Raw genomic sequence first — 121896 nt, 5'->3', positions numbered from 1 at the left:
GTCTCAGGGGTGGATTCTGTTTGCTTATTTCTTCCTTGCAGGGCCCCAAAGGCTAATTAAACTCGTGTTTATGGACAAAAAAAAAAAAAAAAAAAAAAAAGAACCCTCCAGGATTCCTGTCGTGACTTGGCGGTAATGAACCTGACTAGCATCCATGAGGATGCGGCTTTGATCCCTGGCCTCGCTCAGTGGGTTAAGGATCCAGTGTTGCCATGAGCTATGGTGTAGGTCACGGATGCAGCTCACATCAACAGAAGCCCACTTCCTGGTTCCATCTTGGCTTTGATAGACAACAGCCTCACATCCGGGGAGTGTGGACAGCGCTGGGCAGACCTGAGCTTACCTGACTTAGTCCCACTGCAAGTGGACCAGTTCAGTATCCCCCACCTGGTCAATGCCTCTGTCCTCACAAGACCCCGTGGGGGCAGGACCCTGACAGAGAAGCAGCCTTTCAGGTCACGGGAACACACCGCCTCCCAAGGGGATGGAGGTTCATTGAGATGCTGGGAAGCAATTTTCTAGGTGTGAGATCCTGTGTGGGCTACAAACCATCGACTTTGACTCATCTGTCAATTTGCCTAATGAATTGTAACACGAGCGGGTTTTATAAGTTTGAGCCTGTGATATTTTCTATTTTAAACCACAGGCAGTATGCTTTGCATGCTAATAGCTGCAATGTGTCATAATTTCATTTGGAAAACTTCTGGATTCTTGTGGATCAGTCCTTGGATAGCAATTGGATTTTTTTCTGTTTTCTTTCTTTCTTTTCGGGGCTGCACCTGCGGCATAGGGAAGTTCCCAGACTAGGGGTCGAATTGGAGCTGCAGATGCCGGCCTACAACACAGCCACAGCAACACAGGATCTGAGCCACATCTGTGAACTACGCCACAGCTCATGGCAACTCCAGATCCTCAACCCACTGAGGGAGGCCAAGGATTGAACCCACATCCTCATGGACACCATGTCAGGTTCTTAACCTGCTGAGCCACAAAGGGAACTCCCTGGCTACTGGCTTTTGAGATTTTGCTCATGCCAGTTTTTTGCCTCCATCATTGTCTTAAATTTGGGGGAAGATCTGGAGTAGAGAGAGGGCCTTTGGGGGACTTGGGTTGGAGCCAGTAGAATTCTCTGGGGAGAATGCAGAGATCCGGACACTTCAGAGCTATCCCTGCAGCAGGAAACTGGACAGATGGGAGAGCCCTGAAGTGTCCGGATCTCTGCATTCCTCCCAGGGAAGAAGTGGAGGAGGGGGCTTATGGGGAGTGGTGCCCAGTGCATAAGGAAGGGGCATGCACCACTGGGCTTGGGGTAGACGAGAGACAAGTGCAGACTGATTCCTTCCCTCCAGGGCAAGGGGACCACAGAGGCATCACCAGCATTCAAGGGAGTGAGTCAGAGCCCTCACTCCCTCCAGAGACTCAGAGCCGGCTTCTGTAGCTGAGCAGGACCCTGTGGGATCTCCCTTCCTTCTCTACCCATGTCCTTCACCTGCCTCTTGTCTGTAGAAAAACTTTAGCCTCCTAGGCACTTCCCCAAATTCCAGAGTAAATTGAATCAGAGTGAGAAAAGGCAGAAAGAAGGGAAAACAGTCAAATAGGACCATAATGGTTTAGCCACTAGATAAAGACAAGGACCTTGGTTCCTCCTCAAGGGCTACAGACAACATCCTGAGCCATATCCTTGAGCTGTTTTGCAGATGCTGAAACCCCCACCGAGTGGAGGAAGTTAACTGTGTGCAGCCCAGCAGCACGTAGACCCCAGACCGGTGGAACCAGAAGGCAGATGATGTTGACTCTGGGTAACCTCCCCACCAACCAATCCGAAGAAAGTGCACAAGCTGATCACACCCCGAAACTCCCCGCCACCCAGCCTGTCTTTAAAAACCTTTCCCATGGAGTTTCTGTTGTGGCTCAGTGGTTAACAAACACGACTAAGATCCATGAGGACTCGGGTTTGATCCCTGGCCTCACTCAGTGGATTAAGGATCTGGCGTTGCTGTGGCTCTGGTGTAGGATCTGGCTGATTCAACCCCTAGCCTGGGAACCTCCATATGCCGAGTGCAGCCATAAAAAGCAAAAGAACAAAAAGAACGGGGATAAACCTGGATGTCACTGATGGTGCCCACAATTTCTGCCCCTGGGAGACCACCAGTGGAGATGGGAGACCCTCCTCGAGGGAGGAGCTGGCTGGGTTGGCTTTCAGAAGCACAGCACCCCATCTGCTGTTCGTTCCCATGGTTGGGTGAGTCAAGCCTGCCCTGGGACCCTCACAGTTACACAGCTGAGGCCTTCCACCATCAGTCAGGAGGTAAGAGGAAGTGGCCAGTTTTGGGGTGCTGCTTGGTGCTGGGCCTGATGGGGGAGAGGGGGAGAGGCAGAACTTTCTGTCCAGTTTCTCTCCCAGTGTCCTGCAATTTTAAGTGCCACTATGAGATACCCTTTTGTCCAGAGAGGGTATCCGGGAGGCCCTAGGGCAGCCCTGGTAGGGGGTGTGCTGCTTTTTAGCTCTGGCCCTGGAGCGTGAAAACCACTGTGGACAACACATAAATAGAGGGGTGTGGCGGTGTGCCAATAAAACTTTATTTATAAAAATAGGCGAGGGGCTGTGGTCATCATTGGTAGACCCCTGCCTTAGAGTAACACGAGAAGGCACCCCGCCTGGGTAGGACAGGGGTCCCTCCTCGGACAGCTGACTAGCTCTGGCTCCTGTGGACGAGATATCAGGCCAGAATGGTTTAATCCTCTCTTCTCGGGGCTGAAGCAGCCCCATCAGCCTCCTCACCAGGCGCTGCCCTTGGGTGCTCTTTGAGGCCATCTCAGCCGCTGTCACATCATCCTGTTTTCCCTCGCTTGCTCTGCTCAGTTTACAGGGAGGTGGTCACAGGGGCGGGCCCGCCATGGGGAGCAGAGGATGGGAGGTCGCAGTTGACAGGGGGCTATTTCTGCCTGGAGCGTGGATGGGGCTTCAGCACATGCAGAAGAGGCAGCTGGCGGGCGGCCAGACAGGAATACCGTAGAAAAGGCACGTGATCTGGAGCTGGAATTGGCTGTCAGCTGATGCTCTCCGAGGAGAGAGAGAGCCCAGGGGGGTCTGTGCTCCAGGATAGATGGCTGGTCCCGGCACCTCCTCCAGAGTACGGGGAGGCCCCAATGTCCTGGGTGATGGGGCCCACAGGGCGCTGAGGTGGCATGGGCACAGCCAGGGCCCTCTGGTTCTAGTGGTGGGGTCAGCGCTGGGGCAGGGGCACAGGGCACAGTGGGAGTCAGTGCCGCCCTGGCTTGATCCAGTTTCTGATAGTCCACTTCTGCCCCGAGCACCTCTGCACCACCAGCCGGAGCCCGAAGTTGGCGTCCTTGGACATCTCCACCTCCAGGCACCGGCCCGTGTCTCTGCTCACGATGGGACCGCCCTGCATCGGGGGTGGGGGACACCGAGTTAGCCAGGGGCCTCCTGAGAGCTTCCAGGGGTGGGAATGATGCCACAGCCATGCGAGTCCTCACACAGCCACCTGAGACTCGGGGTCCTGCTTCCTTGTCCCTCTGTCCCTCCTGACCCTTTGACCCTTGTTACTCTGTTCCCACTGATCCTCTGTCCTTCCATATCCCCTTCTCATCAGCTGTCTCCCTTCCCCTGGGGTCCCACAAGTGCCCAGGACAACAAGGTTCAGGGCCCCTTAGATGGGTGTTTCCTCTAATATGTCGCCCTGACCCCCAGTATGTCTGATTTGCCCATCGATCCCCTCTGCAGGGCTCTGGTCCCCCAAACCTGGAGGACCCTGGCCCAAAACCCAGCCTCCTGGGGACCTCTGATCCTGCTGGCTGCCCTTGAAATTGTCAGCTCACTCCTGCGGCCTCCTTGTGCCTGGGAGCCCCCAGACAGTACTGTGCACTCATCTGTCCCGGGGTCTCCTGCATGGGAGCCATGCCAGAGGACTGGGGAGAAGGTGGGGTGGGGGCAGAGGTCAGGGGCAGTGGCTTCCTGTGATGGGGGAGGAGCAGGGAATGCAGCAGGTGGCTGGGAGCTCAGGGCGAAGGTGGGGTGCTTGGGCAAAGCCAGGAGCAGATTGCTGGAGCTCAGAGGGCATGGCAGGGGTGGAATTTGATCTTGCACACGATGGCAGACAGCCAAGAGCTTTAACACAGGGAACGCTGCAGGCAGTGTCCTAGGATAGTCAGTCAGGTCCTAATGCAAGGGAACTGGCAATGTGACCTGATTGGGAAAGAGAGTCTTTGTGGATGTAATTAATTAAGAAGAGGTCCTGCTGGAGAGGGACAGGCCCAATGTTGGTGTCCTCGGGAGGAGAGGGAGATTGGAGAAGGAAGGATGGAGTAGAGGTTGCAGGGGTGTGGCCACAAGCCAAGGATACGCGCAGCCCCAGAAGCTGGGAAGGGCAGGAAGGAACTCCCCTTCCTGTCCCCTGAGCCTCAAAGGGAGCACGGCCTGGCCCACATCTTGATTTTGGGCTTTCTGGCCTCCAGACAGTGAGGGAACAAATGTCTATAGCTTTGAGCCCCCAGCTTATGGTCATCTGTTAGGGAACCCGCTCCCTGGAAGTGAATGGAGGGATTTAGGACGTGAATGGCTTTCAGGGAAAACAACAGTCTGGCTGCTGCAGGCATGAGGAAAGGACTGGGGCGGGACTGGAGGCAGGTGGTGAGCTCGTGGGACCCAAGAAGGCAGATCTGTGTAAGGGGACGGGAGGGTGCATCCTTGGTGGGGTGGAAGCTGGGAGGCCAAGTCCAGGGGCAGGTGCTGCAACCCCAGAGAAGCCTGTGGGGTGTTTGGCTGGATGGGTATAAAGGCTGGATGTGGGACAGAGAGTGTCGGGACAAGGAAAGTCAGGGTGCCCACCCCACGGGGACACAGGGGGAGCTGAGAGAGGACAGTGGGGGCCATGGTCAGAGGGGGGAGTCCGAGGAGAGCTGTGCCTGAAAACAGGGTGGGGAGGAGGGAGGATGAACGCAGAGGGAGCAGGAAGGATGGAGGGAGGGAGGGGGCTGAAGCGGGGATAGGGGGCTCTGCCCTGGGCAGTTCTACCTGCCTATATTCTGCACTCAGGACCCAGCAACTTCATGAGAGGAGGGAAGCCTGTATGTGTGGGAAGGGGGTTGGGGGAGCACAGGGAGGCCAGGAGGCCAGATTGAAACTCATCAGCTCAGGAGTTCCTGTCATGGCACAGCAGAAACAAATCTGAGTAGGAACCATGAGGTTGCAGGTTCAATCCCTGGCCTCGAACAGTGGGTTAAGGATCCGGCTTTGCCATGAGCTGTGGTGTAGGTCGCAGACGTGGCTCGGATCTGGCATTGCTGTGGCTGTGGCATAGATTGGAAGCTACAGCTCCGATTAGACCCCTAGCCTTGGAACCTCTATATGCCGTGGGCGTGGCCCTAAAAGAGCCAAGACAAAAAGAAACTCATCAGCCCACATATTTGCTCCTGGAGCTTGTGATTCACACCAGCATCCCAGTGGTCCCTCCAAGGTCACAGGACAGGCCACTTCAGCAGACCACTGGGGAGTCCAGTCTGGCCCTGCTTGGCCAGAAGCTGGGCTAGGGGCTTCCAGGGGCAAGCCTATCCCACCCTATCCCTTCTGCCTAAACCCCCCCACCAGGAGGCTGGGGGAGGCCGCCACAGTGCTGTCATCAGCCCAGCCCTTCTCTGGCTCTGACTGCAGGCAGGTCCGTGAGAGGGGGTTCACATGGGAGCAGCTGAACTAGCCCCCCAAGCCCTGAAGCTTGGGCTCTCCCCACCCTCCAATCCTCCCACGGGCTGGCTCAGAGGCCGGGGGTCCCAGCAGCCCTGCTGACCTGGGTGAAGTCCCACAGCCGCTGTGCTGGCCGGGCCACATCCTCACACTTCTTCAGGGCGGGCGTGCGGCCCCTGCCGTCATCCACCAGGCACTTGGAGTCAGGCAGGAAGGCGGTGGAGCCCAGGGGACCCAGCTGCAGCAGGCCCTCGGCACTGTACCGCACCAGCTGGGGAGAGGTCGCATGAGTGGGGCTGCATGGGTGTGCAGCGGCCCGGGGCCCACCACCAGCACAGGGCTGGGCCACAAGGCCCTGAAGGGAGGAGGCGGGGCATCGAAGGCTGGGGGCCATCCTGGGAACCGAGGCTGGCCATCCTGGGGAGGGGCCAGGCCCTGGGAGCCCCGCTCAGCCCTGGGGCACAGGGGAGCCCTGTGTGGAGAGCCCATGGGGGCAGGGATGCCTCCCAGTGGCCCCAAACCCCAGACCCATTCCTTCTGCAAAGTCCCCCGGCAGGAGTGCCTCAGACTCCTTCCCCAGAGCTCTGCTCAGGCCCCACCTCCATAGGGCGCAGCCCCCCAGCCTCAGAGGAGGAGAATTTCACCAGGCTGAATTTCACCAGAATGTCCCAGGCCGCCCTTCTGTCCTTGAACCCAAGGCAGCCCCAAGTTCACGGTCCCAAATCATGTTGTCTGCCAGACATGAGGCAAGTAATAACCAAGCACGCACAAGGACACCAGGGCTATAGATTCCTCTGCTCCCCAGCTGTGTGGCCTTGGGAAAGTCACATCACCTCTCTGTGTCTCAGTTTCTCATCTGTAAGTGGGAGATGATGACAGCACCTGCCTGGCAGGGCTGCTGGAAGGATTCCCACGGGCATTGCATGCAAAGTGCTGATGCGCACAGCAGGTGCTACTGTAGGTCAAGTGCACCTCTGCTCTCCTTTCTTCTCTCTCTCAAAAGTGTGCACACACACACACATTCTCTCTGCCTGAACACTCATCACTGACTGCTGTATTTTCCAGTACAATCTGACAGAATGGCACCTCCCCAGGCACGTTCACACAGCCCTGTGACCTGACCCCTCCGCCATCCATTGAGCGTGGGACCCACATTCTCTTCTGACTCTTCCTGGGAGGGTGTGAACATTACAGAAGAGGTGCCATTTGACCAGGTCTAAATGGTCATGACACCTCCCCTGTCTCCTGGGACACCTGCTGTCATTGCTGCTCTGCTGTGAGGAGGCCCAAGCAGTCCAGGGAGAGACCACGTGGGGAGCGGCTGAGGCCCTGAAGTGGCCAGCCGACAGCAGGAAGCGAGCTGGCCGCTGGCTTGGAGCTGAGCCCTCCAGCCTGTGGGTGGCCTGGGCGCAGAGCGGAGACTGTTGGCCTTGCTGCAGATTTGTGAGCAAAATAATGGCTTTTCAGGCCATTCACTTTGGGGGCAGATGGTCACTGACACGCTCACGTCCCCTTTCTGTTAAGTTTTTGAAGCCATGGAGGTTTGAACCTAGGGCCGTGACGTGTTCATGAAATGTCCAGCACAAACTCCAAGTCAGAGCCCCTGGCGGCTGGGAGCTTCCGCCTCAGGCAGGGCTTGGCAGAGCAGGGTCCAGGACCCTTAAGCATTGGAGAGTCAGCCACAGCCTGGCTCAGGGCTGGGGGGTGGGTTGCACAGTTGGGGAGTCTGATGTGTGGTCCCTCTGCCCATGGAGGACCGGCCACTTGGTGGGTCTCAGTCAGGAGGCTGCTCTGAGCTACATTCTGGCCACCGGCTCCACCCAGCCCAGCCTCAGAAACCTCGAGCCAGGAGGGGTCCGGGGCAGAGAAGGGCACCAGGTCACGGCGGGGCATTACCTTTGGCTTGTGGAGAAGCCTAGTAAGTGCAGAGATGCATTCTGGAGTATCAGAGGGGGGAAGGATTTGGTGTCTGCCACTTGCTTTAAAATGACTCAGATGTGCAGTGGGTTAAGAATCCGACTGCAATGGCTTGTGTCACTGTAGAGGTGCAGGTTCAATCCCAAGCCCGGAGAAGTGGATTAAAGGATCCGGCAATGCTGCAGCTGTGGCTCAGACTCAATCCCTGGCCTGGGAACTTCTATATGACATGGGCACAGCCAAGAAAAAAAGACTCAGAAAAAAAAAATACATGATGCAGACACAGCCCAATCTGAGCACCGTGGCATCTGGACCAGGAGTTAGAAAACCATTTCTGTGAAGGGCAGGTAATAAGCACTGGAGCTTTGTGGATACCATTGGTCATTCATTCTTTTTCTTCTCCTCCTACCCCCATTAACCTTTAAAGGAGTAAAAACGTTTATTTGGCCGGCTCTGGTCATCTGAAGACTTTTTTACTTTTCTGGATGTTCGAAAATTGTCATAGCGAAACCTGTCAAGTTAAAGGCAGTGCATCCTAGGGGCCCCCCCAAGCTGTCCTGAGTCCAGCACAGGAGGGTCCTGTGCCAACCTGAATGTGGCATGTGGAAATTCTGGGGCCAGGGATCAAACTTGCACCACAGCTTTAACTAGAGCCACAGATAGCAGTGACGACGCCAGATCCTTAACCCACTGTGGCACCAGGAAATTCCTAAGAATGCCTTTCTTTTTCTTTCTTTCTTTCTTCCTTCCTTCCTTCCTTTTCTTTCTTTCTTCCTTCCTTCCTTTCTTTCTTTTCTTTCTCTCTCTCTTTCCTTCCTTCCTTCTTTCTTTTTCTGCCTTTTTAGGGCTACATGCACAGCATATATAAGTTCACAGGCCAGGGGTCGAATCAGAGCTGCAGCTGTCAGACTACACCACAGCCACAGCAATGCCAGATCTGAGCCGTGTTTGTGACCTACACCACACAGCTCGAGGCAATGCCAGATCCTTTAACTCACTGAGCGAGGCCAGGTATCATCACAGTGGCCCCAGGACACTAACAGAGCCAGCAGGGGTGTTTTTAAAGCCCCCAGCTCAGGTAATTCTCAGCTGGAGCCTGGCCGAAGATCCCTTATAGATGCTTAGCTGGTGGTTAACTGTGACACTTCCTGGGTTATGTGTACACCATGGCTACGATTTACTCTCATTTTCCATTTCAGTTAACACAACAGCCCTGAGAAGATCGTCTCATGTGATGGAGAGGGAAACTGAGGCATGGATGTTAGATGATTCGCTCAAGACCCATTTGGTGCCAGGTCCTTGCTTTTTTTTTTTTTTTTTTTCCCCGCTGTGCCCACAGCATGTGGAAGTTTTATGGCCCGGGATTGAACCCATGCCACAACAGTGACCCAAGCCACTGCCGTGACAATGCCAGATCCTTAACTCTCTGACCCACCAGGGAACTCTTTCAAATGCCTTGTCTTAATTTACCTAGGGCAGGAGCCTCCAGGAGGGGCCTGAAGGCACAGACTCAGTGGCATCAGGTTACCCCAGCAGGCCTGCCGTGCCCCTCCTCCAAGTACCCCCTCCACCTGTGGTCGGGGCTCTGGTCCCCCAGAAACATCCGCCACCCCTACCTGGGAGGACATCCCATGGCAGGGATATAGGATGGCACGGTCGTCGTCCTCTGCCCCCTGGTCCAAGCAGTAGCCGCTGGCTTTGCTGTTCCTCACCTGCGACAGGAAACCAGAGGAGAGGCCCCATCACAAGGGGCCTGAAGGCCGAGGCAGGCTAGAGGGAGCTTTACCCACCAGTCCCCTGCTCAGGGCCAGCGGTCTCAGAAAAGCATGGGCCAGACACCCAAGGGTGGCCCTCTCAGAATGAGACCCTCCAGGGCTGGGGGGAGGGGGAGAGAGGAGGGGACAGTGCTCTGGCCAGTGCGCTGGCTGGGGAGGGACTAGCTGGGCTCTTTGGCAAGGATGACCAGGCCTGGCCCTGGGGGGAGACATGGACAGACATGCATCCTGTGTGTGTGTGTGTGTGTAGATCTGGCCACTACATTCCCAGGTGAAACTCCATGGAAGTGCTAGCCTTAGAAAACACAGAGGAAGGCCTGGCTGGCTCCCGTGAACGGCCTCCCGATGTATGACTCTGGAGGTCCTCCTGACCACAGATGGGGGCTATTCCCACGGCCCCCAAGTCTGAGCCAGCCTGGAGACTTGCTTGGCCTATAGATGCAGCAGAAATGTCCTTATGCAACTCTGAGCCTCAGGACCCCCACAGCTCCCACTCTGTCTTGAATCCTGACTCAACTCTGAGAACAAGCCAGGCTGGCCTGCTGGGGGGAGGTGACAGACATGTGTCCCCACCCCCACCCCTGGACACAGCACCCTGTTGACAGCTAGCCACCCACCCTCCAGGTGTGTGCATGAGCCTGACCCCAGAGACCCACCAGCACACTGGCCGAGCTCAGATCAGCCTGCCCCAGGTCAGAGCTGCCTGCATGAGCCCTAGATTCCTGAGCAGGCACAGAGGCTTAATGCCCAAATCCTCTGTGTTTTGGGATTGTTTGTTCTGTGGTATTAGCTAACTGATACAACACTGCCATCCCAAGAGCTAGCACAGGTTGGAACCTGGAGAGCCAGCAAAGTTCCTAATGTTACAGCTCCTGTGGGTGGGAAATTCATGGATTTTTTTTTTTCTTTTAGGGTCGCATCCCAGGCATGTGGACATTCCCAGGCTAGGGGTCAAATTGGAGCTGTAGCTGCAGGCCTACACCACAGTCACAGGAACACCAGATCTGAGTTGTGTCTACAAACTACACCACAACTCACAGTGACGCCAGATCTTAACCCACTGAGTGAGGCCAGGGGTCAAACTGACCTTCTCATGGATACTAGTCAGGTTCATTACTGCTGAGTCACAATGAGAACTCCACGATGCATGAATTTGACTGTGGTCTGGAATATGCAGAGTAGCCCAGGAGGGGCTGGGAGGACAGTGGTCTCCTGGTCACCTCAGTGACACATTCATGGTGCTCCCTGTCTACTGGGAAACCTCTGTGACCAGAGGTTTTGGAGTCTTCTTAGGACTATTCCTGACCAGGAGCTCCAGGAATAGTAAGGCCAGCTGGGATTATTCCCTGGGACCCCTTCTGCTTGGTCCACCTAAGCTCACGTATTCCTTCATCACGGGCAGCCTGGGGGGAGGCGGGAGGCTGTCCTGTCCAGCACAGACCAGGGTGCTTGGGTGTGAACCTGGTGCCCTTGCCAACTGCCCCCCCCCCCGCCCCTTAAGGAGAGGCCTGTGTGGCCGTGCATGTGACAACTGGTGCAGATGGCTGGGTCTTCCCACACTGGTGCCCATACTGGTGTCTGTGTGTCATTCTGTTGTGAATTCACATGCAGGAGCTGTGGCATACAAACAGGGCTGTGTGTGTGAATGCATCTATGTGTAGATCTCTGTACATATGTACTCACATGTTCCCCTGTCATTTTGTCCTGACAGCAAAGTATTTGCACCTGCATGGCTGGGGCCTCAGCTGGGGTCTGTGTGCATAATGATAGATGTATGGGCAACTGTTTGCGTGCATGTGAGCAAAACAGTGCAAACGGACACGTTTGTGTCTGTGCACACTTAACACATATGTGCGTGTCTGCATGTATCAACGCACACACATGTGGGCTGCAGGAATATGGATGCATATACTTATACACACGCAAGCGCTTCTCTGAATCTACTTGGTGTACTTTGGTTTGCAGGCATGCGTGTGTGGCCATGTGGCTCTTCCCTTGGCGTGTGCCACATAAATGTGAGCCTAACTGTGCCCTCTGCAGGCCAGCGCACGCACGCACAGTGAAGGTGAGGAGGGTGCTGGGAGAGGGGGTCTGGGGCTAGGAGGCGGGGCGGGGGAGGGGCCACCCCGGGCGGCGGTACCTCTCCGTACGTAAGCGTATCGTTGTAGGTCCGCATCTCTGGGTAGACGTTGTCCAGGTACCACTTGAAGCTGCGGCATTTCAGCCTCTGACGCAGGGCCAGCCGCTCGGACACGTCCCCGAAGTCCACGCCTGGGTTCTGTGAGGCCGAAAGTGAGGCGGGAAGGGCGCCAGAGTGTGCAGGACTCCTGCGCCCCGGGCCTCTGTCCAGGGCGGTTGGGAGCCCGGGACTCGCAGGCTCCCCCAGAGGAGCCCCGACCTCAGGGCTTCTGGGCCGTGAGCCTCGTCTGTGCCGGCCTCCAACCCTCCCAGGACAGTAGAAGGTCCAGGGCAGTGAGGCCTGTGGGAAAGGCCTGATGTGCCTGACCTGTTTGCAGCAGGTCCTGCTGGACAGATGGTCCCTGGTGTGTGTGTGGACAGATGGTCCCTGGTGTGTGTGTGAGCCTGGCTTATCCTGCTCAGCACATTCCAAAGGAAAGACTTGCCTTTGGTCAGCTCGTGGGAGCTGACTTAGAACACCCTGCCTAAGAGTACTGTTGTTTACCTGGGGTTGGGGCCAGGCCAGACTGTCTGAACTACAGTGTGATTTGTGTTGGGGGGGGGGGTCCTTGTCGGGTATCACCTTGACTTCTTCAGGGTCTGGAGACTAAAGCTGGACACAAAGGGATGAGCCCCAGTCAACTCTGCACGCTGAGGTTCCGGTGACCTTCCCTACTTGGTGATACACCATGCGTATTGTCACAAGTTACTGTTAGGAGAATTAAGTGCCATCTGTGTGACTCCCTAGAGAGGCTACTGTCTCCCTGGGGAGCTCTCACCACAGCAACCACGACCCTTGGGGCCCCGTCTGCAGCTGCTGAGAGGTTCCTAACATCGTAGTAACATCTTGTAGTAACATCCTAATATCAAGGGAAGGCACATTCAGGGGACGGGGGCAGGGGAGACACATGCTAACTAGCAAACAGAGCAGCCCTTGGACTTGGGCTCCCCTAGCGAACGTCTGGTTCAGAGCCTCTCCCGGCTAAGCTGTCCAGCGGGCCCCACATCATGGGGATGGGCTGTGCCCTTGGACAACATCGGAGCCTGTCCCCCAGATGCTGCCCCCGCCAGCCCTGGCTTCCACGCCTCCGGCGCCTTCCCGCCCGCCCCGGCCGGCTTACAGTCATAGGGATGTTCCAGGCCATGTATACGTGGGACTTGAAGCCGTCCATCCACACCTCAGCCGCCCGCAGGGCGTTGCGCTTGGCGTAGTAGTCTATGTCGTTATTGTAGGGCTTCTTGGTGCGCTCGATGTGGGCCACACGGGAGCAGGGCAGCACCTCCATGCTGCCACCACACTGCCACACCTGCGGGGGACCCAATACCCCTGGGTGGCCGGCCCTGCCTTTCCCGACAGCCACCGAGAGGGAGCGGGACCTGGGGGCTAAGGGCACCATCCCTCCATCCCCACATCCCCTGCTCACAGTCCCCAGGACACACTTTCCCTAGGGCAAGGGGGGCCTGGCCACTGGGCTGTTCCAGGGCAAGAGGCCAAAGAGAAGCCTCGGCCTTGGGTTAGGTCCATCAAAGCTTGGGTACAAGGCTGCCTCCCCTTCTGGGTTTCCTATCAAATTCCATTTCTCTTATATGTTTCTTTTCTTTTCTTTTTTTTTTCTTTTTAGGGCCACACCTTTGGCATAAGGAAGTTTCCAGGCTAGGGGTTGAATTGGAGCTGCAGTTGCCGGCCTACATCATAGCCATAGCAAGGCAGGAACAAAGCCATATCTGACACCTACACTGCAGCGCATGGCAGGGCCAGATCCTTAATCCACTGAGTGAGGGCAGGGATTGAACCTGCATCCTCATGGAGACTAGTCAGGTTCTTAACCCACTGAGCCACAATGGGAACTCCTCCCTAGTATGTTTCGTGTTCTACAATGGAGGGATTTTTTTTCTGACCCCCCTGACACTTTATTACTAGCCCCTCCCCCTGGCCCCCACCTCACGCCTGCTCAGTGTTTGTTCTGGGCCTGGAGCTAGCAGCTGCTCCCCTGGTTGGAAGAACAAACCTACAATGTATTTTTTTTTTTTTTTTTTTTTTTAGCTAAGCTTGAAGCATGTAGAATTTTCCAGGGCCAGGAATCAAACCTCTGTGGCATGGCAGCGACCTGAGCCACTGCAGTGACTACACCAGATCCTGCTAAGCCATCAGGAACTCCAAACCTACAATCCAATTTTAAAAGAGCGGCTTACTATGCAAACACCACCCAAACCACTCGTGATAACTTCAATCCAAGGATGCACTTGCTATGCAAACACTGCTTCAAGTACCCCAGACACAATCTTGGTCGAAAGAACAAGTCTAAACAAACAGCCGCTTCCTCTGCAAATAAGGCTGCCCAAAGTCCCTAACCGTTGGAACCCTCACCCATAATAGAAATGTATTTTGCATCCTGATCTCCTTTTATGTCTGCTTCACCTAAACAAAACTTAACCTTACTAGGTGTGGGTTGCATTAGTCTCGTCTGTGCTTTTCTATCCCATCCTATTCTGTCCTATTCCATGCTATTCTACCTGTGGTGGTTAATTTTATGGCTTAGGGGTATCCAGGTATTTAGTGAAATATTATTCTGAATGTGTCCAGGAGTGTGTTTCCAGGTGAGATGAACACTTAAGTTAGTGGGCTGAGTAAAGCAGAGTGCCCTCCTCAGTGTGGGTGGGCCATATCCAATCAGTTGAAGGCCTGAGTAGAACAAAAAGCCTAGGAAGGGAGAATTCACTCTCTCTGCTTGATGGTCATCAAGCTGGGATGTTGGTCTTCTTCTGGCTTCAGACTTGGACAGGAACTACACCCTCGGCTCCCCTGGGCCCCCAGCTTGCCAAAGGCAGGTATTGGGTTTCCCAGCCACTATAACTGTGTGGGCCAATTCCTTGTCATCTCTAGAGAATCCAGACTGATTTACCACCCTATCCTATCCATTCTATCCCACCCCATCCCATCACAAAATGCTGCTGCGACCCACCAGGTTGAATCCACCATGACCAAATTAGTCTGATCAACTTGGCCCAAGCTCTCTTCAATCCGATTTTTACTCCCCAAATTCCTCTAATTTAGACATTTTGGAGGTTCCAGGGATGTGCTAAGCACCTGACTTGCCTCATCTCACTCACCCCCACCACAACCCAGAAAGAACATGTAGCACAGGCTGTGTTCTCCCCATGGTATAGAAGAAGATACTGAGGGTCAAAGAGGTTAAGCCAGTCACACAAGATCATGGAATCTGATCGTGCCTGACTGGTCCCAGAGCCTTTTAATGTCAATGCAGTGCTGCCCAGGCCTCCCACACACAGACCATGTCTTCTGCAAACAGTCTTTTATAGCTGAGGTCTAACAGCAGTTCACATCTGTCCACGCAGCCAAATGCTTGAAAGTTGTCATTTCTGATTGTGGAGAGAATGGGTCTTAATTTGCTTCACAATAGCCCAGTTATTAGACACAGACTTCCCCCCTACAGTTTCTCCACTATTAAAACCAATGTTGCAAACCACAGTAAAAATGCTTTCTTGGGGAGTTCTCACTGCACCACAGTTCAGGACCCAGCATTGTCCCTGTAGCAGTGCAGGTTTGATCCCTGGCCCAGTGCAGTGGGTTAAAGATCCAGCGTTGCCGCAGCTGTGGCATAGGTCACAGCTATGGCTTAGATTCGATCCCTGGCCCAGGAACTTCCACATGCTGAGAATATATCCAAAAAAGAACAACAACACAAAAGCTTTCTTGGGGTAAAACTACATCATAACTTGGCAGGCATGGGTATTTTAGGCTAAAGTCTTGCTGACAGTGTATCATGGTGTTTCTTGTTTTTGTAAATCGATTTCACTCCCTGGGTCCCTCTGGCCTCTTGTCTGGTCTTCTTCAGGCTAAGAGTTCTTCCTTTGCTTATTTAAGTGTTGTCGGCTTCGTCAAAGCCTGTTGCTCCCTGATAGTGACTACGGACAGTGGCCTTGATGCCTTGGGGCTCAGCCCAAATTTTCAGAACCCACTTTTGGGGCAAGCTGGCCTCATCAGAGGCACAGAAAGTGGAGCCCACTACAGCTCACACTAACTAGAGGCTAATTAGTGTCCTGGGAGCTGTCCTAACAATGACCACAGATCAGATTTAAATGACACTGAGGGAGTTTCCTGGCGGCCTAGTGGTTATGACTAGATGCTTTCACCACTGCCACCCAGGTTCAGTCCCTGATCTGGGAACTAAGATCCCACATCAATCCCACTGCATGCCACAGCCAAAAATTAAAATAAAAATGAATGAATGAATGAATGAATATGTAAGTAAAAGACACCGATTGCTCCCTTCTGAGGCTCCAGGGTAGGATTCTTCCTGCCTCTCTCAGCTCTGGAGGCCCCAGGTGCCCTTGGCTTGTGGCCACATCCTTCCATCATGGCCTCCTCCCCTGGGGTCAGTGTCCCCTGTTCCCCTCTCCTTTCTTTGATGAGGCAGGCAGCGATCAGATTCGGACCCCACCTTAAATCCAGGATGACCTCATCTCCAGATCCCCCAGAGCTTCCAGGGTGGATGTATCTCTGAGGCTGCCATTCACAAGCCATCGACACCAAGCCCTCGTGTTAGGGAAGAGGATGGCCTAGCCCTGCTTCCTCCCCACTCTCTGCCTCCAGAAAGCAGGATAACTGACAGCCCCTCCTGACACCACCCACAGCTGGGCTAAGAAATCATGTCTGGGCAAGTCCAATGCCCTGGGGGAGGGGAGGCTGCCTGCTCCTCACAGCTCACCAAGCAGGATCCCACAGCACACATGGGGCACCAGCTCCCAGCCCAGTTCCCGCCCCCTGGGGACCACCTTCTCTGCGCCCTGTAGGCTCAGTGGGCAGCATCTTCCTCCTCCTCCACGATGCTAAGAACCGTGCTCTCTCTGTATCAGAGATGCTGGCTGCTGTTTACTCCCACATCCAGAGTGACAGGCACATCTCAGGAGGAAGTGCCTGGCCCCTCAGGATGCGTGGGCAGGGCTGGGGGGCTTTGGGGAAGCTTTCAGAGGGCAGGCTGCATGTGACTCCCACCACTTCCGCTCACACGCCTCCATAAACCCCAGCTTGTGACCCAGCTCCCTGGGGGGCTGGGGAAGGAGGGGAGCCAGGAACCTGGAATCTTTCAGGAGGCCAAACACTGAACCAGAGGAAGCTCTGTGGGCCTTCAGGGGAAAGCGGCTGGGTCTCTGGCCCACCCTCTGTGGCCCCGTCACTGCAAGTTCCGGAGGGGCCTCCCTGCTCCGGCTGCTGTCCCTCCCTGTCTGGTCTCAAACCAGGGGCCAGAGGTTCTGTCAAAACCCAAGTCCAGGAGTTTCTGTCGTGACTCAACGGTAATGAACCTGACTAGTATCCATGAGGATGTGAGTTTGATCCCTGGCCCCACTCAGTGGGTTAAGGATCTGGCGCTGCTGTGAACTGTATGTAGTGTAGCTCGCAGAGGTGGCTTGGATCCCACATTGCTATGGCTGTGGTGTAGGCTGGCAGCTGCAGCTCTGATTCGACCCCTAGCCTGGGAACCTCCATATGCCATGAGTGCGGCCCTAAAAAGCAAGGAAATGAAACAAAACAAAACAAAAAACCCAAGTCCAACCTCCAGTCCTCTGATCCTCCCAGGACTCACAGCCCTGCTCTCTCCGCCCCTGCCCCCCCAACCCCCTGCTCAGGGCCTTTGCACTGACTGTCACCTCCATAGGGAACACCCTTCCCAGGCCTCTGCCTGCCTGACTGCCTCCCTGCCTTCAATTCTGCTCAGATGTCACCTCCTCCATAATTCCCTCCCGACCAGAGCCTCTCAGGTCTCATGCACACATACCGCCCCCATCAGCTTTCTTTCCCTCTACAGCATCTGTCTCCTTCTAACATGTGACACATGACACTGTTTGCTTCCTGATTCCATTTTGTCTGTCTGCCCCTCTAAAACGTGAGCCTCAGGCAGTGGGGTTTTCTGTCGCTGCATTCCTAACAGACAAAGCTGGACCAGGAAGTAGCAGTGGGGTGAAGGTAAACCCCCATGAAGCCATGCGTGTATGTGGAGGGGATTTAACCTTATCCTCATTACAGATTAAAATAAGAGCTGAGGCTCAGAGAGGTTAAGGAACACATCCGGGGTCACACAGCTGGTCCAAGATGGAACAGGGATTCAGAACTGTTGCATGAGGCCCCTGACACTCCTTCCTCACCCAGAGCTGCAGAGGTGTCAAGGGGCCAATGCACACCATCTAAATGCTACTGTCACACCCACCCCATGTCTCAACCACTAATTATCTCAATCAACTTGGTTAATTGCCACCCAAACAGAAACGCAAACTCGAGGTAGAGAACCAGGTGTCAGGCCTGCAGGCAAATGCTCAGGGGGAGGGTGCAAGGCATAGGGGGGCCTTCCCTGCCCTCAGGGTCCCCTGCCCCACCCTTCAGCCCTGGCAGGTCTTCTGGAGCCTTAGTGCTGGCATCCGAGGGCTGGGGTTCCATGGCTACAGGGTCCCCTGCCCGTACACGCAATCCCTGTTCCTCAAAAAGTCCAGAAATAGGGAGTTCCTATTGTAGCTCAGTGGTAAAACCTGACTAGTATCCATGAGGACACAGGTTCGATCCCTGGTCTTGCTCACTGGGTTAAAGATCTGGCATTGCCATAAACTGTGGTGTAGTTTTGAAGACTCGGCTCGGATCTGGTTTTGCTGTGGCTGTGGTGTAGGCCAGCAGCTGCAGCTCTGATTGGTCCTCTAGCCTGAAAACTTCCATACATTGTGGATGTGGCCCTAAAAAGGCAAAAAAAGAGAAGTCCAGGAATAATGGACAGTCAGCCCGGATGCCATGGAACCCCTCATTTACCCCCCAGCTGCCCCTGCCATGTGAGCCGGACATGCACCCAATGGGAGCCAAGGGGCCTGGACGGGGACCTATCCAGGGCTTGGCTGTGGTGGGCAGGGTGTGTGGCCTGGGGGCTGTACAGCTGACCCCATGGCCCTAGTGCCTGCCCTCGAATCAACTCTCTCAGGATGTTCACGGTGAATCAAGTTGTCCCTTTCCTTCCTGATCAAAATGGCATTGTTGGAGAAGCCTGCTCTTAAAAAGCCAGAGCTTCCTGCGGCCTGAGCAGAGGAGGAAAACAACCTGGCTTGCTTGGCTTTGCCTCTCATCCGCATGTCGATGGGAAAAAAAAGTCTCTGTACATCATTTTTATGGAGACGCTTGTCTGGACTCGGAGTTCATTTCATTGGCCGCATGACCTCCTCACAGCCCCTTGCCAGACCCCCACTTCTCCCTGAGCCTCTGTTCTTCATGGCACTGAGCTGCCCCGTGAGGCAGAGCCTGGAGCTCTGCTGTCCGTGTGCCAGGGTGGAGACTCCCAAACTCTGCTCTGCGGTAGAGTCTCCCTGAGGAGCTTATTATTTCACTTTATTTTATTTTTCTTTTTTTTCTTTTTTGGCCACCCTGATGGAGTTCCCGGGCCAGGGATCCGATCCAAGCTGCAGTTGTAACCTAAGCCACAGCTGCAGCAATGCCGGATCCTTAGCCCACTGTGCCAGGCTGGGATCGATCCCAGTGCTCCCAAGACACTGCCGATCGATCCCTTTGCGTCACAGCATAAACTCCTCCCAGAGGAGCTTAAAATCCTGGGGTTCATGCCTCAGACTTGTTGATCACTTCAGAAAGTGCTGGTTGGCTTTGCTGGGGACCTGAATCTACATTCGAGGGGGGGAGGTGAAGGGGAGCATGGTATCCCAGGGGCCTCTGCTGCCACAAACTAGGGTTTCCAACTGGGTCTCCCCAGGGAGGTGACGAGAGCCACAGGGTGACCAGTGAGTGGGAAAGGACATGTACAGATGCACACATGTACACACATGCACATGCATACTCACATTCCCACACTCACACCCACCACTGGGGACAGCCTGAGCTGTGGACGTGCAGCTGTTCTATGGAGCAGCCCCCCTGCCCTGGGGAGGGGACTTCAGGAGGGATATTCAGGAGCTCACTAGGGGTTCTGCATTCTCTGGGCAGCACCAGAACCTGAGGCCCAGCTCCCTGACTGCTGGGACAGAAGGCAGCTCTGTGTTGACACATCCTAGACCTGAAATAAAGAGCTTCGGACCCAGAGGAGAGACCCAACAATCTCAGGGCCTTTGGAGCTGGTTCCCAGGGGAGAGGGAGGAGGAATGGGGGTCCAGACGCCTGCTCCCCACTGACTCAGGGTTGACCCTGAAGGCCTCAGGGGTCCCAGGGTACAGCAGTTCCCCAGTACTCAGAGTGGTCAAGGGGCCAGAGGGTCAGCCACACGAATGGTCAGGCTGACTTGACCTCCTTGATCAGGATTGAGAAGTGCCTTTGGGAGACCTGGCGGGAGGTGCCAGTGTAACCATCAAGCTCCTGTTTATTTTTCCAACCCCATCGCAGCGTGGGCACTGACTGTTCAAACAGATGCTGGCCATAAACCACAAGGCTAGTCCACCAGCCTGGAAACACAGGTGCAGTGAGCCTTGACCCCTCTCCAAACATCTGTCCATCCTTTGCATGTTCAGAGAAACTGGGGAGCGCCATGGGCATGACCAACCCAGAGTCATAGAGCCACCAGTAGGCTGGGTCAGGCCTGGGGACACTACCTCCTTCAGGATAATTCAGGAGAGAGGATTATCCCCGAGGGTGTTTGGACAAGAGGAACCATTGTGGGTCAAGGATGTTTGCATTCCTGTGCCCAAATGCAAACATCCTTGACCCACAATGGTGGCTCACTCGGAGGTGGCTGGCCTGGGGTTGCCTGGACTCAAAAGAGGTCAGGAAGGAGCTAAGCAGAAGGTCAGGGCTAAAGAGGGGAAAGGAGGGCTAGCCTATGTACTCACTGTCTTTTTCTTTTTTGGTCTTTTTAGGCCACACCTGCGACATATGGAAGTTCTCAGGCTAGTGGTGAAATCGGAGCTTCAGCTGCCAGCAACACAGGATCTGAGCTGCGTCTGTGACCTACCACAGTTCACAGCAATGCTGGATCCTTTACCCACTGAGAGAGGCCAGGGATTGAACCCTCAACGTCATGGATACTAGTTGGATTCTTAACCTGCTGAGCCACAACAGGAACTCCATTTTTTTTTTTTTTTCTTTTTCCTTTCTTTATTCTGATGCTTTGATGAGTGGGGCCTCACTGACCTGGTGGGTCCGCCTCTTCCAGGTTCCAGAATCCAGGAGACAGTAAGCCAGCCACCAGAGCACCCCTCTTACTTGCAAACCAACCAGCCCCGGCCCCACCAGGAGCCCTCTTCTGTGGGCTCTCACACCAGAGCAGGGGCTGGGCAACCAGGGCCACCCCGATCCCCAGAGCCCCCTGCCACTGCTGGCCCCCCTCCTAACTCTTTCTGCCCTGGGAACCCCAGTAAAGGCTCTGATCATGGTTCAGCCCACCCTCTGCCTCCTGACCTCCTGACCCCCCTGTGGTCCCCGCCTCTTGGGAACTGTAACACCCTTGTCTCGGTGACAGTCACATCCTGATCTGCTGGTCTCTCCGTACGTGAATAATAATAAAGCCTACATTCTAAAACAGCTGGTCAGGGCTGACAGCCAGCTGGGGACTTGGGACAGCAGGTGACAGCAGGGCCTTAGAGCTCAGTTCCCTCTCAGCTTTCACCTCACAGAGCAGGGTGTATCTGGACCCTCTGCAGAGGCGCGCCCCTATTGCTATTCTATGACTGCACTGGAGGAAGATTCTGGCTGCTGGGCAGACTCGAAGTGTGCTGCTTTGAGTTAAGAAGTTCCGGCTTCCCGGGTGAGGGCCTCCGAGAGCCTTCTGCTGGTGTTAACGGGCTTTGAGGAGCCCTCCTTACCGCTCCCGGTCCAGCCCATTTCAAGCACGGTGAGAAGCGGGTGATGCACGCAGGCTCGCTCTGGTTGGTGCTGATCCAGTCAGAGCGGCCGGCGCCTCCCCAGCCACTGTGGCAGAACAGAAGTCGTCAGGTTCACCAGTGACCTACCCAAGGCCCTCAACTCTTTCTCAGATGATTTGCAGGTGACACCGGCTATCTCACCTGGCACACACCCAAGAGGTAGCTTCCTTTTGGCGGTACAGAATTTCTTCCTTTAACAAAAACATGGCTTTAGAGTCACTCCGGAGAATGCTGTGTGCATCATTGTTAGAGATTTCACATCTGAACCTAATTTTTAAAAGAGATTTACAATCTGCTCAATTGTCCCTGCTCCAGCCCAGGCTCAATTTCAGGAAATAATTCCTACCGAGCAGGCAAGGCTGCTGCCTCCCCCTTGTCACAGGGACGCCTCACTCTGCAGGAGTGATTGCTTTCTGGGGGCAGAATTTGACTGAATTTAGCTTTGGAAAGGCAAGTCTCATCTCCCAGGGCTCAGTTGGGCTCAATTCATACATTTTTGACAGGAAAACATCTCTTCCTGGACTGTCTGAGGCTATATATATATATATATATATACACACACACATATGCTATAAAAACAGCTGTTTCAGTGCTCTGTTCCCAGTGCCAGACGCACAGAAACTATCAAGCTGGGTTTCATTCCTGATAACACCCACTTGTTCCACTGAACACTTCGAACATCTCAAACAAAAGAAAAGAAAAAAACAATTGCAGCAGAAACTGAAGGAACATTGCAAAACAACTGTACTTTAATAAAAAAATTTTTTAAAAAGAGTTAATCGAGAGAGTTCCCTGATGGTGAAGTGGGTTAAGGGTCAGGCATTGTCACTGCAGTGGCTAGGGTTGCTGATGTGGCACAGGGAAGTTCCCTGGCCTGGAACTTCCACATGCAAAAAAAAAAAAAAAAAAAAAAAAAAAAAAAAAGAAGAAGAAGAAGAAAGAAAAAGAAAAAACTAGGAATTCCTGTTGTGGCGCAGTGGAAATGAATCTGACTATCCAACTAATATCCATGAGGATGCGGGTTTGATCCCAGGCTTCACTCAGTGTGTTGGGGATCTGGCGTTGCAGTGAGCTGTGGTGTAGGTCACAGATGAGGCTTGGATCCTGTGTTGGTTGCTATAGCTGTAGCATACTGCAGAGCTATAGCTCAGATTCAACCCCTAGCCTGGGAATTTCCAGATGCTGTGGGTGTGGCCCCCAAAAGCAAAAAGCAAGAAAAAAGCCAACCAACCAACCAACCAAACAAACAAAACTAGTTTCCCTTCTTCTAAACAAGTGGTTCCTGAAGTGTGGTCTTTGGACCACAAGCATCAGCCAGAACTCCTTAGAAATGCAGATTCTCAAGCCTAACGCTGGACCTGCTGAATCAGAAACTCTGGGGGTGTTATAACAAGCCCTGGGGGTGGGGTAGGGATCTGATGTTTGCGGGAATTTAAGGCCGCTGAGTTAAGTGTTTGAGGCTTCTCACCCCTCCCCCACCCTCTCAGGAGTACTTGGAACACTGGGCATAATCAGCTCTCTCAGAAGTTCTGTTCCTTGAACACCCCTTGAGGGTAGGACCACATCTTCTTGAGTTTTCTGTCCTCAAACAGAAGTGAGGCTATCCTTCTTAGGTCATGATTCCCTTGGAACCGAGCCCACTATAGCAGGATGAAATGACAAAGGAGACATCTAATTCATATCATGGATGTGGAACTCTTCCCTATCTGCCCCAAACATATAGAAATGACAGGCAAAATGATTTTAAAACCTAAAAGCAGCAGTTTCCATAGGTTAAGAACATGATGTTGTCTCTGTGAAGATGCAGGGTCAAGCCCTGGCCTCGCTCAGTGGGTTAAGGATCCGGCATTGCTGCAATCTATGGCATAGGTCACAGATGTGGCTCAGATCCCATGTTGCCATAGTTGTGGTGTAGGCTGCAGCTGTAGCTCCGATTCCACCTCTAGCTCAGGAATTTCCAGATGCCACAGGTGTGTCCATCAAAAAAAAAAAAAAAAGTTAAAAGTATATACTAGAAAACAAGATGAAAGTCCCCTTAGCTCAGAATGAACGGAAACACACTAGTGTGAGTGGGGCTGAAGGTCTAAGGCTCAGACCTTCTAACCCTCACTGGGCACAGGGGCTGAAGGTGTAGCTAGGATCCTAGCATTAAGCCTAGGGCTGGGACTAGTCTCCCTGATAATGAGGAGATGCTGAAACCAGCCCTGATTGATACCTGAAGCTCAACCAGAAATAATCCACTGAGAGAGGATGCAGTGGCATACGTAGCACCTGGAGCTGGCCTGACGCTGCATGAGAAATGAAACTGGGAGAGCTCAGGGCGAAAACTAAGTCAACTAATCCAACATAGTTCAATAAAAAGAAAAAAAAAAGAAAGAAAACCTAAGTCTCTACATTCTGAACTATGCATCTGGGGGTGCTAGGACAAGATAATCTGAAACTTTCTTTCAGGAATGAGTGAATAGGATGTGCAGATACAACTCCTATGAAATATGAGCTCTCAAAAAAAAATTTTACAAAGCACATGATGAAATTCAGTTCCAGAAGAGTCACCAACAAATCCAAGATGGGTGAATTTAAATCCAAGGACAGAAAGAGAAAACAGAGTGACAGAAAATGACAAGCAGACTGTCAAGATTTTCAAAGACAGGAAGGAATGAGGGAAAAGCATTTATCAATAAAGGACAGAAGTACTTTATTACAAATCAAAACAGGCAGTTATAAGAAAGAACAACTAGATGTGAAAAATACCAATGGAAAATCTTGTAAATATGAAATCTATTCATTAAAATTAAAAACCAAAGCTAAAACAGGTGGCTTCAATAGTCATCTGGACATGGCTGAAGGTAGAATTTGATCATTGGAATATCGAGTGGAGGAGATTACCCAGAACATACAGCAGAATGAGGAAGAGATGGTAAAGTGGGTAAGATCTGGGGAGGCCTGGAGGGTTGATGGGGTGGTCCCACCAGGTATCCAATAGAATTTCCAGATCAGGGGAGGCCACATGCCAAGAACCTGAGCCCATTCCAGAGCTGAAAACAGAAGCCTCGGGTTGATGACGTACCCTGGGACTCAAGAAGAATACAAGGCAAAGAATCAGAGAACTCAAGGGACCCAGGGCCCAGGACTGTTCCCATCCATTCCTGTGTGATACTCTGCATATACTCAACAGGTGGACAGAATTTTATAAAATGTTTCTGAAGTTCACACAAAAAAAGGAAAAGCAAGAGAGCAACCAGGAAGACTCTAAAATAATAATGAAGGAGTTCCCGTCGTGGCACAGTGGTTAACGAATCCGACTAGGAACCATGAGGTTGTGGGTTCAGTCCCTGCCCTTGCTCAGTGGGTTAACCATCCGGTGTTGCCGTGAGCTGTGGTGTAGGTTGCAGACGCGGCTCGGATCCCACGTTGCTGTGGCTCTGGCGTAGGCCGGAGGCTACAGCTCTGATTGGACCCCTAGCCTGGGAACCTCCATATGCAGCGGGAGCGGCCCAGGAAATAGTAAAAAGACAATAAATAAATAAATAAATAAATAAATAAATAAATAAATAAATAAAAAATAAAATAATAATGAAGAAGCATTCAGTTGTTAGACATTACCATATTTTACAAAGCAGGAGGTAATGGCTAAAAGTAGAAAGTTCAACATAGACACAAGCATATCAAGAAGCACACAGAATATGATAAAGGGCACCTTTCCCATCAGTGGTAAAGGGTGGACTGTTTAGTGGATGGTATGAAAAGAGTCCACCATTTTAAAACAGTATAAAGATCATAACCTTACTTATATAAAAAACATAGTCCAAAGGGGTTAAAGCTTTTAATGTAAAAAAAAGAGAACTAGCAGAGTGTCAGAAGGAAACATGATCAAATAGTCTTTCAAACAGGACTTTCCTAAAAAGGACAGCAAATGCACAAGCCATTTTTTTTTTCTTTTATTTTAGTGCCGCACCCACAGCATATGTAGATTCCCAGGCTGGGGGTCGAATTGGAGCTGTAGCTGCTGGCCTACACCACAGTCACAGCAACGCAGGATCTGAGCCCCGTCTGCAACCTACACCACAGCTCACAGCAACACTGGATCTGAGTGAGGTCAGGGATCGAACCTTCGTCTTAATGGATGCTAGTCAGATCCACTTCCACTGAACCACGATGGGAACTCTGCACAGGCCATTTTTAAAAAGTAGATATTTACATTTAAAAAATTCTGGGAGTTCCCATCGTGGCTCAGTGGTTAATGAATCCGACTAAGAACCATGAGGTTGTGGGTTCAATCCGTGGCCTTGCTCAGTAGGTTAAGGATCCAGCGTCACCGTGAGCTGTGGTGTAGGTCACAGACGTAGCTTAGATCCTGGGTTGCTGCGGCTGTGGTGTAGGCCGGTGGCTACAGCTCTGATTCGACCCCTAGCCTGGGAACCTCCATATGCCGCAGGTGCAGCCCTAGAAAAGGCAAAAAGACAAAAAAAAAAAAAGATTCTGTATATAAAAAGTCAACATCATAAAATTAAGAATGGGGAAAGTACCTGTGTCATACAATAAAGTTAATACCCCTAATATAGAAAGGGCTCTTAAAATCTACCTGAAAATAAGGAAGGCCATGAGAAAAAAATTGGTAAAGAGAGAAAAACAAATGCACAAAATAGTCAAGCTCATCAGTAATTGAAGAAGTGCAAGCTAACTAACAAAACTTCCCCTGTGTGTCTGTCATACATGAAAAAGGAAGATTATATTTGATCAGACCACACATGTTACATGCCTGGGAAACTGCTTCCTTGTGTACCATTTGAGAACACACACACATACACAAACATACCACATACTCACACACTACAGACACATACCACACACATCACACCACACACAACCACGCACACCTACCACACACACACCACACACTCTGAAATACACCATGCACGCACAAACCACACATATCACACCACACACATCACACCACACACACACACCATACACACATACCACACACATCACACACTCTGAAACATACCACACCCACCACATACCACACACTCAGACACACACCATACACACACACCACACATCGCATACACACACACATACTATGTGCTCAGACACACACCACATACATCACATACCACATACACTTCACATACCACACACACAGACACACCACATATACCCCACACCCCACACACCACACACACACACACACCCCACATACACACCACACACCACACACACACGCCACATACCACACAGAAACACATATACACTACACAGACATGTAGACACACATACAAACTTTTGTAGTGGGTAGGGAGGAGGACAAATTGTATCAAAAATCATAAAAATAAATATTTCAGCTGATCCGGCAATTCCATTGCTAGAAATATATCCTGAAGAGATACTGAGACACGAAGGAGGATTCAGACCCGAGAACAGGATTTCAGCACCGCGCGGTGTGGAGGGAGGGACACCATTAGAGACAGAGCTCCCCTGTCCAGTAAATCCTGCGGCAGGTGACAGAGGATGCACATGGGGTCAGCTTTCAAAAAGTGAGCACGCACATAAAACATACGCAAACATGCAGTGCCCCTGACGTGCACATGTGCACATGCGTGTGGGGAGAATGTTCAGACACATGAGCGACACCTCAGCAAGGATGTCCACCCAGGCAACGGTGGGGGGGGGGTGCTGTGGGGGGCTTCCCTGGGTCCCAGCTAGCTGACCTCACGGTTTTCTTTTTCTTTTTTTTTTTTTTCTTTGTAGGGCCGCACCCGTGGCATATGGAAGTTCCCAGGCTAGGGGTCTGATTGGAGCAGCAGCTGCCAGCTGACGCCACAGCCACAGCAACGCCAGATCTGAGCCACATCCACAACATATGCCACAGCTCAGAGCAATGCTGGATCCTCAACCCATTGAGAGGGGCTGGGAATTGGACCCACATCCTTATGGATACTAATCAGGTTCCAACCTGCTGAGCCACATGTGCACTCCCATGACTTTGTGGTTTTCTAATCAAAGTTGCTTTTATAAATAGAAGGAAAGTGGTATTCTAGAAATCTCTGCACAGAAAATGAGCACTATCCTGTGCTGGTTACCTTTCAGTGAATCCCCAAACAGCCCTAGGAGTTAGGTCCTGTCTGTACCTTCAGGGAAAGAGGTGGGAACTGAGGTTCAGAGAAGAGGTGGCCCAGCTGGCTAACTGGCAGGGGCGCCTCCAAATGCAAGTTTCAAGGGGCCTTCTGCAGACCCCATGTAGCCATGGGGCTTTTCTATAGGACATTCGAGAGAATAGAAACTGTCCCTCCCCCATGTGACATCTGTTCAGGTGGGGCGGAACCTGGGGCACCAGCCTGGCCCCATAGGCTACTGGGAAGGGACAGGCATCCTCACCTTATCAGGCCGACCTGCCCACCTGTGACTAGAACAAGCCCTTCCTGAAGCTGACATAGAATGGGACTTCACAGTCCATTCCCCACCCTCAACAAGAAGGGGCCAAGACAAGCCTGGGGGACACACACACACCCTCTAGCATGGACCATGGAGCAGCTTGGTTCCTTCTTGAGTTAACAATGCCACTTCCCTGCTCTGGCAGGACAGGAGCCTGTGTGAATCCGCTCTTAGAGAATGAAGGAAAACCTGCCATCTGGCCCCCAGATGGTCTAATGCTAAAGCAGCCCCTCAAAGGGCCGGGTGTTGAAGGCACAGTCATGGCCATCCCTGCTGAGAGGTTTGCTGGGAACACCCTGGGGAGGCAGTGAGTCGGAATGTTTCAGAGAAGCAAAGGATTTCCGATCTCTGTGCTACAGATGGCTTTCCTAACAGGCCTCACGCTGCTGGATTCTGTCTCGACCTTTATTAAACCTAATGGACGTGATGGACTCATTTCCCCCTAATTGGCTCCAGGACTTTCCTCATTAGGGGACGAGCAGTTGGCATTTCTATAATCACAAAAACGCAAATTGGCCTCAAGACCACAGAATTACTCCTATAATTGGATGGAATCGATCAGAAGGGCTGCATGGGCTGCCTGTGTTAACGATGGATCAGAAGAAGCGGTGGCTGCCAGGCCTGTCTGCCTGAGAACAGGGGTTCCGGGGAGGTGGGGGCAAGAGCACGTGGCCATGGTGCTGCTGTCAGTCTCCACAGGGAGGGCCGCGCTCCCGCCTCAGGGCCTTTGCACTTGCTGTCCCCTGGCTGGGAATACTTCCCCATGGCCTCCTTCACATCTGCTTACATGTCACCATCAGTATTCCCTTCCCTGATTATCCCATGTGTAATGGCAGCCTTCCCCACCCCAGGTATCCTCTACGCCCCTTCCCGCCCGTGTTTCTCCACAAGCACCACAGAGGACATGCTATATTCTGTATGGACTATCTGAGGTCCCTGCTCTAAATGGGGACATGCCCACCCACACTGGCCCCCTGTGGCCTGGGCCTGATGCTTTGCTCCTAGGCACTCTGCTGTGGCCCATGGCTGGTGGGTTTGTACGACACCCTACCCTAAACTAGGGGACTGAGCCAGAGCCCCCAGGCTGCTGACAGACAGTGGAGCTGCTGCCCTGGGGCCCTGGGGATTCCTGTGGGCTGTGAAGAGTAGGGGGCAGCCTGCAAACCTCAGGTCAGGCAGGGCTCAGGCCTCCTGCCCACCCTCCCCATCCCCTGTCTGGTAGCAGGGCAGCCTGCGGCTCCTGGACACTGAGCCTACCTTTGCCCGATGTCAGGGATAAGGTTATTGTCCCGGTGTCCTTGATCCTGGCCACCAGGCTCACCTGAGGATGTATCCACTCCCTTTCTTGTCTTTGTCTGATTTTTTCCTTTCTTCTTCCTTGCTATTTATAATTTACTTTATCTGGCTGAAAATTTTCTGTTTCCTGGCAAGCTACCTTAAATTTGATCAATAATAACAGTAAATATATATATATACACACACATATATACCCACCCACCCACCCACCCCCACAATACATCCATATGCTTAATATAAATAAGTATGTATGACATATAGATAGTAATACTGTGTATGCACATCTATCTCTCTCATATATTTTTTTTTAATTTTGCTTTTTAGGGCCGCTCCCTGTAGCATATGGAAGTTCCCAGGTTAGAGGTCGAATCAGAGCTGTAGCTGCCGGCCTACACCACAGCCACAGCAACACCAGATCTGAGCCATGTCTGTGACCTACACCACAGCTCACAGCAATGCTGGATCCTTAACCCACTGAGCGAGGCCAGGGATCGAACATGCCTCCTCATGGATACTAGTCGGGTTTGTTACCACTGCCACAATAGGAACTCTTTTTTTTTTTTTTTTAAATCTCTATCATCTAAATTGATGTCTGCATGCCTGTCTATTCATATCCTTATCAGATCTACAGCAGTATCTATAGATACATCCATATTTATATCCTAATCCATAGCCATCCCTACACCTACACCTGCAACACCCCGATCAGCAAACTGGCCCCGGATGTCCCATCAGCAGTGCCAACCCCAGGACCCTCCCCCACAGTGGGGAGGACCCTGCCCAGCACAGAGCCCGGATGCCCCCCTATAAAGGGGACACTCAGGCCAGAAGCTTGAACCAGAATGCAGCCTGGCACCTGGCCTCCTTTTGCTGGCTGCCCCTTCTTCAAACACCTCAGAGGGGGTCCTGTCTTCCTGCTAACATAACCCCTGGCCTCCCAGCCCCTCATCAGGGCAATTACCAGTCAGAATCCACCCAGGTGAGAATCATCCTGGTCTCCTCCCGCACCGTCTAGTGGCCCAAAGTAGCAGTGCTCACCGTGTGTTCATGGAGCACAGGGCTGGGTGCAGAGGGGTGTCCACACCTGGACCCCCGCCTGCCCACCCGTCAGGACCCAGGGACTCCCCAGCTCTGCCCTCCCACTGCGGCTGTCAGCATCTGTGTCCCCCACGCAGCCTTAGCTGCCCCTCGTGGGTGCTGGACACCTACCCCACTTCTGGACGTGCCCTCACCTCAGGATGCCCATTGCACGTAGTGGGCATGTTGCGATGGGGGTGTCCCCCTGCATATTCTTTGTCTCCTGGCCTCGTGTGCAGGTGCCCTTTTCTCCCCACCCATTAGTTACCATGGCAATGGCTTCTGCCCCTTCTCCAAGAAATGATCCCTCGGGGAGGCTCACTTCCGTTCCCCTGCTCCATGCTGCAAAATCCTCCAGGAGGATAACCCCACATCTCCCCGAATGCTCCCAGGTGACACCAACATGGAGACCTGCCTGTCTCGTCATTGCCCTCTCCCGGCTGCCTACTCGGTGACACCCAGGCCTGCGCCTCCCCAACTCTCATGCCAAGTCAGGGGTCTCGGATGGACCCCAGCCCTAACCTCAACCCTTACACAGCCAGTTTCCTGGTGTCAGGGATTCGGAGAACAAAGTTGGATGCTTGTGGCTGGATGCCAGACTCATTTCTCTGCTCTCAGGAAGCAGTTGTGCGCCCTCTTCTGCCTCCCCCAAATCTGGCCTCTTCTCTCTTGGGGTCACGTTCACCCTCTTCTTCCCTCCCTTGTCAGCTCCTCCAAGCTGGCTTCTGCCTAATGCTGCACAACCCCTGACTTGAGCCACAGCAGGAGGCCCGGCCCTCAAATCCCTCCTCCCGGCCCCTGTGGCCCGAAGTTGCCATCTGGCTATGTTGGCAAGCCACCTGGTTTGCCCCTCCAGTTGGGGGGGGGTCCCCTCCAGCCCTCGGGCTCCCAGCTGGGTTTGGTTTGGAAAGAGAAAGGGAGGGAGAGGGCCACGGGGGTGCTTCTCCCCTGCCCCTCCCTGGGTGGACACCCTGCATCATCCTTTTCCAGGGCAGGACCTCCCCCCAGGTGCTCATCCATTGGGCCCTCTGGGCCCCCTACCCAGCCCCAGGGTCAGAGGGCAGCAGCCAGGCTCCCCAATCCCTTCCTCAGGGCCACTGCCACTTTCTTAGTACTCTGACTCTTGTTTCAGAGCCAACATCTTTTTTTTGGTCTTTTTTTTCTAGGGGTCTAATCGGAGCTGTAGCCGCTGGCCTATGCCACAGCACAGCAGCACAGGATCCAAGCCCCGTCTACGACCCACACCACAGCTCATGGCAACGCCGGATCCTTAACCCACTGAGTGAGGCCAGGGATCAAACCCGCAACCTCATGGTTCCTAGTCAGATTCGTTAACCACTGAGCCACAATGGGAACTCCCAGAGCCAACATCTTTTAACCCCAGAAAGGATTAGGATCCAACGTAGAGATTTCAGAATAAATCAAACAGGGAGAATGGGTACTTTGTGCTACGTTCAGGAATCATTTATAGAGGTTTGTTCTTTTTTTTTTTTTTTTTTTGGCTGCGCCCATAGCATACTGAAGTTCCCAGGCCAGAGATCGAACCCATACCACAGCAGTGACCTGAGCCATAGCAATGACAACGCCGGATCCTTAACCTGCTGAGCCACCAGGGAACTCCACAAAGGCTTGGTCTTTACAGAAGAAAACCGTTGAGAAAAGTCAGTGTAATGAAGACTCTGCCAGATTAATCCCCTGATTCCATTTTAACACATATAATCAAGGGTTGATTCTAAATTTGTGATTTAAAATTGGACCCTGTCAGAGAATGTAAAACATTTGCAAACAATACTGAAATGCTTCAGAGAATTTAAGATTTGGTGTAATAAGACACACTAGAATTTTTTAAGCACTTTGGAGGATTTCTGCTATATGATGTCAGGCATTCAAATTGCTTTAAAGGAAAAGGAAAATACACCACATTTATAAGTGTCATTTTCAAAGGTTCAAGGGAATTTAATTAACTAAAAGCAGAAATGGAACTGGTTGTTGTTTAATGGCATTTAATCTGTTCAATCTGAGATAATCCAACATTAATCAAAGAGAAGGGGAAGCTGAATGTTCTTATTTTATATGTGTGTGTGTGTGTGTGTGTATATATACATATATATATATATATATATATATATATATATATATATATATATATACAGTCTTTTAGGGCCACACCCACAGCAACGTAGTCCAATCGGAACTATAGCCACCGGCCTACGCCACAGTCCCAGCAACGCCGGATCCTTAACCCACTGAGCAAGGCCAGAGATCAAACCCGCGTCCTCATGAATGCTAGACGGGTTTGCTAACTGCTAAGCCACAACGGGAACTCCTGTTCTTATTATATTTTTAACCATAATAATATGATCTTTAGTTTTAACCTAAAAGCTTAAAACAGACAGGTTTTAAAGGTATAACTTCAATAAACTGTATTTACATTTTTAAAAACTAGCCTTAAATAATATTTTCTGTGAATAAAGCCTCCACAGACAAACAGAAAAGCCCTAACGAAAGCTCAGAAACATCACACAAAAAACTAAGGACCCTAAACCAACCAAGGCTCAGTCCCACATCAGCACAGCTCCACCACAGGAGACCTCGAGGCCCGGCCCTTGGCCATTGCCCCTTCGGCTGTGGGTATTTACAGAGTCAGTGATGCTTTGTGCTAAGCAAGAAGCACAGGAGCCAGGCCAGCTCATGGTCCCCAGAGGGGCGGCTGGCCATAAGCTGGTTCTCAAAGTGGGTTCCCCAAGGGCACCAAAAGCCCCTGGGATTTGCTGGAAATAAAGATTCCTGGTCTCAACCTCACCATATGGAATCCACATCTCTGGGGTGGGAGCAGTGATTTGTGTTGAGGAGGCTGTAGGGGATTCTGGTGCAGCTGGAGTCTGAGAACCAGGACCCAGGAGTTCCCGTTGTGGCTCATCAATTAATGAACCTGACTAGTATCCATGAGGATATAAGTTCAATCCATGGCCTCGCTCAGTGGGTTTAGGATCCAGTGTTGCTGTGAGCTGTGGTGTAGGTCGCAAATGTGGCTCGGATCTGGCGTTGCTGTGGCTGTGGTGTATGCCAGAGGCTACAGCTCTGATTCAATCCCTATGCTATGGTGTGGCCCTAAAAAGACAAAAAAAAAACCAAAAAACAAAAAAACCAGGACCTGGAAACCTGCCCTGCCCTTGAGGTGGGTATTCTGGTCCCTCCTGCTCTGTCTGGGCTCTGAGCGGTGAAAGGGCTATCCCAGCATCTCAGGGCCTCCGGATGCACATCACAGCTAACTGTGAGTCCTGGCTCAAATGATGTCCTAAAAATTGGGAGGTCAATGCCCACACTGGTGGCCTCTTGCTTTAAATCGAGAAACAGCTCTGAACCTCAGGCTTGGTTGCTGGTGGGTGTGCAGGCGGCTTATGGCCCATCCACTCCTGCAGGGCTCCCAGAGGACGTGGTCAATTCACTGGCCGGTCACAGGCCCTGAGTCTCAGCCTCTCTGAAGGGGGGCGGGGGTGGGGGTGCGAGGCAGGCTGAGTATCCTCTCTGTGTCAGGAGTGAGGTCAGAGGTGACGGGGTGGGGTTCACATCTCTGACATCAGGCCGTGGCTTCCTGGCCACCAGCAGCCTGGATCCCATACAATGAGAGCCCCGAGGGCCACCCACTAGAAAGACACACTCTCTCATCTCCAGGCTGATTGAGCTGCCCGGCTTCACAGTTTGGACCCATGACCAAGCTCAGTCGCGTTTCCCTGGAGAGAAGGTGTCACCAACTAGGACAAGGCTATGTTACTGTGCTCCTGGATGGGGTGCTATTGGCACTGGCAATGCAGATAATTAAGAATAAATGGAGGATGGAGTTCCTGTTTCTGCTCAGTGGTAACAAACCTGACTAGTATCCATGAGGATGCAGGTTTGATCCCGGGTCTTGATAGGTGGGTTCAAGGATCCGGCGTTGCCATGAGCTATGGTGTAGGTAGGTGGCAGACACATCTCAGATCTGGAGTTGCTGTGGCTGTGGGGTAGGCCAGTGGCTACAGCTCTGATTCGACCCCTAGCCTGGGAACCTTCATATGCTGCAGGTATGGCCATAAAAAGAAAAAAGAAAAAAAGAATAAAGGAGGATTCCTGGACAAGCCTGCTGGGAGGAGATTCCCATTTCTGCCTTGTTAGGACTGGTTTTCTCTTCTGTAAAATGGCACTAATAATGTCCCTGCCACACAGTCATGTTAAACTAGCCCACGTCGGTAAAGTACTTGGAAGAGCCCAGTTATTTCCTGCACAGACGCCGTGTGATGAGGTTCCGTGCTGGGCGTGCTGGGGATTTAGAAGCTCATTCTCCCTCCCCTGAGGGATGTAGGAGCCCAAGACTCCGCTTACACCTGAGTTCACTCAGAGAGTAAATGTGGAAGGGGGCTTTGAAGGCAGGTCTGTTGGGCTGCCAATGGAATAAGACTAAGAGCCCAGAAATAAACCCACACATGGACTGTCAATTAATTTACAATAAATGAGCCAAGAATATATAATGGGAAAAAGACAGTCTCCTTGATCAATGGTGCTGGGGAAAACCGGACAGCTACATGTAAAAGAATAAAACTGGACCACTATCTTATACCATACACAAAATTAACTCGAAATAGACTAAAGATTTGAGCCTAGGACCTGGAACTGTATAATAAGAAAGCATAGGTGGTAAGCGCCCTGACATTGGTCTTTTTGAATCTAAGACCCAAAGCCAAAGTAACAAAAGCACAAATAAATAAGTATGACTACATCAAACTGAAAAACTTCTGTGGGAGTTGCCATCGTGGCTCAGCGACAATGAACTTGACTCTTATCTATGAGAATACGGGTTCAATCTCTGGCCTCGATCAGTGGGTTAAGTATCCGGCGATACTATAAGCTGTGGTATAGGTTACAGACGCCACTTGGATCCTGTGTTGCTGTGGCTGTGGCGTAGGCCAGCAGGTACAGCTCTGATTCGACCCCTAGCCTGGGGACTTCCAAATGCTGCAGATGTGGCCCTAAAAAGACAAAAACAAAACAAAAAAACCCTTCTGTTTAGCAAAGAAACCCATCAACAAAATGAAAAGGCAACCAATGGAATGAGAGAAATAACTGTAGATTATAAATCTGATAAGGAGCTAATATCCAAAATATATAAAAAGAACTCATTTAATTCCATAGCAAAAAAATTATAACACTCCAGTTAAAAAATGCACAGCAGAATCTGAATGGCCATTTTCCCCGAAGACATACAGATGGCCAGCAGGTACATGAAAAAATGCTCAACATTACTAATCATCAGGGAAATGCAAATCAAAACCACAGAGAGATATCATCTCTCACTTGGCAGAATGGCCATCATCAAAAAAGAACACAAATAACAAATGCTGGGAATTCCCACTCAGTGGGTTAAGGATCTAGCATTGCCGTGAGCTGCGGTGTAGGTTGCAGATGTGGCTCCGATCTTGCGTTGCTGTGGCTCTGGCGTAGGCCGGCAGCTGCAGCTCCGATCAGATCCCTAGCCTGGGAACTTTTATATGCTGTGGGTGCGGCCCTAAAAATCAAAAAAAGAAAGAAAGAAAGAATAGAGAGGATGTAGAGAAAAGGGAGCCCTTTTACCCTTTTGGTGGGAAGGAAAATTGGTGCAGCCACTAAGAAGAACAGTATGGAGGGGCTAAAAACTAAAAATAGAATTGCCATAGGATCCAGCAATTTCATTTCTGGGTATAGATCCAAAGAAAACAAAAACACCAATTGGAAGAGATATATACATCCCAATGTGCACTGCGGCCAAGATACAGAAGCAACCTAAGTGTCCATCAACAGATGAATGGATAAAGAAGATGTACACACACACACACACACACACACACACACACACTACTCAGCCATGAAAAATGAATTATTGTCATTTTCAACAACATGGGTAGACTTCAAAAACATTATGTGAAATACGTCAGACAGAGAAAGATCAACACTGTATAGTTTCACTTATATGTAGAATCTAAACACTAACCTCCCCCCCCAAAAAAAAACCCCAAAAAAATATAAGCTCATAGGTATAGAGAACAGAGTGATGGTTGCAAGAGGTGGGGGGCGGAGTGAAGGCTGGGAGTAGGAGAAACGGCTGAACTGCTTTTTTGTAAGAAAACAAACACAAACTTTTATTTTTCTTTAAAATAAAGAGGTATCGAACCATTTTTTTTTTCTCTCTCCACCAAACTCTCACTGACAGAACAGCTGAGCACTTAAGCAGAGGGGAGGCTCCTGTGGGACCCTGACCTCTGGGAGCCCTGGGCTAGAATGATGGGTTCTTCCCAGGCCACCACCCAGCCTGCCCGCCAACCATCTCCCGGTCTCAGCGGCTACCTCTCCACCCTGCCTGCTGTTCAAGCCAAGTAACATCAAGGCATCTTTGACTCCCGTGTGCTCCCATCTGATCCAGCAAACCCGTGGGTGCTTCCTTTAGGATGCATCAGAAGTGTGTAGGATTCGAACCTCTCCCTGGGCCAATCCATCTCACCTACCTGGAGTAGTCCAGATACCCTGGTCTCCCTTGCTTCTGCCCTGGCCCACTCCTCCCTAGAATCCCTGAGCCCCCAAAATCCCCCCAAAAGGCAAGCCAGCTTGAGCCTCCATCAAAGCCCCAATGGCTCCTGCCTCACTCTGAGCAGAGCTGGACTCTTCCCACCACTGGCCTCCTTGCTTCTGGAGCTCAATGGGCACCATCCTGCCTCAGGACCTTTGCATCTGCTATTCCCTCTGTCTGGAACACCCTTCCCTACCCCCATCATCCATGGCTCCCCCAGAGCACCTGAAAGTTTTTCCATGGATGCCCCTTCTGGCGAGGCCCTCCCTGACCACTCTGTTTAGGTAGGGAGCGAGGGGACGGAAGGCAGTTTTAGCCTTCCGCCCCCCCTTGTCCCCCAGGAGGCTGAGCTGGTCTCCTCCCTGCCTTCCTCCTCCCTTTTGAATTTCTCACTAAGCAGCGCCCTCTCTCCAGGCAGGATTTTCATCTGTTCTCTTCCCTCTGTAGCTGCGGGTCTGGCAAACACACAATGCTCAGAGTGCATGTTAAATGAGGCCCAGCTCCCTGTGGGAAACACAGATCTGGGGAAGGGGCTGCAGAGGGTCTTGGCTGGGATCGGACCCAGAGGCTGCTCTCTGAGCATTCAAGATCTCAAAGCCCATATGCATCGTGTTCAGGTTCCGAAGATGCTCCCCACACCATGTCCAGGGATGGCTGGTCCCGTCCCGGTCGCAACATTCCTTGAAGCACCGAGTGAGGAAGTGTCCTGCCTGGTGGGGCTGTAGCCGAACCTCAGTGTTGCGCGCCCAGGAGAACGAGGTTGGCCAACCTAGAGGCCCTGACTTACAACCAAGAGTCTTCCAGAACCTTCCATCATGTCTCCATGCATTTGAAACCAGGAGGAGCCTCTGGGGTGGAGGGAATGGCATGGGAAGGAGGGGCTACAGCTCAGTCAGCCCTGGACCAGCTCAGGGCCTCCCTCAAGGTGCCTGGGGACTATGGCGGGAAGTATGATGCAGCCCCATCTTGGGGGCCTAGGGCCTCTGGCCCCTCAAGAGCTGAGCCCTGCTTCTGCCCAGTGAGGCATGGGCCCCCATCCTGCCTCTCAGGAGCAGCCACGGGGGCTTCAGATGCCCACAACCCCCACCTGCACCCTACATTCCACATCCACCAAGACAAGGCCGCAGAACAGTGAGGGCCTCCTCGCCACAGATGGACGCACAAACTTCCTATGCGGGAGGCCCAGCTTTTACAGCTTCCAACCCCACCCCATCCCAGCCCATAGCTTAGTGTAACAGCAACAAAGCAAGTGACTTGAGAAGTAAAATAGCACGTGAGATACAATCTTTTGTTACCATATTCATATTGTTTCCTGGTCCCCTTGCCATAGGGTTTCTTATATTGAGCCAAGTTTGGGGTCTCCAGTGCCCTTGACCACTAATAAGCAGCTCACCGACCAGCCAAGCCCAGCTCCCAACAGGCCTTCCGGACAAACAGTCCCCAAGAGAGGCCCTTGTGTCCTGCACAGCGACACTTACCCTCATGCCCAGCTCAATGTTCTCCCCTCCGTACACCTCCATGCCCGGGTCCAGCAGCCCGATGTCCCCGAAGTACTCCCGGTCCACCACGAAGGAGCAACCGATCATGGCTGGGGTCCTGGCGGGAAGCAGACGGCGCGTGAGCTGGCCTCCGACTCTGGATTTCAGAGCGCTGAGCACAGCCCGGGTGGGCCTGCCACCCTCTTCCCACATCCTCACACCTCCTCCCTGTGCTTCTCTTCTCTGCTTGGTCACTGTCTGGGGCTTTGGACATAGGCAGGGCTGCCACGGGCTTGTCCGTGCATCCCTCAGAGCCTGGCAGGGCACCACAGCCACAGCAATGCAGGATCTGAGCCACATCTGTGACCTATGCTACAGCTCACGGCAATGCCGGATCTTGAACCTGCTGAGCGAGGCCAGGGATTCAATCTGAATCTTCACATGGAGTCTATGTTGGGTTCTTAACCCGCTGAGCCACAATAGGAACTGACGTATTTTTTAAACGTCAGGAAATCTTGCCTTGTCCCCAGCAATTGTATGTGTAAGATCATGAGTGGAAGTGCTAATTATATTTTTTTCTAATATGTTTTAACCGTCAGTCAGTGTTGCGTGCCCTCTGGGAAGTGGTCCATGGAGCCATGGTGGTGAAAGCAGAATGGGATGAGACCGAGGGGCGGAGAAAAGTGGACTGTATCACTTAGAATGGAGTTGCACATTCTCTCATTTGTTCACTCACAATAAACTCACATCATGAATTTAGGAGGTTCTGAGTGCCTATTAGTTGGGGGGGATAAAAAAAGAGAGAAAGGAAAAATAAAAGAAAAATCTCTGTCTAGCAAGAAGTAAGTACAGTCTCTGTTTTTTAAGAAAGCAGGACCTTCGGGGAGTTCCCGTCGTGGCACAGGGGAAATGAATCCGACTAGGAACCATGAGGTTGTGGGTTCCATCCCTGGCCTCAATTGGTGCGTTAAGGATCCGGCGTTGTCATGAGCTGTGGTGTGGGTCACAGACGCGCTCAGATTCCGAGTTGCTGTGGCTGTGGTGTAGGCTGGCAGCTACAGCGCCAATTTGACCCCTAGCCTGGGAACCTCCATATGCCGTGGGTGCGGCCCTAAAAAGACAAAAAGACCAAAAAAAAAAAAGAAAGAAAGAAAGACAAGAAAGCAGGACCTTCCAAGCTTTTGATGGAAGAATTTGCCTCAAAACAGAGCCCTTGTGGGCTGAAGGCTTAGTTTCTTCTGAGCTCTGAGAAGACTAGCAAAAGATCCTTGTGGTTGCCCAAGGTCCCTGAGGCCACTGCAATGCCAAGACTGAAGGCTGAGGCTGTTCCCTCCTCTGCTCCTGCCTCGTGCCTGCCCACTGCTCCCACAGGTATGAAATCTCACTCTTCAATGAAAACACGAAAAACCGTTCTCAATCACAACTTAAAAGAAGCATTTCTGCTCCCAGTGACTGGAAAGTCAGAAGCAAATGGCCATGAATTGTCCGAGAGTAACAGAAGCATTAAAAAGCAATTATCCTTTTATTTGTATAAAGATTCAATTTGTTCTGTCATTACATTTGGGCCACAAATCTAACGGTAACGAAATTTTAATGCCATCTGTGACGTTTCAACACAAGAGTTTGACGGGGTGAGTTATAGTTCACCGACAAATAACAGATATGTCTCTGTTTTCTTAACAACGCAAAAATCTCAGGGTGATCTCTGATGAATTGAACTGCCAGATCCCTGCCAAGTCTATTATAGCTGGTAATGATTTTTTTATTATTGCTCAGAGTTCCAAAATAAACTTAAACTCTGCGACAGCCGCAGAGTCAGCTGGCACTGAATTTATTTGCATGAGAATTCTTGCGGTGATTACAGAAAACAGCAAGGGCCCAGGAGTTCTCGGGGTCAGCTGGAAGGGGAGAGTGGACGACAGCTTGTCATTGTGGCATCTTTACATCTGGGCTGATAGGCAGCATGCTGGGATGCAGCGTGCAGCAACTTGGCGAAGGATCCCTGCCAGGGTTCCTGCCTTGTAGAGGACACAGACATGTGGGCACACATGTATGCACAAATACACACATGCAACTGACATACAGTCACACACAGAGACATGGACACACAGACATCCATGCAATAACCCCCCTCAGGACAGACACACACCCAAAAAACAGATATATGAATACACAGACACATACAATGCACATATATGGTCCCATAGGCATATCCTCAAATATATACACATACACACCCAAATGCACACAGACACATGCAGACACACATAATATACATATGCAATGCTCAGGAACTCCATATGCCATGGGGCGGCCAAAAAAGAAAAAATACATATACACAGGCAACACACAAAGAGAAACATACATGTGCACACACTGCCACACACAAACAGGGACCCACACCTTCAGTGAATACACACAACTACACAAGGACACACACCCAGACACCCACACATAGACAGTGTACATCTGAGTCCATGGCATTCTAGGGTTCCATATAAATGGGTGAGGATAATACGAGGCTCAGAAACGCATCCTTCAGCCTTTGCAGGGGTGACAAGGAAAAGAGAGTTGCCTGCTCTTGGTGTCTTGAGGAAGGACATGGCCTCTCGGGCAGGGCACAGCCAGGTGATTGGCACAAGCACAAGGAAGGCACGTGGGGAGGCGCACAGCCTCTGCCTTGCTGACCATGTGCAGCGGTGGGGGTGGGGCTGGGGGGGGCATGCCTCATGCAACAGTGGCAAGTTTGTGTTGAAACTGGTGTGGGTGGGCTCGACCCTCTTGGAAAAGCCTGAAGCCATGAATAAAGAGCCAGCTGCACTTCAGCATGCTTTGAGAGGCCCCGCTATGCAGAGATGCAATGACCGACAGTCCGCCCCAGCTGTGTGCGAACTGGCTGCGCGTGAACCAGCTGTGTGGCCTTGGGCAAGTCACTCAGCTTGTCTGTGCTCAGCTTGTCTGTGCTCAGCTTGTCTGTGCTCAGCTTCCCTGCCCTGAACACGAGAGGCAGGACCATGCCTCCCTCTGAAGGCTGCGGTGCAGATGAAAACCTCAAGGAGGAGTATCTGGAGCCTGGGAACCGTTTGCTATTGTGATTTTATCCCCTAATTCCACCACCGGCATTTATCCTAGGAAACTAATCTGAAAGCTCTTTGCACAAAGCTGTGTACCACAGCGTGAGTTAGAGTGGCAAAGGGGAAAGCAACTTAGAGTCCATCAGAGTAGACGGTAGAATGAACTTTGAGGCAGCCCTTTGACGGACTGTGACCTACCCAGCAGGTGCTGCGCTTATCAAGACCACCCAGCACCACGGGAAGAGATGCTTGAGAGCCGTTAAGTGAAAAATCCAGGAGAATGTCACTATCCTACCACTGTGGCCAGCGAAGCCATTACATAAGAGTGAGTATGTGCAGGTCTATGTGTGGTTTTGTGTGTCTGTGTGTGCAGATCTATGTGTGGTTTGTGTGTGTGCATATGCACAGATGTATGTGTGGTTTTGTGTGTGCATAGATCTATATGTGGTTTTGTGTGTGCATGTGTGTGTGTATGTGTGCCTGTGTGTGCATGAGTGTCTATGTGTGGTTTTGCATTTGTGTGCATGTGTGTGTAAGTGTGTCTGTGTGCACATGTCTGTGTGCATGCGTCTGTCTCTGCGCTCATCTCTGTGCATGTGCGTGTATCCACGTGTGACTTCATTCTCGTGTGTGTGAGGGTACATGTGTGACTCAGGCCCTTGTTCCACACTTTCCTGCTTGGTGGGGGACGTGGGGGCTGGGAGTGGGCCCCTCGGCCCAACTCTGCCGGGTCCCCCTTTCCTTCCAGGCTCCTCTGGCCTCACTGGATGCTGACTCACACCCACAGCCCCTGCACCATCCACTGGACACACTGGCATGCATCTGGACACCCCCAGGGGTAGGGGTGAAACCTGGCTTGGGTTCCAAGGCCCTGGAGATGCAAGCCAGGTGTGTGTAGGGCTGTAGCTGCCTTCCTGGAGGCAGCACCCAGCACAACTTGGCTAAGATGCCTGCACACCACTAGGCAGCCCGAAATGACACAGGAATGGGAGCAAACATGCTGCTGGTCACGAGTCCTGTTGACCTTTGACCTCATTCAGGACAAAAAAAAATCTCCATTTCTTTTTAGGGCCGCACCCACGGCATATGGAGGCTCCCAGGCTAGGGGTCGAATCGGAGCTGTAGCTGCTGGCCTACACCACAGCCATAGCAACCAGGGCCACATTTGTGATCTACACCACAGCTCAAGGCAATGCCGGATCCTGAACCCACAGAGTGGGGCCAGGGATTGAACCTGAAGTCTCACAGACACTATGCTGGGTTCTTAACCCGCTGAGCCCCAATGGGAACTCCCATATCTCCATTTCAATGACAGGGCTCGCCCCCTGCACGTAGGACCCCGGGCCCATGCTGGGCCTGCCGGCCCCGGTTCCCTCTCTCCACGTGTGCCAGGAGCTGTCTTTCTTCTTCTCTCAAGACGTGGATGCTCCCCCCACAAGTCTAAGCCTTCCAGTTTTTTTTCACACTTTTCTTCTTCCTCCAGATTCAAGGATAATGAATGGCAGGGAAATGTCCTAAAATAAATCTTTAAACGCCAGCCTCTCCCGGGCTGAGCCATCTTCCACACGGGCTCTGGGGGTGTGCGAGCTGTGTCCTTCAGGAGCAGGGCAGTGGTCTTCCCCCAGGTTCGAGGGAGATGAGAAACCCCAGAGCAGGTTTCAAGAGAGACCCTTCCGGGCCCATACGCTGGATGCGCGGAAGTGGTTTTCCCAGCCTGGGGCCAGAGTCTTGTGATCTGCTGGGTGAGGTGCTCTGCAAAGGGTTGTCAGGAGCGCTGTCTGCAGGTGCTGGGTCAGGGGCTTCTTCTGTGGGACCTGCGATTGTGGGGAGGTTGTGCAAAGGCCCTGCCCTGAGAAGGTGGAGAGGGGACTGTCATATGGATAATAACTTTGAAGCCAAGGACCTAGAGACTGCCCTGCAGCCCTGTTACTCCCGACCCTCTGGCAAGAAGGCTGTGCTAAGCGGGCTGTTGGGAGTGGTGGGGACTGCGGCAATACCCCATCCAAAAGATAGGAATCATTTCAGCCCTTGCAGATTGTCATCAGGCAGGAATTGGGACCTGGGTTTTCCAGAATCTTAGGTATTGATTTCATATCAAATCTCATTACAGGTAAACTTGGTTCCAATTTTAAAATCTCAGCGTTCTCCTTGTGGTTCAGCAGTTTAAGAATCCAACCAGTATCCATGAGGATGGGGGTTCGATCCCTGGCCTCGTTCACTGGGTTAAGGATCTGGTGTTGCCATGAGCTGCAGTGTAGGCCACAGACGTGGCTCAGATCACACACTGCTGTGGCTGTGGCTTAGGCAGCTTTGATTTAACCCCTAGCCTAGGAACTTTCATATGTCACAGGTGCGGCCCTAAAAAAAAGAAAAAAAAAATCCCTGATTATATCTGTAGACCCTTTTTCCAATTAGGTCGTCTTCCTGGGTTTTGGGGGTCAGGAGGTGGACAGAGCTCTGGGGGGTCATCATGCCACCTGCTACATCCAGTTTCCATCTCAGCCTTCTTAAAAACACCCCCAATATCTTTGGGGGACCACAAGTTCCTGCACATCCTCCCTGTGGGATGTGAGCCCAGACTTGCCCCTTGTGTGAAGGTCACTGTGTCCTTGGAGGACCCCTTCTCCCAACTGCCTCCAGCAAAGCCACGGGCAGGGGTTGGCGGTCAAAGTCCAGCCACGGCCACCTCTGTCCTGGAGACTGACTGTAGGTGGGGGATACCCCGTCCGCAGTGTCCAGAGAGATGTCTGGGCTTTTCCACTGGTCTCTCCTCTGACTCAGCAGGTGCCACCCATCTTCCCAGAGCCACTTCTGTTCACATTAGCTGGTGCTCTTCTCTGTTGCTGGAAACACCTAGGTCCCCACTCAGAGATGCTAAATTTAACTGGCAAGCAGCTTGGATATAGGAATTATTTCTTTTGGGTATGTTTTAAAATTCTTTTTCCCCCCTCTTTTTGGCCACACCTGCTGCATGTGGAAGTTCCTGGGCCAGGGATTGAACCCGTGCCATAGCAGTAACCTGAACCAGAGCAGTGACAACGTCGGAGCCACAAAGGAACTCCTCAAATTCATTTTAAAAAATCAACTTAATGGGGCTAAATGTACCCCAAATAGGATACATCCATGGACAGCATGTGGTCTGAGTAGTCTGGCTGATGGGTACGCTGGGGGAGCCCTATCCAGTCTTGTCCAGATGGAGAGGGGGCCCACCTCCAGGAGGCCTCCCCACCCCCACCTCCCCTACCAGATGCCTGTGTTCTCTGACTTTTCTGTGCTCTTTCATGTCTGACTTTTTTGCCTCTGCTTCATCATTTTGAGTTTCACCCACATCATTATGGGTTAATTGTTTCCTTTCAGTTCTGAGAAGTATCCCATTACACAGATCATACTTCGTTTATCTATTCACCTGCGGATGGACCTTTGAGGCCAGTTCAGGACTGTCGTGAATAAAGCTGTTGCTACAGACATTTGCGTCTGTCTTTGCGTAGACGTATGTTTTCGTTTCTTTTGGGCAAACACCTGGGGTGGAACAGCTGGTCCCATAGGAAGTATTTTTACCTTTACAAGAAACTGCAAGTTTCCAAAGCGGTTTTGCCCACATGTTCTCCCACTAGCCACACTGAGAGTTCTGAGCACTCTGCATCCTTACCAGCCCTGGCACTGTCGGTCTACCTGGCCATTCTAGGGGGTGTGCAGGGCCCCCCACCTCGGCCCTGTGTTTCCTGGGTGACTCTGTGGTGGGTGTCTTTCCACGAGCATGTTAGTGTTTTGTCCACCTCCTCATGTGTAGTATCTGTCCAAGAGCCTTTGCCCCCCACCCTTTTTTTGGCTGCACCCATGGCATATGGAAGTTCCTTGGCCAGGGATCAAATCCAAGCTGCAACTGCGACCTATATCACACCTGCGGCAACACTGGATCCTTACCTGCTGGGCTGGGGATTGAACCCGTGCTGCCACAGAGACAATGCCAGACCCTTAGCCCATGGGACCACAGTAAGAACTCCTGCCTTCGCCCATTTTTTTATTTGGGTTTTGGCATCAGGGTCTTCAAACACTCTCCAGGTGATACAAATAAGGAACAAAGTTTGAGACATCACGTAGTCTGGCCAGAGCATCCAGGCTGCCCTGAGACTTAATTTCTCGCTGGTCAGCTCTTTGCTAACAGAGTGCAGATGCCCAGAAGCTCCTCTTAGGGAAGAGAGAAATTTCAAAGGCATGACAGTGGATGTTCTTGGTCGCTCGTGGACAGAGTGGCCGGTTTCAACAGGGAACACACCAGATTGTACAAATAAGGCAGGAGGGTGTCCCAGCCAAAGGCCCTGAAAGCCCAAACCTCTGTGGATCAGACCTGGCCAAGGCTCCAGGGGGCCAACACATCCTGGAGATGCACGTTTACTCGAGGGAAAAATACCTCCAGCCCACTGGGTCCCCTGGAGAAAGTGGTGGCCCCTCTAGATTTTTTTTTTTCCACTGCATCTGCAGCACATGGAAGTTCCCAGGCCAGGGATCAAATCAGAGCCAATTCTGGATACTTAACCCACTGTGCCGGGTCAGGAATAGAACTGGCAATACCATGGAGACAAGCCAGATCATTAACACACTGTGCCACAGTGGGGAACGCTAACCCCCCGGGATTTTTTTTTTGGGGGGGGAGGGCTGCACTCGTGGCATATGGAAGTTCCCAGGCTAGGGATCAAATCTGAGCGCAGCTATGACCTACACCACAGCCATAGCAATGCTGGATCCTTAGCCCATTGAGCGAGGCCAGGGATTGAACCCACGCCCTCATGGACATGGACACTATGTTGAGTTTTTAACCTGCTGAGCCACTTGGGAACTCCCCCCTCTAGGTTTTGAAGCAATCATTTCCCAGGAGTTCAGTAGCCTAGGGAAGTCGAGAGAAGGGGCTTCAAACCACAGATGCTCAGTGGGTGACAGAAACGAAGGAAGCAAGAAGGTACAAGAAGAGTGACAGAGGAAGTATGAGGGCTGAGAGTCAGGGAGATGATAGGGAGGGGTGGGGACCACGACAACTGGAGACCACACACTCTACTTAGACAATGGACCACTTTTCAGCCTCGTGAGAATGCAGGCCGTCCCATTTTTCTGCAGATGCTGGATTGTGTATTCTTCTTTTTCCCCCCTTTTTTTAGGGCTATACTCATAGCATACAGAGTTCCCAGGCGAGGGGTTGAATTGGAGCTGCAACTACTGGCCTACGCCACAGCCACAGCAATGCAGGATCCGAGCCGTGTCTGAGATCTACATCACAGCTCACAGGAACATGGGATCCCTGACCCCCTGTGCAAGGCCAGGGATCGAACCTGCATCCTCATGGATACTAGTTGGGTTCATTGCTGCTGAGCCACAACAGGAACTCTAGGACTGCATATTCTTAATAGGTGAACATCTCTCTGTTTTCACATTTGGGAACTGATTCAAAACAAAAGAACTGCTTTGCAGGACAATCTCAGGGGATCTGATGAAATGCCTGGGTCTCCATGGTGCACGCACACCATCTGTGGTCTCCTGGTCTCTGCTCCCTCTGCTCGTGTTCACGACTCTCATGGTACTGTCTCTGCCTGCCCGTCTGTGTGTCTGCCTCTCTCCCTCTCTCCATCTCTACATTTTGGCTCCTCTCTGCTCCCTGATATCTCTCGTTTTGCCTCCTGGTCTCCCCTGTCTCCCACGACTCCTGTTTCCCTCCGTTCATCTCTCTTTCTTGTTCCCTCTCACTTTCCATGGTGTGTTCCCTGTTCTCTCTCCGTGTCTGTTTCTTTTTTCTCAGCCTCTTTAACTGGCTCTTTCTCTTTGGATGTTAGCTCTGACTGTCTGTCTGTCTAGCTCCCTCCCCAACCTCATCATCACTCAGGTCACAAACTGGAGCCAGCTCCCATTTCCCCATCATATCACCTCGGCAGCCCCTGCACCGCCTGCATCCCATCATTTTTTTTTTTTTTTTCATTTTTGGCTGCCCCGCAGTACATGGAGCTCTCAGGCCAGGGATCAGGTCCAAGCCACAGTCTGACCTAAGCCGCACCTGCAGCAACAACGCAGGATCCCCAACCCACTGCACGGCCAGTGTCCCAGCACTCCTAAGATGCTGCCAATCCTGTTGGGCCACAGTGGGAGCTCCCATATGGCTTTTATTTCCCGCGTGGCACCAGGCTGTGGTTTTCTGCGGAGGATTGAAATCTGTCACTCCAGCCCCTCCCCCACCCCTGATAACCCCTTGTTCCTAACAGAACAGGCCCTGCCTCAGTTGCCCCGGCAGCCGGCTCACCTGATGGGCGCCGCCTCGTCGCCGCGGTCCAGCCAGTCCTGGGGCGGGATGATATACATGCACCAGAGGCCCCAGTTGTAGCCATGGGCTGCGCTGGCGTACTGCTGCACCTCAAACGTGTCATACTTGATGTTGTCGATGGCAGGCAGGACGATGCGCCGGTGGTCTTCCCGGATCCGCGAGAGGGCGGGCTCAGCCCTGCGGGGAGGCAAGTCCGTGAGGAAGGGCATCCTGGGTTGTTCCCCAAGGAGCGGCCAGCTCAGCTGGAGCCAAGTGTACACACCTGAATGGTCACACCTGGATGGCTACATCTAGATGGCCACATCTGGACAGCGACACCTGGACCACTGCCTACAGAGGACTGGATCCAAGGGCTTTACGTCTGGAGGCCTCAGGAGTCATCTGAGCTGCAGAGCTGCCTGTCTGTGTCTCACTCTTCCTGAGTGCAGTCCATGGTTAACAACACATTGACACTAGGGATATAACACCATCTGGGCCCGACCTCTGACATCTCTGAAGGGCCGTCCTAGCTCCTGAGCTCCCTGTGGGTCAACTGAGTCTGTCACTGGGCCTGCTTCACAGCTCAGTCTCTCCCTCCAGGGAACTCACCTTCTGGCCCTCCTTCCCTGCATGGGTGGAAGGTACACTCATCTACAAGCATGAATTGAGGACCTACTATGGGTAGGTTCCTGTTTTCACAAAGTGGAATACATTCATGAAATAAAAGGAAAAACAAAAACAAAACAAAGGGAGTTCCCGTCGTGGCGCAGTGGTTAACAAATCCGACTAGGAACCGTGAGGTTGCAGGTTCGATCCCTGGCCTTGCTCAGTGGGTCAAGGATCTGGCGTTGCCATGAGCTGTGGTGTAGGTCGCAGATGCGGCTCGGATCCCCTGTTGCTGTGGCTCTGGAGTAGGCTGGCAGCTACAGCTCCAATTGGACCCCTAGCCTGGGAACCTCCATATGCCGCGGGAGCGGCCCAAGAAATGGCAAAAAGACAAAAAACAAAACAAAACAAAACAAAAAACCTCGTGCCTTAAGAAACTTAGACTATGCTACAGGGACAGAAAGACAACTAAGTACTTGTTGTGCAGTGCACAACCTGCATAACAGTACGCAGTGGTCCTGACTAGGTGGAGGTGAGGAGACAGATAACAATGTATAAGTAAATGATATTAGGAGTGATGGGGGTAGAAAAAGAGAGCAAAGTAAGGGTGATTTGGAATTGCAGTTTTATTTATGTAATTTTTTTAAATTTAAAGTATAATTTATATATTTATTTTGCTTTTTGCTTTTTAGGGCCTCACCTGTGGCATATGGAAGTTCCGAGCTACAGCCACAGCAATGTGGGATCCAAGCCACATCGGCAAACTACACCACAGCTCACAGCAGTGCCGGATCCTCAACCCACTGAGTGAGGCCAGGGATCGAATCCGCATCCTCATGGATACTAGTCGGATTCGTTTCCACTGTGCCACAACAGGAACTCGAAGCTGGAGGGGGGAGACCAGAGGACATGGGCTCTCTCTTGTGACCTGCAGGGCAGCAGGGAGATGCAGCCCTGGAGATGACCTTGTCTGCCACAAGGATGAGCTGCTGCCCCAAGGTCACGAGCAGCCCCATGAGCTGGGGACCCGGTGCTGCAGGGAGAGAAAGGGGGCCAAGCCCAGGTTTGAGGTCTGGTTGCCCACAGGGACAACGGAGGGAGGGGTGAGTTCTCTGACCCAGCCTGGCAAGAGCTGCCACTAACCTTCCTTCTAAAGGACCGAGGGAGAGAGCCTGGTATTTACCTGCCTTTCCGCTTCACGAGGAGGATTAATTACCTACTGTTAGCAAAGTGCTTCAGAGATGAAAAGCTCTCTGCAAATGCCACATGTGCTAATAAGGCAGGATTTTGTGCAGGCAATTCTGGGAAGGGAGGGCTATTTGCAGATGGATAACTGGGTCTTCAGTTGTCAAAATTAAAGTTACACCAGTTTAAAATTGCATTTCGAGGTGACAGACTTGTGGCTGTCCCAAATGCCCTTCATGTGCTCCAGGGAGTCTAACCTATATTAGTGGGGGCAGAAAGTCCTCCAAGTACAGCTGTGCAGTGCACCTCCACAACAGTATAGGGCGACCCTGGTGGAGGGCAGACAACAACATGTAATTAATGATAGAAGGTGACAGATGACATGGGAAAAGAAGAGTCGCTTCAGGAGGGTGGCAGAGGAGAGAGGAAGGGGGGCCAGCAGGGGAAGACAAAGCAGAAAGAAGTCGAATCTCAGGTCAGGCATGTGCTGGGACAGAAGCAGCCCTGAGAACAAACTGGTGGTCCTGGGGTGGCTCTGGGCATCCTGAGATGCCCCAGCAAGAGTGGAGGGAATGTGGGAGGAAAGGTGGGATCACTCACCTGCCGACCAGGTGGCGAAGCCCTGGTCGAAGCAGCTGGAGCAGTGAGGAGAACCAGGAGCTTTGAGAGGGTGGGGAATGCCAGCACCCCCCACCTTGGGATCCAGCTGGGGACCCCCTAGCAGGCTCTGTGAGACTTGATCCACCACAACCTCCTCCATCTAGCATGTGCCATCCCTGCAGTTTCCTCTCAGTGAACATCTTAGTTTAAAGAGATGTTGGAAGATTTGATACTTGAAAACAGTGATATGAAAACGGTGACTTTTAGCTTCCCTTGAAATGGGGCAAGCTGGCCACCCGTGGCAGACTTTGCCCTGCAGTTTAGTTGGTACACACTGCAGGCTGCCCCTGGGCGTGGGGTTTACACTCGCTCATACGCTGTGGACCCCCTGCAGACCCTCCGACAGCGGGTTTAACTTAAGGATCTTGAGATGAAGTCATCCATGGATGACCTCGGCCAACCCTAAACCCACTGACAATGGTCCTTATAAGGAGGAGAGACCCAGTCCCACAGAGAGGAGAAGCTGTGAGAAAATGGGGGCAAGTTGGAGGGATATGGCCACAAGCTAGGGGACCCCTGGAGCCCCCAGGAACTTGGAGAGGGTTGAATGGTGCCCCTCCCACAAAGACAGGTCCACCTGGAACCTGTGGATGTGACCTTATTTGGAAATAGAGTCTCTGCAGATGTAATTCATTTAAAAAGCCCCAGATGAGATAACACTGGATTGGGGTGGGCCCTGAATCCAAGACTGGTGTCCTTCTAAGAGAAAGGAGATGGAGGTTTGAGACGTGGACATGGAGAAGAAGCTACATGATGATGGAGGCAGAGGTTGAAGGGATGCTGGACATAGAAGAGAAGCCACGCGATGATGAGGCAGAGACTGGAGGGATTCGGGGCACAGAGGAGAAGCCATGTGATGACGAAGGCAGAGACTGGAGGGATGTGACCACAAGCCCTGGGGGCCAGGAGCCATCAAGTTGGCAGGCACAGGAGGACCTTCCCCTGGAGCTTTGGGGAGCTGGAAGAGGGGGTGGGCAGAGCCCTGCCTGCAACTTAATTTTGACTTTTGGCCTCAGAGCCGTGAGAAAAATTCTGTTGCTTTGAGCCACCAGCCTTTGGTCATTTGTTACAGCGGCCCCAGGACACCCACACACTGGGCAGTCCTTCCCCCACTTCATATCCCAGCCCCTGGGATCCTGGTTTGCAACCTTGTCTGACACCTGCGTGCTGGAGTCAGGCACCATCTGGGGCTTCACAAGCATCACACACGTAACCCTGGCAACAGTCCCACTTTCTGACATCCCCACTCTGCAGGGGCCAGCCCAGGACTCAGTCACTCGCCCATGTCCTCCCTGCCTGCGCATCACCTTGGTGGGCCTGACTGTCATGCTATGATCTTGTGCACCCAGACCCTTCCTGTGAGATTGCCATCCTGTTCCTCCCCAACCAGTTGCCATTTATCCCTCTCATGTCCACTGCAAGGCCTGGCGCAGGCAAGGGCTCAGGGGACGCCTTCCAGATGCAGCCGCCAGAAAGGAAATTAAGGAAACAAGCCAAGAACCCAGCAGGCGCCTTCCAGAAAACTTTGAAGCACGTCCTGCAGTTCTGTCAACACATCCTCAGGCGCCTGCTGTGAGAACAGCAGCTCATCGCCTGCCTGGGGACAACAGGGTGGGGATACAGGCACTGGGACCAACTCTAGCTCTGACCCCTGTGTGGACCCGCCTCCCCTTTGGATGTGGATCATTTACTGGACAAATGATTGCATTTGTAAAGCATCACTGGCCGCCTTTGGGCACAGCCTCTCCAGTGGGGAGGCATCAGAGTCCCTGCAGAGTTGGGGGGGGGACACAAATCCCTGGGCCCCACCCTGAGACCTGAGGTCACACCAATCTGCATTTCCTGTGCTCTCAGGGGCTGCCAATGCTGTTGGCCTGGGGTCCACACTGACCCCGCTGGGCCCCTGGCTTTCTGCGGGGTGGGCTTGGGGTACACCTCCAGATCGTTCTGCCCACGTGCTCCTGAGTCACCAAGACTACCCCTGCCACTGTCCTGGCCACATCCCCCTCTGGATTTCTCATTAGAAGCCCCCCTCACCCCTACATGTTTGGGGGGAGAAAATGGGTGAATTCCTGGCCCTAAAATTTCTCATAAGGATGAGAGACCTAGGCCTCTAGTAACTGAGACCCTCCAGACCACGTTTTCATGCAGCAACAGTCCCTCAACTTCGGGTGTATTTTGCTGGCCTGAGGTCACATCAATTTTTTCTCACCTGCTGGAATCACTGGCCAATTCAAATATCTTTGGGAACATGGTGGGGGTACAGAGCCATCCTCATATTTGCGCATCACAAGCTAGATTCTGGGTTCAAGGAGCCCGAGGTGGAGTGGCCCAGTGGCTGCACTTAGAGGCCTGGCCCTGCCAGGTTCGCCCTCTCTGCCCGGATCCAACCACGCAGGCGCCGGCAGACCCCGCCCAGGCTGCAGACCCCGCCCAGGGCGCGAGCAGACCCCGCCCAGGGAGCGAGCAGACCCCACCCAGGGAGCAGATCCCGTCCAGGGAGCACCCTCACCCTTACCAGCCTGTGCTGAACTCCACGTGGGCATCAAAGAAGCCGACGACTGGGGCCGTGGCGGCCTTCCAGCCCTGCAGCCGTGCCCGGATCAGCCCTTCCCGCCGGCCGTTGCGGACGATCTTCACCAGGCCTGGGTACCTCTTACTGACGTATTGGTCCAGGTTGAGCTTGAGCTCCACTGCGGGGCACACAGACGTTTCGGATGTGACACCGAAACCCAAGATCTCCGTGTGCCCCGACCCACATTTCACCGTGGCTGGACGTGGCTGGGCGGTGGAAGGGACCTCGGAGAGACAAGACCCCACCTCACTGAGCCACACTCCAGCAGGAGAGACAGTGAACAAGCAGATTAACATGTTAGGGGAACAGAAGAAAATGGGGCTGAATTGCTCAGCTGTAAAAAGGAAGGCAATTCATGCACAGTGGGATGGATAGACAAGGTGTAGTCCATCCATAAAATGGAATATGATCCAGGCTCTAAAGGGAGGAAATTCTGGAGTTCCCATTGTGGCCCAGAGGAAATGAATCCGACAATTATCCGTGAAGATGTGGGTTGGATCCCTGGCCTTGCTCAGTGAGTTAAGGATCCGACGTTGCTGGGAGCTGTGGTGTAGGTTGAAGACAGGGCTCGAATCCTGCGTTGCTGTGGCTGTGGTGTAGGCTGGCAGCTGCAGCTCAGATTCCACCCCTAGCCTGGGAACTTCCATATGCCTGCAGGTGTGGCCCTAAAAACAAAAAATTGAAATGAAATGAAATAAAATAAGAAATTCTGGCATAGGCTACAACCTCGAGGACCTTATGCTCAGTGAAATAATCCAGTCCCCAAAGGACAAATACTATAGGATTCCACTTATGTGAAGTCCCGAGGGCAGACAAATCCAGAGACAGAAAGTAGGATGGTGGGTCCAAGGGCTGGGGGTGGAAGGGGGCAGTTAGTGGTTAATGGGGACAGAGTTTCATTTGGGGAACATGAAAGAGTTCTGGAGATGATGATGGTGATGGTTGCACGCTAGTATGAATGCACTTAATACCCTTGAACTGTACACTTATTTTTAAATTTTATTTAATTTTATTTTATTTGGCTGCACCCAAGGCATGCAGAAGTTCCCATGCCAGGGATTAAACCCAAGCCACAGCAGGAACAATGCCAGATCCTTAATTGCTAGGACACCAGGAACTCCCTACACTTATTTTTGAATTGGTTAATTTGGGGTTATGAGAATTTCAACTCGATAAATTATTTAAAGATTGATGAGGGCACAGCTACATTGAGAAAGCTCCCAAAGGCCAAAAGTGAAAATGACAAAGTAAGTCACATTAATAACAGACTTGAGCCAATAGGAAAAAGAAAAAGAGAAAAAGAGAGTGGGTGTCTGAGTGGGATGGGAGCCTCTCTGGTAGGTTGGGTGGGGGCTGGGACCACCTGTCTGTGACGGTGACATGTGGGCTGTGACCTGGATGAGAAGCCGGGGGCGCAGGGGCGGGGGGGGCGGAGAGTGCAGAAGGGTGACAGGCATGGGAGAGGAGCACCAACCAAGTTCCAGGGTGGGGGGGGGGGGAGGGAGGGGGGAGGGGGAGTAGCCTCCGGGCTGCTGGCAGGAGGGGCCTGTGGAGGATCTGTACCCTGTCCTTGCTTTGGCCTTTGTGATACTCCACTGCCTCGACTGCAAGGGCTACTAGCAGAAGACATCTACCATCGGGAGGCCCATCGCCTTCCCCTCAACCACCAGGCTCTATAAGACACTCCTTGGAGGACAGCCCTGACTCTACTGGTGGCTGCAGCCCCAGCAGCCAGTGGTTCTTGGGAACAGCCTCCCCCATACATGGTCCCACCCTTTCCAGGGAATGAGCCCAGCAGGGCCGTGCTACATCCAACCCACTCCCACGACAGTGTCAGGTGAGGCTCTCTCCACCATGGACGCAGACCAGCTGAGGCCGGAGTTCCTTCAAGCGACAGCGGGGCACTTCCGCCTTCTGGGACGGCTCTGGGAGGCCTCTTCTGCTATCCTCCACTCCCACTCCCCAGCTGAGGACAGGTTGCTGGGGCTGAGATGAAGAAGGAAGGATCCAGCAGGCACAGCTCAGCACCCCCTGGACCTCAGTTTTGGGGCCACCCATGATGGAGTTCAGGCTCCTCTCACTCTGCTTCTCTAGGGCACCTCCAGACCCTTGTTGGGAACTTGGAGCCCTGTGTGCTGGTGGGTATGGGCCACCTGCCTGGGGGTGGACAGAGGCTGACCTGGGACCATGCTCAGAACCACAGGGGTCCAGGTTCTGGCCATGAGTCCAGCTTCTCCACTCTCAAGCTTCCCATTTCAGCTTTGCTGGTTTACAAGAAGCAAAAGTGTGGTTAGCATATAGGAGAATTCAACACACTGGTGGCCTTTCTGGTGACAGCTATAGGGGTCAAATAGCAGCTTCTGCAAACTCACATCCACCCAGAACTTCTAACTGTGACCTCATTTGGAAATAGGGTCTTTGTGGATATAACTACTTAAAGATCTTTTTTTTTCTTTGGTCTTTTTAGGGCCACACCAGTGGCACATGGAAGTTCCAGGTTAGGAGTTGAATCAGAGCTGTAGCTGCCGGTCTACATCACAGCCACAGCATCCCCAGATCCAAAATGTGTATGTGACCTACACTACAGCTCGTGGCAACGCCGGATCCTTAACCCACTGAGCAATGCCAGGGATCAAACCCACATCCCCACGGCTACTAGCCAGGTTCATTACCTCCAAGCCACAACAGAAACTCTCACTTAAAGGTCTTGAGATGAAAACCTCATGGATAAGGGGGAGGCCCTAAATCCAAGTGTCCGTATAAGAAGAGGAGAGATAGAGAAACACCAGGAAGAAGGCTTATGCAGATGGAGGTGGATGGGAGGGATGTGGCCACAAGCCCAGGACACCAAGGGCGCCATCAGCCCCAGAAGCTGGGAGAGGCAGGAAGTACCCTCCCCTGGAGCCTCTGGGGGGGACGTGGCCCTGCCACATCCCAAATGCAGTCCTCCAGCCTCCAGGCTCCAACAGGTTTCCCAACAACTCACCATTATCGCTGTTGTCGTCCACCAGGATGACCTCCTTGAGGAGCTGGGAGGGCGTGTGGTTGACCACGCTGTGGACAGAGCGCAGGATGACTGAGAGGGCTTCGTTGACGAAGATGAACACCACGGATATCTGGGGCAGGTCGTCCGAGTAGGTCATCTGTCTGCACCTGCGGGAGAGACGGCAGAGGGGGCAGTGGTCAGTACCACAATGTGACGGGGAGGTGGGAGCCTGGTGCCCCCACTGGAGACAGTCTGAGGCCACTTCCTAATCCTGCTCCCAATGAAAGAGCCACAGCAATGCCACGGATGGAAAAGGACCGAGCACAGTGAGAAAAATAGTGTGATGACATTCCTCTCTGAAGCCCTGGACTTCCAGGCTCTGAGCCTGATCCCTGCTGTCCCCTTGCTGAAAGGCAGGGAACTTGCACATGTAAGGGGTTCACATCCCCCTGGGATCACACCCCGAGCCTTTTCCCTTGATGCCCTTGGAAAGTATGGAAGAGAGATGGAAGGGGTGGTGATCCTCCCACGGTGGGGTCCAGTGGAGGGTCCAGAGAGCCCCAGCCTGGGGCCCACATCAGCCCCTTGATGCCCAGCTCTATCTGTCCTCTGGGTGGCTGGGGAGCTGCTGGCTGCTGAACAGGTGGCATCTACAGGGTGGGTCCCGCACCTGGCAGGCACTATCCCCTGAAGTGAGATCTAAGTAAACAGCAATGTGCTGCCCGGGAGGGTGGAGTGCAAGTGTCAGATGCTGTTGCCCACTGCTGAAATAGCAGCGATGTCTCCAAGGGACAGCTAGTTGTGGCCTCCGCCTAACCTCAGCATCGAGGAGAAAGAGAGATGAAGTGTCTTCTTCCAAAGGTCTTATCTTGGAGGTAGGGACATGGGAGGGGAAAAGATGGGGGCAGGGAAAGCAAAATATTCCATGTTGGGTGTAGTCTGAGGCCAGTGAGTGGCTGTTTATGCCATAATAAAGTGGAATAAATTCACAAAGGGGTCAAGGAAACTGTCAAAAATAGAGAAATGGGGGGGGGGGGGGACAAAAATTGCAGTAGATAATGGGAGTTCCCGTTGTAGCACAGTGGAAACAAATCTGACTACCATCCATGAGGATACAGGTTCAATCCCCAGCCTCGCTCAGTGGGTCAGCCATCTAGCATTCTGGGAGCCATGGTATAGGTCTCAGATGTGGCCTGAATCCCATGTTGCTGCGGCTGTAGGGTAGGCTGGCAGCTATGGCCCCGATTCAACCCCAAGCCTGGGAACTGGCATATGCCACAGGTGCAGCCCTTAAAAAAAGCAAAACCAAAATAAAATCAAGTAAACAATAAAAACAAAGACAGAAGGAACCCAATCAGTATGTTGGCTGCTACAAGAAATGTAAATAAAAAATAAATAAATAAATGTGAATAAACTAACTTTCTCCTTAGAATGGCAGAGGCGATTCAATGAAGTTACACACGCACACACACAACCCCACTGTTTGTGGTTTACAACAAACACAGTTAAAATAGTGTTGTTTTTTTTTTTTAAAAAAAGATTGGAAATATAAGGTAGTAGAAAAAGGATACCAGACAAATACCATCCGCCAAAACAGAAATTCAGCACAGGTATCACTTAGGATGGAGGGCTTCTAGGAAGGGGTAGAATAGTTATAAACCATTATCACAAAGTGACTGGAAGCTGGGATGAAAGGAAAAACTACTAGAAAAGTAAGGAGAGTTTGATGAAACTACAAGTACGCCTCCCCCTCAGATGGGCAGATTGAAAAAGTAAGACCATGAAGGAATTACATAACGAATCCAGATATCTTCAGGGAAGAAAAAAATTTCTTTCTTATGCCCATAGGACATTTACAGAAAGTGGTCAAGTATTTGCAAAACAGGAAATCTTGGACGAAGCAGGGATTTCACAGGCGGGGCTGGGTCTGTGGCTGTGGAATCTATGTGGTCCCACGACCCCCACATGGGCAGGGTCTTCTCATCACAGCCTTCTCCCCAAGTGTCCATGTGTTCCCTGTTCCCTTTAAGGTCACCAGTCATTGGATTGGGGGACCCCCTGCTCCAACAGGACCTCATCTTAACACCTTAAATCGGCAATGACCCCATTTTCAAGTCAGGTCATATTTGGAGATCCTGGGGGTGAGATGCGGACGTACATTTGGGGGCACACAACTTAGCCCATAATCAGTACTGCTTTTCTCACACCTGGAGAAGGACCTTCATTTAAGGCATGGGGGCGGGGGGCAGTGGTCATTGTAGTTATCAGGGGGCTGAGGATCAGAGCTGTTTGGCAAAGTTAACCAGTACTGGTGCTAACCAATCATGATGATAACCAATAACTATATTAACCAATCACCAAAATAATTGATCATGATGGTCAATGATAATGATGCTTACTGGTACTGATGATAACCAGTTATAACTAAGGCCAATGGATAATCAATCATGATGACGACCGATCAATCTGACTGCAATGGCTAAGGGCCCATGGCAGGCAGCACTGCTTTGCATGTACCAGCCCACTGGCTCCCTACAGCATCCCCAAAAGGGACCTAACATCTCTGGGTTTTTTTTTTTTTTTTTTTTTTTTTTAGAGCCATACCCACAGCATAAGGAGGTCCCCAGGCCTACACCACAGCTCACGGCAATGCCAACTCCTTAACCCACTGAGCGAGGCCATGGATGGAATCCTCGTCCTCACAGATACTAGCCAGGTTCATCTCTGCTGAGCCATGATGGAAAATCCCAACATCCCTGTTTTAAAGATGGGGATCCTGGGGGGTAAAGTCCCCCTTATGTAGGGCATGGCCTAGGGCATGCTGGTGATGGGAATGGGCCCCACGCCATCAGCTTCAGGCAGAGGTGGTCCTAGCTGCCCCCAGACAGTGGGGAGCAAGGCTTCCAGGCAGCCCTCAACTCTCTGCTCACAGCTGGGGTTCCAGTGCCAGCCTGACTTCAAGCCGGACAGCAGCTCTGCATCACTGTCGCATTGATATGGGCAACGAATGCTGCCAGGGAGATTTCATCACTCAGAAAAATGCTTTCTGACAAGAAGACTTCACTCCATTTTTCTGTAGATGAAAAAAGTCAGAATACACAATTTTCATGAACTTGCAAAATGTGTGAAACAGGAAAAAAAAACAACCAACAATCTTGAGGAAGGAAATACATCTCGAGAGTGACTGCCAAGGGCAAGGACACGTTTGAAGGAGGGGTCCACAGACATCCGAGGGGGAGGGCCTGCAGGTCCCCCCGCCAGTCCCTGTCCTTCCTTCTATTTTTCCCTCTGCTCACTGTCCTCAAGCATCCTCATGAAGCTTCTTTTTTTCCTTTTCTATTTTTTTTTTTTTTTTGTCTTTTTAGGGCCGCACTTAAAGCATATGGAAGTTCCCAGGCTAGGGGTCTAATGAGAGCTGCAGCTGCCGGCCTACATCACAGCCACAGCAATGCCAGATCTGAGCCACGTCTGCAACCTACACCACAGCTCATGGCAACACAGGATTCTTAACCCACTGAGAGAGGCCAGGGACCGAACTTGTGTCCTCATGGATACTAGCTGGGCTCATTACCGCTGAGCCATGATGGGAACTCCCAAGGTTTCTTTCCTTTTATTGTTTTAAATTTTTTAAAATTAAAGTGTAGTTCATTTACAATTTTGTGTTAATCTCTGCTGCTCATGAAGTTTCTTTAGGGTTACCCCCCCTGCAGGATCCTGGTCCCCCAAGAGCAGCTCCTTCACCACCATGCCCTAAGAACCCCGAGCTGTGCACACAGAAGGACTAATGAGCATCTATTGATGAGGGGGTGAAAGAATGAGTGATTGGAACCCCCAAGCATGGCAGACTCCTGACACTCCTGGTTGCCCTCCCCCTCTTCCATATCAAGGCACAGCATCCTCAGTGCAGCAGGGACCTCCATGAGAGTCCAGGGTGCAGAGGAAGCTAGTGGACTCTGCGGTCATGGACCTCTCACCCCCTTCCTCTCCCTCTGTGGTCAGGAAGCTGGAGCACCTCTTAGTCACAGGGCCTCCAGGCTCTGTTCTAAAGAGCTTCCTACCAGCAAGAGCCAAATCTTGATGCATGGTGTAGGGGTGGGGAGAAGACTCCAGCTGTTCCCTGGGGACCGACTAGACCTGAGACATGTTCCAGGTGCTGGAGGCCGTGCTCAGCAGGACAGAGGCTTACCTTACCCTCACAGCCTCTACTTGTGGCCAAGCAGGAAACAGGATTTGATCTCAGAGAGTGGGTGGGGCTGGGCGGTGACAAAACAGGTGATGGGGTAGGTAATGCCTGGGGGGTGTCTTTATTTTTATTTATTATTATTATTTTTTATTATTATTATTATTATTATTTTGGCTTTTTTTAGGGCCACACCCACAGCATATAGAGGTTCCCAGGCTAGGGGTCAGATCAGATCTGCAGCTGCTGGCCCACACCATAGCCACAGCAATGCGGGATCTGAGTCTTGTCTGCGACCTACACCACTGCTCATGGCAACTCCTGATCCTTAACCCACTAAGCGAGGCCAGGGATTGAACCTGAGTCCTCATGGATACTAGTCTGATTTGTTTCCACTGAGCCACAAGAACTCCCTGGTGGGTGTCTTTAGATGGGGAAGCCACAAGAGGGTGCCAGTGAGCTCCAACCTACCTGGGTCCGCTAGGGCTGTGAAAACAAACACTAAGAAATTCACCCCCTCATATCCTGGAAGCCAGAAGCCTGAGACCAAGGTTATAGGGCTGGTTCCCTCCGAGGCCTCTCCCCTGGGCGTGCAGAAAATGGTGTCCTCTGTGTCCTCACATGGCCATTTCTCTGTGTGTCTGTGTCCTGGTCTCTTATAAGGACACCTGTCTATGGGATTAGGCCCCATGCTATGGCATCATTTTAATTTTGTATTTATTTTTATTAAAGAAAAAAAATTTTTTTTGGCCATGCCCACAGCATGCAGAAGTTCCCTGGCCAGGGATTGAACCCAAGCCACAGCGGCAACCTGAGCCACAAGAGTAATAACACCAGATCCTTAACCTGCTGAGCCAGCTGGGAACTCCTCAATCACTTCTTTAAAGGCCCCATCTCCACACACAGTCACATCCTGACGTCCTGGAGTTGGGATTTCGACATGTGAATCTGGGGAGTTGGGGCACAGCTCAACCTCTAACAAGACCCAGAGGATGAGGAGGACCCAGCCAGGCAAGGATCCGGTCCCAAGTGGCAGGAGAGGGTGGGCACCTTTCTAAGGGGCGATGTGCTGTTTTGCTCTATTCTGTTCATCTACACTTGAGTCACACCCTTTACAAATATTTACACCTAGGAGTTCCCATCATGGCGCAGTGGTTAACGAATCCGACTAGGAACCATGAGGTTGCGGGTTCGGTCCCTGCCCTTGCTCAGTGGGTTAACGATCCGGCATTGCCGTGAGCTGTGGTGTAGGTTGCAGACGCGGCTCGGATCCCGCGTTGCTGTGGCTCTGGTGTAGGCCAGTGGCTACAGCTCCGATTGGACCCCTAGCCTGGGAATCTCTATATGCCACAGGAGCAGCCCAAGAAATAGCAAAAAGACAAAAAAAAAAAAAAAATTTGCACCTTACAAATTGATGTTTAAGTTAGAAATTGTGCAATAGATATGGCTCATTTTTGTCCAGCACAAATTTGCATAAAAAGAATCAGTGTTCCTTATATTATAATCTCCTTCTCGTTTGAAAAAAAATTATGTTAAATATTGAGCAGATAGAAGGGGATGTTTATCACATGCAGGCCAGTATGACGTCAATGAAGCAATAACAAATCTGCGCCTTGGAGTTCCCACTGTGGCTCAGCGGTAAGGAACCTGACTAGTATCCACGAGGATGTGGGTTCACTCCCTGGCCTCACTCAGTGGGTTAAGGATCCAGTGTTGCTGTGAGCCATGGTGTAGGTCGCAGACATGGATTGGATCTCAGGTTGCTGTGGCTGCGGAGTAGGCTGGCAGCTGCAGCTCTGATTCCACCCATAGCTTGGGAACTTCCATAGGCTGTAGTGCAGCCCTAAAAAGCAAAAAGAAAAAAAAAGAAACAAACTTGCATGTAATACTCCATTGAAGACAAAGAATGTTACCATCACAAGCACAGCCTCCTCTCCTTGCGCTTTTCTTGATAGTCTCTGACCGCCAGTAGTGCACTTGGATTTGACTTAGGCTGCACTCTTCCTGTCCTGGCTTTGCTTCAAGGACAAGCTCCAATGGCCACTGGGCAGGACTGTCCCGTACTTCTGGAGGTGGACAGGACAGGTTTCCAGGCTCCTCCTGGCGGGTAGCACCGCAGGAACTCTTTCCTGGTTTGGTGTCCTTCTGTGCCTGAATCAGCCTCGGTTTCAGGGCTTGGTGGCCTCCCTGCCCAGCAGTTACCCATAGGTGTGCAGCTCCCATCCCCACCTCTGCACTGGCCAAGGAGGGGCTCTCCGAGACTGAGGAAATAAAACTAACTTCCATGCTGTAGCCCTGGAATAAGCCAGTCTAAGTGGAACCAGAAGGTTCTACTCTATAATTAAAAGCCCCATTTCTGCCAGACAGAAAATAAACCAAATTTATTTCGGTGTTTGGAAAGAATCAGAGTTCAGCAAGAGGGCTGCTCTGAGGGACCGTAAATGCAAGGACTAAGGGTGCGCCCTGGGGGAGTGGAGCAGATGCAGGGACAGATGGAGGGACACGGGCATGGGGACTGGAGTGCCCCATCACCCCTCCCAGAGCTTTGGGGAAACCCATGGTGGCCCCAGACACTGTGGCTCTTTCTTCAACATAAAACCAAAGAAAGACAAGATGATTATACTTTAAAGTTTTTTTTTTTTTTTTTGTCTTTTTAGGGCCACGCCTGTGGTATATGGAGGTTCCCAGGCTAGGGGTCAAATCGGAGCTACAACTGCCAGCCTACACCACAGCTCATGGCAACGCTGGATCCTTAACCTACTGAGTGAGGCCAGGGATTGAACCCACGTCCTCATGGATACGAGTTGGGTTTGTTAATACTGAGCCATAGTGGAACTCCTACTTTAAAAGATTTAAATTTAATTAATATTTCAAGGTTCAAACCTGCAGCCAGGTGGTCACACTCTTCCCCAAAAGGTTCAGGTCAGGAGAGGACCAGACTGCATCTCCTTGACCCCCTCCCTCCTGCTGCCCCCCTCCCCCCAGTGAAAAAGCCAGCCCCTTTCCAGCTCCACCTGCTCTGGAAAAGCCTTGGCCTTGACTTTGTTCTCACTGGCCTCTCCCTTGACCTGCCTCCTGGATGCACTCACCATCCTCTGGGGAAGGGCACGGTCTTGAGGATGCGTGAGCTGAGCTCCTCTGATCTGACCTCTGAATTTCCCTCCTTGCTCATCCGATGGTCCCAGATGGCCCCAGTGCTTCCAGGAACACACCAGGCCTGCTCCTGCCTCAAGCCCTTTGCACACCCTCTCCTGCCTGGCATACATCTCCCCAGCGTGGCCACATCGCTGGCTGCTCCTCTGTTCTCCCTCCGGGGCTGGAATCCCCAGCCAGGGCTTCCTGTTGGTTTGCTCACCACCTCCCTGGAGCCTAGAACTGCAGCTGCTCTAGGGGTTTCAACATACATCATCTAAGAAGCTTCCATCCATTCCTGGTAGAGTCAAAGGTGGGGCGTGAGGTGCACGTTTAAAAATGTAACACCTATGACGAACCTCTGACTGTTTGAAGGTAACATCAAAAATCTAAACTTGAGGAGTTCCCGTTGTGATGCAGCGGAAATGAATCCGACTAGGAACCATGAGGTTGCAGGTTTGATCCCTTGCCTCGCTCAGTGGGTTAAGGATCTGGCGTTGCCGTGAGATGTGGCGTAGGTTGGAGACGTGGCTTGGATCTGGCATTGCTGTGGCTCTGGCATAGGCCTGCGGCTACAGCTCAAATCAGACCCCTAGCCTGGGAACCTCCATATGCCACAGGTGCGGCCCTAAAAGGACAAAAAACAAAAAACAAACAAACAAAAAAATCTAAACTTGAAACTCAAGCTGGATTTGGTGCACATATGCACATCCCCACGTGCACACTCACGCCCATCCTACATCCCACACACATCCAGGAGCCCTCAACAGTGGGGATGTGCCCACCCCTCAGGGCATCTGCCTTTCTGGGGGGAACCCTCAGTCCTTGCTAAGCCATGCCAGATCCATCCATAACAGGGTTTCCAGTCTCTGTCCTATGGACTTTTGCAGCTGGGTAATTTGTCGGGCTCCCGGCACCCAGCCCAGCGTGCCTGGTGACTGATGCTAGCTAGCATGCAGCCTCCTCAAGGTTCTCTCCTTCCCCTGAAAACTGAATGCCAGCCAGAGTCCTGTCCATCCTATCTCAAGCTTTGTATGTTTGCTGTGGCTCTGCTTAGCCCCTTCCTTTCCCCCCATAACACATGGCCTCTGCCCCCACTGTCACACTCTAAGTAGCTGGGTGGAATCCCAGTCTCTGGATGCAGAAGACGTGGACCATGACTAGGTCTGAGCCTGGCAGCTCAGCAGCAGGCTCAGGGACAGACACACAATCAGAACCATGGAGAGGTTGGCTGGGGCCTTGGGAAGATAGGATGTGAGGCTGGAGCAGCTGCATCCATCTTGCACCCAGCGGTCAGAGTGAACAGCAAGCAGAGCAGAGAGTTGGTGAGATGCCAGGTCCAGATGACATCAACTGAGCCTTGAGTCCAACCTGACCCGAAGCCAGTGCACTTCCTCCAGACTTTGCAGCTGCAGGAATAGTACATTCTCTCCCTGTCTCTCCCTTTCTCTCTTTTTCCAGCTGAACCCAATCTGAGATGGATTTTCTGTCACATGGGATGAAACAGTCCTGATCCAGCACAGGTCCTGAAATGTACATGGTGCAGGGCTGGGCTTACCTGGGCTCGGGGATGCCCCTCAGGAAGGTTCTGCCTGGTCAGCTGTGCCCCAAATTGCCTGACCAAGCAGAGAGGGGAGAACAGGGGAGCCAGTGGGCTCGGTGCTCACAGAGGTAAGTCTGGCTGCTGCCTTGACCATCGCACACCCTGTCTCAGGAAGTCCCCGTCCAGGTGAGCTGGGGGCTTTCTCAGCACTGTCAAGGGAGATGACACCAGATGCTTTGTCTTAACCCTGCTCTTTTTTTTTTTTTTTTTTTTTGTCTTTTTGCCTTTTCTTGGGCTGTTCCTGCGGCATATGGGAGGTTCCCAGGCTAGGGGTCAAATCGGAGCTGTAACCACCAGCCTGTGCCAGGGCCACAGCAACTCGGGATCCGAGCCACGTCTGCGACCTACACCACAGCTCACGGCAATGCCGGATCGTTAACCCACTGAGCAAGGGCAGGGATCGAACCCGCAATCTCATGGTTCCTAGTCGGATTTGTTAACCACTGCGCCACGACAGGAACTCCCAACCCTGCTCTTATTGATGACACAGACGGTCCCAGCTAGGGACCTCGGCTGCCTTGAGAGGAGGAGAGAGCTAACTACCAACACCCTCAGCTAAATTTCCAGCAAACCCCAGTCTCTGAGACTTAGGCATCCACACAATCCTGAGATGCAAATACAGAGCAAACCAAACATGGTAGGGGCTCTGAAAAGGACCAGGAGAGCATCCTTGACCTTCCGTGGTTCATAAGACAACCCAGGACACTTGAGGGGAAGCCTGCTGGGGCTCTGAGAACATTTCCTCTATTCTTAAAAGAGGACAAGATGTAGGAACATACTCTGCCCTTCAGAAATTTGACCTGTGAAGATATGATGCTAGAGCCACAGCAACCATATTGTGACCATGAGGCAATAAATAAGCCTGATGCACTGAGCAGGGCAGAGCAGAGACTTGGAAAGAGCCCAAATCCCTGATGATGTCATTGACCCACCAATGGAAAACTCCCCTCACCCCCATCCCCGAGCTTGTGGACTTTTTGTTATTTAAGATCAGGAATCCCATTGCTGTTGCAACCACCTCTGAGGTGTTGGGTTTTTCATCTGAGAACATGTTCACTGACGCAGAACAGTCATTTTTTTTAGGGGGAATCCCACTCCTCCTTCAGAATGCCATCCAGCCCTTGTGCCCCCAAACATGACCCCACTGGTCTGAGATGGGCACTGTGCCAGATTGTACTTTCCAAAGATGCTGCAACAACACCTGAAACCTCCCCTGGGGACTGACCCCACCTCCCCTTGAACCTTGGTGGGTTCTGCTGCCTCTCCCCAACAGAATACGGCAGGAGGAATTCGTGGCTTCTGAGCTGAGTCATTACAGTCCATCTGCTGCCAGGGATGTGCATGATGAGTCCCAGATGGTTTTAGCCCCTGCTTTGAGCCCCCCTCCATTACACCTCCCCAGCAGAGGTCCCAAAGTTACTGCTCAGAGAGGCCACGCCCCCTTCGGCCCATCTGAACCCCTGCTTCTGAGTCCATTAAAACTTGGTTTGGAATTCCCTTTGTGGTTCAGTGGTGAACAAACTCAACTAGGATCCATGAGGATGCGGGTTTGATCCCTGCTCAGTGGGTTAAGGATCCGGCATTGCCATGAGCTGTGGTGTAGGTAGCAGACAAGGTTCGGATCCCGTGTTGCTGTGGCTGTGGTATAGGCTGGCAGCTATAGCTTCAGTTCGACCCCTAGCCTGAGAACTTTCATATGCCATGTGTGGGGCCCTAAAAAGCAATGAAATAAAAAAACAACAACAATAGCAACAAAACCAAAAAAAAAATGTGGCTTATTTACTACTCTTGACAAGTTTGTAGCTTGTGGCTGATGGTGCAGCATGTTAAGGACCTGGCATTGTCACTGTTGTGTCTCTGGTTACTGCTGTGGTTCAGGTTGCAGCTGTATTATGGGTTCCAGCCCTTGCCTTGGAACAAACAAATAAAAATTTGCTTTAACGCAGCTGACCATGGGGTAGTTTGCTAAATAGGAACCATGAGTAGGACGGGCGCTTCCCCAAAGTGCAACAATTCTGTCCTTTTCTTGGACATCCGGTGATCTGCATGGTGCTGGCTTCATGCCCATTCCATCAGGTCACGGCCGAAGGAGGGGTGGGGCCATGGGCCCCAGAGAGGCTCAGCCTTCACATTCCCTGCCCGGAGCCAGAGAAGCAGAACGTCCTCAACCACAAGGCTGTTTGGCAGAGGATTTATAAACCCTGGCAGCGGGCACGATGACGAGCTCTCAAAGCCACTTCCGAGGTCGTGGCTGGAATGCAAGGCAGGAGGCATTCCGGCTGGCCTCCCAGCCAGCAGGGCCACAGCAGCAACACTAATGGAAATTTATGGGGATGCCCTTTGTGCCACTGGAGAAATCAACACAGGATGGAGAGGGGATGGAGTGGCTCACCATCCCGGCGGGGGCGGGGGCGGGGGCAGCCAGCTTCAGCACACACATCCACCTCCCACGGCAGCAGCAGTGGAGGAGACAGGTCTGGGCTTAGTGCAGACCAGGGAAGCGGAAGCTGCACCCTTTGGAAACCAAGACTGATGTTTCTGGGAACAGCAGCCAGGAGGGTTCTTGGAAGTGTGTCACCGGGGGAGTGTGGTAGCCTTCCTGGTAGCGGTGTCTGCCTGCCATGTCAATACAATTCCGTCCTCTCAGGAATATCCGTGTGAGCTTGGAATTCTAAATGAGTTCAGCCCACACTGATGCCTGATCCTCCTGCCAGCTCAAGGCAGGATTCTTTTTTTTTTCGTTTGGCTTTTTCGGGCCACACCCGCGGCATATGGAGGTTCCCAGGGTAGGGGTCCAATTGGAGCTGTAGTCGCCGGGCCTACAGCACAGCCGCAGCAACATAAGATCCTTAACCCACTGAGCAAGGCCAGGGATTGAATTGGCGCCTTAATGGATGCTAGTCGGGTTCATTAACCACTGAGCCACGATGGGATCTCCTCTTTTTTTTTTTTTTTTTTTTTGGTCTTTTTAGGGCCGCATCCAAGGCATATGTGAGTTCACAGGCTAGGGGTTGAATTAGAGCTGCAGCTCCCAGCCTACACCACAGCCACAGCAACTCGGGGTCCAAGCCATGTCTACGACCTACACCACAGCTCACGGCAACACTGGATCCTTAACCCAATGACCGAAGCCAGGGATCACATTCACATTCTCATGGATAATAGCCAGGTTTGTTACTGCTGAGCCAAGACAGGAACTCCCCCAGGCAGGATTCTGATGGGTATAGAGGCAGAGCAGCCCCCACGGTAAACGACAGATACGAGAGGCTGCTTGGGAAAGTGGGGGATCGGCGGATGGGGAGATCAGTGGTAGGAGAAATGCCAAGCCTCCTGCTTTGGGATCCTGTCTTTCTAAGACTGAGTCCATTCATCATCCAGTAAGCTGGCTGAAGGACCTCTCAAACACACATAGGTGCACATATGCAAGCGCACAAATTCATGCACACACCCATGTGTACAAGCATATGTGCACACAAGTAAATCACTGGGAAAACACATGTGCACACAATCGCATGCACACACAATACAGATGTACTCATTCACTTTACACATGCTCATGCATACCTTCACAGGCACCTTGCACACAGCCACACGAGGTGGGGACATTAATGGCTTCTATTTACTGGCAGTGCCTAGGCCAGCGCTAAGGGCAAGCACAGACCTCGGACTCACTGTTCCACCCAGGCCCTACCTCACATGGACTAAGCAGCTGTGGGCCGACCTGCTCGACAGCTTCAGGAAGACGAGTGGACTGAGATGCACGAGAATCTCTGCACCGTGTGTTCGAGGAGATGTGAGCACACATGCCACCCACAGGGCTCCGAGCAAAATCCTGGCAGACCCACTGGTCAGAAGCAGAACACTGGAATGTGCACAGAAAGACCCCTCCTGCCCAACCCCCACAGGATCCTGTGAGACAGTCACACACGGGGTACCCATTGCCTCGAGGCCTCGAGGTACCCAGGAGAGCGAGTGGACTGCAAAATCCACAAATCCCTAGGTGCCATGCTGCCGAGAAACCCCTGGGGCACCCAGAGTGTCACTGCCTGTGCAGCAAGGTCCATCAAGGCCTGGCTGTGCCATCTTCTGGCCCACGACTCCAGCCCCTCCAGGCACTCCCTCTGGCCCATTGACTTGTCGTGGGCTTGTGTCCAGCTCATCACGAGTGTATTCTGTACCTCAGCCCCAGCAGTGCAGCAGGGCCTCGGAGGGTGCTCTGTGAGCCCCTAGGATGGAGAGCAGAAGGGGAAGGGGGAAGTGGGACCCCCTGGCATTTGTTCATCCAGCCCCCAGCAGGATCTGGGGAGGCCCTATCCCCCCAACCCAGCAAATACACAGCTGAGATGGAGCCACAGGCAGGCAGCCTCTGCTCCCCCTGTCCCACTTCCTTAGCTTCCATCCTGCCACAGGGGAACCACCTGGGACTGAGGAAGGGCCCCTCCCACAGCAGGGCCAGTGGGTGAGGGGCTGCTATCCTCTGCGAACCCCCCTCCCACCTCCACCACCCAGAGAAGGAGGCTCAACTGCGGGACCCCTGCCCTCCCCAGGAACCTCCTTCCCTGACACACACGAGGCTCCGAGGTCTCAGGGGCTGGTGGGAGGCGCAGGGCTTATCGTGGTAAGGGTCAAATGGCTGTGGCAGTTCCACCTGAGGAAAAGAACCAACATGTCTCCATGACAACACTGCGCTTCCTGTCCATCGTCTGGGACCCTTGCCTCCACTCCCAGATCCTCAATGAGGCCGGTGTCTGAGCCCCTACGAGAAGCTGGGATCAGCACGCCTGCCTCCAGCGCCTCGTGGTCGCCCTCACTAAATCTGCACTTATTACACCTGACAGCCAAGCTGTGCATGGAGGAGACGATTAATGTGCGCTAAGACTTCGCCAGCACGTATTGGGAAGGGGGCGGGGGGCAGGGGGTGGCGGATGTTACTGCGTGGGAATGCAGGACCGGGTCTCAGATGAGGCTGTTCATTTTTATGATCCTGTTTAATTTGGCTTTGCCCGTCTTCCTTTCACTATCCCATGGGCCAGTCTTAACAATCAAGATCTATGTTATGAGCTTTGTGACATAATTAAAACCACTGCTTAATTAGAAAAGTGATCTACTTCCAGACAAAGGGAAATCAATCATGTATCTGACCAAGGAAGGCAGAGAGAACTTTGGTTTGAAAGTGAACTGAGCTACCAGTTGGGGTGGGAACACATGCCCACATGTGTGCACGTACACGCCTGAACTGCGGGCACACACATGCACACTGCACACAAGTGCACATACTCCTGCAGCCCTCGTGTGCTCTGATGATTAGGCCTATGGGAGGCACTCTGTTAAGGCAGCTTCTCATTGGATGGATGGGCTGGGGGTAGGGAGGATTTGAGGCTGTTTAGGAAACCAACCTCTGAAAGTTTCAGATGGGCAGAAACTGAGCTCGCATTTATGCAATTATTCATTTAATCCTCCATGAACATTTGCCCAAGGCCTCCTAAGCACCAGGCATGGCCACTGATGTGTGACAGCATAGAGCTGCTGTTTGCAGAGGGAAGTCTCTTCTGACACCCTTTAACCTCCCAAGCCTGAGTATCAGCCCTTTGAAGCTCCCGCAGGCCCCAGGCATTCTTAGCGCAGCACGATTGTCTGATTCCTGTTGCAGTCCCTGGAAAGACTCACCTGGTATACTGGGTCAGGGCTTGTCCAATGGGCTGTGGGTGGGGCCGAGGTGGGCCGAGGGGGCTGAGGCAGCTGGCACCAGCTGGTGTGACCATGTGTGTGCTGGCTCTCTGGGCCTGGCCATGGGGACGCCTAGAGGGAACATGCTGGGGCTTCCTCCCAACATGGCAGCTCGTGGGCCAGGACCCGAGCCTGGCTGGCAGGGGGCCCCTGGAAGCCCCAGAGCCTCACCTCTACCCTGGATCCATGACCAGCCACAAAAGCCCACCCAAATGCAAGGGAAGGGACACTCTCTCCACCTTTTTTTATTTTTTGCTTTTTAGGGCGGCACCTGCAGCATATGGAAGTTCCAAGGCTAGGGGTCCTATTGGAGCTGCAGCTGCTGGCCTACGCCACAGCCATAGCAATGCCCAATCCGAGCAGAATCTGCAACCTACGCTGCTGCTTGTGGCAACGCTGGATCCTCCACCCACTGAGCAAGGTCAGGGATCAAACCCACATCCTCATGAATACTAGTCAGGTTCTTAACCCACTGAGCCACAGTGGGAACTCCCCCTCTCCACTTCTTGATCTTATTGAGGAGGGCCAAGTTTCCGGAAGAGGGTTTGGATCCACCTCTGGAAAATATGATCTGCTACACCAGGTGATGTGAGAAAGGCATGATGGAGGGAGCATGCCACACGATGGGGCTTGGCCACATCCAGAGGTCTCCTGATGTTGCAGGTAAAGTTGTGTGGGGCCACAGCCGTGCCCCTTCATGTGCCTACCAACTGTGGCTGCTCTCAGTGCAGCCCCACCCAGCTCCCAGCCCTCCGCCTCCCACCCCCCTTGGTCCTTCAGCATGACCGGAGTCAGCAGCCTTTACTTTCTCAGCAGACCTTCGGGCTGCCTGAGTCCCAGCTCTGCACCTATGAGATGGGGTCCTTCCTGCCTCAGTTTCCTCATCCGTAAAGTGGGGGCAACACTGGTCCTCAAAGCCTGGCTGCAGGATTAAGAGAGCTAATACCTGGCCTGCCGGTAGTACTCTGTGTCTTCAGTAAGCCCACAGAAGAGCTCAGGCACCACTCTCTGAGCTTCATTGGAGCCTGGGTCTCCATCCGGGGAGCTGGGGCCCGTGTTCTAAGCAATGCTTTCGCAAGGGCTCTCACTGCATGTGACTCACCCCCATGATGCAGTCCACTGAGCACAGAGGGAAATGCTGGGCTGAGTGACAGTGACAAGCTCCAGAGAGGCCCAAGGCAGAGCCAGAAAAATGAGGTCTTTGGGAAACAGGGCAAGACTGAGCTTTCTTCTGTTACAACAGGTGCTGTCAGGTGAAGGAGGAGACACAGCAAGGAGGAGAGCCCCCTCTCTGCCTCTGATCCCCATCCAGTGGCTGCAACCCCCTCCCCCCAAGGTCACAGGGATGTGCCACGTGGGATCAGGAGGTGGAACATGTGCCACTATGTGCCAAGTCAGCCCTGGTGTCCCCACCACTACTATGTATGCAGGAAGGGGTTCACACAGCCAGTCTGGCTTGTCCACACTCAAGGTCTGGCCTCAGCCCAGCTCCAGGGTGGTGACCTCTGAGCCGTTGGAACATCCTGCCTCATAAGAGTGTCGTGTTCTGGAGTTCCCACTGTGGGTCAGCAGGTTAAGGATCCAGTGTTGTCTCTGTGGCAGTGCGGGTTTGATCCCCAGCTGAGCACAGGAGCTTAAGGATCTGGTGTTGCTATAGCTATGGTGTAAGTCACAGCTACAGCTCAGATTCCATCCCTGGCCCAGGAGCTTCCATATGCCACTAAAGAGGCCAAAAAAAAAAAAAAGTTACTTTCAGCTGGAGGCCTGGGGCCTTGTCACATAATCTTTGCTGCAATGAGATTCATGTGGGGCCTCAGCTTGCAGGAGCTGGATTGTGTGGTCAGCCAGTCAAAGTCATACTTTTTTTTTTTTATCTTTTTGCCTTTTCTAGGGCCACTCCCATGACATATGGAGGTTCCCAGGCTAGGGGTCTAATCGGGGCTGTAGCTGCCAGCTTACTCCACAGCCACAGCAACGCGGGATCTGAGCCACATCTGCAACCTACACCACAGCTCACGGCAACGCCAGATCCTTAACCCACTGAGTGAGGTCAGGGATCGAACCTGCAGCCTCATGGTTCCTAGTCAGATTCATTGACCACTGAGCCATGACGGGAACTCCCCAAAGTTCCTCATGCTTACCCCACACTGCTGGATGAATCAGGTACTGTTCCCCCCAGCCCCACTGTGAGGGACACCCAGAAACTCCTGCCTGCAACACATGTGTAATAGCTTTGCTGAGCCCTGGGAATACTTTTAGTGAGTCACTGAACTCGAGGTTGGTCTTGGAGGTCCTTGGCTGGGCACCCTGACTTCCCGGGAGCTCGGAGCCAAGACCGGTGTCAACTCCAGCGAACTCACAGACTAGGTAACTTAGTTCACCCTGCAAAAGTGAGGACACAATGGGGGAGGGTTCAGAAATTCACACACACACACACACATACACATACACACACACACATACACCCTCAGAGCACAGACTGGGCACTTCCAGAACCTGAGTCATTCAGGTCCGTGTCCGTGGCTGCTGTCACATCTCTGCACCACCTGAATTATTATTTATTTCGTATGTTCCTTCAGATCAGCCTGTTACACACCTAACTGCATTTTTCATTCAAAAAGGAATCTTTATTTCATTGTTGAAAATGTAAAGCAGCATTACCTGTGCTAAATCAGTGGTGATCATGAACATAAATGTGATGAAAATAAAATAGCACCGTTGCACACAACGCGTGGGCAAGGCTTGGGCATGCCCTGCTCCTGGCTCTCTGTGTCTAACACAACAGAAGTGGAAGGTGCCACGGCAGCAGGGTGGTAACCTCCCCCCACCAAGTGACTCCAAGCTATCCACAGAACGTGGCAGCACCTAAGGTCTAAGGGACAGGGCAGGGCTAGAACAAGGAATAGGTTGCAGGGAGGGGAAGGGCGGGCAGACCAGCTGGTCAATGCACCCCAGGTACCCCACCCCCACCCCCAGCCACAAATCACTGCCAGCCCAGCCCAAACCACTGCCAGTCCCGCCACACAACCACTGCCCACCCCGTTGTTTCTGGGCACATCACCTGACACACTCCATGCACAGCAAGCCCTCAGGCTTGGAGGCACAGGGAGTCAGTGAGAGCCACCTCCTTCCCCCGCCCCCCACCCCCTGTGGGCCAGGGCAGCCCCAAGGCCAGTTCTCTAGTCCACCTGCATCCCAGTGGAGCTCATCCTCCACCCACCACCTGTACCCACAACAATGACACACTTCTCAGACTCCCAGCCCTTCCCTGTTCACCTTCCCAACACCTCCCAGGGTTCCTAGGATGTCTTCCCAAACCAGAGTCCTGTCTCAGGGGCCACAGCAAGGAAAGGGACAAATCAAGAAAGGAGCTAAAAACACACACACACCCTCCGCACGCCTTTCCTTGAAGGCTGCTCCAGAGGCTGAGACACAGCCTCCTGTCATTGACTCAGGACACAGTGCAGCAACCTCGAGCACATGACTGCCCAGCCCAACCCAGCTCTGAACTCTGGCCTCTGCTGGGAAGATGCATCTGAAAATGCTTTTCCTGTTCACGGTTCCTGGCTGCAGGACAGAAAGAAGCCTGGCCGCTCGCCATTCACCTCCAGGGCCCAGGTGCCCTGCGTGGCTGAATTTATGAAAGCCATGGGATCCACTTAACGTCACATTTTGTTCCCATCTCACCTCTGCTAAAGTTGTGAGTAAGCTTTAGTAGAGGATGCAGTGATCTAAGGCCAGGAGTCAATCCTGAGTGACCACAAGGCAAGGCCATCACCATGGAGGGACCTGACTTTTCTGACTAATCAAGGGCTGTGGTTTTGGAGGCAGATGGGACCAGGGTTGACAGGCAACTGACAGATATGGCAAATGCCTTTTAGGCAGGGGCGAAGCTCACTTCAGGTAGACTCTCCACCCACCATCACTGTCATTGGACCAAGAGCGGGGGGGACAAACCCACTTGGCAGAGCCTGATGTTTCAGGCTGGTGTCACTTGTGGCTCATGTCACTTGTGGCTCGTGTCACTTGTGTTAGTGGTGGCACCTGGAGCACCAGCGATGGTGCAGCCCAGCTTCCTCAGACCTGCCAACCGTTGTGTCAAAAGGGACTGCGCGGCCTCAGTCCTGTAGCTGGACACCTGGAGAAGACGCCCATGGCCAAGAGCAGAGAAGCCAGGAGAGGAAGACTGCCCAGGATGGCCCCTGCCTCCAGGCGCCCCTCCCCCACCCTGCCTGTCCAGCTGAGCCCAGTGAACTCTGCGGCCTACAGGGCTCCCTGGAGGTGTCTGTGGGTGGTGGGGCCATGTACTCACTTTTTGGGCCTGTAGTCCGGGATAGTCCTGTCCAGGGAGATGCGGTCACTGAGCTGTGCGTTGTATCCGTATTCCTCATACTTGCTTTCCGTCTCCTGGCTGTCATCACGCAGCGTGGCCGCCATGCCACCCTGGCCCAGGCCACCCGGCCCCTCCACCAGGCCAATGGGCTTGGCAAGGCCTGGAGGAAATGAGAAAAGAGGGGGTCAGTGTCCTATCCCATGTCCTACCCCACGTTCCTCTCAGCCTCTCCCTAACGGTGTCTTTCTTTCCTCCCTCCTTCCCTTCCCTCCTTTTTTTGGACACACCCGTGGCATGGGGAAGTTCCTGGACCAGGGGTGGAAGCCATGCCACAGCTGTAACCAGAGCCACAACAGTGACAACATGGGATCCTTAACCCATTGAGCCACCAGGGAACTCCCGACGGCCTCTTTCTTTCTTCAGATGCAAACTCAGCATATTCCTTAGATACTGCAGGATTCCAACTCTAGGACCTTGCAGGAAAGGCAAAGCTATGGAGGTTGGGGGAGAGATGAAGAGGTAGAGCGTGGGGGATTTTTAGGGCAGTGAAACTACTCTATGTGATTTTATAACAGTGGCTACATGTCATTATACATTGGCCCAGACCCAGAGCATGTACAACACCAAGAGTGAACCCTCATGTAAATTGTGGACTTTGATGATGATGCATCAGTATAGGTTCACCAATTGTAACAAATGTACCACATTAATGCAAGGTGCTGATAACAGGGGAAACTGTGGAAGGAGGGGCTACTTGGGAACTCTGCACTCTTCACTCCATATTTCTGTAAACCCAAACCTATTTGAAGAAGCAAACTCTATTAAATTTTTAAAGTATAAAGTAAAGATATTGTTCACCCCACTCCCTTGCTCACCAACCCTTTGTTGCTCTTTACAATTTAAACCAGTTGTGCACCCACACAATGCAATGCTGCTTTGGGATACAAAGGAAGGAGCTACTAAAGATGCAACAACCTGGATGAATCTCAAAAGCACGAAGCCCCCAAAGATACAGAGGGAAACATTTGTATGACTCTGTTTACAAAAGTTCAAGGACAGATGAAGCTACTTTGTGGTGACAAAAGTGAGAGCAGGGGACCTCTGGGACGAGGGTGGCATTGGCTTTCCTGGGGTGATCAGCTTGTGTGTGCATGTGTGGGTGCCTAAGAAGGCCAGGCCAGGAGCGTGTTTTCCTGGAATGTTCTCTTTGGTCACTTGTGCCAGGAAAGGAGACCAGAGCAGTGCCCCACCAGGCAAAGACAGCACCTTTTGCTCTCTCTGGAATGGACGATTTTGGGGCATCTGGGCTTTGGGAGTGGGGCCCAAGGAGCAGTAGTTTAAGCCAGGCAGAGTTGGGATGAAATCCCGTCTCCAAAATGCACTCATTAGCTTCCATGGAGAGGTCCCTGTCCTACTTCAGGCCACTAGAAGTGCACTCTAGGAAATATCCAACACTGACGACACACGCTGCCCCACACTAGGTACAGGCTCTTGTGACACCCACCCCCTCCGTAGGTTTTTTAATTAAACAAGGAGGCCACTAGACTGAGGGGGGTCTAATGCATGGCTTCCTTATGCAAGCAAACCCAAATATAAGTTCGTAAATGGCTAAAGGTTAAGAGATGGAAAGCCAATCACACATAGCCCGTCATGGCAACCACGCATAGTCAATCACAGCCAATCACAGCCAATCACAAAGAGCCCACCATGCAGCCAATCACAGGCAACCACACACAGCTAATCACAGCCAGTCACACAGAGTCAATCATAGCCAATCACACACAGCCAATCACAGCCAACCACAAAGAGCTAGGCTTTAAGCCACACCAATCAACAATCTCCTTTGCTTCGCTTGTGCACTTTTTCTCTCCATATACTTTCTCCAGCTCCTAACCTCTCCTGGTTTGGCACCGCCCCATCCCAATCAATTATTGTCCAGATATTATCTTAAGATTTGTCATATGCTTCAGTTTATCTACGAACAGTTCCCAGCGAGGGCAGGGATGGAGCAGCCGACCTCCATCCTCCATACCTCCTGGTGGGCCCCCCTGTTCACCAGAGCCAAGGCCAGAGGCTCCAGGGACCTCCAGTGTTCTGGAATATTCCTTTTTAAATGGAAAACGTAGGATTGAAAGATACGCATTTGGATGTAAAATTGAAAAGTTACATGACACTAATCACTTCCACTTCTTATTTTAATATGGCAAAGTGAATACATACATATATATATATATATGTATATGTCTCATGCTGTTTTTAAACGTCTGTACTGTACTTGCAATTTTCTTTGAAAAGTCTGTAAATAGATGTCTCCCACAGACAGATGTGCTTCCAAACCTGAAGGGAGAGTCTGCCTAGGGGAGTGGGAGGACCACCTGCAGCTGCCAGGCCCTGACCACACAGCTGGGGCTCATTCACACCCATTTCCTGCTTATAAAAGTAAAATATGCATATGTTTAAAAAATTCAAACCATTCAGAAAGCTATAAAAACAAAGAGTTAATATTTCCTGGGCTGTTTCCCTCCGCAAGCCCCCCTCTCCATAGGAAATGATTTTTTCTGACGTTCGCCCTTCTCATTTTATGCGCTGCACACATGCATAGTTATTTTATGAATCTGGTTCTTGCTGTGTCAGCCAAGACAATTGCCCTTGACTTCTGGCATGAGAGATGAGGAGTGGGGTCCATTTCCACCACCGCCTACATCCCTGTCCCCACCCCCTTCCTCCCTTGGTTTTCCTTTTTTTTTTTTTTTTTTTGTCTTTTTGCTATTTCTTGGGCCGCTCCCGCCGCATATGGAGTTTCCCAGGCTAGGGGTCTAATCGGAGCTGTAGCTGCCAGCCTATGCCAGAGCCACAGTAACTCGGGATCCTAGCCGCGTCTGCAACCTACACCACAGCTCACGGCAACGCCGGATCCTTAACCCACTGAGCAAGGGCAGGGATCGAACCCGCAACCTCATGGTTCCTAGTCGGATTCGTTAACCACTACGCCACGACGGGAACTCCCCTTGGTTTTCCTTAGCTATGTTATTATTCTGGTGGTTATTTTTGTGACCTTAAAGGGAACACTTGACACTGTAAATCAACGATAATGGAAAAAATAAAAATCATAAAATAAAAAAAAAATAATAAAAGGAACACTTGAGGCTCTACTTTTAGAAATATCAACTTTAGCTGCCAGCTGTTGACTCCCTACCAGGTAAGATGAGAAATGAGCAAACCCAAATATAAGTTTGTAAATAGCTAAAGGTTAAGTTCAATGGCTATAAAATGTCAGTTACTTATATATATATATATTCGTTTCAGATATATATGGATAGGTTCCTAGAAGGATGGAGATGGACCCCCCCACCCCCTGAATGTGACTGTTCACCTCGGAGACCTGCTGCAGACATGGGTAAGTCCCAGCACAAGATCTGCACCCTTTCTCGGAATGCAGAGCATAGATTAACCACCTACAAGGATTAACTGCCCTCTGTCACAGGACTTGACCACCTACACCCCCCCACCTACTCCTCCCTTGACCTTGCCCTCCTCCTTCTTCATCGTTTCTGCCACAAGTTCCCACCATGAATTCCGGCCACAGATTCCCGCCACAGATCCTTTATAAGCCTAGTACCTCCTCACAGTCAGGGCTGGCACCATCTGGAGCTCAGCCCGTGCCCCTCTGATGCCTTAATAAATCTCTTTTGCTTTACCATCTAGGCCTTGCGTGTTCCTCCCTCAGCAAACCTAACATATATATACAGAAATATCTGAATAAGTTTAGATGTTTGTCTCACAGCACTGTGCCTAGTTAACCATACAGTATTGCGCACTTAAAATTTTGTTAAGAGGGCACATCTCATGTTCATAATAAAAATAAATAAATCTTTTAAATGTTGAATTGCAGAGTTCTCATGGTGGCTCAGTGGATTAAGAACCTGACATAGTGTCCTCGAGGATGTGGGGTTTTGGGTTTTTTTTGGACTTTTTGCCATTTCTTGGGCCACTCCCATGGCATGTGAAGGTTCCCAGGCTAAGGGTCTAATTGGAGATGTAGCCGCCGGCCTACAGCAACGCTGGATCCGAGCTGCGTCTGTGACCTACACCACAGCTCACGGCAACACAGGATCCTAACCCACTGAACAAGGCCAGGGATCAAACTGGCAAACTCACGGTTCCTAGTCGGATTCGTTAACCACTGAGCCACAACAGGAACTCCCGAGGATGTGGGTTTGATCCCTGGCCTCGCTCAGTAGGTTAAGGATCACAGATGCAGTGATCCAGTGTTACAGTGGCTGTGGCATAGGCCTCAGCTGCAGCTCCAATTTGACCCCTAGCCGGGAACCTCCATATGCTGCAGGTTCGGCCATAAAAAGAAAAAAAAAAAGTTAAATTGCAAAAAAAAAAGAAAAAAAAAGAGAGAGAGAGAGAGGAAAAGAAAAGACATTAGCATACTTCCCTCTGTATCTCCTGTGCCTACATAGCTTTTACTGCATCAAAGGGCATTTGTAACATCTATATTTTGCTCTGTAACTGCAATCTGGCTTTCCGCAGATTTGTCCATAGTTCGATTCTAAAATGAGATCGGAGTCCACATTTGCCACATTGTGATTATGTAAATAGTGTTTGCTGTGGAGCCAAGCAATGAGGGACCATCAGGACCAAAGTGGAATTCTCTCACTACCTAAACCTGTGCCCTTAGTGAAGAATTTTCTTTTTTTCTTTTCCAGTGGTTGAATCAGAACTGTAGCTGTAACCAACCACAGCCATGGTGTAGTGGGGAAGTCGTAGGGAGCCCTCCCAGAACAAAGGGAAGGCAATGTGTGCAACTGGCATCTGTGTGCGCATGCGCAACTCTGTGGCAGTATGATGTAATCGGTACTCCTGTGCGCAGACGCAACTATGTAACATGAACTGTACATGTTACATATCAGAATTTACAGAATGTGTGTTACTTTATAAGGGAGACAAAGGACCAAGATGTAGCGAGAAAACCAGCTGAGGTATATAAGGCAACCGCCGCCCACTGCGTTCCGGGCTCAGCCTTTGGATATGAGTCTGCTGAGTCAGTGCCAGCACAAATAGCTGCTTCCCGGAAGTAAGACTCAGGGTCCCATCTCTCTGTACATCGTAAGTCCTACAACAATGGCAACACCAGAACCCAGCCCCATTTTCAACCAATGTCGCAGCTTGAGGCAATGCCAGATCCTTAATCCGCTGAACAAGGCCAGGGATGGAACCTGAATCTTCACAAGAGACAACGTCGGTTCTTAACCCGTTGAGCCACAATAGGAACTCCAAGAGTTTTCAGTTGTCAAGGTGTATTAATTACCTTCTCTGACCCTCTGTTAATTTCCCCAAATCATTCATATTTTGGTTAGCTTTAGGTTGGGATCTTGACTTTCTGTACTGCTTCTTAGGGTGAATGTATAAGGATGATAACAGTAACACTCAGTAGCACAGCCCTTTAGATATGAGTGAGGGCTGTAATTCACCCCATTTTGCAGATAAATTAATCGAGAGGTCACGTGATGTGCTCAGGGCCACACAGTGTCCAAGCACAGAACCAGCATCTGTACGCAGGCAGTGGTGGCAGAAAGGGAAGCTTCACTGCCTTGCTCCTTCCTGCCTCTGGAGAGCTCCGGGCTTCCGGAGTTACCTGTCTTGTGGCATAGGGTCCAGTTTTCCCCCACAGACACTCTTTGCGGCAGGTCTGGGACTAGAGTGAGGTACCTGGGGTGCGTGAGATTCAAGGAGATATCCACTCTCGAGTCCCTGTCTGGCAAAGCCCTCCATGTCCTTGCTCCTTGAAACAGCAGTCTGCCAGGTACCCACGTCCACAAATAACCACCAGAGCACCATAACTGTTGATTTAAGTGTTATAAATAAATTTGCTCGAAGTGGATTCACAAATAAAGAATCCATGAATAGCGAGGAAGTGCTGCACTTTGATATCTTAGCCATCGCCGTGACCGTCATGGGTCATTGCTGAATGAGCACCCCAGGAGCCTTGCCTGTGTTCTTGGCTGTGGATCTGCCAGCAGCCATGGAGCCTGGAGTGGTGTGAGCTGGGGGTGTGAATGGAGGGTGAATGACTGAGCTGGTCACAGAGGGAGGGCAGGGAGTCAGCACACCAGCCCCACGGGTGGCTGCACCTCCCACCCCCACCATCCTCACCCAGAGTCTATTCCACTGGGCCTTGGAGGCAGCGGTGGCTCCGCAGAGGATGGTGGTTCTCAAACCTGAGCCAGGCCCCTGGAGGATGCAGAATGCAGGGGCCCACCAGAGCATCTGATTCCGAAGGTCCCAGATGAACGGGAGAACTGGCATCTCTAAGAAGCCTCCAGGAGACACTGATGCTGCCAACTAGGGACTCTTCTCAGAGGACCTTTGCCCTGGAACAAGGGCTTATGGCCTTTCATTCTTTCATGGGTACAAGATGCATGCTGGGGGAGCTCCTGTTGTGGCTCAGTGGAAATGAACCCGACTAGTATCCATGAAGATTTGGGTTCGATCCCTGGCCTCGCTTAGTGGGTTAAGGATTTGGCAGTTGCCATGATCTGTGGTGTAGGTCACAGATATGGCTTGGATCCCACGTTACTGTGGCTGTGGTATAGGCTGGCAGTGCAGCTCTGATTTGTCCCCTAGCCTGGGGACTTCTATATGCTGCAGGTGCAGCCCTAAAAAGAAAAAAAAAAAAAAAAAGATGCACTGTGGACTGACAAGAACATTGTGCAAACCCTCCCTCTGGCCTCTGGGGCGGGGGCAGGGAGATGCTGCAGAATGCTGGTGCCAGGGGGCGGGGGTGTCCTGGGTGGGCACCTCCTGGGCCCTGGTGCCCTCTTGGCCCTGTGGTGAGGCTGCCGAGGCTCTAAGAGGCTGCCCCCACCAGCACCCCTGCAGGGAGGCAAGGAGTCAAAGCTGCCTGCCAGGGCTCTCTGATGGTCCCCACCACGGTTCTCTGGAGCAGGGCAAATGTATGACAGCTCCCCCAATTGAAAACCCATGGATCCGATTTGGCTTTTAAGGAAAGTCACGCACATTGCTGCTTCCCTGTAGGGTTTCTAGAACTCTCCCCAATAGCCCAGCACTGGCTCACATCTTCTCTCACAAAGAAATCCTTCTAAAGTGGGAGGATTGATTGATCCCTTCAGGGAATTGAGGGCAAACAGAGAGAGAAGAAAGCCGTCAAGATTAAAGATGGTCTGGCCCTTACTGCAGGGTCTGAGGCCCACATTTCATGGAACTGATGGTCAGGTAGGCTGTCACAGCCTCCTGTAGCCACACCTGCACTGGGCTTTTGTCTTCTCACCTCCCAGCTCTTGGCCTCCCTGAGCATCACACCCCAGCGCAAGGGTGGTGGGGGGCGGTGTTAGGGCTGGGATGGGGGAGGTAGCAATGTCCCTCAAAGATACACTCAGGACTTGTGAGCAGGACCTTATTTGGAAATAGGGTCTTTGCAGATGTAATTAGTTAAGGTGCAGTCATTCTGAACTGGGCTGTGTTATAGCCCAGTGACTGGGACCCATATCAGAAGGAATTGTGGACACAGACACACACAGAGAGGATGGCTATGGGACAGCGGAGGTGGAGATGGGAGTGATGCGGCCACTAGCCAAGGACACCTGGGGCCATCAGGACCCGGAAGAGGTAGGAAGTGTAACCAAGCAGGGCCCTGTGGGGCTCCTGGACATAAAAGCCTTTCTGCTTCCCCAGTTTCTTGTTTTAGGAAATGAGCCTCATTCAGCCTCCAGGACCTTCCCTGAGCTCCAAGGGGCAGGTTCAGACAGTTGCTGATCAGGGAAGGGAGGGGAGGCAGAGACCAAGCAACAACAGAGCAGCCCTGGGGCAGGATCCTGGTTCCCTCTTAAGGAAGACACATAATGACATAGGCATCTTATACACCTAAGAGAAAAGTGATATTCCTAATGCTTCTCTTATAAATGAATACTTTAAAACTGAACAGCTTAGAGCCCTTCCTTGTCTCAGCATCCACTCCCTTCCCTGATTCGCAACCGTTTTGAACCTGCCCTTTGGAACTCAAGGAAGGCCCTGGAGGGTGAAGCTTATTCCCTAATAATAGGTAATGGGGGACACAGAAAGGCTTATGTGCCCAGGAGCTCACAGGGCCCTGCTTGTTGTTTGCAGAAGGAGCCTTGGAAGGGGCACGGCCCCGCTGATGCCTTGGTTTCAGACTTCTGGCCTCCTGAACCGAGAGAAGGCATGTTGTGTTTTCTGCCATTGGGTCTGTGATGCTTTGCATGGGTGGCCCTGGAAAACTAACACATAGACTCACCACAAACACAGCCTGCTGGGATGTGACCTGTGGCCCTTGGACTCTGAGGACAGGACATGCCAAGGTGGGCCACCCTATGGGTGCTCAGCCTGAAAGGAGGTGGGTGCAGAGTCCAAAGTCACCCAGGCTTCCTTAACTAGAGCAGAGGGGTGGTTTTTCCTGTTTGAAATCCTCCACTTCCTCCTTGGGGGAGGGTGGTGCAAGCTTGGCAATTCATCCTTGAATGGATGTGATTTTGAGAACAATGGGAAATTTGCATTCATTAGTTCAGCCTTTGAAACTTCTGTCCAGACAACATTTTTGAGATCTCCACAAACAAACCAAACAGACAGAAGCCAGCAGTTCTGGGACTAGAGGTCACAGCTGATGTTTGCTGCACTGGCTGGGCGTTCCCCACACTCCACCTCCCATGATACCTTCCTTGCTGGTGACTCCATCATCCCAGTTCACAGAGGAGACCACTGAGGCTCATGGTGATGGCAGAGCCAGGAAGGCCAGGCTCTTAGCCCAGCCTCTAAACATCAAAGCATCTAAAAAGAAGCATCTTAGAAGGGACCTTAAAGGTCACCAGGTTTTCATTTTTGACACCTAGTGATAGGGATGGAGTAGGCACAGGCAGTTGTGTAAGTCCCAATAAGGGACCATAGAGAGGGAAACCTAGGGGACATTGGGAGATCACTGTTAATAATGGCTCAAAAAAGCCCTCAGCACAAGGCAGGCTTGCTTGACTAGTGGAGGTGTGAGAAGTGCCTCAGGTGATTGGGTAGGGGTTGGAATGAGGCCTGCATTCAGATTATGACCAAGGGCAAGAGTCTGAGGACTGCCCTTCTGCTGATTTGAATACACACCTTACTGGATACCACGGAGGAGCTGCTGCTCCCTGAAAGGAAGAGGCTGGGTTCGAGTCTCAACACGTGGGTTCAAGTCCCTGTCCGTATTCTGGCTGGGTTCAGGCTGTTAGCGCTGTAGTTTCACTAGGATATTCATGACTATTGATTAGTCTCACTATCCTCTCAGAAAAGCAAGGTTGCTGCATGACAGTGGGGGATGGGGGAAGACACCCTCATAATGGTATTTAATGCAGTACATCTGGCTTTCATGTGCTCTTTTTTTTTTTTTTTTTTTTTTTTTGGTCTTTTTGACTTTTCTTGGGCCGCTCCCATGGCACATGGAGATTCCCAGGCTAGGGGTCTAATCGGAGCCATTGCCACCAGCCACAGCCACAGCCACAGCAACGCAGGATCTGACCCATGTCTGCACCTTACACCACAGCTCACGGCAACGCCGGATCCTTAACCCACTGAGCAAGGCCAGAGATTGAACCTACAACCTCGTGGTTCCTAGTTGGATTCGTTAACCACTGAGCCACGACAGGAACTCCTCATGCACCTCGCTTTTGCCCAGGCAGATGGAGAGCACTGGGGTCTTTGCTGCAGATGAGCCACATGCTGGTCCACAGTTTTGTAACCGAGCAGGGGGTCCTGTGGGGCTCCTGGGCACAAAAGCCTTTCTGCTTCCCCAGTTTCTTGTTTTAGGAAATGAGCCTCATTCAGCCTCCAGGACCTTCCCTGAGCTCCAAGGGGCAGGTTCAGACAGTTGCTGATCAGGGAAGGGAGGGGAGGTAGAGACCAAGCAACAACAGAGCAGCCCTGGGGCAGGATCCTGGTTCCCTCTTAAGGGAGACACATAATGACATAGGCATCTTATACACCTAAGAGAAAAGTTAACATTCCTTACGCGTCTTTTAGAAATAAGGTTTTTTGTGTGGTTCTTGTCTTTTTAGGGCTGATCCCACGGGATAAGGAGGCCCCAAGGCTAGGGGTTAAATTGGAGCTGAAGCCACCAGCCAACACCACAGCCACAGCAATTCTGCATTGGAGCTCCGTCTGTGACCTACACCACAGCTCACAGCAATGCCAGATCCTTAACCCACTGAGCAAAGCCAGGGGTCATACCTGTGTCCTCATGGACACTAGTCAGATTCGTTTCCACTGAGCCACGCTGGCAACTCCAGAAATGAATACTTTAAAACCAAACAGCTTGGAGTCCTTCCTTGTCCTTCTCCCTGACTTAGCTGCACCCTAAACATAATCACCCATAAGCTAAAGATGAGGCACCCTGAACACAATTACCTGTGGGTGAAAGATTATTAGCACATGATGTTTTTCAGCAACTTTCCTAGTTGGTTCTCATCTCTGATCAATACACCCTTTTTTCAAGTACTGTTATTCCAGGCAATAACCTGGAAGACCACCACCAGGGTCTTGCTGCGATCTCCCAATGCCAGCTTGGAGGACTAAGATTCCCCTAAAGAACAAAGAATGCATGTTTGTCCCCATCCTGATTCTTATCTGAAACCCTGTTTTTCTCATTTTAGACGATAAAACTCCCAGCAGTTCTTCCCCAAAGCAGGGGCACAGTCTTTAGGGCATTAGCCTGCTATGGCTCCCTTTTCCTGGCAATACAATGAAATCTATTTTTTCTCTTTCACCCAAAAACTGTCTCCATGTTTCTATTTGGCACTTGTGGACAGAGATGGAGTTTTGGCAGCAGTGTCTCCTGGTTGCACACTTCCGCTCCAGGCAGGGAAGGGTCCCCCTTATCCACGGTGTCCCATCACCAGCCTTCTTCCCTCCCTGCCAGGGTTAGAGGTGGGATGTGGGTGCAAACACCCACTGTCAGCAGGCCATGGGGACCAACCAGGTGGTCATGGATAGTGAGTGTGGCCATGTCACCGGGTCCACTGATCAAATACAAACCCCAATTGGGGGATCTTCAGAACACCTTTGCACACCCAAGAGGAGCCTCATATCTCTTTTGAAAACAATGAGCTGCCAGCTGGTGTTCAGGAAACTTCTGCAGCTCAGCAGGAATCCCAGGATGACCAAGGCTTTTCCCGGCTCCATGAGCTGCTGGCTCCTTGCTTTGACATTGCCCTTGGGGAATGGCCAGAAGGGCACCAAGTGGGCAAGTTTGCATCCTGCTTTTGCTCCCACTTAGAGTTATTGTCTGTCTCCTATGCTGTTATAGGAGGAATAATTATAATTAATATTCATCTTTTAAACCACCACGATATTTAAACATTTACTTATTTCCTATGTGCTTATACATTTACTTACTTACTTATTTCAGAAATTGAACTGATAGGGATGGAGTAGGATAGTTACACAGGTAGTTGTGAAACCAAGCAGGGTGCTGTGGGCTCCTGGGCACACAAGCCTTTCTGTAGCCCCATTTCTTGTTTTTAGGGAATAAACTTCAGCCTCCCTGTCTTTCCCTGGGTTACAAAGGGCAGGTTCAAACAGTTGCTAATCAGGGAAGGGAGGGGGTGCAGAGAGGAGCAATCAGGAAACAATAGTGCAGCTTTGGGGGCAGGGTCCTGGTCCCTCCTCAAGGAATACGGGTAACAATTCTACAGAACTAAAGCCCCCAACAAATGGAAGATGCTAATGAAGCATTCTTTATTCTGGAAAGAAGACCACCAGACCACTGAACACCAGCTTTGAAAATGACACAAGCTTGCCTTTACCCTGATCCTTATCTGTGGCCTATTTTTCACTCCCCAAACTATAAAACCACCTCCCAATCTCTCCTAAGGGGGGCATAGTCTTTAAAACATTAGCCTGCTGTGGCCTCCTTTGCCTGGCAAAACAATAGCTTTAGGTATTTTTTTCTCCTTTTCTCCCAAAACTCTGTCCCTGTGTTTTTATTTGGCACCCACAAGCAGAGGCTAAATTCCAGCAACAGTTGTGGAAGTTCCAATATAAGGGGCCATAAGACAGAGATGGAAACTGAGGGAACTTTGGGAGATTGCTGTTTACAATAATTGCTCAAGAGGGCCATCAGAATGAGGCAGGATTGCTTGACTAGTGGAGGCTGGAGATGCGCCTCAGGTCTTTGGGTGGGGGATGGAGGGAGGGCTACGGAGCTGTAGCCGCAGGCCTACACCACAGCCACAGCAGCACGGGATCCAAACTGTGTCTGCGATCTACGCCACAGCCCACAGCAACGCCAGATCCTTAACCCACTGAGTGAGGCCAGAGATGGAACCTGCATCCTCATGGATCCTAGTTGGGTTCATAACTGCTGAGCCACAAATGGAGCTCCCAAGCAACCTATCTTAATAAATCTATCTCTTGCCTATCACTCTTGTCTCTTGCGGAATTCCTTCTGCACTGAGGCGCAAAGAACCTGAACCTCGGTAAGTCCAGTCACCTGGTGAGCAATTCTAATTTAAAAACTGTAGGAGTTCCCATCGTGGTGCAGCAGAAAAGAATCTGACTAGGAACTGTGAGATGGCAGGTTCGATCCCTGGCCTTGCTCAGTGGGTTAAGGATCCAGTGTTGCTGTGAGCTCTGGTGTAGGCTGGCAGCTACAGCTCCGATTAGACCCCTAGCCTGGGAATCTGCATATGCCGTGGGTGTGGTCCTCAAAAGACAAAAAAATAAATAAATAAACTAATTAAATAAAAAAAATAAAAAACAAACACTGTGGATTCAAGTCCCAATCTGGGTTTAGGCTGAGTTCAAGTCCTGGCACATGGGTTCAAGTCCCAATCTGGGTTCTGGCTAGGTTCAAGTCATAAGTGCTGTCAGGTTCAGAACCACCAGGTCAAGGATAAAATATTTTTGTGGAGCTTGGTACCAAATTACTTTCCAGAAGATTTAGGTTTGTTTTGTATTGTTATCAGCAATATACACTTTAACATTTCTTATTAGAAAGTGCATTTCTGATTGAAGTAAATACTATTTCATAACTAATTACTGTAGAAGATTCTGAAAACACACACAGGATCACCCAGTGTTCCACTCCTCAGAGAAAGCCAATATTAATATTTTAGTGCTCTATGTTAATTTTATAAAATCATATGTCATAGTTTCAACTAGGTTCAATAAGTGCATATGATGTACACACAAGTCTGTGTTCTGTTATTACTACATTTTAAGCATTTTCTTTTTTCTTTTTGGTTGCACCCTTGGTATATGGAATTTCCTAGTCCAGGGATCAAATCTGGGCTGCAATTGCAACCTACACCACAGCTGCAACAATGCCAGATCCTTAACCCACTGTGCCACAGAGAGAACTCCTTAAGAATTTTCTTTTTTTTTTTTTTTTTTTTTTGTCTTTTTGCCTTTTCTTGAGCCACTCCCATGGTTTATGGAGGTTCCCAGGCTAAGGGTCTAATCGGAGCTATAGCCACCGGCCTACACCAGAGTCACAGCAGTGCGGGATCCAAGCCGCTTCTGCGACCCACACCACAGCTCACAGCCACACCGGGTCTTTAACCCACTGAGCAAGGTCAGGGATTGAACCCACAACCTCATGGTTCCTAGTCAGATTTGTTAACCACTGCACCACGATGGGAACTCCAAGCATTTTCTTATGTCACTAAAAAGTCTGCATAAGCATAACTTTTTTTTTTTTTTCTTTTCTTTTTGGGGATGAATTCTAAAGAGTGGCATGTGGAAGTTCCCTGGCTAGGGGTCAAATCAGGACTACAGCAACACCGGATCTGTGCCACATCTGTGACCTATACTGCAGCTTGCAGCAACATGGGTTCCTTAACTCACTGAATGAGGCCAGGGATCGAACCCTCTTTCTCACAGATACTAATTGGGTTCATAACCCACTGAACCATAGCAGGAACTCCAAGCATAACTTCCTATGGCTATGAACATAAAATTTCATCTTGTGGCTACATCATTTATTCCTCCATCCATTCATCAAAAATATATGAAGCAGGAGTGCCCATTGTGGCACAGTGGTTATCGAATCCGACTAGGAACTATGAGGTTGCAGGTTCGATCCCTGGCCTTGCTCAGTGGGTTAAAGATCCAGCATTGCCATGAGCTGTAGTGTAGGTTACAGACACGGCTTGGATCCTGCGTTGCTGTGGCTCTGATGTTGGCCAGCAGCAACAACTCCGATTCGACCCCTAGCCTGGGAGCCTTCATATGCCACAGATGCGGCCCTAAAAAAGACAAAAAACAAAACAAAACAAAACAAAACATACATACACACACACACACATACATACATATATATACACACACACACATATATATGAAGCAGCTCAAATGCCAAGAGCTGTGCCAGCCATTGGGGGTAGGTACCAGGGGACAAGCACAGCGTCTGCCCTCAAGGGACCCACTGTCCCTAAGAAGAGTCCCAGGACAGCATGCTGAGGTCAGCCAGGCTCACGGGAAGATGCAGGGCAGGTGACTCCACATCTTAGGGGTGGGGGTTCAGATGCAGTTTCCCAGAGCCTCAAGGGGAGTGTGCTTTGAGCCTACTGGAGACAGAGCCCACTGAAGAGGCAGGAACAGTAACCATCAGGTGAAGAGGACTCGGAGGGACCTGTGCTGAGACCAATGGGCTGGTGGTAGTGTCCAGGCGGAAGGGGATGAAGGCTCCCTGGGAGCGAGATGGCCAGTGGATACTGATGACCTGGCACCTTCCCTCCCTCCCTCCATCCCCACCTCAGCAGACCCTCTGTAGTTCTTTCAGGGACTAGCTCTCTCCATAACCATCACCCACATGGCCTGTCTTCTCCATCACAGGGTTCCATGCAGATACTTCAGCCCCCTGGACACAGTGACTGGCCAACAGCAGACCAGTGGATTAATAATGGTGGGCCCCAGGTGGATTAATAACCAGGAGAGGCCACCCCCTCCTCTGATATTTTGAGTCCAAGAACAAGGGGTTTGAGGGCCATCTTCGTCTACACAAAGGGCCACGGCCCGATCAGGTGCTCTTCAGCCCAGCCCAGGTGTTGACCTGCTCAGGTGTGCCCCAGCCCAGGTAGACAGGAACTGGGCTGGCCAAGGCAGAACAGCACCTGAGGCCCCAGCACAAAGCCCTGGTAGGAGGCTGGCTCTCCCAGGGGTCCAGGTACTGGGGGTCCAGGTGAAGGGGGCAGAGGTGGGTCCTGGGTTGTAGGAAGCAAGCTGTCAATGTCAGAGTGGAGAGAAAGGCTCCAAGGGGGTGGGCACAGCTCAAGGGCCCTTTCCGAATCCAAACTCCACCATGCCCCTGCCAATGGAGAGCCCAGCAGGGTATCGCTTCTGCCAGAACATTCTCTGCACTGCTGCTCCTGCCCACAGCCCTAGGTGACACATTTTGTGAAGCGCCTTTGGTTTCAGAGGCAGTGATTTGACTTTCCAGAGGAAAAACTGGCTTCTGTCAGAATTGGAGTGAACACAAGGGCCCCTCCCCCTCAAATTCAGTATCACCATTGTAATTGGAAGAGATGGCGCGCTTATGTGAAAGGCCGCCGAATGTTCACAGCGATTCTACTTTTATGGGATCATTTGAAGTTCCTTTCCCATGACCTGGGGGAACACACTTCTCTAATCACAGGAGATAATTTGGAAGACATCACAGAGAGGAGACAGCTGGATTAGACACACTATTCATCAGGGAGACTGATGCGGGCTTGGGAGCCGAACAGCAGGTGTGTGTGTGTGTGTGTGTGTGTGAGAGAGAGAGAGAGAGAGAGAGAGAGAGAGAGAGAGAGAGAATGACCTGGGAATGGCCAGGAGGAATCCCTGAATCCTGTCTTCCAGACACTTCCTCTTTTATTTATTTTTTATTTTTTGTCTGTTTGCCATTTCTGGGGCTGCTCCCGTGGCATATGGAGGTTCCCAAGCTAGGGGTCTAATCAGAGCTCTAGTCCCCGGCCTACACCAGAGCTCACAGCAATGCTGTATCCTTAACCCACTGAGCAAGGCCAGGGATCAAACCTGCACCCTCATGATTCCTAGTCATATTCGTTAACCACTGCACCACGATGGGAACTCCCTAGATGCTTCCTCTTGATGGACCCTAAGAAGAATGACAACAGCAGTTCATGATACATAGGGACTGTTGCTCAGCCTGTGTCGGGGGCAGGCAGCAGGGAGTGCTGGGGACTGGGGTGAGGGGAGAGCACCCCAGCTCACCTGCAGGGGCCACTGCTCCAGATCTAACAGGTTCAAGGGAACCTGATGGGGAAAATGCAGCAATAGAGGTTCATATCTATAAATAGCAGCAGTTCATTCATATTTTGGGGAAAAAAATCGCATCTAGTTAACAAATAAAGAGATCTTTGTCTGTGAGCTGGGCCAGACATGGTGGGCTAAGTAATGGCTCCCAAAGAGATGAGGTTCTAAGCATTGGAGCCTATGGACACGCTGCCTGAAGTGGTAAGAGGGACATGGGTGGGACGGAGATAAGACCATGTGACTCAGCCTTGTAGGAGGAAGGAATGCCTGAGGCTCCAAGAGGCTGGGGGAGGCGGGAAAGATCCTTTCCTGGAGCCTCCAGAGAGCTCAGCCCTGCCCACACCCTGCCTTTAGCCCAGGGAAACCCATTTGGGGCTTCTGACCCCCAGAAATGTGAAAGAATAAATCTATGCTGTTCAAAGCCACCGAGCACGCAGTGAGTTGTCACAGCAGCCCCAGGAAATTCATAGGATAGACTCCGCTGTAACAGGCATGGAATCTTCTGTCCTGGTGGTTGCTCCCTGGCTCCTCTGCCCTGGGGCCCTGCTAGCCTCAGGAGGGGGCAGGGGACCAAGGCAGATGGCCTCAGAGCAGCCTAGCAGGGGTAGGGAGGCCCCCAGGACTGAGGTCTTGGAATGGTCTGCTCTCACCAGCCCTTCCCAGCAGCTCTGGGCTGGGCAGTCAAAGCCCTTTCATCTGCAGTCAGCCCACAGCAACTGTAGTCCCAGGGACAGTGGAGCACTGAGCATCAGATGCAGAGGTCAGGGAGCAGGAGTGTCTGCTGGGAAGCCCCCCACCTGGGTGGAAGTCCAGGTGCCCTAGGTGTCCTGGCCCTGGAGTCCAGATGTCCCTGCTATCCCAGGTCAGCTCTGCCCTCCCACCCGCCGTGGGTTTTGCAGGGCACCCTGGAGGTCAAGAGGTTGTGCCCTTGTTTAGGTGGATGGAGGTTGGGGGTGGTGGTCGAATGGTGGCCCCTTAAGTGCTGTCCGGCAGGAACCTGTGGATGTGTCTTATTTGGAAACAGAGTCTTTGCAGATGTAACTAAAGCAAGGATTTTGGATAAGCTCATCTGGGATCAGGGTGGGTCTCAGAGCCCAGGAAAAGTGTCCTTATAATGTAGAACGGGCTCAGAGAGACACAGACAGAAGGAGAAGCCACAGGACATGGAGAAGGAGACAGGAGTGAGGTGTCTCCAGCCAAGGACCGCCAAGGATTGCCAGGAGCCACTAGAAGCTGGAGAGAGGCCTGGAACAAGTTCTCCCTCAGAGCCTCTGGGAGGAATCAACCTGCCAACACTTTGATTTCAGGCTTCTGGCCTCCAAGAGACTGTGAAAGAACAAATTCCTGTTGTTTGAAGGTACTGTTTGTGGTTGTTTGTTATAGCAGCCCCAGGAAACTCACACAAGAGGGAAGGGGGAGGGGAGGAGGAGGGAAGGGGACGGGGAAGAAAGGACAGGGAGGGAAAGACGAGGAGGTTCTAGGACAAGGGGAGGAGGGAGGAAGGGAAGAAGAAGCAGGGAGGGGAGGAGAGGGGAGGGAAAGAGGAGGAGTTATAAGGGACAGTGTCAGCCTCTGGGGTTGTCTGGTTAGCATCTGCTCCCTCCATCTTTTTTATTAGTAGAACCACAGTTTGTTTGGGATAGAAATGACTCTGGCTAAAATGCTCACCTTCCTGGGCGGACCTTGCAGCTAGGAGTGACGTGTTGACCAAGATCTGGTCAATAAGATTCAAATGGAGGAGTTCTCGTCGTGGCTCAGCAGACATGAATCTGACTAGTATCTATGAGGACTCAGGTTCGTCCCCTGGCCTCCCTCAGTGGGTTAAGGATCTGGTGTTGCTGTGAGCTGTGGTATAGGTTGCAGATATGGCTCGGATCTGGTGTTACTGTGGCTGTGGCATAGGCTGGCAGCTATAGCTCCGATTCAACCCCTAGCCTGGGAATCTCCATATGCTACAGGTAGAGACCAAAAAAAAAAAGGTTCAAATGGAATTTGCTGGGTGGAATTTCTGGGAAATGTGTCTAAAAGGCAACTGATCAGCTGGTATACGTGGATCTTTGTTTTGTTTTTTTCCTTTTATAGTCCTTCTCCCTTTCTCCTACCTGGAACTACGACTCAATGTGTGGGGCTGGAGCAGCCATGGTGTGACCATGAGGTTGAATGCCACACAGCAGGAAGGGGCAGGGGGAGAACTAGAATTCAAGTGAGGTGGGACTCTTGAGGACATCTACCAGCCCTTTGGATCTCATGTTCTGTGAGAAAAGCAAACCACAGTGCAGTTAGGTTATTTTAAGGTTTGTCAAGACTCTGAATTCTCCATCCAGAGAAGCAAGGGGGTGAGGGTGAGGAATAAAGGACATTACAACCAGAAAGGCCAGGCTGCCTTCTCTGGCAAGTGGCCCTCAAACCCAGAGCACCTTGGCTGGCCATCCTGGGCCCAGAGGCTTCCAGGGAGGCAGACGTACCTGCCAGCTCCCTCGGAGACCCTTCAAATCTCCCCTGCCCCAGGAGAATCATTTCACACTTGGCCGACCCACTCCTTCCAGCACAGAAACCTGGGGTATGTGGGTGGCTGTGATTTTTCAACTTGGAAGGAAGTGTGGCTTGCAAGCTCCCAGCTTCTCTTTGAGTCACTGATTTCCATCTGTCACCGTGACTTAAGCCAATATTCCAAGAGGAAACAGCCTAAATGGAGAGACTGCCGGTCACAAGATAATCTGTGAGGAAGAGGCAGAGTGAAGGGAAGCAGGGGTGGGGGTGGGTTGTCCTCACCAGCCAGCCCACCAGGTCACCCCTGGAACACAAGGCTGGCAGCCCAGAGGTGGGTCCCCATGGGGATAGGACAGGACAGGCTAGTTGGGCTGACCCCTCCCCCACCAAACCACTAAGAACTTTAGATTTAACACAACAGTTAACGACATCAATCATGAAAAAGCAGTAAGTGCCTGATAAGATGGGAAGAAATGACTAAGACCAACACCAAGGACCACGGGCGTCTGCAAGACTAGGGCTCACTTTTCCCCAGAGGATGTTCTGAACACTGTGGACCTGGAGGCACAGAGGGAAGGAAGTCAGAAGTCAGATGAACCAACACACAGTCTCCGAGAGGCCTGGGGATGCCCAGGCCTTAAACAGGGGTGGGAGGGGCTCCGCTGAAGAGCAGAGAAAGATCCTGCCTGTTCAGGCCTCCAAAGAGGCACAAATCCACAGCAAGCGCCACCAGGACAGGCCAGGAGGACAGAAACAGGGTGCTACCCTCAGATCAAAGAGGCCATCAGCATCCTTTCCTAAGCAGCCAGCAGGATCTCATAGGTTGCAGGAGAGAAATCCCTTGTCAGTGTCACCTGCAGGGCTCCAGGCAGTGTTCTTCCAGTGCCTGGCAGGCAACCTTGGCGGGCGACTTGGTGGAGGGGGGCGTGTGGGGCGGGTAGCCAGAGCAGTGAGCAGAACCCCCCGCTGGCCCCAGCTTCCCTCTTCCTCCCCCAATGAGAATTTAGGCTGATCGAACGTGGCTGGCTATTCATTTTGATGATTACAAAGCGGAGATAAAAGCAAGAGCCCCGGGTTTGCCTTTGCAGATAGCATCACTCCCAGCTTCCGTTTTATCCACTCTCTCCAAACACAGTGGCTAATTTCATTACAGACAGGTCTTTTACGATTCCCTGGGGACCCAAACCAATAACACATTGTCAATAGCGGGAAGACGGACTGCCCTTCTGAAACTAGGAAATCATGAATATTTTGCAGGACACGGCAATACCTGTAAAATATATTCTCACAGAGACTAATATAGTATTTGATAAATCTTCATACATAATACTCATGTTCAACTAATATGAATATTTATGGGGCCAAAGCATGGGAGATAAGGAATGATGGGAAATACCTGGCCAAATGGATTTCCTGACTCTTTCACTTTGTAAAGCAACGTGGGGCATGGAACAGTCCCCCCGTTGGCTCCTCGCAGGGATAAGTGCCAATCTGCTGCAGATTTGGGCCTGATGGATGCTGGGGAGGAGGTATGGGGGATATTTGGATGTCCTGTCCCTTCGGTGGTGACCTGGCTTGGAGTGAAGCTGCCCAAGGGGGTCAGGGTAGCCGGGGCCTGACCCTCCCCAGGCCCACAGCATCTGGCTCCGATCCTGATTGCAGAATCTCCCGGGAAATGTTTGTCCCATGGGCCATCCCAGTTCTGAGGGTCACAGAAAGGAGACCTTGGAGTACACACTCAAGTCCCCAGGGTGGTCTGGAGAGTGAGCCTGGCTCTGTGCCCGCAGCCCCACTGGGCAGGCACAGAGGGCGAGGCCCTTCCCTCGGCCTGCCTGCTGACCTCCTTGCCCACACTGGAGCCCCAGGACACAGTGCATAGCAGGTGCTCAGTAAGTGCTTGTGAATGAATGAAGGAAGGGGTGAATGGCCCCCTGCAGGGCTCCAGCTGAAGGAGGCAGAACTGGAGCTGGGGTGCTGCCTGCAAGCTCGTCCTAAAGACAGTGACCTGCCAGATAAGGACCGATGGACAAGAGTTCATGCTTGTCCCTGGGGACCCAAATCAATAATGCATTGTGAGTAGCAGGAAGATGGACTGCCCTACTAAAACTGGGAAGTCATGAATATTTTGCAGGACACAGCAATACCTGTAAAATAAATTCTCACGGAGGCTAATACAGTATTTGATAAATCTTGAAAATATTGCAGCCCGGTCCCCTGGCTCAGTCAGCTTGGGATGTGTAACAAGTAGCACTGGCAGAGGGACATCACAGCAGACATTAGTTTCTCATGGTCCTGGAGGCTGGATGTCCAGATCAAGGCAGCAATTGGGGTCCTGATGAGAACCCCCTCCCTGGCCTTTAGATAGCAGCCTTCCTGCCAAGTCCTCAGTGGTCTTTCCTTGGTGTGTGCTCACAGTAAGAGAGAGAGATCCCATCCTCCTCTTGCAATGCCACTCGCCCCACCACGGGGGCCACCCTCATGACCTCTCCCCATCCAAAGCACGTCCTCAAGGCCCTGCTTCCTAACACCATCCCACTGAGGTTAAGCCTTTCAACATAGGATTTTGGGGGACACAGCATTCCGCCCCTGAACCCCCAAATTCCTGTCCATCTCTCACACAAAATACATTCACCCCATCCCAACAGCCCCCAAAGCCTTAATCCGTTCTAGCATCAACTTGGAAGTCCAAAGTCAAGTCTTTTCTAAACATGTAGCAGCCATGTATGTGCCCTCAGATCCAAGCCCTGCAGTGCAAAGCTGGAGGGCACATGGCACTCCCCCAGGGAACTGAGCTGCCAGACTGGGGGCAGAGTCCAATTTCTCCTCTTGTTCCTGGTCCAGCCCCTGTCCCCTCCCCCAGCCCACCCCAAATAAAGCCTGACGTATTTGAGTTGGTTCTGCTCTAGGCTGGAGCCAAGCTACCAAAATTCAAACTCCGCTTACCACGTCCTTGCTTTGGGCAAAATACCCAGGCTTTGTGTGCCTGCACATGAAGGGGACAGCCCCCCTCCCTGGGATGTTGTGGGGCTGACAGACAGCGTGGGTGACACTCAGGATGATGAGGCCTATGTTCTCTGCCCTTTGGGCGACACACACGGTCGGCTATCTCCTGACACAGGGGCTGTCTGTATTTCTTTGCTGTGTGGGTCTCCCCTGCCCATGTTTAGCATCCCCGTGGCTCCCACCAAGACATGAGAGTCATGGGTCCATTGTCAAGTGCCTCTGCGGAGATCCAAGGGTAGAGTGGTGGCGGGTACACCCGGACATGGGCAGGTGTTTGCGACCACAGACACGGAGGGCAGACGAGGGGACAAAGAGCCAGGAGTCTGCAGAAGGAAGACCAGTTAGGGGCCAGGCGGTCTGATGGGGCAGAGGATGGCTACAGGCTCCAATCTGTAGAACCACCACTCCCAGGCCCAGCATCTCAGGCTGTGTGGGCAGCACTGGCTGCTGAATCGGGACAGATCGGACCAGCCGTGCCCACCCCTGGATGCACCCTCAGAGTCACCCTCCATGGCTCCAAGTTCACTGAACATAGCCTGTGGCTGCCTGGCTCCTCCACAAAGCTGGGGTGAAGGCAGACCAGGAAGACGGGTGGGAAACCTGTGGGAACTGCCCCCCTCCCCACCCAAGGAGCTTCCCCAGAATCCCCAGAGGCCCCTCCAGTTAAAGGGCCCCCCAACTGGGGGCAGAGTCCTGGGCCAGGAAGAGCTGTTTTTCCAGAGGGAGGTGGGCTGCAGAGTGATGATACCTGGTCTAAGTGGCCTTGACTGCAGACAGTCAGTCCCTGCTTCTTGGGTCCTTCTGACCCCAAAGGCCCCCAGGTCAGGGACAGGGAGGCCTTCCAGTGGCTGGCGGGACCTTGGAAGCGAGAAGACGGAGAAGGCCTAGAACTTGGCCGTGTGATTTCTGCAGGACTCAAAACCACGTGTCTCTTCCCTGGACAGCTCTCTGGAGTTCTGGACGCCTCTCTGGAGGTCTGGATGCACTCACTGTCCCTTCCTCACCAGGTGCCAGGAGTCTGTTCTGATGTCTGCAGCCCTAGGAAGGACCTTTCCAGGGCAGTGCCCAGTCTCTGTGTCTCTGCCCCAAGGGGGGCACACCTGAAAGCCATGTGTCAGCCCCACACCTGTGCCAGTCCAACTGTCCATCTCCACAAGGGTTCCCTGGGGCCCGACCCACCTTCCTGGCCTTCGGTCCTCCTCCAGCCTGTCCAGACACCTCCCTCCTTTTCTCAGCTTTGCTCCTTCCATAGGGTCTCCTCCCATATTCATCCATCCATCAATCATCCACCTGTCCATCATCCATCACTGGTCCCCTACCCACCCATCCACCTGTCCACGCAAACATCCTTCCTCCCTCCCCCCACCCATCCATAAAACCATCCAGTGAACAAATATTTATTGAGAAACTGTTATGTGTTGGGCATCATGATACCCGTCAGTCTAAATTCTGCTTCATTTCAATTCTTTCCCTTGCATTGTCTTTGCTCACATTTCTGAGCACCTGCTCTATGTCAGGCACTTTCACAGGCATTACCTTGTCCAGTCTTCTCAAAATCCTACCATGGAAGGATGATCAACTTCCCCATTTCACAGATGGGAAGAGCACGGCTCGGGGAGAGGAACTGACCTGCCAAAGTCACCCAGTTGGGGTTTGGACCCAGATCCATCCAACTCCAAAGGGAAGCTCCAAACTCCTCCCCTTCCAAGCCCTACTGACCTTCTGCACAACCATCAACATGGTCCTCTCTCTACAATGATAACTCACTGCCTTAAAGAATAGATGGTGCCATGCAGGTGCCTCCCTCCTACCTGGCTATAAATTCTCAGGGAAAGGCACCCAGGCCCCAAGCTCTGGGCACACCTTCCTGCGCTCTGCACGACAGATCATGTTCTGTGAATAAAGTGTGAATTGGATTAGACCAGCTTCCTGATTGCCCTTCTCCAGCTTCCCTGGAAGCCTGGGGTTCATGCATTCTTCAGCAGGGGTAAGGCTGCAGCAGAAGGGGAAGCACAAGGGCTGGTCTGGTGGAGATGGGCTGGAAGTGTCAGGGGACTGCAGACAAGCAGAAATGGGAGTCAGTGCCATCCAGGTCAGCTGAGATGTTCCTACCGGGCAAGAACTATGTGCCAGGCATTGCCCTGAAACCTCTCATGCTCCTCTTCGTTCTCACAGCAACACTGAGAGATAATTACCATCCCATCCCATTTTACAGGCAAAGAAACTGAGGAGCTGGGCTGTGAAGTAAGCTGCCCAAGGCTGCAAGGAGCAGGGCTGCTCACCCAGGCCTCTTGGCTCTGCAGCCGCATTTCAGCTGCCATGCTCTGCCCCCACCAAGGATGATCAGCTTGTTTGCTTCCCTGTGTCCGCTGCTAAGTGCCCAGGCACACAGAATATTAATGCACTTCCCACAATCTGCTCAAATAGTGTGAAAATTGTCCCTTGCATAACCCAGGCACTTTCTGTTATTTTCTTACTCTGAAATAAAATCAAGGCTGGCTGGGTTTCCGATGGGGGTGTTGCACACAGAGTTGGTTTGACCAAGTGATTCTGTTAAAGGTAAAAGTGGTCTTTTTCCTGTAGGAGGCAGGAGGTATAAGCCCTCACCACTGAGTTGACCAAGCTGATGTTTTCCCTGTGCCTCCCCAGGGAGGCGGTCCAGGGCAGGGACCCTGGTGCCAGTGTGCCTGGGTCCAAATCCCACTGTCAGAGGGCCAAGAGGGCTTGGCCCTGGTCTACTCATTGGTGAGCCGAGGATGCAGAAATTCTTTCCTGCACAATCTGCTGTGAACACCACATGTAGTCACGGATCTCAGGTCTCAGCGTGGCATGTCCACCTGGGTTATTGTCACCATCCAGTGACAACGAAACATCTCAGAATGATTGCCAACCCACAGCTAGAACCATGCTGGGGCCCCAAGCACCCCTGTCCTGGGGTCTCACACAGACATGTGAGGGCTGCGAGAGTGTCAGAGTGGGAAGGAGGGCAGCCCTTCACTCCGAGAATCCTCTCCAAGAGGCGGCAACATTTTCAGGGTGGAGGTAAGGGACAGCGGATATGACAATGCCAGAGAAGATTCAACGTCCAAGGAGGAGGCACAGCTGGCCAGCTGGGTCCTGCCTCAACATCCCCCCGTTCCCTGAAAAGACCTGTGGGTGAACGGCCTTGGGAGGGAGTAGAGGCAGGAGACCAGCCCCCTCGGGGCTGGGAGGTGACAAGGCCCTCAGCACCCTCTCCCAGTCTCCTGCCTGCCCTGCAAGAGGGTCTACATCTGGTAGCCACCAAACATCTACCTCCACCTTCCAGTCCAGGGGTTCTCAGGACACCAGACCTGGTGTCCCCATTCATAGCACACATTCTGTAATGCCTCCCATTCTGACATAGAATGTAGATAATACATAACCAGACATATACTTTCTTTTTAAAAATACACTGAATAGCTGTTTTTAAAGGAAAGGAATGGAGTTCCCGCAGTGGCGCAATGGGATCAGCAGCATCTTGGGGGCGCTGGGATGCAGGTTCAATCCCTGGCCCGGCACAGTGGGTTAAGGATCTGGCATTGGTCAAAGCTGCAGCTCACATCTGATCCCTGGCCTGGGAACTCCATAAGCCACAGGGTGGCCAAAAAATAAAATAAAACAAAAAGTAAAATAAAATAAAATAAAATAAGGAAGGAAGGACAGAGGGAGGGAGGGAGGAGGAAGGAAAATGATTTTGCACTTCTCTACCTCAGCTGATGACTTTATTTCCTGCCTCCTTGAGAAAATGGAAGCAAAGAACACCCCAGCTTCCATCCCCAACCCCAGCTCATCTGCTGTTCCCCAGCTCCAGATGCTGGCCTGGGCTGGGAGGAGCTGTCCGAGGTGCTGACCCTGCCTCCCACTGGCAGATCACCCTCTCACTGGCTCCAGGATGGCACCAGCACCTTCCACCTTATTCCTAAGGATAACACCCTCTGCCTGCCCCACCTCTTTCCAGGTCCAACCTCCTCTTACTGGTCCTCAGCTGAGGGAGGAGGGTCCCCCAGAGGACATTTGGCAATACGTGGAGACTTTGGTGGTTGTCCCAACTGGGAGGGGATGCTACTGGCATCAGGTGGGTGGAGGCCAAGGATGCTGCTCCTGCTCCACACCCCACATTGCATGGCAGCCCCACCACTGACAATTATCCAGCCCCACCATCCACAGTTCTCGACAGCAGGGCCCCATGCTTGCCGCCTCTAATTCCACCCTTCTCCCACCTAAATGGATTCTGTCCAGGTCACCCTGTGGAGCCAGAAGTCATCCCTCAGTGCTCACAGCATGTGACACTGGGCAGTGCTGGTCCCCCTGACTCCTAGGATGAGACACTGGCCTGCCCCGCCTCCCCTCCAGGCTGCTCCTTCTCATCTTCTGGCAGAGTCTCCCGGCTCAGGGCTTGACCAACCAACCTGTCTCTTTTCCATCTACACCCACTCCCTGGTCTAAGTGAGATCAGAAAGCTGGGTTTCAAGCTGGGGGCTCAAGGATATCCTCCTAAAATTTGCAGGCTGAAGTCCTAATCCCCAATGTGACTGTATCTGGAGAATGACCTCTGGGAGGTAATTAAGGTTAAATGAGATCCCTGAGGGGTGAGGGGCTCTAATACAGTAGGACCTTACAGAGGGAGAGACGCCTTACAGAGGGAGAGATGCCAGGAATGCATGTGCGCAGGGAAGAAACCATCTGCAAGCCAGGAGGGAGGTCTCCCCAGAAACCTGCTGCGCCAGCCCCTGTTGCTTAAGCTGAGGTGCTTCAGTGTGAGCCTCCAGCACAGCTCGGTACCCCAACTGGTTTTCTTCCAATGCACACGGCATGCTCTGCCTCAGGGCCTTTGCACTTGCAGGGGTCTGGAGCTCTTCCCCAGATTTCTGCCTGTCACAGCCCCTCCTTCTTTCAGTCTTCACCTAAAAGTCACGCCCTTTTCCTCCCCCACACATACCTTATCCCTCCAACTTTATTTGCCCCCTAACATATATCTGTATTCAGTCATCTGTGCAGTTTGCTTACTGTGATTGGCAGAATCACCCCCCCCAAAAAGGTGTTCACATCCCAGCCCCCTAGACCCAGAGAATCTCAGTTTATATTGCAGAGAGAACAGAAATTGCTCACCAGCTGACTCTGAGCTGGATTATCCTGGTGGGCCAGTTTAACAGCCCTTAAAAGTGGAAGAGAGGGAGTTCCTGTTGTGGCTCAGTGGTTAACGAATCCGACTAGGAACCATGATGATATGGGTTTGATCCCTGGCCTCACTCAGTGGGTTAAGGATCCGACGTTGCTGTGAGCTGTGGTGCAGGTCACAGACGTGGCTCGGATCTGGCGTTGCTGTGGCTCTGGCATAGGCCGGCAGCTACAGCTCTGATTAGACCCCTGGCTTGGGAACCTCCACAGGTGTGGCCCTAGAAAAGACCAAAAAAAAAAAAAAAAAAAAAAAAAGCAGAAGAGGGAAGTGGAGAGGAGAGTGGGGGTGATGTGACTTTGGGAGGATGGCACAGAGAGGCCAATTTGGAGATGGCAGGAGGGCTGAACACCCAGAAAGGGCAAGAAAACGGATTCTCCTGGAGCTTCTACAGGGCACCTTCTCTGAGGATACCTGAGAGACTTGTATCAGACTCCTGACCTGCAAGAGGCCAGAAAGAAGACCTTCATCACACACCTCTATGCTCGTGCTGTATTCTTGGACTGAGGTGTCTGAGAGAACCAGTATTTCTATGAATTCCATTATCTTCCTGTGAACAGCATGACCACATTGCACCCGCCCGTTAAGAGCATTAACTTGTTATATATAAACATCTAAAATATACTACAGGAGTTCCTGTTGTGGCGCAGTGGAAACAATCCAACTAGGAACCATGAGGTTGCAGGTTTGATCCCTGGTCTTGCTCAGTGGGTTAAGGATCCAGCGTTGCCGTGAGCTGTGGTGTAGGTTGCAGATGCAGCTTGGATCCCAAGTTGCTGTGGCTGTGGTGTAGGCCAGCAGTTGTAGCTCCGATTAGACCCCTAGCCTGGGAACCTCTATATGCCCTGGGTGCGGCCTTAAAAAGAAAAAAGACAAAAAATAAATAAATAAACAAATAAAATATACTACAATCTTGGTAAACTTGCATTGATATTTCTTCCTTTTTTCTTCTTTCTTTCTTTTTTTTTGCCAAGCCTCCAGCACATGGAAATTCCCTAGCCAGAGATCACATCGAAACTATGCCACAGTAGTGACAACGCCAGATCCTTAACCCATCTAGCCACCAGGGAACTCCTCACTCCTCTTCCATTTTTTACATATATGAACAAGCCTGAGCCCCTCCCCATCTCCAACCAGGAGTCCCCCAGCCCACAGCAAGTCAGTCCACACACAATTAGGGTGGTCAGGACCTCCTCCCATCATCCGAGCCACTGACATCTGTTCGCCCTGGTACCAGCCCCATGTCTGGCTCTGGGCACAGCTGCCCCTCCAGCTTTGCAGCCAAAGCTTCACTTCTAACCAGGGTGAGCGAGCTGAGGGAGGAAGAGAGGCTGCTCTGGGCTCGCAGAGGTAACCGGAGTCGGGAGCAAGGACCCACGGCAGGCCTGGCACCTAGCAGATCTCATTATTTCTCTGGCACACTGCCACAGCTTGAGACAGCATTTTAAAGAACAATTGTACTTGGGCTCATTTACTTAAAAATCAAATGCCAGGGGAGTTCCCGTTGTGGCTCAGCAGTAACAAACCTGACTAGTATCCATGAGAACATGGGTTCAATCCCTAGACTGGCTCAGTGGGTTAAGGACCCCATGTTGCTGCAGCTGTGGTGTAGACTGGCAGCTGTAGTTCTGATTCGACCCCTAGGGTGGGAACTTCCATATGCCACAAGTGAAGCCCTAAAAAGAAGGGGAAAAAAAAAACAGCTGTGAGTCCCTTGTGACCTTGTGGCCTCTGGTGTTGTCGCTGCAGTGGCTCAGGTCACTGCTATGGCATGGGTTTGATCCCTGGCCCAGGAACTTCCACATGCAGTGGGTGTGTCCAAAAAATAAAAAGTAAAAAACCCAAACCAGCTGGACAGAAGCACAGATTTCCACAGTTGCAGATGAGTCCAAGCATTCCTGGCATGCAGAACACCGAAAGTATCACCCCCTCCCTGAGCACACAGCCCCACGTCCTCCCTAGGGACCTGCCCGCACCACCACCCTCCCCCACTCCTGCACAGAAGACTTCTCCTCCATCTCTCTTCACTCGTGCCCTCTGCCCACTCCCCTGACCCCATACCCCTCCCCATGCCCTCACAGCTCATTCCCATCTCAGGTCAATCATCAGAGCCCCCTGACCACCCTCTGAAGCAGTATCCCCACGGACACAGGCACTTGTCCTTTCATGGTCTGGAGGTCAGATGTCTGAACTCAGGGTGTCAAGGCTGCTCCCTCCAGAGGCCCTAGGGGAGGGTCCTTCCTGCCCCTTCCAGTCTCCTGAACTGCTGGTAGCCCTGCTGCTCCCTGGTTTGTAAATGCATTGCCCCCCAACTCTGACTTTCCCCTTCTGGGTCTGTCTCTCCTTGTCCTATAAGGATACCACTGTCCTTAAAAGTCATTGGGGGAGTTCCCATTGTGGCTCAGTGGTAATGAACCCGACTAGGATCCATGAGGGTGTGGGTTTGAGCCCTGGCCTCGATCAGGGGATTAAGGATCTGATGTAGTGAGCAGTGGTGTGGGCCGGCAGCTACAGCTCCGATTCAACCCCTAGCGGGGGAAATTTGATGTGCCCCAGGTGCAGCCCTCAAACGACAAAAAAAAAAAAAAAAGTCATTAGATTTAGGGCCCACCTCACTCAAGTGCAACCTCATCTGCAAAGACCCCCACCTCCAAGCAGGGTCACATGCTGAGGTTCCAGGAAGACATGAATTAGTGGGGAAGCTATTCAAGCCACACTCCTCCTAAACCAGGGCCTCTTCTCCCCATCTGCTGTCTCACTCTACCTTTTCATGGCCTTTCTCCCTGTCTGGAGTCACCTTGTTCACATGACTCATTGGTCACCTGCCTCCCTCCCCTGCACATCAGCCCTAAGAGGCAGGGATCTGCGCCTCCTTCGTTCCTGTATCCTGACTCAGCATCAGGAGCACATGAGGAGTGAATAGCACAGGGACAAAGGAAAAGCATCAGCTTTCGGAGGACTTTCCAAGGACCTACCTCTTCATGAACTGGCCTCGCCTCTCCCTCCTTCAATGCCTGGCTGCCCTTCCTTCAAAGGTACCCATGTTTTTGGGGAACAGAACGGAGGTGTTGACCAAGCTGTTCCAAGACCTGGATCCCATCTGGTTTTGTCCTCGGTGGGACATCGGATATGGAAATGTACAGAGACTTATTTTTTATTGAGTTTCCAGCCAAAGAAGGATAAACTGTCCTTTCAGAGAATAATGCCAAACCTTTGAAATATGCAGATTGCTGAGCTGAATTGTAAATGCAATCACTTAGCCCCAGCACACTCCCAAGACGGGGATCACCACCTGCATGAATTATTCCTAGAAGTGCGGGGCCCACTGAATTTGCAGACACAAGCCTCTGGGTGCAGCAGCCCTGGTGAGGTCTGCTTCCTGCAAGGGAATTATGCGAGGGGTGTTTATCTCAGGGTGAAGCACCCTTGTGCCCCCAGATGCAAAGGTCCAGGCCTGCACAGTGCTAACCTCTGTGTCCAAAGTGGCCTCAGCTGTTCTGATTCACTGGTGGTCGGATGGGGTCAGAGCCAGACCAGCAGGCAGAAGAGCACAGGCAAAGAGGGGGAAAAAAGCAAAACCAACACGCTTTTAATCTTCTCAGGGTGAGTGAAATGTAATTGCAGGCGGCTCCAACGGAGGAGAACGGAAAAGGCGATTTGTGTCAAACACCCCAGTGGAGAGGCTGGGGCTCTGTTTGGGAGCACCAACTATTTTTTCACTTTCTATAGTAAATCAACAACAGTTGGGGAGGTGTGAGACAGCTGGGGGGCAGGGGTGGGGAGAAGGCCAGCCAATGAATGACGGAGGTGGATGGGGAGGGTGGAGGCCAGCCAATGAATGACCCAGGGTTGGGCAGGGGCGCGGTGGGGGGGAACTGCCAACCAATGAAATGCTGCCATTTTGAAGCAAGACCTGCCAGGACCTGTGATTAAATTTCGAACAAACTGCGGCTATTTTTTCTGGCCCCGGTGACTTGGACTGTTGGGATCAGCAATGTAGGATGTTTTAACTCATACAGCAGATTCGAGGAGGATGGAGATTGATGAACTTGAGCTGGAAAGGCCCCAGAACCAGCGGGGAGCTACTTCTGGAATAAAACTTCCAAGGACTAGGGAGAGCTTTCTAATGAAACGCACATGCCCTGCAAGTGGAATATCTTAGACGTAGTCAAAATGGAACGGTTTATGCGTAGAAGAGGCTTGGAAGTCCCTCATGAGGAACTGGAACCTTATAGGCACACAGGGCTCTGGGGGGCTGGATGGGTTGGGACAGGCACCCTACAGAGGCAAAGATGCCCAGAACTTTTGGTGCTCTCAGATTCCCTCCTCCATGAGGCTCTTCTGCAAGCTGCACCCATCAATCCCACTCATTCTTTTGTCACTCAGACAGCATTGATGGGGCATCCTGCCTTTTCCCCAGGTGTGAGAGGGTGTTTGCTGTGCTCACCATGGCTTGTGCTCTGATGTGACATTTGAACCCAGAGAGATCAAAGAGGGTGGAGCATCTTGAGGTGCCTCCCAAAATTCAGCTTCTCAGCTGTGATACCTGCTTGCCCCTAAAGCAAGCACCAAGGGGACGATGGCTACACTGTCCCCTCTGTAGGCCCAGGGTCCAAGGCAAACGTGGGGTGGCCTTCTGATGTTCGCTCTCCACACTTCCCCTTCCCTGATCCCGTGGCCTCCCCATCCCAGATCAAATAGGCTTCTATCATTAAAATTCAAGCAAAACAACAATAAAAAGAGAGTTCCCATTGTGGCTCAGCTGTAACGAACCCAACTAGTATCCAAGAGGATGAGGGTTCGATCCCTGACCTTGTTCAGTGGGTCAGGCTGTGTTGCCGTGGCTCTGATGCAGGCTGGCAGCTGCAGCTCCAGTGTGACCGCTACCCTGGGAATTTCCACATGCATGGTTGCGGTCCTAAAAAGCAATAAATAAATAAATAAAACCTCAAAGAGTTCCCACTGTGGCACAATGGGGTTGGCAGCATCTTGGGAACACTGTGACATAGGTTCGATCTCGGGCCTGGCATGGTGGGTTAAGGATCAGGCATTGCTACAGCTGTGGCTTAGATCACAACTGCAGCTGGGATCTGATCCTTGCCCCAGGAGCTCCAAATGCTATGGGGCAGGCAAAAACAAAAACGAAAAATGAGATGCTTAGACTACAGGGAGGATTTCAACTTCCTGATCCGAAATCTAGGACCCCACTCTGGCAGATGCAGCCTCAGGTACACGCGCTGCTTAGCAACCAGACAGCCCACCTCCCCATCCCCCACTCCCACTCCCCCACTCCCAGTACTGCCCTCTCAGGCCAAGGCTCTTCTGCAGACCTGGGCTTCCCAAAGTGTGGGGTCAGGACCCTGGCAGGACCACCACTCTGCACAGGCTGGTTGGCAGAAAAAGGACACAATGTTGAATGACATTGACTCCCACCATGAGACTTATTCCCTTGTAAAGTCCATCTCAATCTCTGGATTTCTTCAAGGAGAAAGTCTTGATTTCATGCTAATATATCCCCCTTTCCATTGAGAGTCTCCCCTTTAACAAAGAGAGTGCAGGCCTCTGGCTCTGAGCCTCTGGTGATAGCTGTGTCACAGTGGAATTAAATAGCATGATTTAGGGTTTTTTTGGGGGGGTTGCTTTTTTTTTTTTATAGCTGCACCCATGGCATATGGAAGTTCTGAGGCTAGGGGTCAAATCAGAGCTATAGCTGCTGGCCTACACCACAGCCACAGCAGCTCAGGATCCAAGCCTGGTCTGTGACCTACATCACAGCTCACAGCAATGCCGGATCCTTAACTCACTGAGCGAGGCGAGGGATTGAACCTGCATCCTCATGGATACTAGTCTGATATGTTTCTGCTGTGCCATGATGGGAACTCCCAAAATAAATAGCATGATTTTGCATGATTTTGCTTTCATTGCATTCATTCGCATAGTCACCTCCTGCTTATGGGTACCCTGGTGATTTGCAATTATCTTTCAAAAGAAATTCATTCTAAACAAAAACAATCAATTGTTTAGAGAAAGAGCCACTTGCTGGCTCACCCAACAAATACCTGCAGAGTACTAACTACATTCCAGGTACCACCCTAGACCCCTGGCATTGGAGCAGTGACTACAACAGACAAAAAGTCCCACCCTCAGAGGAACAATAGGACAGGTATTGTGCACAAATGTGGTTAAAACAGTACCAGTCCGATATGAATTTCTTTAGTTTGAGAGAGAGCAGAGTCATCAAATACCTTTTCCCCACGAAGGGGGAAGTAGCTTTGGCAGAGCCTGCAGGAGGCGGCCAGACCCCCAGATGTCTAAGACCATCATCTAATAGACCTCAAATGGACTTTCTGTTATCTTAACTTAAACTTTTTCTTGGCTGCATCTGTGGCATATGGAAGTCCCTGGTCCAGAAAGTGAATTAGAGCCACAGCCATAACCATAGCCACCAAAGTGACAATGCAGGATCCTTAACCAGTAGAGCAACCAGGGAACTCCCTTAACTTAAACCTTTCTTTTTTTTTCAGTCTCACCTATGGCATATGGAAGTTCCCAGGCTAGGGGTTGAATCGGAGCTATAGCTGCAGGCCTATGCCATGGCCACAGCAACTCAAGATCCAAGCCACGTCTTCGACCTACACCACAGCTCGCAGCAACGCCAGATCCTTAACCCACTGAGTGAGGCCAGGGATGGAACCCACATCCTCATGGATAGTAGTTGGGCTCATAACCCACTGAACCACAACTGGAACTCCCCCTTAACTTAAACTTTTGCTAAATGCAGAAATGTACGTCATTCTGAAGCAAGCATGCTTTTAGCATGCCACCAGTAACTAACTTTCTTTCTTTTCTTTTTTTTTTTTTTTTTGCTTTTTAGGGCTATACCTGCAGCATATGGAAGTTCCCAGGTAAGGGATCAAATCGTAGCTGTAGCTGCAGCCTACACCACAGCCACAGCAATGAAGCATCTGAGCCACAACTGCAACCTACACCACAGTTCATGGCAATGCCGGATCCTTAACTCACAGCCAGGGATAGAACCCACATCCTCATGGATAATAGTCTGGTTCATTGTTGCTGAGCCACGATGGGAACTCCCACCAGTAACTTTCTAAACAACCTCAGGTAAATCCTGCTCTGGCCCTCATCTTTTCCATCTATACAATGGGCCCATGGCTTTGACCTCTGACTCTAAGGGAGGCTCAAGTTAGAATGATGGCACATGAATGAATGAATTTTAGAAATTACCTTCCTCAAAAGCAACCAACCCACCCAAACTGAAACCTCCCCATCCCATCCTTAGCTTCCAATTTGGCCTCCATTCCTAAAGGGTCCTAAGAAAGCAGAAAGACTTGAACATGCAATCAGCTGAATGGGACTTTCTTTCCCTTCTTCTCATTAAGCTTAGAGGTTCGCCAAAGCCACCTTCATAAGACTTCCTATGCCAATCACAGGCACAGAACCAGGGATGCTGTACTTGCTGTGTAACTTAAGATATTCCGAAGGTTGGTTTTTTTTATACACATTTTTTTCTTGCCTTGAGCACTGAATTTAGAAGCAAACTCTCATGCACATATAGGACGTAACCACATCACATTTCCTTAAAGGGTATTTTCCCCCAGGTCCTGTGAATTTGAATCTACACATACCATTTAGTTAAGCCTTGACCGAGGGCAACAAGACATCCCAAGTAAAGGTGACTGGACCAGCTAATGAAAGGGTAGGGGGAGAACAGGGGAGAATGTCCTGCTTCTGGACCCTGCTCGCTGGGGAAAACCCTTCCTTCTCATCAGCTCGAAGACAGGAGAGGTGTATCTAGGAAGCAGCCGAGACAAAGGAAATATAGGTAATAAATCATTTGTGCTTGGGTTTCTCTCTCTCCTTTCTAAACTCAGCTGAGGAGTTCCTGTTGTGGCTCAGTGGTAACAAAGCCGACTGGTATCCATGAAGATGCAGGTTCGAGTCCTGGCCTTGCTCACTGGGTTAAGAATCCAGCATTGCAGTGAGCTGCAGTGTAGGTCACAGACAGGGCTCAGATCTGACATTGCTGTGGCTGTGGTGTAGGCTGGCAGCTGGAGCTCTGATTTGACCCCTAGCCTGGAGACTTCCATATGCTGCAGGTGCAGCCCTAAGAAAACAAAACGAAACAAAAAAAACTCAGCTGAATTCATATCCAGTAGACACTTCCAAGAATTCATTTCAGTTCTTGGATCTAAATCACAACAGGCAATAGTGCAAAGGGCGCTTAAAGGCTTCCCTCCTCTGGGAAGCATCCTCCTTTCTGTTCCTCAACATCTTTAACACAGGAATCCATGCCAGTTTGAAGGGGTGAGCACTGTTTTCCAATAGCTTCTTGGTTGTTGCTGCTGTCTTTATTTTTGCTTTGGAAGTTTTCAGGCCAGGGATGAAACCTGAGCCACAGCAGTGACAATGCCAGATCCTTAACCCTCTGCACCACCAGGGAACTCCTCCAATGGCTTCTTATGAACTAAGGTCAAGCCCCCTTCTGTACTATTCTCTCTTTAAGGACCAACCTGGGATAGGAGTTAGATTGGGGCACACTTGTCATTGCCAGGGACAAATACTGAATGACCCCTGGGTAAGACACAGACCAAGCACATGGCCTAAGAGAGGGATGCAAGACAGACTCATCGATGAGAGTACTGGGTGGTGGGGTAGACACAGAGAGAGAGAGGAGGGTGGAAGAATAGCTGGAGGAAGGGATGGGTAGAAAAAGGAGAAGGAGAGAGGGAAATTGAGGAGGTGGAAGAGATTTGGTGAAGGGAGGAAGGAGAAAGGATTTTTAAAAAAAGAAAGGAGAAAACAGCTGGAAGAGAAGTAGGAACAAAGAAGAGAGGGAGAGGGAGGAGGGAGAAGGCAGGAGAAGGGAGAGGGGAGAGGCTGGGGTGGGGCTGACATTCCTCTGTCTCCAGACACTTCATCCTCCATCTCCCATCAGGAAACTAGGTTGAAGGTCCTGGCTTTTTCTGCCTCCGAGAATCCTGGCTCCCTCTCCCCTTGAAGGGTGGCAGGGAGAGAACGGCTCATGGTGCTGAGCTGGCCATCATGATGTTACACAACCGGACGTGCTGCCAATGTTTTTATATAATCCTCCAGTTCTCCCCATAAAACAGACCATAACACCCTGGCAAATACACTTCAATAAAGCTGTGTGCTATTACAGGGCACACTGCCTTCCGGGAGATGAATCACCGCCGGAATGGTCAAGTGGCAGTTGAACTAAACTTTTCTCCCCTCGTGGCTTCAGCTGAATAGGACAGATCAGAAAAGCCATGAAACCCACCTAAAGTACCTTCTGGGGGAAAACCAGGAGTTCAGGGATGGCGAGAAGGTGCTTGGGAAGTCAGAGGATGCTCTGCTCTCCTGGAGCAGGGTGGGCAAGGCTGCAGACAACTCCTGCATCCTGGGTGTCATCAAGCCTCAGGTTCAGAGCTGCTGCTCAGAGGCCGGCTGGGCTTCCATAAGGAAACCCCCAGGCGCCCCCCACATAGGGCCAGGCAGAAAAGCCCCTCCTGTGCCAGCCAGCTTCCAGATACCTCCTGCCAGAGCCTGTTACTGACGCTTCCTGGGGAGCGTTGCTGAGGCTGCCAATGCGGAACCCAGAATAGCACAGGACAGAAGGGAAAAGCCCACTAATGAGGTAAACACAAACTTTCCTCCTTCCTCCTTGTACCTCAGCACAGAGTGAGCTGAGAGAGCAGCAGTTGCTTTATTCTGCTCCTCTGCATCCTAAAGTGGAAAATCGCTCCTTTCCACCCCCACCCCCACCAGCTGCGCGTTGGCCCTGACCCCCCTTGACTCCGACGCTGACTCTAGGGGTGATCCACACCTGCTGGGGATGAAACAAGGAGTCCACCAAGGAGCTGGGCTTCCCGTAGAAGCTTCCAAGGACTCCAGGCTCCCAGGCACCACCACCCAAGGTTCATCTAAGTAATTAATACCTGCCAAGCCCCTGCTGGGCCCTTGCCTCTATTTGTCCCCAAGTCACAGGTTCACAATCTCATGCCTGGTCCACAACACTTTACAGAGGAGCCTTGAACAGCCCCAGGATCCTTGGGCATCCCCAGGACGGGAGGCTGAACAGGCCCAGTGGTTGAAGGCGCCTTTCTCATTTAAAGAACATTTGAAGAACACTTCTCATGGGCAGCACACCATCCCACTCTCTCCACTTCTTCGCAGAGGGAGGGGGCTGGGTCCAGGCTAAGCCCTGATGCCCCCACAGCCCCTGGGGCAGCACAGCAGGCCCCCTCCCTCTTGGACCTGGTGCTGCCTGCTCTCAACACAACCTCTAGAAGTTCTCTCATGTCCCCCTGGGGAACAAGATGCAGTCCCCTCATGTGACTGGTGGATGTCCAGCGTCTGCTGGACGAGTGAATGAGTAAGTGCTCATCCAGGCCAGCGCCCTCCAGCCACAGGGAGCCCTCATCCCTACATGCCTCCTACCCGATTCCCTCCCAGGAGTCCGATCCCAGCCCTGATTGGCCATCAGGCCCCTGGGGTCCGCTGAGGTTCCAGTGGCTGGGACACAGTACAGCGTCCCAAGCAAGGGGACAATTCCCTCCCTGCCACCCCCTCGACCCAGCCCCTTTGTCCCGAGGGGGTCGCTGGCTCAGCTCACCATTCAGCTGGTTGTAGACTACCTCCTCCAGGTGGTCGAGGCGCTGCAGGATGGCTTCGCGCTCCGCCAGCGCGCCCACCTTGGCGTGCCGGCTGCGCACCCGGCGGTCGGCGCTGCGCACGATCTGCACTAGCCCCTCTGAGCGGTCCTGCAGGCGGCAGTACACGGAGAAGAGAATGATGCCCACGAACACCAGGATGTTGACCGTCAGCAAAGTTTTGATCTTCCTGGCCACCGCCATGAACGCGGTTGGAAGATGGGGGCTGCCTCACCCGCGGGGCATCCCCGTGGGCCCGGCGGCCACAGGAGCCTCCGCTTGGCCCGCTGCTTCGGGGACCATGAGCCAGCCCAGCTAGCCGCGGGCTGGGGGCTGCTGGCCGGGGGTGCTAAGGGTGGGGGAGCTGCGGGCGCGGGGTCTGTGGGCGAGGGGCCTGCGGGCTGGGGGCTACAGGCAGGGGCTGCAGGCGGGTGCTGCGGGCCAGCTGCGCGCTCGGCCGCCTGCGCCCGGGAGCTGTCCCTTCAGCACCACCCGCGCCCGCTCAGCGTGCCCCTCCGCCTCCCGGGTTCCCCACGCTCAGGGGCTGCCCGGGGCCACTGGCGCAGGGGGCACCCAGCATCCTCCGCAGAGGGGCGCGGCCCCGTCTCGGGGGCGGCGGGGCGGGCCTGGGCGCCGGGAGAAGCAAGGGATGCGCGGGCCGGCGGGCGCTCGACTGGCGTGCGAATCCTGCCCGCCCCGCAGCCACGGCGCCGGTGCGGAGTGACGCGGCCGCCCAGCTCATCAGCATGCACGCGGGGCCCCGAGCCTGCCCCCGCAGGCCCGCCCCTCCGGGACCGCCCCCTCCGGGACCACCTCCACCTCACCCCACCCCTCTGGGCGCTTGGTCCCGCGTGCGCTCCCCGGCTGGGCGGGGCCTCTCGCTCTAGGGACCCAGACCAAGGGCATCCCGGCGGACGCGGCGGGGGCGGAGCGCGCGAACAGTCTCTCTCCACACCCCCTCCCCAGACTCGGACACACCCCAAACTTGACTAACCGAAGCGTGGGCTTGGGGAGTGCCAGGTCAAGGCTGTGTAGTCTGCGTGGATAGGCGGGGGTGGGGCGTGTTTGTGAGGAGAGGAGGAAGCAGTAGGGTCAAAGCCACCTTGGTGGTCTGTCTCCCTCTTCCCTAGGTCAAAGTGAATCAACTCCCGGCCTCCCTTCCCTTCCCCCATCTGGGGCTGAGGGCTGGGAAGGGCTGAGTTCAGGGGTTGGCGGACAGGGCTTTAGAATCAATGCTACCACGCCCTCGGAGGGAAAAGTCACAGACCCCTGGGCGCCAGGTGCTCCAGACCTCAGGGGAGACCTGGCTGACCTCGCCTCCACCCCCATCTCTAATCTAGCCCCAAACCCTCATTTTATAGATGAGACAGCCGGGGTCCAAAAGGGGAAGACCTACCCCAGTGTTGGAACCTGAGCTCGCAGAAGGCAGAGGGTTCCACTTCACCCTGTATCCCCAGTGCCTGACAGTTGTGCTCAGTAAATCTTTGTTGAATGAATAAATGCGGGAACATTAAGAGCTGGATTTGTGCTGCTCCCTCACTCTACAGAGATGAAGAAGATAACACCCTCAGGCTTCAGGGAGCTTTGGCGTGTGTGTGCATGTGTACACTTATGTAAGTCTATACGCATGTGTGTCTCTGCGTGTGCCTTTGTGTATCCATATGTGTGCATGTCCACGAGTGCATGCATGTGTGTGTCCATGTAGGCATTTGTGTGCATGTGTGTGTGTGTGTGTGTGTGTGTGTGTATGCACACAGTATGACTGTATAGGGGGACTTTGGGGTCTTCTGGCTCTTAGTCCAGCACTTTTTGCATATACATTTCTTGACCTCAGGCATACCAGTTTATCCAGATTGGAGGTTTTATGCCCCTTAGTAGTTTCTCTTGGGCGCTGAAGAACCCATTTCTCCTCTCCCTCCTCAAAACTTTCTTTCTTTCTTTCTTTTTTCTTTCTTTTTTTGTCTTTTCTGGGGCAGCACCTGTGGCATATGGAGGTTCCCAGGCTAGGGGTCCAATCAGAGCTGTAGCCGGCCTACTCCAGAGCCACAGAAACACCAGATCCAAGCCACGTCTTCAACCTACACCACAGCTCACGGCAATGCCAGATCCTTAACCCACTGAGCAAGGCCAGGGATCGAACTCAAAACCTCCTGGTTCCTAATCAGTTTTGTTAACCACTGAGCCACAACAGGCACTCCAAAACTTTCTTTATCAGAACATTTGTCTTAAATCCAGAGGACCACCACAGGAAGGACCCAAACATTGGGACTTGATGCCAGCTGTCTACAGAGTGCTCTGCCATATAAAATACTTGTTCTGAGAGGAAGCTGGGATTCAGCTTTTAATCATCATTCGGGAAGAGCCTTGCAATGCACCAAGTTTGATAAGCACTAGTCTGTCTTTGACAAATAGCCGTTCCTGTGTCTCTCCTTAAGAAATACTGAGTTTTCCTGTTTACCAAATGCCAAGCTGTAAGAGGCTTCACAGTTTTACAAGGATAGCGTTTGGAATAATAATACAAACAGCTAACATTTATACAGTGGTAAGATTTTGCCAGGCCATGTTCTAGGTCCTTTATGGCCATTAACTGATTAAGACAAACAGCAACTGCATTACGGTACAAGCTGGCATTATCTAATTTAATCTGTGAGGAAACTGAGGCAGCAAGTGGGTGAATGCCTTGCTCAAGGTCACATCAAGGGCAAAGCATGGATCCGGGATTCAAGCCCAGACAATTTGGCTCCAGAATCAAATTTATTAGCCACTGTTGCTCAAGGGGAAAAAAATCAAGCACTTTTCATTATATGTTTATTGAACGTGATGTTAAAGCAGTTTTGTAAGAGAAAATGTTATTTTGTTCATGAAAATACATTGTGCTGAATTCTAAAGTTTAATAGGAAATGATACATCCTAACATGGCATCAGTATTTGGCTACATTTCATTTGGAATCCAAGCATATTTACTGAGGAAAATGGGGGGGGGGTACTTTGCAGAGAGGGAAATGCATCTAATAGTCTAGAAAACTGGTATTCCTTTGATTTTTTTTTCCCATCTTTTTAGGGCCACACCCACCACATATGGAAGTTCCCAGGCTAGGGGTCCAATCAGAGCTGCAGCTGCCAGCCTACACCACAGCCACAGCAATGCGGGTCTGAGCCTAGTCTGCAACCTATGCCACAGCTCATGGCAATGCCAGACCTTAACCCACTGAGCGAGGCCAAGGATTGGACCCACGTTCTCATGGATAATAGTCTCAGTTGTTACCACTGAACCACAATAGGAACTCATGTGATTTTTTTTTTAGAAAATATACTGCTCTGTTTGGGAAAAGCATCTTAGGAACTTGTTTGGAAACCAGCAATTTCAGAATTCATGAACCATTTCTACCTATCCTGGACTTGAGCTGCAACAGCCCCCAGCTAACCAGACTTGTTTCACACTGGTCCCCACAATCTTGAATTGGTTCTTTCCAATCCTGTTAATGTTGGTCCTGAAGTCTGTGTTTTGTAAATGGACAAGACTGTTTGGTGTGTCTTGTCTGAGGTCAGCAACCAAGGACCCAAATCCTGAGCTTTTTTATTTTTATTTTTATTTTTTTGTCTTTTTGCCATTTCTAGGGCCGCTCCCAAGGCATACGGAGGTTCCCAGGCTAGGGGTCTAATCAGAGCTGTAGCTGCCGGCCACAGCCACAGCCATAGCAACTCGGACTCCTACACCACAGCTCACGGCAACGCCAGATCCTTAACCCCCTGAGCAAGGCCAGGGATTGAACCCGCAACTTCATGGTTCCTAGTCAGATTCATTAACCACTGAGCCACAACAGGTCCTGAGCTTTTAGCCTAATAGGGTTTGTCCCCATACTTTTGTATACAGGTCGTTACACTATCCCTTAAATTTTGTTAGTTTGTTAGGCTGTTTCACATTATAACCTTAAAGCTCTAGAATTTAACATTGTCAGTGAATTTAATAAAAATAGTATTGATTAAAAAATTGTATTTACCCCCCCCAAAAGAAAGAAATATACTGAATGTTCAACTGCGAGGTTTTTTTTTGTTGTTGTTGTTGTTTTTTCCTTTTTCTTTTTAGGGCCGCAGCAGCAGCATATGGAGGTTCCCAGGCTAGGGGTCTAATCGGAGATATAGCCGCCGGCCTACGCTGCAGCCACAGCCACAGAGAATCCAAGCTGCATCTGCAACATACACCACAGCTCACAGCAATGCTGGAAACTTAACCCACGGATCGAGGTCAGGGATCGAACCTGCAACCTCATGGTTCCTAGTCAGATTCGTTACTGCTGCGCCACAGCGGGAACTCCTCAACTGCGAGTTTTAAGATGTGCTGCAATAATGTGAAAGTGAGGCAGGGCAGTGGAGGGAGAAGCACCCACCTCCTCCCACCACCGTCTTCCCTCTGACAAAGCTCTGGTCTCCCAGGGCCTCCATCAGACAGCAGCCTGAGGTCCAGAGTGCTGATTTGCTGACCTGGGAGAACCTCTCTGCTCTCACAGATATCACATGGGAAGGCACTGAAGGATCCTCAGTGACTCTCTTGAGGAGGCAGGCATCTATGTGGTGCAGGCCACAGGAAGATGGAGCAGTATAAACAAAGCGGCTCCAGGGAAGGGATGTGCTAGGTTCTCCCATGTCACTGAGGCCAGACTCCGTTGGGAGGTTCACCTTGAGACAACACTCAGGTCTGAGCAGAATTCACTCTGAGTCCGCACAAACCAAAACTCCAGATTCACTAGATGGGCATTCCCGTTGTGGCTCAGCAGTAATGAACCTGACTAGTATCCATGAGGACATGTGTTCGATCCCTGGCCTCGCTCAGTGGGTTAAGGATCCAGCATTGCAGTGAGCTATGGTGTAGGTCACAAACATGGGTCAGATCCCATGTTGCTGTTGCTGTTGCTGTGGTGTAGGTCAGCAGCTGTAGCTCTAATTCAACCCCTAGCCTGGGAATCTCCATATGCCACAGGTATGGCCCTAAAAAGGCAAAAAAAATAAAAGATTCATTAGATGATTCTTTCCTGTCTCAAGGAGAAAAGGGTGTTTCTTTCCTTTCTTCTTTCTTTTTTTTTTTAGGGCCACACCCACGGCATATGGAAGTTCCCAGGCTAGGGGTGGAGTGGGAGCTGCAGCTGCCGGCCTACACTGCAGCCACAGCAATGCAGGATCCCCAACCCACTGATCGAGGCCAGGGATCAAACCCGAATCCTTATGTGTACTAGCTGGGTTCATTTCTGCTGCGCCACAACGGGAACTCCAAGTAGGGCATTTCTTGTTCAGAATTCAACCCCAGGAGATTCGGTGTTTTATTTTCTAAACGTATCAGTAAGGATAGACTTGGGTGATGTTGTTGAAATGAATGCCCAAATCTCAACAGTGCAAACAATACAGGGCTACATCTGGAACATGTTCCTTATCCATGGGGGTCAATAGGGGAGTTCTGCTGATGACTCACACTGGGACCTGGTTTTCAGAGAGCAGCCACCCCAAGTGTAGCCCAGGCTGTGCCAAGGGAAGGGGAGGGCTTTGGACAGCCTCACACTGATCACTCAGTCAGTACCCAGCCTAGAAGTGACGCCTGCTGTTTCCACTCAAAACTTGTCATCCAGAAAGTGTTGTGTGGACCAACCAGCACAAACAGTTGGGGTAGGGAGTGAAATTCTACTGTGTGCTTGGAAGAGGGTGATCTGGAGATATTTTGGTGACTAGCACTCATGATCCAAGCAGCAACCTTCCAGAGAATCGGGACTTTATTTTGAACTCACCCCACACTCCCAAATACCAGGCTCCCCAGGGAAGTCATGCATGATTATCGTCAAAATAAAATGTATCAGTAGATGCAAACTATTACATTTAGAAAGGATAAGCAAGGAGTTCCCCTTGTGGCTCAGTAGGTTAAGAACCTCGACTAGTATCCATGAGGATTTGAGTTTGATCCCTGGCCTTGCTCAATGGATTAAAGATCCAGTATTGCCTCGAGCTGTGACATAGATCACAGATGCAGCTTGGATTTGGCATCACTGTGGCTGTGGTATAGGCCAGCAACTGTGGCTCTGATTCAACCCCTAGCCTGGGAATTTCTGTATGCCACAGGAGGTGTTATAAATAGAAAAAGAAAGAAAGAAAAAAAAAAGAATGGATAAGCAATGAGGTCCTGCTCTGTAGCACAGGGAACTATATCCAGTCTCTTGGGATAGACCATGACAGAAGATAATATAAGAAAGGGAATGTGTGTGTGTGTGTGTGTGTGTGTGTGTGTGTGTGTGTGTGTGTGTGTGTATAGGGTCATTTTGCTGCACAGAAGTTGGCACAATATTATAAACCAACTATACTTTAGAAAAATAATCGGAAAATGTAATGTAACTGTTTTATAGACGAAAAGGCTAAAGCAAAAAAAAAAAAAAAAAAAAAAAACATGTGCAGTGAATTTTGGTTTAGACCAGATAAATCCATTGATGAGGTTGGATCTCGGGCATCTGCTCCTGAGCCAGGATCCTCTGAGAACTGAAACTTGAGCTTCTGAATGATGGCGAAGCCCCCTCCCCCACTCCAGAGATTCTCAGCTGGCAGAGGCCAGGTGTGGGCAGAGGGTAAGTGGGCTAAGTGCTCATTGATCCATTAACCCCCTAAATGCTGAGCTGCAGGAACGCTTGGACAGCTCCAGTTCACGCCCAGAGACAAGGTAGGGGGCCCCCAGGATCCTGATTCCAATCCTGTCTCCCCTGACTCCTACTTATGCCACCAGATAAGACTCTAGGCAGCTTTTCTTTCTTGCTTTCTTTTTTTAGGGCCACACCCACAGCGTATGGAAGTTGCCAGGCTAGGAGTTGAATGGGAGCTGCAGCTGCCAGCCTATACCACAGCCACGACTATACCAGATCCAAGACTCATCTGCAAACTACACCACAGCTCATGGCAACACCAGATCTTTAATCCACTGAGCAAGGCCAAGGATTGAACCCACAACCTCGTGGGTACTAGTTTCATTAACACTGAGCCACAATAGAAACTCCTAAGCGGCTTTAAAGAGTCGACAGAGACGTTGGCAGAGTCAATTCATTAGCCCTGGATCCCCTCTTGGCCACCTCCCATATGCCAGCTGGTGGACCCACAGCCCATTACATCCACAGATGGGCACCCCAGTCCTTGGGCAGGTGGTGCAGGTTTGCACGGCACTGAAGAGCAGGAGAGGTGAGGAGACTGGTGGTCTGCAGGCCAAGTAACGACCTGACATCTCCAGGCAGAAAAGGCAAATTCCAGGGAGTCAAGAGAGGAAAGTAGCTCCAGGATGACAAGAAGGTACATGTAAGGGGCGGGAAGGGAGGAGCAGGGGGATGGGGAAGAGAGATGGAGAAGAAGAGAAAGGGAGGAGGGTGGGGAAGGGGGAAGAGAAGTTGGTGGGAGTTGGGTGGAAGGGAGCGTTAATCCCAATGGAAGACACTAGGTGTTGTTTTCTGCTATCTTCTCTCTCCAAAACAGTCTAAAACGGTGATAGAATTTGCCAGTGTCCTCACTGTCTGAATTGCATCTATCGCTCAGATCCTGAAGCTGACCCAGCTTCACAATTGCTAGGGCACATCAGTGTCATCTGTTTCTCAACAGCAATTGTCAGCAGGTTCAAATGTCCATGCCTCATTGGTCTAATGTGGAATAAAGCCTCAACTAAGGAACTAGAGATGCTCATACTAAGTGAAGTAGGTCAGAAAGAGAAAGACAAGTACCATATGATATCACATATCTGGAATCTAATATTTGCATAAACGAACCTATCTACAGAAAAGAAACAACTCACGGACTTGGAGAACAGACATGTGGTTGCCAAGGGGGAAGGGGAGGGAGCGGGATGGACTGGAAGTTTGGGGTGAGTAGATGCAAACTATTGCTTTTGCAAGCAATGAGGTCCTACTGTAGAGTACAGGGAACTATATCTAGTTACTTGTGATGGAACTTGATGGAGGATAATGTGAGAAAAAGAATGTTTATACATACATATGTATGACTGGGTCCTTTTGCTGTACAGCAGAAATTGACAGAACATTGTAAATCAACTATAATAGAAAAAATAAAAATCTTAAAAAAAAATCTCATCTAGGATGGCTTCAGTGTCTGACTATTTATCAAAACACTTAAACAGTGCTTACCACATGCCAGACGCAGGTCCAAGTCCTTTAAAAATGCATTCACTTAACCCTTTAAACAACCCTCAACAGGAGGGTACCAAATGATGCCCATTTTGTAGATGAGGAAATGGAAACACAGAGAACTGCCTAGAGTAGCATAGATATAAGAGATGGAGCTGGGATTCAACTCAGGCTGTCTGGTTCCAGATTTTTTTTTTTCCCTCAGGGCCATATGGGCGGCATATGGAGGTTCCCAGGCTAGGGGTCAAATTAGAACTGCAGCTGCCCGCCTAACCACAGCCACAGCAATGCCAGATCCTGAACCCACTGAGGGAGGCCAGGGCTCAAACTTGCATCCTCATGGATACCGGGTTTGTTACCACTTAGCCACAATGGGAACTCCTGGCTCCAGCTTTTAAAATCTACTCTCAGCTACCTCTGCTGCCAGTCAACTATCCTAAAATATATACTTTCTTTTTACCATATTGAAGATTACTCTCTCCTGGTTACTACTGGCCCATCATGCTAACCTCTCCCTTCATCACAGATGGAGAGCTGGCGAATCATTAATCCATCAGAGTATTCAAAGTATCACTGAACAGCAGCTTCTCATAATAGCATTAACTTGTTTAGCAGATGGGCCTATGACTGAGGCAGGACCCACAGGACAGGCTCCTCTCTGCTCCATGACGTTTGGGGCCCCAGTTGGCATCAGGGAGTGAAGACAACTCAAAATCTGGAAGCAGCGTTCATCTGAAGGTTCATTCATTTGTGTGTCTGCGATTGCAGCCAGCGGTTGCCTGGTATCTGGCCTGGGCTTCCAGAACACCCAACACTGGCCCCTCCATGTGGCCTGAGCTTCCTCACAACATGGCTGCCAGCCCCCAGCCCAAGCCTTCCAAGAGAGCCAGCAACATGGCCTTCAGTGACCCAGCCTCCGAAGTCACAGAGTGTTACCTCTGCCCCCCAGATCCAGGGGAGGGACAGAGACAACATCTCTTTGTGGACATGTTTTGGTGTCACTCCACCTGGGGACGTCTTCCCTAACCAGTCTGAAGAACTGTCTCCTGCTGCACACCTCCCAGCTGTTGGACAGATGTGGATGTTCTGACTTAGGGCTAGCTGCACAGAGGCCTGACCTCTGGTATGGCCGGGGGCCTCATCGGAATGGGCATGACTTTGATTGCATTTATGTTTCAACAACTATATCACCTAAGCAAGTGAGTCTAACTTCATAAACTCTGGACTGGAGTCCAGTGGGGCAGAAGCTGTCAGTTGTCTACCCAACCTCCTTTCCTTCTCTGATACGAGAGCAAAAACAAATGCCTCTTGGTCACCAGCGTCTGTTTCAGACCAAGAACTAAATCTTGATTAGGTGAAACCAACCCATGATAGGTCTATGGAGGGTACTGTGGTCTAAAGGTTTGTGTCCCCCAAAAAAGTTCATATGGTGAGATCCCAACCCCTAAATGTGATGGTATTAGAAAGTGAGAGGAGTTCCCTTC

At 51.7% G+C, this 121896-nt stretch overlaps 1 protein-coding gene across 2 annotated transcripts; it reads right to left on the bottom strand.

Moving 5' to 3' along the window:
• Positions 1-2548: 2548 nt before the first annotated feature.
• On the bottom strand, positions 2549-112949 carry GALNT9 (polypeptide N-acetylgalactosaminyltransferase 9). 2 transcript variants are annotated; one of them, XM_021072816.2, is made up of 11 exons: positions 112226-112949; positions 74616-74796; positions 55662-55828; positions 52619-52793; positions 47650-47847; positions 38293-38410; positions 12696-12881; positions 11537-11674; positions 9238-9333; positions 5808-5975; positions 2549-3410 (listed from the first exon to the last, which is right to left on the bottom strand). In XM_021072816.2, the coding sequence occupies exons 1-11, from the start codon at positions 112464-112466 to the stop codon at positions 3264-3266; spliced, it is 1815 nt and encodes a 604-aa protein (XP_020928475.1). In that variant the 5' UTR covers positions 112467-112949; the 3' UTR covers positions 2549-3263. The 2 variants fall into 2 exon arrangements, with proteins under 2 accessions (XP_020928475.1, XP_084852073.1); XM_084995947.1 differs by lacking the exon at positions 112226-112949 and adding an exon at positions 104565-104672.
• Positions 112950-121896: the final 8947 nt, after the last annotated feature.

The sequence above is a fragment of the Sus scrofa genome, chromosome 14 (genome assembly GCF_054392235.1).
Source record: "Sus scrofa isolate SSC_HxYL_T2T_F1_AM1 chromosome 14, Sscrofa_HxYL_maternal_Yorkshire_Landrace_v2.0, whole genome shotgun sequence".
Taxonomy (NCBI): Eukaryota; Metazoa; Chordata; class Mammalia; order Artiodactyla; family Suidae; genus Sus; species Sus scrofa.
Note: the sequence above shows the minus strand (reverse complement) of the source record. Positions and strands in the feature narration are given on the sequence as shown.

What these genes read in the sequence shown, in the direction of transcription:
- GALNT9 (XM_021072816.2), bottom strand. Translation starts at nt 112,466, where the DNA reads ATGGCGGTGGCCAGGAAGATCAAAACTTTGCTGACGGTCAACATCCTG. An exon ending in GACGAGGCGGCGCCCATCAG is followed by an intron (nt 38,411 to 47,649) that starts GTGAGCCGGCTG and finishes GCTTCCCGCCAG; the next exon opens with GACCCCAGCCATGATCGGTT. An exon ending in CCTGGAACATCCCTATGACT is followed by an intron (nt 11,675 to 12,695) that starts GTAAGCCGGCCG and finishes TCGGCCTCACAG; the next exon opens with AACCCAGGCGTGGACTTCGG.